Here is a 144,179-nt window from a genome sequence, read left to right on the forward strand (position 1 = left end):
CTTATGTTTTTAAGAGCTTTGGTGACTAAAGAATCACTTTCACGTGTATTGAATGCCTTGTTCTCCACTGTGCCCCTGTGTGTTTCCCTGGTTCCCCCCTGCAGCATTGCCAGCTTCCCACTCCCATCTCCCATCGGCTGCTGCTTAGGGTGTGTCAGGATGGAGAGTAGGGAAGAGGCCAGCAAATATGTAATTTACTGGCTCTTTCTTTTTCTGATTGCACACTGTGAGTGATTTATAGTGATTGCTCATGTGTCCATTGACAAATGAAGCATAGTAAACTAGGTTTACTATGCTTAAGTTTGTGAATGAACAGGAAGCTCTGTACAGAGCTATTCCTGTTAATTTATTCTGTGCAGCTAAAGCTTTCTCTGTCTCAAAGGTGAAACACAAATGGTCTGTTTAGACACCCTGATATTCCTAAAAAAAGTATAAAAAATTAAATTGTAAAATACATAAAATGGTGAAAATAAGAAGAAAATAAAATAACAAAAAAAAAAACTGACACCAGTGGTGGAACTACCAGGGTCACAAAGGTTGTTACTGGGCCCTGACGTTCCGCCATCGTGGGGGGGGGGGGGTTGGGGCCCAAGACAGCAGTAAGGGGGCCCACTGCAGAACATGTAAAAGGATCCCACTGAGGAAACATAATAAAGGGCCCCACGACAGGAGAAAAGGCCCCCGGGCTTGGAGGGGAGAGCCTCGGGCTGGGATGGAAGGGCCCTGTCCAGAGGTCAGGCCTCTTAATGGTTTCTTTCACCAGGACGTGAAGGTTCTAGTTACGCCTCTGAAGCAAACCCATCATAAAAAAATATCCTTCTCAAAAAATGTCTTCTGTTATTCTGTTTTGCTGGCTTCAACACTGAGAGTCACTGATATAAAACAAGCAGGCACTTTAGAAAACGTAAAGAATTGGAGCAAGAGACTTAAGGCGGCCATACACGGTTCGAATTTCTAAAGAATTTTCTTTCGAAAATCGTATGAAAGTATTTTCGTTCGTATTTCGCACTGTAAGTGGGCTGCAGCAACAGCCGATTTTCGTGCGGCAAGCAAATTTGAGAAATCCGACATGTTGGAAATTTTTAGAAAAACAAACGATTTTCTGATCAATGATGGGAGAATCGTGCGAGAAATGTAATTTAAAAAAAAAAAAGTGCATGTGCAAGAAAAGAATATTCCCGGAGAGAAAAGAATATTCCCGGAGATAAACGAATATTCCCGGAGAGAAACGAACATTCCCGGCAACATGAATATTTTGTCGGCCGAATTTCGAAAATCAATGGTGGCATCATCGGATCACCAAAAAAACGAACTTTCTGATTTTGAAAAGAAAATTCGTTCGAAATTCGACCGTGTATGGCTTTAGCATACCTGTCAGTTTACATATTTTTGAAGGAAAAGTAATAGTAACCTTCAAGTTTATCAAATGATTTGTCTTCCACTGTGCATTGTAGTCCCTTGCTCTGGCCCCTACATCATTATTGTCTCCTGTAGAGGTAGGTCATACAACCACAGCACAAAGATACCATGTTTTCAACAATATCTAGGCAAAACAAATATGTTTGCCAGTATACATGTTCAATTTTGTATTGTTTCTACAGGGATCCTCAGCCATCGACCAGTCCATATTTCATATAGACATTGGTAAACAAGGCAGGAACATTTTTAGAAATTGGGTCCTGTTAAAAAATGTAAGTGGGGCTCCCTTAGCCTCAATTACTGCACTGGCTTTTACTAAGCTGGATAATAACCGTGGCTTTTGCTAATATTTCCAGTAGATTTGGTTGTCACCAACTGACTTGCCCTGGTTACTGGCCAATAAATGTCTATGGCGTTATCTTTGTGAGCTATGTAATAATGAAGTAATGAAAGTAAAAGGTAGGCATTGGGTCGATTAGACAATGACAGATAAGAGATAGATAGATCGATAGATAGATGATAGATAGATAGATAGATAGATAGATAGATAGATAGATAGATAGATAGATAGATAGATAGATAGATGATAGATAGATGATAGATAGATAGATAGATAGATAGATAGATAGATAGATAGATAGATAGATAGATAGATTATTTTCTTCAGTAAATGATCACCTTCAAGGGATTTTTCATGGATTCAGAAAGTTAACATGAATTCAAGGGATGTGTCAGTACGGTTTCAGGCTCTTCTGTCTTCTTGTTCTGTCTCTCTGGCCCTGCAATACATTCTCCATGCTCTAGTAAGCACACATAACGCCTCTTATGTCATCTTATAGGGAACGGATCATATATTCCAGACATAAAACTGCTCATCCTGGCTCAGTGTAATGTAGATAGTTTCAGCATGGCTCCTGAAAGCAGATGGTAAAAAAAATAGGAATGCAAATGAAGTTGCTGTCGTATGTCTCACTCCCATTGAAAGCACTCAGCAATGTGACAGTTTGACATACTTTACTGAATGTACATTATACCTATATTTATGTTTAGTGCCTAATGTAGGGTACACACTATAAGAAAATTGAGCGAATGATAGTCCGATTTTCCTCGTTGTTTCACAGCAAATCGGAACCGATGAATGAACATTCAGAATCTGCAGTCGAAAGTTGTGTACACACTATATGAAAGTAGCACAAAAAGTTATTTGAATGAAAATTCTCACCCAATTTTCTTATAGTGTGTACGAGCCTTAGGGCCCTTTCACACATGCAGACAGTATGTCTGTATTTCATCCATCCGTTTTTGGATGAAATACGGACATACATTATTCCCTATGGGATAGCGGGTGTCAGCGGATGAACATCCGCTGACACCCGATCTCATCAGTCCCCGCTATGGTCCGATTCTGTACACGGAGGAAAATCCTATTTTTCTAGCCGTCTGCAGAGCGGATCGGGTGAACCCGAACAGACGGTCCGTGTTCATCTAATCCCCCATAGGGGAGAGCGGAGATCTGACAAGGCGGCCCCTTCACAGTGTGCAGGGGCCGCCCTGTCATCTGCCGGCTTAGCAGGGATCAATGGAGCGATCCCCGCTGAGCAAGCGGATGAGACATGTACGGATCCTCACGGGATCTGTACATGTGAAAGGGGCCTTAAGAAGTCGTATACCTGTAATAAGAGATGAGCTTATAATTGTTTTGTTTTTTTTTCAGATTTTTTTTGAATTTTTTTAACAAATAAACAAAAGGAAATGCATAAGAAACATAATGATAACATTTACACAACAAACCTAAATACAAAAAGGAAAACAAAAGTAAACAACAGCATTAATACAATTAATTCACTACCTTCAGATTTTTCCAGAATATATTCAGAAATATCCAACACTATTCAAAAAGATATTCAGAACAACCAAGATGTTACATTCATTTTTGAGAAACAGTGACATTATTATAGTGATCAGTGCTTAAATATACACTGACATTGTACTAATGACATTTAGGGCCAGATCCTCAAAAGGGATACGCCGGCGTAACTGCTGTTACGCCGTCGTATCCCTGTTTCTAACTATGAAACTGATCCACAGAATCAGTTTTCCATAGTTAGGCAGAAGATCCGACATGTGTAAGGGACTTACACTGCCGGATCTTAGGATGCAGTACCGCATCCGCCTCGAGGTTTGCAAATTAGCACTTACGGAGATCCACAAAGCTTTTACGCTTCGTTTTTTCTCCGTAAGTTTTAGTTTGCAAACGCGTAAACTGTTTACACCTTGTAAAAACAGACCCTTCTGTCCAGCGACGCGATTTTTTTGGGGTTTTGAATTTTTTTTTTTCGCCGTATCTTTTTTTTTTTCCCGACGCAACTTTATTGACCCGTCGCGATCCACAAAGCTTGGCGTAACGTAATTTCGCGCTATGCACGTCGGGAAAATAACGTCACGAGCATGCGCAGTACGGCCGGCGCGGGAGCGCGCCTAATTTAAATGGGAATCGCCCCCATGAAAAGAGGAACGCCTTGCGCCGGCGGAATTTAAGTTACACAGCCAAAAATTTCTAGGTAAGTGCTTTGTGGATCGGGCACTTAGGTAGAAATTTTAAGGCAGTGTAACTTAAATGGGAAAATTTACGTTACGCCGGATCTTTGTGGATTACCCCCTTAGTGCCATATACAACGTTCAACATATCCAACATTTCCTGCCAGTATCGCTGTAGATTTTGACATCTCCAGAACAGATGAACAAATGAACCAGGAGATTGGGCGCATCTAGCTCAGAAATTTCTCTCCTGCCTACCCTGTGCAAACCTGAGTACGGTAAAACCTATACAGGATAAAAAGCTGGGTCACCCTATGGGCTGGTGAGAGCAGAATTAGCTCTTCAATATTTGATCCAATATATCTCTCATCTCATCAACATCTGACTCCCCTTTCTGCCTACATGGAGTAGGATATTTAGAAATAAATTCAGAGAGCAAATGCATATATACACTAGAAATAAGACCCTTAGTGGTATTTGCTCGGACTATGCTGTCCAAGATAGGAAAATAAAATAAATGAACAGTTGGGGTTAGGCCTTGGATCATCAGAGCATGTCTTAATTGTAGATATTGATAAAACATCTCTGATCTTGGGTAAACTCAGTACTAAGTTGTTGAAACATTTTCAGAAACCCATCGTTCCCACCTGGACAATACTTCCAGTTTGGAAATGTAAGAGAATGCTTTATTTGACCATAACAGCGTGAATCTGGTATACCTCGGAATGCCAAGTATTATTTTAGTAGACTGCCGAATCTTGTATATCAAGTATAGTGTAGGATAAGTACATTAAAGGGTGGGGTAGTAGTGTCCAGAGCTAGCAGCAGGTTGTCATTATGAAATATAAAAGCAAGTATATTGTAGGAAGGCATTTATAATTGTAAGACATGCGGCCCCCCTGTTGATTTAATATGGCCCCCCTGGGGATTTGGATATATAGGGCCACAAAAGATATATACTGTATTTATTGGCGTTGCCTTGGAGGGGACAGGGAGGGGGCAGGACGAGCGCTGTCAGATTACATGAAGAGAATCTCCTGTTTACTCAGCAGCGTCACTATTGGAAGTCCCGTCTCCTGGGATGCCATTGGACGACTGTTCTGTCTATCATAGGAGGCGGGACTTTGTATTAAAGAGGCCACAGGGTAAACAAGAGATTCTCCTGTTTGTAATCTGTCGGCACTTGTCCCGCCCCCCTCCCTCTGCCCTCTTAGGCTGCAGATGGGCATAATTCAGGCTGCACTGATGGAAATGGTAAGGCTTCATTCATGGCACATGTGAGGCTGCATTTATGGCACATGTGAGGCTGCATTGGTTGCAGTGGTAAGGCTGCATTGGTTGCAATGGTAAGGCTGCATTGATTGCAATGGTAAGGCTGCATTCATGGCACATGTAAGGCTGCATTCATGGCACATGTAAGGCTGCATTCAGGCACATGTAAGGCTGCATTTATGGCACATGTGAGGCTGCATTAGTAAGGCTGCATTGGTTGCAATGGTAAGGCTGCATTGGTGGCAATGTTAAGGCTGCATTCATGGCAATGGTGAGGCTGCATTCATGGCAATGGTAAGCCTGTGCGTGTTATACGCCGATAAATACAGTATATCCAAATAACACGCCCAAGCTCATCCTTAGTCCTAAGCAGCGCTCTGGAATTCGTTGGGGCCACAAAAGAAATATATACAGTATATCCAAATAACACGCCCAAGCTCATCTCTTCACCACACACAGCCACAAAGGCAAGAGAATTCTTGTTGGGCAGTGTATTAGTGCTCAGGCAAACACACTTAGACCGAATTTTAATGGTTCAAAGAATGTCAGGCAAAATAGTCGGCCCTCACGCATGTTCACTTAATCAAATCTGGCCCTCTTTGAAAAAAGTTTGGGCACCCCTGCTTTAGGTGGATCCACTATTGTGTAGCATTAGGACCAACAGACCTCCCTTTTCGTCCATTAATCATATAAGCTGTCAGTCTGTCCCTCACATTAAATAATTAATGGGCAACTGTATAGAAATAAATGCTGACAGGCAAGTTCCAACTGTAACTCTAGGGCCCATAAGGAATATTTAGGTCTAAGGGCCCACCCTCACCAATCCATCAAACTTTTTAACACAGCAACAGTCTTCATCCAACAGCACTGCCTTTGTTTGTGATGCAATTACATAGCGCAAAGGAATCATAATTTGCATTGTATTTATAATACAAATGTACATATATAATCAAACAAATGATTTGTTGTAATTTTAAATTTTTGTTTCCATGGAACAAGATACAAGGGGTTGCTTTGCTAAATCTGAAGAGTGCAAGCATTCAGCATTTTCAGTTGAGCTTTCACAAGAAAAACTGGAAGCTAATTGGTTTCCTATGCAGAGCTGCACCAGATTTTGCACTCTCCAGGTTTAGTAAATCCACCCCAAGATGTATATAGCAGCAAGCATACATAGTATGGAATAATTACATACCCAGGAAATGGTCAAGCTTTGTGTCCCTAAGTATGATAAGAATGACCATTAATTGGTCAATAAAATCTTGCTAAGTATGATGAGAATGAACATTAATTGGTCAATCAAGTCTCGCTAAGTATGATGAGGATAACCATTGATACAGAGCAGAAATCATTGTAATTTCCTGTCATGAAGATGTTGACATTAGTTATGAAGATTTAAGCCATGTCTCTCTAGTTAGAGTGAAGGAAAATGGCCACATTTAACAAGGATGTTAGTTAGCGAGGAGGGCATTTTTTTAATGGATAATTTTCTTTGAAACCAAGAAATTAAACCTTAAAGTGGATGTAAACCTGATTCATGAAATTTGAGTTGAGCACATATATCTGCAGTATTTTATTATCTCTTTTCAATGAGCTAAGTCTTCATGCATTCATGGCACATGTAAAGGGCTGCATTTATGGCACATGTGAGGCTGCATTTATGGCACATGTGAGGCTGCATTGGTAAGGCTGCATTGGTTGCAATGGTAAGGCTGCATTGGTGGCAATGGTAATGCTGCATTCATGGCAATGGTGAGGCTGAATTCATGGCAATGGTAAGCCCGCTGCGTGTTATACGCCGATAAATACGGTATATCCAAATAACATGTCCAAGCTCATCCTTAGTTCTAAGCAGCGCTCTGGGATTCGTTGGGGCCACAAAAGAAATATATACAGTATATCCTGCGGTTTTAATCTTTTTCCTGAAGGCCAAGTGGTCCGACTACAGTCGGATGGTGGTTGGTAGTGCATTCCACAGGCAAGGTCCCTGGATTGCAAATCTTCGATCTCCTTTGGACTTGTATCTGGCTTTGGGTATCTGGAGTAGGTTTTGATTGGTGGATCGCAGAATGCGATTGGGGTTATGGGATTTTATTTTTTCGCATAGATATTGGGGGGCGTTGCCTTGAATACACTTATGTATTAGACAGAGTGCCTTGAAAGTGATTCTGTCTTTTACTGGCAACCAATGAAGGGATCTCAGTGAAGGTGAGATTGATTCCCATGTTTTTTTTCCAGTCACTAGTCGAGCGGCCGTATTTTTAACGACTTGCAGACGAGTGATTTAGTATTTGGGGAGTCCTAGATAGAGGGCATTTGCGTAGTCGAGTCTGGAATTGATGATTGTTCCCACCACGACTGCAATGTCCTCTTTCGGGATAAAGGGCATGAGTCTGTGTAGTAGGCGCAGCAGATGGTGGGATCCGCTGACTACTGACCCTATTTGTGCATCCATTGTCATGTAGGTATCGAAAATGACACTTTGGTGCTAGGGGTGATAGTTTTACCCAGAATGGGCGGGGGAGTCCATGTTGAGGCGGGGTGATTTTTCCGGTTAGTGTGAAACAGGAGAAGTTCTGTTTTTAAACCGTTGAGTTTAAGATAACTGTTTGTCATCCAGTTATCTATTAGAGTAAGGCATTTCTCTAGTCCAAGAGAATGATCCTTTTTGTTGCAGATGCGGAAATACAGTTGTGTGTCGTCTGCATAGGAGTGGTAAAGTAACTTCTGGTTACTGATGATTTCAAAGAGAGGGCGAAGATATATATTAAACAATACGGGCGATAAGGGAGATCCCTGAGGGACTCCGCATGATACCGTACGTTTTTCAGAAGTGAAAGATCCCAGTTTCACTATTTGTGATCGGTTTTCCAAGAAGGAGGAGAACCAGGGTAAAACACATTCAGCGACTCCGGCTACTTCAGCTAGCCTAGCCAGTAGTAATCCCTGGTCTAGAGTGTCAAAAGCCGCGCTTAGGTCCAGCAGTATCAGGAGACAAGATTCTCCTTCGTCTGTGGCCTCTAGAGCGTCATCCCATATTTTGAGCAGCGCTGTTTCTATTCCGTGACCCGGACGGAAGCCTGATTGAAACGGGTCGAGTAATTTATGGGTGTCTAAATGCAGTTGCAGCTGTTGTACAACTACTTTCTCCATTACCTTGGAGAAAACATTTAGACCTGTTATGGGCCTCCGGTTGTTTGGGTCTTTGGGGTCGAGGGTAGTTTTTTTTAGAATTGGTTTTATTGTACCTTGTTTCAGCAAGGTGGGCACCATGCCCTCCTTGAATGATTGGTTTATGAGCTGCGTGATAGCTGGTGCCAGTATATCGGCACTTTCTTTCAGCAGTTTAGTGGGGATGATATCATTGGGTTCTGTGCTGTTGGGCAAGTTGGGCATCCCATATATTCCTTTACCCCATCCAGGTTGTGACCCCTAATAAAACATAAAAACAAAACCAAGGGACTGACTTCTTGGATGTAAGCGGAGAATGCATGTTGCCTGGCTGTGCAGGAGTAGGAGAGCCAGTTATCAGCAGCTCCTGTGGGGGTAGTGCTACACACACAAAAAATATATATTTTAAAAATGTTTTATAAATTACCATAGAAATGCATGAATACATTTTATTTGTAGTTTTTCTGTAAACAGCATGATTTAGAACAACAGAGAAAAAACTTGAGAAGAACAAAGAAAAATAATTCCAAATAAACTTGAGCCCACCAGAGTCCTCCCTTACATCAGAGTCCCCTTCAGATCCCACTTACATCAGAGTTGTCCCTATCAAAGTCTCTCTTACATCAGAGTCTCCCTTACACAAGAGTCCCAATCAGTGCCCCCTCCTTATATTACATCCGAGTCCCCACCATAGTCCATCTAATCTCAGAGGACCAAATAAAATCTTACAGCAGACTACATTTGGTGCACAGTCCATAGTTTGCAGATTCCTCTATTAGATGCTTTCAAGTTAAACAATAAAGAACAAAATAGGACCTATTCACAAAAACTGTCCATATTATCCAATTAATATCTTTGTTTAGGTTTAGAGATTTCATAGAGAATAAAGACAATCATCGGATTGGTCATGAAGAGCAACACCCCTGCTACCTTTTTATTTCTCTCTATTTTTTTATTTTTTAATAGACAATGTCATTAAAATAAAAATAAAAGCTTTCTAAAAGGTTCCATGACTTTACTATTCACACCTATTATACTGACAATCTTTGAAAAAATTTAAAATTCTAAATTGTTTATTCTCTCGGGCCCCATTGCTTTTGCATCTACCCCAATACATATTCAGCTTGAACAAAGCAGTTAATGCAGCTAAGTATTTGGAAAGCACACTCTAAATTTTGCACAGTTTCCATCAGGTTCTATCAAGTCCCTTGGAGATCCTTCACTCACTCTCGATAATGAGTTCTGTCTCTGTGAGCTTTAAAGGGTCTATTTTATAGCTTGGCTTTCACAGACAACACATGGTCTATGTTCATAAATCTAATACTCGGAAACACAAATTGGATCTTTATTACATTAAGTAGGTTTTCCTCCTGCTGCAGCCCCTGTGAGATTTCATTATAAAACCTTGCCTATGAGAAACATATTTGCTTACAAATGTACTGTGATGGTATCGGAACTAGAAGTCGGATCAATAGCGTAATATAAATATACCCATATGTACTGTACACAACATGTACCAGATCTATAGTTAAGAGATTCAAAATTATAATAGCCATTACGAACTCAGAACATTCAATGCAGAACATGAAAGTTAGTATGGGCTTGTCCAAGTTTTGACCAATAGAGGTTATACTACAGTGCCTTGAAAAAGTATTCATACCCCTTGACACTTTCCACATTTTGTCATGTTACAACTAAAAATATAAATGTATTTTTTTGGGGGATTTTATGTGATAGACCAACACAAAGTGGCACATAATTGTGAAGTGAAAGGAAAATGATAAATAAATAAATAAATATGTGAAAAGTGTGGAATGCATTTGTATTCAACCCCCTTTACTCTGATACCCCTAACTAAAATCTGGTGGAACCAATTGACTTCAAAAGCCACCTGATTAGTAAATAGAGTACACCTGTGTGAAATTTCATCTCTGTATAAATACAGCCGTTCTGTGAAGCCCTCAGAGGTTTGTAAGAGAACCTTAGTGTAAATTGGAACAATGTAGCGCTAATACATGTGTAAAGATATGGAAAGAACCCACATCTAAAGATTACAAACCAAATCTACATATATTACTACATGACTAAATCTTAAAGTGTCACCACATGACCTTACTAAACATATTAGTGTGCCAACATATACAGTAGTAAAGGCTTGCAAATAATAACAATGAATTGAGAAAGTGCATAAAATAACTGGAATCCAAACGAATGGAAATAAGGGTGACTTCACCACAGGAAAGTGCATGAAGTGACTAGAGTCCAAATAAATGTGGATAAAGACCACAAGACCATAAGGAGATCTTGAAGATGGAATGACAGCTTGACAGAAGTGCCACCACCAATGGTAGAAAAGAGGGCTTACCAAATATAAATGACTAGGAACGGTATATACCACCCAAGTCACCAAAGGCTTGTATCGATCACCCTTATCTAAACAGCTGGTCCTGGATCCAAACAGCTAATTGACTTGATGATCCCAATTTACAGTGTTAATGATAACTTCATAGAGGCTCGGTGACCACATGCCATGCAAGAAATATTGAAAAGAACTCACATAGCGTGATACTGTATGAACAGTGTTGTTTATTAAAAGTAGGATAAAACTCACATGTAAACGTTTATTATAGGCTTGTGAGTTATTTTCAATATTTCTTGCATGGCATGTGGTTCCATCCTCAAGATCTCCTTATGGTGAATCCATCTTTATCCACATGTATTTGGACTCTAGTCACTTCATGCACTTTCCTGTGGTGAAGTCACCCTTATTTCCATTCGTTTGGATTCCAGTCACTTTATGCACTTTCTCAATTCATTGTTATTATGTGCAAGCCTTTACTATATGTTGGCACACTAATATGTTTAGTAAGGTCACGTGGTGAAACTTTAAGGTTTAGTCATGTATTAATATTTGTAGATTTGGTTTGTTATCTTTAGATGTGGGTACTTTCAATATCTTTACACAGGTATTAGTGCTACATTGTTCCAATTTACCTTATTTTCCGCTATTCCAAAGTTGTGTGGCAGCTTATATTTGTATTATACACAGCGCAGTTTATTCTATATATAAGAGAACCTTAGTGAACAAACAGCATCATGAAGGCCAAGGAACACACCAGACAGGTCAGGACTAAAGTTGTGGAGAAGTTTAAAGCAGGGTTAGGGTGTAAATATATCCCTAGCTTTGAACATCTTACAGAGCACTGTTCAATCCATTATTCGAAAATGGAAAGAGTATGGCACATCTGCAAACCTACCAAAACATGGCCGTCCACCTAAACAAATGGGCCGGGTAAAGGGGGACATTAATCAGAGAAGCAGCCAAGAGGCCAATGGTTACTCTGGAGGAGCTGCAGAGATCCACAGCTCAGGGGGGAGAATCTGTCCACAGGACAACTATTAGTCATGCACTCCAGAAATCTGGCCTTTATGGAAGAGTAGCAAGAAGAAAGCCATTGTTCAAAGGAAGCCATAAGAAGTACCGTTTGCAGTTTGCGAGCAGCCATGTGGGAGATAGAACAAACATGTAAAAGAAGGGGCTCTGGTCAGATGAGCCCAAATTGGAACTTTTTGGCCTAAAAGCAAAATGCTATGTGTTGCAGAATACTAACACTGCACATTACCCTGAACACACCATCCCCACCGTGAAACATGGTGGTGGCAGCATCATGTTGTGGGGATGCTTTTCTTTAGCAGACAGGGAAGCTGGTCAGAGATGATGGGAAGATGGATGGAGCCAAAAACAGAGCAATCTTAGAAGAAAACCTGTCAAAGTCTGCAAAAGACTTGAGACTGGGGCAGAGGTTCACATTCCAGCAGGACAACAACCCTAAACATACAGCCAGAGCTACAATGGAATGGTTTAGATCAAAGCATATGCATGTGTTAGAATGGCCCAGTCAAAGTCCAGACCTAAATCCAACTGAGAATCTGTGGCAAGACTTGAAAATTGCTGCTCACAGAGACTTTCCGTCCAATCTGACAGAGCTTGAGCTATTGTGCAAAGAAGAATGGGCAAAATGTCACTTTCTAGATGTGTAGGCTGGTAGAGACATCCCCAAAAAGACTTGCAGCTATAATAGCAGAGAAAGGTGGTTCTACAAAGTATTGACTCAGGCGGGCTGAATACAAATGCACGCCACACTTTTCACATATTTATTTGTAAAACATTTGGAAAACCATTTATCATTTTCCTTTCACTTCAAAATTTTGTGCCACTTTGTGTTGGTCCATCACATAAAATCCCAATAAAATACATTTACTATTTTGGTTGTAACATGACAAAATGTGGAAAATGTGTGTGAATACTTTTTCAAGACACTGTAATTTAGGTTTTAAAAGCTATATTGTTAAAACCACAGGCAAACGGCTGAACACAGAGGAAATACATATAGGGAGCTGTTTACCTGCATTTCTGTCCACTTGGTAAGATGTTGAGGGCTCGTTCACACCAGGTGAGCTGGGTAGCTTTGCCCAGCATAGTCCCAATACAAGACAAGGCAGAAAGCATTGTTCCCTATAAGGGAAGTTTACATTAGGGTGCGCTAAAAAAAAAAAAAAAAACACATGCAGAACTTTTTTCACTGGTTGTTACACAAACTACTGTATCACAATGCTGCTGTGCAAAAACTTGTAACATTTCTATAAAGTTCCAAAAAAACAAAACAAAAAACAAACAAACAGTGCTATATACTGGCATATTGGTACTATTCACTGCAAGAGCACAACAGCAGATCAGTGCAGCTTACTGGTGTGAATTAGCCCTTACACAGATCTGCCACATAGCCTTGTCCAGCAAGTAGGAGGGGCTGATCAGACCATCTCTCTGATAGTAAAAAGGTGGAGTTGCGCTAAACCATGATAGATATGCCTTGATAGGTCGTATAGACACAAGAAAAAATGTACAAAATAAGTTGAATAAAGAGTCCAAAAATTCTGACAAAATTAAGTGAAACAATTTGAATGAAGTCCAACAATCAGAAAGATAGTGTAGTAGCGCGCTGCTACTCGGGTGGAACAAATTCTGGAGACGTAGCTATCTGATAATGCTGACCCTTACCGAGATGTAGGATCCTAATGGATCAAAACGAGCAAGAAGCCAAACACCGGGGATCGGAATCTTGATATAATCCTCCCGGAAGCTCATCAGCAAAGCGACCAGAAAAACAAAAGAGCTAAAATAGTGTAATACTGTGGGATAATAGGTAGGACACAGGACATCCCCCAGTGATAGGCAACAGACAGTGTGACATGAAACCTCCACCAATGGACACACTGACCCTTACCAGAGCCCTGGATCCCTTCAAGGATCGGATATATCAGAGGAGATATGAATGACACAGAGCAGTAGATCCTCTCACAGACGTGATCCTCTTAAGCACCAAACGGTCAGACAGTCCTCATATGCACCAAGCAGTCAGGTAGACATAGGGAAGAAAGCTCACCATAGCATGATATCGTTTAGAAAAATTTAATAAAAAAATAGTAGCGCTCTTACAATGTTGTAGAAAAAACACAGCATGTAATAAATGCCGGCCGGTAACAGGACAGATTCGTCCTCACTTGCGGTGACGTCAGCACGTCTCCTCCCATACACTGTCTCTTTGCAATTTTGGCAAGCCATGCTTGTTAAACTTTGACTTCTACTAGTAATAAGATCACGCTACTTCATGGTTTAGAATTCTTAGTTCAGCTAATACTTAATAGATAGAGGTGATCATGATAATTCACTGTCCAGTGAGGAAACCGAAGGTGGTGCACAATTGCTGAACCAGAAAGTTTCACCTGTCTGGCTTTGTCATGTGGACCATATGTGTAAATTACTTGCCTGGCTGTACAGAATTGCAACTTCTCAAGGGAGGTCGCAATAGATTTTGCTGGGTGATTTGGAAGACCTCCAAGAGCATTTGTTAGAGCTGAAGAGGACGAGAATCATTTAGTAGTTACGAATAACGTTTCCTTAAGGATGTTCATTAACTACAGTAGGCTCTAAAGGAGAAGTATTCTTGAGCGGTACACCAACCCACGGATAGAAGATGATCTACAATGCCTATTGGGGGTGAAGTGGTTTAGTGTTTTGGACTTAATGAGCAGATATTATCAGATCCCCCATGCTCTAAGACGATCGAGAGAAGGCAGCATTTATCAGAAGCTCCAGCAATGTTCCAACAACTGATGAAGCAGACAATGGGAGACATAAACCTGATAGGTTCTATTGTACTTCACAGACATCATCCTTACGCCTAGGCATTTCCAACAAAAGGCCAATGAGCATCTTGGTGAAGAAGTTCTTTCACTATGGATTGCCCCATCAAACATCTGTTATGTCTCACAGGGTGTACATAGATTGTCTACAAAAGAACCCATATGAGGCTTACAGGAAGGCTCAAGCATCAGATGCCGAAGGGCAGAGTAACAAAAGGAACTTTGACTTGAGAGTCCAAGACTTACATTTAGGTGATCCGGGTACTTCTGAGAAAATTGGGTGACCCTGGGAAGCACAAGTTAGCTGACTGGTGGAAATTTAAATTCGACATTGTCCACAAGCAACTATCCCGTTTGACAGTGTTACCAGATCCACCCAGGGGGAAAACAGGTCCACTGAAAGTCTAGCACTGTAATTATCTTCTACCTCTGGGAGAAGCTGTTTGAATGCCTTAACAGACTGATCCATCCTCTATCAAAACATCCTCTTCAAAACAGAAACCTGTAACACGATCACAATCTTCTCCACCAGGTGTGGTGGAGGAGGAAGACAGTGAGGAAGAAAATATCTGCATAGACTGGTTGTGGCTATCCATGTCCGTGGATGCCACTCCCTCTACCTTCTTTACAGAGATGAATCTGGCAGCCTGAATTCATACCTCAGATTTATGGAGAAGAAAAACGGGAAAAGCCTTCCATTCTGTTAGGTAAAGAGGAAGCAGAGCTTCCTCAGCTACCCCCTGAATTTGTTAGAGAGCTCCTTGTAGAAGGAGTATCTGAGCCTTAGGAACAAAGAGCCAGAAAGACTGATTTATGACTCCCTATGGTAGTTTGGAAGAGACTGTGTTCACAGCCAGAAGGTCCTAGGAGATGTCAGTTCTTTCCGCTACAGCTTTGGTAAAAAGTGACTTTGGCCCATCTCCTGACATATCTTGGTAGGAAGTTACACTATCTGTGGCATATAATCAAGACGGTTGTTCAAATCTACGTAAATGGTGGGAGGTTCCTCTGTCTATTTCTCATGTAAACATGTGTTATTTGGTCTTTTCCCAATTCCAATCCTAATGTTTGTTACTTCCCTACTGTGTTATCCTATGTGTTGTGGACACTTTATTCTCTTACTGGGCCCAGTGCTTTCCATGAAAACCAAATACTTTAGGTGAAGGGAGTATACTAAACTGATGGGATAAGGGTCATATCATGGACTTGACTGTCAGTATACTGTTTATATTGCTGCTCTTCATACTTAGGGAAAGGCTGCTACTTCAGGACATGTACCAGTATTACGCCTGCCCTCCGTCCACTAGGGGGTGCACTGAGGGTGTGGACTACTAGAGACTCTGGGAAGAAATGGGGATGATTGTGGGAGTTTCTACAAAATGTGTTGGATTCAGACTCTAATGCCTAGTACACACGAGAGGATTTATCCACGGATACGGTCCACCGGACCGTATCCGCGGATAAATCCTCTCAAAGATTTCCACGGATTTGGATCCGATGGAGTGTACTCACCATCGGATCGAAATCCGCGCCGAAATCCCCTCGCGATGACGTGTCGCGCCGCCGCCACGATGATGACGCGGCGACGTGCGCGACGCTGTCATAAAAGGAATTCCACGCATGCGTCGAATCATTACGACGCATGCGGGGGATCCCTTCGGACGGATCGATCCGGTGAGTCTGTACAGACCACCGGATCGATCCGCGGGAGCCAATTCAAGCGGATAGATTTGTAGACATGTCTACAAATTTTTATCTGCTGGAATTGGGAAATTTCCGCGGATAAATATCCGCAGGAATGTACACACCATAGAATCTATCCGCTGAAACCGATCCGCTGAGATTTTTCAGCGGATGGATTCTATCGTGTGTACGGGGCCTCAGACCTCGTACACACCAGAGGATATCCGCTGGAAACGGTCCGCCGGACCGTTTCCAGCAGATAAATCCTCTGGCGGATTTGGATCTGATGGCTGTACACACCATCAGATCGAAATCCGCGCGGAATACATCCGCGGTGACGTGTCACGCCGTCGCCGCGACGATGACGCAGCGACGTGCGCGACGCTGGAAGGCAACTACTTCCACGCATGCGTCGAACCATTACGACGCATGCGAAGGATGGGAGCGGACGGATTGATCCGGTGAGTCTGTACAGACGACCGGATCAATCCGCTGGACACGATTCAAGCGGATAGATTTCTTAGCATGCTAAGAAATTTCTATCCGCTTGAAATCAATCGGCTTGACGAATCTCTGCGGAAAAATATCCGCTAGGCCGTACAGACGACCGGATTTGTCCGCTGGAACTGATCCGCGGATCAATCCCAGCGGATAGATGCGGTCGTCTGTACGAGGCCTAAGAGCGGGGCCAAGTCCCGTAGGACGTAACACATATGGGAGGAGGAGCCATGATCTGTGATGTCACCCGCTGCTATCTAAATGATCCAAATTAGCTGATCTGGTGTTTGGCGTTCTACACTACTTTTATGCTGTGAACAAGAGGAAGTTCTTGTGTTTTAATGTATGATTGTATGATAAGTGTGATTTTTTTTTATACCAAATGGAGAGCACTTGATTCTTTCATTTTTTAACCTGATCCATTTGCACCTGACATTACTCATCCCCTGATAGTGGGAACAAGTGTTTATTGGTTTATGGGTCAATATCTTGAGGTGAGGTGGGCTCATTCGCTTAATTTGTCTGTGCATCTGAAACTCTCTCACAGGGAATATATTACTATCAAGGGACTTTTTCTATTGGGCTTTGGACTGTTTTAAAAACAATATGCTGATGTCAAATTGTCAAATGTCATATTGTCATATGTATATTTGCGCTGCGCTGTTTGTTTTTTAGTATTGATTGGTCACTGCGGGACCAGGAACAAGAAGTTGCTTGTCCCTGGTGCATAGGGACAAGCTAGGTTAATAAATTCATGGATACAGGGGAATCGATTAGCTATGACACAAACTGCAGCCACAATATGAGTCCATCATTACAAGGTAAGGCAGACAAACAACACATGGAATATAACTATACTAATACCTAGTTAAAACAACAAAAACATTTCAAAGTGTACAATGTCTTTAAAGTAACTTTTTGGTCTTGGGAAACCCCTGCTAATAATAATTATATTATATATATATATATATATATATATATATATATATATATATATATATATATATATATATATACATATTGTGACAGGAAGTCAGGTAAATCTGGGGGTGTTGTCACAGACGGGAGATACATTTCTGCCTTGTTTAGAAAATTCACCAATTACTATCAGGTGTCGGCTGCAGAGGTAGCCAGAAAGGTTTAAGGACGTTGGATAGCTTAAGCTGTTCAGAATGAGAAAATTAAGGCCTCTATAAGTTGTCCAGAGGATTACTACTGAATGCTGCATCCTGAGGCTTGTTGAGTAAAGGAGAGCAGTGAGCTGAGGAAGACTTCTGAAGGTGAAGTGGTTGTTGATATTTTTGCTGTGTGATAAGAAAATCAAAAAGACTATTGTTTTCTGCTGGAATACCAGCAGTGTCTGCCCAGCAGTAGGCTGAGCCAGACTCTATAGGTAGGTTCCTGTGTTGTGAAGGTAGACGGCCCAAGTGGCCAGGGTTTATTTTATGTTTTGTTTATGCTGTTTGGATGCTTGCACTTGTTTCCAGCAATATGGAAGAATAAACCATAACCCTTGTTTTTTCAACCACCCACGGCTGCCTCTCTGTATAATTCAGTGTGTAGGGAACCCACTCAGGAGGTCACCCCCCCCCCCCTGCTACCGAGCTAACCCCTTACAATATATATATATATATATATATAGATATATATATATATATATAAAATGAGCAGGGCCCTCTGTTCCCTCCTGTATTGATTTGTATTGTGACTGTACTGTCTTCCCTGACGTAAAGCGCTGCGCAAGCTGTTGGCGCTATATAAATCCTGTATAATTATAATAATATAAAAATATATATAATATAATACAGCTCACAGTACATTAATTTGATGGTCACTGAGAAAAATGCTCCTTACATTTGTGGTCGTTGGGAAGAATTCCCCCTCCTTACAGATAGCTAAAAATATTATTGGTGTCATTGGTTACTTGTCTGAGAGGCAGAAATTGCTCATGAAACCAATAGCAACCTCTGGAGGAGCCTTGTTTGAGAAAGGCCAGCCTAGAGCTTCACTAGAATGGCCCATTTGGCCTTGTGTCTGGTGTTTTCTCGCAGAATCTCATACCCCCAGGCCCCAACAGATATCTCATTTACCCCTTGCCTTTTATGCAGCACATATTAAGACAATGAGGACTAGATTAATCCAGTGATCATTGTTATTAACCCTTCATTGTTCATTTCGTAGTAGAATTGTGCAAAAGTGGAAGCTTGCCAACTGTAAGAAGGAGGCGTCATGTTTTGCTGTAATTGATGACAAATGCGCTACAAAATCAGTGTGTGTTAGGAATGCACAGAGAAATAGTGACGTTTACTTTTATCATAATCACAGCTTTTAGCTACATACTCAAATATATTAGCACAAACAGGATTAGCAGAAGGTGGCTTGTGGGCATAAGAAAACTCTACTTCCTAAAAAGTGTCATTTGTCAACAGACAATTTGTATTAATACTGTGTACTTTGCAAATGTAGAAGTATTGATGCATGCAAGATACACAGATAACTATTTACCATGCTGAGAAAATAAGTCCAGTTAAGGTCATGGCCTTAGGATGACCTTTCATTATGACAAATGATGGGACAGGCTTCTGGCCTATTGATTCAGTTATTGTCATGTTTCTAAGGAATTACATTAGTGTTTATAGGATTAGGTCAAGTGTGGAGCTGGGTCCTAGCATTATATATATCAAGCTAATGCCTGGTACACACGATGAGTGATCGTCATTTTTATTTTTTCTAGTCTCATATCAAAAATGAAGAGTTTACTAAAGTTACGAAAATTTGCATACGACAGAATAAAAATTCGGAAGTTACATAGTTAGGTTGAAAAAAGAGACAAGTAAATCTAGTCCAACCAATAAAAGGGAACTAAAAAAACATACAATCCCATATACACAATCCTATACCCATATTTTATCCAGAGAAAGGGAAAAAGCCCCAGCAAAGCATGATCCAATTTGCTCCAGCAGGGAAAAAATGTATTTCCTGATGCCCCAAGAGGCAATCGGATATTCCCTGGATCAACTTTACCCATAAATGTCAGTACCCAGTTATATATACATTTATGAAAGAATCTAGAACTTTTTTAAAGCAATCTACTGAGCTGGCCAGAACCAGCTCTTGAGGTTGTCTATTCCACAGTTTCACAGCTTTTACTTTGAAGAAACCTTTCCATATTTGGAGATTAAATCTCTTTTCCTATAGACGTAAAGAGTGCCCCCTTGTTCTCTGTGATGCCTTGTCCTCTGTGATGACCTTAAAGTAAATAACTCAACACCAAGTCCACTATATAGAGCACCTATGTATTTATACATGTTGATCATATCCCCCCTTAATCTCCTCTATTTTGCGTACAATTTTCTGATTGTGTGTATGGGCATAAATTTACAGCTCTATAATTAGTTGTGTATTGACAGTATAAGTGGTCAAGACCTGTGCTCACATTATGGGCCCTAAAGACCTGCAACAAAAGTTTTATATCGTCTTGGGCGGAATTATGTGTAAAATTTATCATTATTTTCTATTACAGTTGGTGTGGCCATTTAAAGGATGGGCAAAGCCTCTTGCACAATTCCCATCCATGCAATCCTAGTAATGGAGACAGGGACTGCCAAGGCAAAGGAAGGGAAAAGTTGCAAGGAAGCTCGAGCTGTGGACTGGATGTGGAAACACGAGATCCACCCCGTGGCAGTATGAAGTCAAGTCACAAGTGGTGTTCGGCAGCAGCCTGACCAATAGGTACAGAATCAAGATCAGGTTCAAGGTTGAGGACAGGCAGGAGTCAGCAATGAGCTAGCATCGAGGTACCAAGTCAGGAGACAGAATCGGAGCCCAGGCCGGGGTCTAGAGCACAGATGAGCAACAGACATAATAGACAGGGGCAATCCGAAGAGAAGTGTCAGGGGTAGCCGGGTCAGTAACAAAGTTAGCCGTAGTAGTTTCAGAAACTCAGAACACAGGAATCAGAGTTGAAGACAATCCAACAATGAGGCTAGGCAGACCTCCGGTTTAAATAGGCCTATGGGCACCAGAAACTGTGGGTGTGCCCATAAGCGGAGAAATCTGTGTATGCTTATGCGTGGGAAAATGAGTGACTATTGCATTGAGATTAGCACTTGCTGCACAAGATCCCTAAAAGAAGCTGTCACAGGCTCTCATCAAGAGTGCTCAACTATGCCCGCCCCTTTTTTCTAGCTCATTCATGGAAGCCATTACTACAGATTATTTGGATGAAGCAGGACCTATCAATGGAGGTGGGTGGACCTTTCAATCATCCACCTGTCATCCATTCATAGATCCTGGTTCATTCATAGAAGTTGTAGTAATGTTTTTTATGAATTGTAGAGCTGGGCAGAAAGGGGACAGCATGACAAGGTTGCGTCACTGTTCACGTCACAGACCCTGAGGAAGTCCCATGACCAGTGACGCAACGTGTCGGACGGAGCCAGTGACGCCACTTCCGCCTGTCTCCGAGACACTGAAGTTGCTGTTTTTAGGATCGCTGCAGACTCTGTTATATTTCATTTTATATACAGGACTATCTACATGTGAGTGCAACTTTTTAATGTTCTAAAAAAAACTATTTTACTATACATATTGCGCTATAAATGAATTGCTATGAATGGATGGAGACATGGGGCTGACAGTTTGAACAGCATGGTGGATGACTTAAAACCAGTTCTTATATCTGCGTTTACTGACCTTAATGGTCAATATTGAAGGTGAGCGAGCACTGCACCTGGAGGAGATTTGGTGTTTGGAAACACATTTGTGGATATTCATTATATTGATTCAACTTACTTACAAGTTTGAGATCACGGTATTCACTGCATGAAATTATCATGTTAACAGTTTATTTGTTTATTTATATACTATGAATATAAATTGTTTGTATATGATATATGAAGGTTGATTAATTCTAGCACTTTTTAAGTTTTGTACTGACACTATGGGGCTGATTTACTATAAACAATGCGCTGCGCCGGTTCATGGCTTAATTGGTGCGCCGAATAAATCATTAATTGAGCGTATGAACCGGTGCAGCAGAGGGCGCAATGCAATAATAAATATGTAAAGCCGCCGAACTCCCTTTAGAAGTCTATGGGAGAAATCAAAAGTGTTAATTTTAAAGGTTAATATGCTAGTTTTGTCATAAAAAGTGTTTGGGGACCTTAGTCCTGCCCTAGGGGAGCAGTGAATTTAATAATGCTTAAAGTGCAACAATGAAAGTGAAATATTCCTTTTAATTTCGTACCTAGGGGAGTGTATAATATGCCTGTAAATTAGCGCATGTTTCCCGTGGTTAGAACTGTCTCTGCACAAAATGACATTCTGACGGAAAAAAAGTAATTTAAAAATCACTCGCGGCTATAATGAATTGTCGGCAATTCAGAGAAAATCCATTCATAAAAATAAAAAAAAAGTGTGGGTCCCCCCAAATTCAATTACCAGGCTCTTCAGGTCTGATATGGATATTAAGGGGAACCCCGCTGTCAAATAAAATAAATAAATAACGTGGGGTTCCCCCCAAATATCCATACAGGCCCTGGAGTTCCCTCAAAAATCCACACCAGACCCCTTATCTGAGCACGCAACCTGGCCGGCCGCAGGAAAAGAGGGGGGGACGAGGGAGCGCCCCCCTCCTGAACCATACCAGGCCACATGCCCTCAACATGGGGAGGATGCTTCTTTTTTTTTTTTGGCGCGGAGTTTCCCTTCATGGTCAGCGTAACCTAAAAAAGATTCTGCCATTCAGGTGCACCGCTTCAAGCCATGCAAAGACAGCTACGACGCTTGATATTTACCAATATTTTGCCAGCGTAGTGAAGCGGCGCACCTGAATGGCCGAAAATGCCGCCCACGCATGCGCAGTACACACATAAACCTCCCACACAAAAACATGTCACTACACTTCCCCACATCATCCCACATCCCCCCCATAATAAACTCCCCCCCAAACCCTTTTATTTTACATTTATAGATGCCGTGCGCCAGTAAATGCCGAAACGGTCGTTGCGCCCGCTGTTGCGCCATGAATCATGGCGCAAAGGCATAGTAAATCACCCCCACTGGTTATTATATATAGGAACAGCGCGCCAGTTTTTTTTTTTCATTTATCTTTTGTAAGTGATTGAGTAAACTTTAAGGGGTGGTAGCAGCAGAAAGACACATTCAAGAGACACATTCAACAGGTTTATTTATACTAACCTAGCAACGCATGAGCTTACCCTTTTATTTTGTCATAGACTGGAGACACCATGTGTAAGTCTTCTAGAAATTACCATTTATACAGAACCTTTACATACCATTGCTTTCACATTTGTGCTCCCTACAGCCCCCCTAAAAATTGCCTTTGCCACATTTGATATTTCTCTCAACAAGATTTATTATAAAAGATCCAAGGAAAAAAAGTGAAAAAGGATGGACAAAAAAAATAAGAGGGCATGAACATAATTATCCCAACCACTTTACTACTAAAGGCCAGTCTAAAGAATATTTGTCCTTCATTGCCTAAAGCCACAGGCTGGGCAGCAGGGATCTAGTAAAAGGGAGGGGGGGGGGGTTACTATTAAAATATCATAATATACAGAATCTAGTAGTAGTTTGTCACATTCAACTGGGTTTTTCCATTCGTTTTTTAGCTTATCCAAACATCTTCTTCATTAGAACAGAAGAAGTGGCTCTGATAAACCACAAAATGCCTTCAAGATTACAGAACGAGTCCAGATGAGTGTAACTATCTACTATTAGATACAGAATACTGTAATTAATATGCAACCTCGGTAGACATTTATTCATACAGTACCTGTTTTCTAAAAGTATTCTTTGAAAGAAAAAAAAATGCCCCACAAATGTCCGACATACAGTAGAACAGGAATTAAAGCTTGCCTAAGATCATGTCCTGATTCTCTTTATTGTGCACATAAAACTAGTTAGCCATCACTTACAGCAATGATTAATGCACCTCCAGGTTTACAAGGGGTTTGTGCTGTCTCTAAAGTGAGGAGCCTTCTCGACATGAAGGCGAAAAAATAAAATAAAATCAGTAATAAAACAGTTCAGACGAAGGCTTTGACCCTTCACAATTATATTATTATTATTTAGGTACTTATATAGCGCTGTCAATTTACGCAGCGCTTTACATATACAATGTACATTCACATCTGTCCCTACCCTCAAGGAGCTTACAATCTAAGGTCCCTAACTCACATTCATATACATGAGGCAATTTTAGACAGAAGCCAATTGACCTATCAGCATGTATTTGGAGTGTGGGAGGAAATCGGAGTACCAGGAGGAAACCCACACCTGCACAGGGAGAACATGCAAACTCCAGGCAGGTAGTGTCGTGGTTGGGATTCAAACCAGCGACCCTTTTTTCTGCTAGATGAGAGTGCTACCCACTATACCACTGTATTACAAGAAGTGATTATGCTGCTGTGTGTGTTCCATGTGAAAGATTTCCCTTTATTTCTTCTTCTGGTGACCACACATGAAATAATGAGAAAACCTGATTTTCTAACACTAACTTAGTTTGCCCAAAATGAAAAAAAAAAAAACAAGCAGGAGTCCCCCTTTGGCAAAACTTGCTTTTGTTGCAACACTTACCCCCCTTACCCACCTCTACGCCATTGATATATCAGACTACCATTATTATCTATGGCTGGTCCCCAGCGTGAATTGAATGTAAATAGAAGGAGCTTTGAGCACTGAGTGTAGAAATACTGAACTGGCCCCAGGCATGCCCTGCAGTGTAAACTGTTATATATGTGGTAGGCGCAGCACTATAAAAGTGCCTCATGCGCTGTGGCATTAGAAGAATTGTGATATCTCTGACTTTTCAGTCCAACAAGACTGTCTTTACTCTGAAAATTCCTCTATTGCCGTTCTATGGAAGCAGTAAGGTTTAAAGAGCACACCAAATGCTTAAAATAACTTCTTTATTAACTTCTTATTCTTATTTTCTTCATAGATAACACTGCTGCTTTGCAGCAGACAGTCCATGTACAAACACGTGTTGAATAAGTATAACAGAAAATGGCGGTTCAAATATTCAATCTTGTCATTTAACAAAAAATGGTGAATATATTTCTTTCTTCAGTAATTTTACTCTCTCTCTCTCTCTCTGTAAGTTATCAAAGCATTCTCGGATTTCTCTGAAAGGTATAAATGTGGTTTGCAACTTGGTTTGCAGTGTTACTTTAGTTCAGTAATGAGTTTGGTTCAGTACTTACCTGGCAGGGGAGACACCATGATCATGAAGGTGGTTCTCCCAGGGCGAGGCTCGGCTATTGCACACTCTAGGCCGTGCTGATCGTGGTTGTCTTCCCTGCCGGTTCTCGGCCTTTTGGCTAGGACTGGGTGTGGTATCTGTCCTCATCAGTTGTCAGCGGAGCGCTGAAGCACCTCCTACATGGGGAGGGTGGATGCAATCCAATGACGTCATTGCACCTGGAAGGATGGTTTCAGCAGGGACTACGCTGTGCTGCCCGACAGAATACTGGGGGCCGGCCCATGGTTGAGTCTGAGCCATCTGGAAGGGTGCTCCTGGTGAGTATGGGTGCTGTGCTTGGTCTTGGTCTTTTTGCCAAGTTCTAGTCTGGCCTTCTGGCTGGCTGGTGTAAGTGCTATCTCTGTCAGCGATCCGGTAGGAGGAGCTGGTAATGCCCTGGGATATGACGGGGTAGGACCATGCAAATCCGCCGGGTTGGCAGGCAGGGGTGGAGGGCTGCACTGGCCGGTCGGGGGGTCGGATATGGAATGAAAAGCCTATGGTGCATGTGCCCCTGGAGTGGCAGTCCAGGGGTATCTGAAGATCACTGTGTGTGAGGGACACATTGATTTAAGATACCACGGTCACTGCACCAGATACACGCTTTTTTTAGCACCTGCCTCCTGGGCCAGGCCTTTTGGCTAGGACCGGAGGAATTTTTTATTCCTGGCCGGAGGGCCTGGTCATTGTTTCACCACAATGGCCACTTCTTTCACTCTCCTCTCCACTATCCCTTCCCCCACTTTATTTTATTTAAGCCTGTGTTTGTCACTTTTTTGTCTTTTTTTGTTGTGCACGTTTTGTCACTGTGTGATTAGTAGGGTGCGGGTCCTCGGGCCAGCCCTGAACGTCTTGGGAGTGGGTGGACATGGCCTTCTGGCTTAGTTCGCCTGCTCTCATGGGGTCTCCCTTCGGGGGAGCCCCACCTAGTACTGGGAGGGTTCTGTTTCGGCAGTCCCTCCGAGGAAGTTGGGTCCAAGTCGGCTTCGGTTGCTCGGACCACAGTACCTCAGTCCCCGTCTGGAGCCTAACGCCCCGGGGGATCAGGGTTTGGGTCCCTCTTCACAGGAGGACCACTTGACGTTGCACCCGTCTGCACGTTTTTGTGAACACTCTTTATGTGTGTGCACATTTTTTCTGCACCGGGTGGAGTTTTTTGGGTGTGTTCACACGCCATAGGCTTTTCAAAAAAAAAAATGAGTTTGGTTCAGTTAGCTTGTTAGAGTGGATGGATGGATGTGACTTAGTTCGTTTGAGTGCAGTTAGGGCGGTTAGATGACTTTGTTTGGTGGAACTACAAGTGAACACACAACTAGATCAGTATTCAGTTCTGATCACACTATTTACAATAAGAACATATATATAACTTGTGTAACATACCTATTTAGGCCCTTGCTTCCATAAAACTGAACTCTGTATGTCTGCTCTGCTCTCTGTCTTCATGTGGAATGAATTTGCAGCACATGTACAGTATTAGGAACCTCCCAGACAGAATGGATGCAAAGGTGGCTGTGATAGGTCAAGACTCTGCTCAATGTGAGATTAGCTGTGATTAGGCAAGGACTCCTGATGAGTCACAAAAGCTTAACTCTATGCTTTCTGGTATGAATTCTACTGTGTATTTGAGCTTTCCTTTACTGTCATATAAATAAACGATTCTTAAAGGCATATTTTTCTTTTGCTTCTGTGAACACAACATACAACCGTTATATGACATTCAAGCATAAAATCACAGTGAATAACTTTGCTTTTGTCTCTCACATATAAACATGTGCACTACATTTAGGTTCTTAGCAGGTTTAGCTGTATATACATGTAGGTTATATTAGCTACCTAGGACAGGTTCTAGCTGACCAACTACAATATATACTGCATTGAGGTAACCTCTTTTGTAAATGTTACTATTGCAAAGGTCAGGACCTTCTAGTTTTTTTTAACTTATTTTTGTCTCTTTTTTTAAACTCTGTTTATTGATCTCAAACATTTGCACATAAAAACAAACGAATAAACAATTTCAGTAGGTCTGCATTTGGGGCACATGCACATGCTTGTCTTGCCTATATCCACATACAGCTGTAACTTTTGTTTTCTGTAATTTTGAAAGTGTAAATGATGGAAATAAAATCTAACTTTTTTTGACATATTATAAGAATGTCTAATCTGTAATTTGATGTCTTTTGGAGATTTTTCCATCTTTCCTTGGCTTCGTTATGCACATTAATACAAATTTTTACCTAGGGGGGCCAAACTTTTTGATCCCCACTGTATTAGTGAAACACCAAACAGAGTCTGTATAGAGCTGGAGCCAGGTGCTGGAACAAGCACCTCAATAACACTCAGGAATGCTCAGTAACTAATTTATTAAATAAAAAAGGTGATACACTCACATGTTAAAAGTTTCTAGCAGACATGTGGAAATTACCAACGTTTCCAACCAACAAGTTGGCCGCCGTGTCTCAGTCCACGTCCTATGTCACACGTCTTTGTTCCTCCCAACGTTTCATCATAAGAATGCATCATCAGGGGTGATGAAACGCTGGGTGGAGCAAAGACGTGTGACATAGGACATGGACTGAGACACGGCGGCCATCTTGTTGGTTGGAAACGCTGGTAGTTTCATCACCCCTGATGACAGTAGTTTCCAGATGCCTGATAGAAAATTTTAACATGTGAGTGTATCACCATTTTAACAAATTGGTTATGCCTGCGCAATGAGTATTCCTTTCTTTTGCATTAATGTGGATCCTGGAGCTTAACCGTTGAAAACCTTGATTGAATGGAAGCTGTTTCTGAGTCCCTTTGCCTAATGTGAAGTGGATCAGCATAGCTTCTGTGGAGTGGATCGATCGATGCAGGAGAATTGTTGGTGTCATTACCCAATACATTTATTGCGTGTACCCTTTACAATGATGGTAAGAGTCAGTATTATTGGGTGCTGGTGGTGGCTATCCTATCAATTCTTATTCTGAATTACTTAGTGGTGGACTTTGTTTTGATCGTCCTCAACAGCTTGTTACTTTTATAAATGTATATTTAAGATTTAATATCTCAAAGATATTATATGGTTTAAATAAGAGTTATTTTGACCAGAAGTGAAAGCTTCAACATAATAAGCATTTATTAGAGAATTGTTATTAGTCTATCTAATACACCGCACACATTTACAGTCTTAACCACTTAAGGACCGCCTCATGTACATATACGTCAGCAGAATGGCACAGGCAGGCACATCAACGTATATATACGTGCCCTGCTTGACGTGGGTCGGGGGTCCGATCGGGACCCCCCCGGTACATGCGGCGGTCCCCGTGGCTTCAGGAGCGATCCGGGACGACGGCGCGGCTATTCGTTTATAGCCGCTCCGTCGCGATCGCTCCCCGGAGCTGAAGAACGGGGAGAGCCGTGTATAAACACGGCTTCCCCGTGCTTCACTGTGTCGGCGCATCGATCGCGTCATCCTATTTATAGGGAAGACACGATCGATGATGTCATTCCTACAGCCACACCCCCCTACACTAGTAAACACATACACAGTGATCCCTAAATGTTACAGCGCCCCCTGTGTTTAACTCCCAAACTGCAACTGTCATTTTCACAATAAACAATGCAATTTAAATGCATTTTTTGCTGTGAAAATGACAATTGTCCCAAAAATGTGTCAAAATTGTCCGAAGTGTCCGCCATAATGTCGCAGTCACGAAAAAAATCGCTGATCGCCGCCATTAGTAGTAAAAAAAAAAAAAAAATGCAAAAAAACTATCCCCTATTTTGTAAACACTATAAATTTTGCGCAAACCAACCGATAAACGATTATTGCGATTTTTTTTACCAAAAATAGGTAGAAGAATACGTATCGGCCTAAACTGAGGAAAAAAAAAATGTTATATATGTTTTTGGGGGATATTTATTATAGCAAAAAGTAAAAAATATTGCATTTTTTTCAAAATTGTCGCTCTATTTTTGTTTATAGCGCAAAAAATAAAAACCGCAGAGGTGATCAAATACCACCAAAAGAAAGCTCTATTTGTGGGGAAAAAAAGACGCCAATTTTGTTTGGGAGCCACGTCGCACGACCGCGCAATTGTCTGTTAAAGCAACGCAGTCCCGAACTGTAAAAACCCCTTGGGTCTTTAGGCAGCATTTTGGTCCGGGGCTTAAGTGGTTAAAGGGTCACTAAAGGAAAACTATTTTTTAGCTGAAATGACTGTTTACAGGGCATAGAGACATGATAGCTAACTGATTCCTTTTAAAAATGATTAAAAATAGATAAAAAACAATCATATAATGTGCCTGCAGTGTAGTTTAGTTTTTGCTGTTGTTTCCTGGTTCTCTGATGTACAGAGAGCCACTAGAGGGCAGTCAGCCAATAGAGAGCAGTGATACTTTGTCTAAAACTCCTCAGCACCAATCCAGTTTCGTTTTACACACAGTAATCACACCTCCTTGATTAGTGACCACCGTGAGAAATCTCCCAGTACTGTGGTTATCAGGAAACAGGCAACCAGGAAGTGTCCAGAACAGAGAGGATTTACAGCAACATGAAAGCAAAAACGAACAATGAGGACATGAAACCAGGACTGCAGTAAGGTAAAGGAAGCTATTTAGCTAAAAAAAAAATTCCTTTAGTGACCCTTTAAGCAAGGGAGTAAATATTAGTTTCAAATACAAAGTATGTACATCACACTACAATTATCAAACAGAAAAACATATGACAAAGCAAGTATATTGTAAGTGCTGGGAGATGGTCTCTTATAATTACCTCAAATAATGACTTCCTGGGACCAGGTCATCTCATCTCCTCACTCTACTGATTGAGGCTCTCCTTATATGCGCCCCTCTCCTATTGATTTAAACAGGGTCACTATGATTGGCTACTGTTATCTCTCTCCTCCCTCTGGGCGGATCTCTCCAAAATATGGGCAATATCTTCCTACATGAGTTTAGTGATAATAAGATTTGAAGATAAATTAATTAAACCAAAGGTCATTAACTTCCCTTAAATGGGGCACTTAGCTATACATGGAAGAATACAGCCAATGAAGGCGGCTCTGCATAGACTACAGGTTTCAGATGTGATCTCTTCCTGGCTTGTTTGTATATTAAGTTAGGTATACAGACCGAACGGCTCCATGGCATCTCGTCACCCAGCATTCATGCATATCAAAAGGGGACTGTTAAATTTATTTTCTCAGACCCAACCTGTCAGCCCAGTTAACCCTTACAGAAACCATCTCCTACACACTACACATTCCTTATCCTAAATTATATATGTATATATACACATTTATGTACAATTATTCCCAGTTTCAAATGGCGATTACTCATAAACTTCTTATAAGGCAACAAGCTTATCATTGATGAACTTTATTATTTACACCTAATAGCGCTGCACCTGTTTTTCTATTTCAGGTCTCATTATAAACAGGGCGCTGGTTATGGCTTGCAAGAATAATATCCACTTGAAGAACAAGCCTTTTCTGGCACTTTTTGTTTACATGAATCAAGCCGCAGAAGGCAGTGGTAGCAGGGGGACGTCCTATTTCACTGCTTGTAAAAGCAATCCAGGAGCTAGTTAGCTGACCACCAGCTCTAAAACAAATGGTACCAGGATGAGGCCTGCAGCTGCAATTCTTATCCCAGTATAACTAATATAAGTTGTATACCTCTTAAGGTTACAGAACCCCTTCTGCTCCACTGTCTCTGCATATAAAGCTGGTGCGGGCCCTGCATGCATCAAAAGACATATAGTGAAAAAAGTCTGGATGGCCGTACTCTAATTAAATCCCCTTTATTGACCTATGTAATAAAACGACAATCCATACAGCAAATGGGGGTACAAAGTACAGCACAGCAGTACTTTTTACCCCCATTTGCTGTATGAATTATCGTTTTAATCCCATAGATCAATAAAGGTTATTTAATGGGAGTGCGACCATCCAGACTTGTTTCACTATATATTCTGGTATATCTACTTGAAGTCCAGTAGCGTACGGGTACGTCGCTGGTCAGCAAGTAGATATTCTAGTGTAGCGTGGTCAATGTTCTTTGTCTAGTATACCAAATAAACAAACATCAGGTGTAAAGGGTAGGCGTTGCAGTAAGGTTGTGGGCACATTAATGACTGCCATACCCAAATGAGGTGCATGAAATCTACAGTACTTGGGGTTCATATAAATCATATACAGTTGGGTGTGACCATTCTATTATAATTGCTGGTGAGACTAATATTATTATTATTTAATTAATATTCAACATTGTTTTGCAAGTAAGACCTACTTTATGGTCCCTATCAGGAACTAAAAACTCCAGTGGACAATCAAACATAAGCTTCTAACCTGTACCTAAAATATACTAGCTATGGACTGACTGCCCCAAATAAGACAGGCTATATTATACAGTAATATAATATAATATATATAAAAGCTTTACCCCGGCTGTATTTTATTTCTTCCCATAGGCACTTCAGAAATTCTTAGGAATCAAGTAAAAAGGAATGCATACTTGACATGCACACTAAAGTACAATACAGAACTGCAAGTTTTTTTTATAACAAAACGGCTGATTGACTTGACATGACATTTTCATTAACCATATTTCTCAATCTTGCTAGTGCATTCCTCTGTACGGTTTTACCATTGTGGCCAGTATTACAATGATCTTAGAGAAAAAAAGCACAGATAATATTTACCCAGGCATACAATACATACATGGGATGGATGAATGAAAATGTAAAGGAAAGTCATAGTGGCTTGACTGACAAAAGTGTAATTTATCAAAAAGTGTCAGAACCATGACATGTGAGTTTTCAAAGTAACGTGGCAGCATAAAATATTACAATGATGCGCAATAGTTAGTGTAGAATTACAAATAAACACCAATTGAGTAACATACAATATATTAGTTATCACCATGCTTGTGGTATTTATGTATTTGATAACAGATTCTACTTTTACACTTTCCAAAAGGTGAGAATTGTATTCTGTTGGATGCATTTCTCCATTGATAAAACGGAACTGTTTATCGATTCGAAAATGTTTTAGACCTTTATTGCTGTCTGAAATTTTCCCTCTAAAAAAGTGCATTATTACTGTTCTGCTTCTGTTGTTGATTTCCTCTCACTTCCCACTGGTGACAACACTGTCACTCATAAAGTAAGGGGAACACAGACTTCATACCATATCCAAAACAAGAAAAAATAAGTTTTAGTTGGAGATACACTTTAATAGATGTAGAGGACAAGTGTTGGCCCGTCCATACGGGGCGCAGAGGCACCACCCCCTTAATCCATGCGCCCGGCCCCTAATCTACATGCAGGGCACCGGAAGCATGGATTCCAAAAAAATTTTTTTTTTAGAAGCACAGGATTAGATCCTGAGGTTCTAATTGGCTTAAAAAAAGGATGGGCTTGGGGCACAGAGCACTGCGCTCTGAGCCCACCCAGTTGTGTGACAATAGCAAATATATACGCTATTGTCTTCCTGATTCTCCTCCTAGCCAATCAGGAAGTGTGTCTTAGAACCTGATTGACCGAGAGGAGAAGCGATTGTATTGGCCGCCAAAGAGAAGGAGGAGGGAAGCCGCTGAGAAGGAAGCCACAGTGAAACCGGAGATGCAGGGGGAACTGCTGAGGAGGAAGCTGCTGTGAAGACGGAGACACAGGGGAAGTCGCCAAGGAGGAGGCCACCGTGAAGCCGGAGACGTAGGCTAAGCCACCGAGGAGGAAGCCGCAGTAAAGCCGGAGATACAGGGGAAGCCGCCAAGGAGGAAGCCCCAGAGAAGGTGGGTAAGCCACCGAGGAGGAAGCCGCAGTGAAGCTGATTTGACTGGTTGATGAACCGAACGGGGGGTGTCTTTGTTTGCCAGCCCCCCAAAAAATGGAGCACCAGCTGCCACTCTAGAGGACTAGTCTCAAAAATAATGGTAGTGTTTGGCAAGCATGCCAAAGCTCACTGAGGAGGAAAAACTCACACTTTACAGGACAGTTGGTAAAGTGATTGTAAACACTCATTTTGTTTTCTAAATAACAAACATGTCATACTCACCTGGTCTAAGCAGTGGTTTTGCACAGAGTATCCCTGATCCTCCTCTTCTCGGGTCCCCTACCAAAGCTCCTGGCTCCTCCCCCCCCGTGGCTTAGTCCTAACCCCACTCTCTCCTCACTGCTGTGAGGAGGAAGGGAGCCCCTCAATCATGATCGGGCTCAAGTAGGTATCAAGGGGGCTGGACAAAGAAGGTTTTTTACCTTAATGCAGAGATTAGAAGGGCAAAGCAAGGACAGATTAGGAGTATATGGGGTATCTCAGCCAATGGGCAGGAGTTTTCTTAAATCCCTTGGCCTGCTGGGAGAACCTATATATTTGGGTGGAGTCAGGTGATCATTGTTCTGTGCCATATGGGCGGCTGCCTGGGTGGACATGTGTTGTACTGCCCGATCTGCAAGGCCAGAGTTTGGGCCTATCCAAGGCACATCTGGCTTCTAGGCTGTTTGAGGCCCTATCCAGAAGCAAGAGAGCAGCAGAGCAGGGTTGGGACTGCGGCTTGCAGTCCAACCAGAAGTGACGGTTCTGCCAGCCGGATAACCTATCGTGGTCGGAGGTAAAGGGGAAGCTGTCTCCACTAAGGAACCAACCACCTTATTACCAGGGACAGCAGTGAGTAGCTGAAGCAAGTACTGGAGTATAATTCTCACCAACCGGAGATGGTGGAGAATCAGGAAACTTCAGCAAGTATCAAGCCAGGGACCCAGCCAGCAGAGGTGACGCTTTCAGAGCAGCCTTATGTGTCAAGCCAGGGACTGAGCAGGCCAGCGTGGGTGAAGCTTGAGAAGTATCTGGAGTGCCAAGCTAGGGACCCAGCAGAGAAGCGGGGGTGACGCTTGAGGGAGATTCACTACAGTGAAGATTGGAAGAGCTTAAGGGATTCAGTGGCAGTGAATAATCTAGTCTAGTGTGGGAGAGACTGGGAGCTCAGTGGTCTGAGGAACTACAAGAAGAGATTGAAGTGGAAGTGAAGGAACTGTTACACTTTGTGTTAAAGACTGTTGCCATAGGAGACAGCATTCCTACACATACAGATTTGCTGGATGCCTTTCCCTTCATGGCTGTCCTCCTGTCAAAGTCTCAGAGTGTGCCAATTAATATTGCAACTGCCTATGGCCCTAACCCTCTCTCCCAAAGTTCTGTTAAGAGAAATAAAATCTCTTTGCATTCAAGAAGTGTCTGGCGCCTATGAATCTACCTTGCATTACTCCCACTATGCCTTTCAACCCACCATATACAGAAGGATGTCAGCAGATCTTGGCTCTAAATGTTCTCATTAGACTAGAGGAGGCCTGGGACCTTGCTACATACACAACTCATCAAATATGCAATTATTAGACCCAATAACTGCACATTTGATGAGTTGCATTTCCGCTTTTAAAACACTTCCACCAGATGAGAAATTACAGCAAATAGACTTACAGTACTATGCACAGCCTGGATGTAACAGGACAAGATTTCCTCAAATGTGATACTGGGAAAAGTAAAGTGGACACTTTGGAATGTGTTCACATATATTGAGCCATTAGGCTAAGCAATTATTTTATTTTTTTCATTCAACCAGCAGGTGGATGAAGGAATCCTTCCCGCTGAACTAATGTATTCTGACAGCGGGAAGACTCCCCGCCATCAAAATACACTGATTAGTGCTGCCGACGATAGCCTGTGGCACTGATTAAACTGATTAAATGAGGAAAATCAGACAAGGCGATTGTAAAGAAATCAATTGGTAGATCATCTTTTGTACAACTTCCCTGCCTATACATGGATCAAAACTTGGCTGGTCCCTGCTGAACTGGCTGAATTTTGATCCATGTGTGGCCAGCTTTATACTTTTCTGTTGTTATTACTATTGTTTATATAGTGCCAACACTTTGCACAGTGCTTTACAAAGTATACTTTACAAAGTATACTGTTGTCTCATAGACATTGAACAGTTACAATACATTACAATAACAATGGATGGCTTCCTTTTATGACATCCATTAATACCAGTGCCGGCCCAAGACATTATGCTGCCTGGTACCAAGAATGAAATGCTGCCCCCCCCCCAAAAAAAAAGAATCATGCCCACCAAAATGCCCCCACATCCATTATTTTATATCATGATAACTAAAGTGGACCTGTCATGGCTCTATACATGTCTATAGGAGTATAAAGAGGACCTGTTATGGTTGTTTACATGTATATGAGTATAAAAAAGACCTGTTATAGCTCTATTCATTTATGTAGGAGTATAAAGAGGACCAGTCCACACATCTGTTTCTTCCCGTAACCCCCATCCTGGCGCTCCCACTCTTGACTCATTTCTAGGATCCCCTTTAGAGACTGCAGACATGATAAAATTCAGGAGATGGTCAGAGGCTACGGACACGATACAGGAGGTGGACAAAGGCTGCGGACATGACACAGGAGAGGGACAGAGGCTGCGGACATGACACATGAGGGGGAAAGAGGCTGCGGACATGGCACAGGAGGGGGACAGAGGCTGAGGACATGACACAGGAGGTGGACAGAGGCTGCGGACATGACACAGTAGGGGGACAGAGGCTGCGGACATGACATCCCCTCTACTGCGCCGGCAGTCCCGGGCCGACCCCTCTACTGTGCTGGCGGTCTCTGGGTGTCTCTCCTAGTATTACATGTAATATTGTGACCCCCTTGATGACACAGAAGACTGACGCCAAGTCCCATGTAATTTAACAATCGACCTTGTTAACTAAACAAAAAATAAAGTCTACCAACCATGACACAAATCTGATTTTGGAGACATTCAATGTTAACAGTCAGACAATGTGTAGAGGTGTTAGTGGCTGGTGAGGAGATCAATCTGCAGGGATCACACAATCTCTGACCAGAGATTGTGATGGACTTGAAACTAAAATGAAAATGTTATGTTATGATTAGAACTATTAAAGTGTTTCTCGGTTTATATTTCTTTAATTTCGGTTAATATTTCCATATTTCTTTTTATATATGCATATGTATGTACGAGAATGATCAATACTGCTTATTTTCCTTGATAAAGATTTTGTCAGATATCAGGAATCATATATGATGGTTTTAGTTCAGTCTACATTTTCTGTCTTCCAAATCAAGAAGCAACTCCATCCCCTCACTCCTAATTACGGCCCCTCCTTTATGATGAATTCTTGGACATGTGTGGAAATACAGATGGACCTTTCTCGATAGGAAGTCACCCTTCCCCCATCGTCCTGTCTTTACAGACCCCCAAAAGGAATTTATGTCTCAGGACTGTTATGCTAAATCTACTCTCTACTCTCAGCTTCGTGTAAACCTCTGATTGGACTAGGGCAGCATGCCCAAACATGGACTTCCATTTCTTACCCCTGTGTATGGAATGTATAATGTGAACCTATCAGATGTGCTTGTGTGTGTGATGTCATATAGTTTTAAATAATAATCATTAAATGCACCCAGCAATAAAACAGTTGACACATTTTCATAGTTTTAGGACACTGGCCAGTGTAATAGTACTGGATGACATCACACTGTGAATAATGACATCATGTGCATTAATGAGATGACATGACCCCATCATGTGGTGTAAGGACAGATCATGGCACCCAGATTCTATTGTCATAGAAGCAGTGATGTGCACAGATGAGATGAGGGAGGACAGGCCCCTTCCCCCCCACCATTCATTATCATACACAGATCTCCCTCGCAATGTCAGCCGGGACCGGGTGTTCTATGACGTCGGCTCTCACCTCTCGCTGGACCACAGCAGGATGGGCACTTGCTGGGAGGAAGTCACCTGCCATGGCAACCCCACCAGCAGCAGAGCGGAGAGCTGCAACACAACCTGACCAGCCGCCATCTTCCTACCTCTGACACGCACAGCTCTATCATGTGACTAGTGGCGATCAGGTGGCATCGCCCGCGCCCATTGGAAGCCAACACTGTCAATCAAAAGTAGCCGGGGAGCGGCACGGAGGAGCTGATTGGCTGTGGGGAGGGCAGAACGGTGATGGCGGGCGGGCGGGAGGGCGGCAATTTGCCGCCCCTCCGAAAGTGCCGCCTGGTCCATTGGTACCATCTGGTCCCATGGTCGGGCCGGCTCTGATTAATACAATTGTGTTACTAGCTGAGATTGGTCACAGTGATCACATGGTACACACAGGGCCAATCACAGCCCATCTGTACAATGTGTATAGCCAATCATAGCTAATCACAACAAAACAAACTGAATGACTCTTCACTGCTATAAGCAATCATATTGTGTAAAAAAAAAAAAAAAATCCTGATCACTTTCCCAGAGTAATACAGTGTTACTGTTGTAATACTTTATTGCTTTGGTCACAGTGTGTTAGATACAAAATCGTAAAAAAAGAAAACAAATATTATTATGATTTTTTACATACTGTCACTAGTCAGTGTCCCTGATCACTGCCACACCAGTTATATGATAACGCCGTACTGCACTGGTGACAGTATGGAAAAAATAAAATAAATTAAATATTTCATTTTTATTTCTTCATTTTCCAAATAATTTTGTCAAAAAATTACAACTTCAAAAAAACTCACTGTGCCTCTTAGTAAATACAATGGACTGTCTGCTTTCCAAAAAGGGGTCATTTGGTGTATTTGTGCTGTTCTGGTATTTTTTGGGCCCCAAGTACATGAAGAATGATCAATTTTATAACAGAAACAAAGAAAACTTGCTTTTTTTTTGTAGAATTTTCCATCTTTTTAAATTTATTTAGCAAAACATAAAAAGCCTTGTGATTAAATACCACATAAAGAAAGCTCTATTTGGGTGAAAAAATTATAAACATTTCTTATGGGTGCAGTGTTGCATGACCAAACAATTGTCACTGAAAGCTGAAAATCGGCCTGGGCAAGAAGGGGGTGAAAGTGCCAGGTATAGAAGTGGTTAGGTCAGTGTGCATGGACCATTATGGAGCGAAGCTGAGTCCAAACTAACAATTTAAACTTTCTGGAAAAAAAATAAATATGCTGAGATATGGCCAGGGTGGAAGTCAGTTGAATGCTGTGTTGTCATCTGTTTTTTTCTGGCTGCAGAAATGATAAAATACTTATTTTATTATAGTATGGTATACAGTGTGAATACAGTGTGAGTCCTAACCTCAATACAATAGAACACCTTTGGGATGAATTAGAGCGGAGACTTGAGCCAGGCCTTCTCGTCCACATCAGTGCCTGACCTCACAAATTTGCTTCTAGAAGAATGGTCAAACATTCCCATAGACATAGAAAAATGGAAAGAAACTGCGCTAAAAAATACCAAAAAGATGAGAAAAAAGGGAAAAGAGAACTGCAACGTGGTCACAGTCTAATCCCTCTAGGTGCTGTGATTATCATGTAAACAATAACTACAAGAAATAAACATAAGAAAAATATAAATCGCGCTACCTCAACCACCCTTCTTGCCGGACACAAGCGTATGCAAGTGGGTGATCTATGGTGATATAAGTGAAAGGCTGGCTGCTATGTCAGAAGCGACCTACAGTATATTGGCCACTAGGGTGCAGCATGCAGCCACCTCAAAATCCCACACCAGTGATGGTGATGGTGATTTACAAGTGAGAATCAAAAACAAACGAAGAACACTTAAATAAAAAAAACATTAGCTAAATATAAACTTTGGCTATGAATGAGTTAATAGTCTAAAATAATAGCAGAAAGTCCATTAGATAGCAGGTAGTATGTCAAACACCTGTGCATCTGTGCCACATTACAGATTGGTTATAAATGTGTCCAAAGGAAAACGTGATATCTCCTCCACCAGACTTATAGATTGGCCTCTTACCAAATTCTAGCGATCCCTTATTACAGGGGATCAGAAACAGCATATAATAGGTCCCAATCTTGTAGTTTCAGATATGCAGTCCTGTTGGATCTCGTTCTTCAGGAAATTTCAGCAGTATCAATGCCCACCATGTAAAAAACAGTGACAGCTCCACATAGTGCATTAAATATGTAGAAATGTATTTAAAAAGTTAAAATTGCACTTACAGTTATGTAGTTTAAAATTTGCCTTGAATCTAATGTGCCGGCCGGTACACAAAACTCTCAGGCACCCGTCCACTGGGGGAACGTCAGGAGCTTCTTGGGTGACGACAGCGCGCCGCTCGTCACCCAAGAAGCTCCTGATACTGCTGAAATTTCTTGAAGAACGAGATCCAACAAGACTGCATATCTGAAACTGCGAGATTGGGACCTATTACAGCTGTATTGCTGTTTCTGATCACCTTTAATAAAGGATCGTGGGACTTTGGTAAGAGGCCAATCCAAAAGTCTGGTGGAGGAGATATCACGTTTTCCTTTGGACATGTTTATAACCAATCTGTAATGTGGCACAGATGCACGGGTGTTTGATATACTACCTGCTATCTAATGGACTTTTTGCTATTATTTTGGACTATTAACACATTCATAGCCAAAGTTTATATTTAGCTAATGTTTTTTTGATTTAAGTGTTCTTCGTTTGTTTTTGGTTCTCACTTGTAAATCACCATCACTGGTGTGGGATTTTGAGGTGGCTGCATGCTGCACCCTGGTGGCCAATATAGGTCGCTCCTGACATAGCAGCCAGCCTTTCACTTATATCACCATAGATCACCCACTTGCATACGCTTGTGTCCGGCAAGAAGGGTGGTTGAGGTAGCGCAATTTATATTTTTCTTATTCTCATAGACACACCTAAACCTTGTGGACGGCCTTCCCAGAAGAGTTGAAGCTGTTATAGCTGCAAAGGGTGGGCCAACTTAATTTCATACCATGTGGACTAAGACTGGGATGCCAGTAAAGTCCATGTGTGTGTAAAGGCAGGTGTCCCAACACTTTTGGTAATATAGTGTATATATGTAAAAATGGGTATCATATATTATACATAATAATTATGTAACTTATAGTATTGTATCGATTAATTCCAGACCATAACAGTGATTCCTACACTTGTTATCAGCTTTTACCAGTTTATATAGATTGAAAAAGATGAGATCATGTTTGGGACTTATAAGATTATGAGATCATGTTTAGGACTTATACGATGAGATCATGCTTGGGACTTATAAGATTATGAGATCATAATTGGGATTTATAAGATTATGAGATCATGCTTGGGACTTATAAGATTGTGAGATCATACTTGGGATTTATAAGATCATGGAATCATGTTTGGGATATTATAAGATCATGAGATCATGTTTGGGACTTATAAGATGATGAGATCATTTTTGGGAATTATAAGATGATTAGAACATGTTTGGGACTTATAAGATCAAGAGATCATGTTTGGGACATTATAAGATCATGAGATCATGTTTGGGACTTATAAGATCATGTTTGGGACATTATAAGATCATGCGATCATTTTTGGGACATTATAAGATCATGAGATCATGTTTGGGACATTATAAAATCATGCGGTCATTTTTGGGACATTATACGATCATGTTTGGGACATTATAAGATCTTGAGATCATGTTTGGGACTTCTAAGATCATGAGATCATGTTTGGGACATTATAAGATCATTAAATCATTTTTTGGGACATTATAAGACATGAGATCATGTTTGGGACATTATAAGATCATGAGATCATGTGTGGGACATTATAAGATCATGAGATCATGTTTGGGACTTAGAAGATATGAGATCATTTTTGGGATTTATAAGATGATTAGATCATGTTTGGGACTTATAAGATCAAGAGATCATGTTTGGGACATTATAAGATCATGAGATCATGTTTGGGACTTATAAGATCATGAGATAATGTTTGGGACATTATAAGATCATGTGATCATTTTTGGGACATTATAAGATCATGAGATCATGTTTGGGACATTATAAGATCATGCGGTCATTTTTGGGGCATTATAAGATCATGAGATCATGTTTGGGACATTATTATATCATTTTTGGGACATTATAAGACATGAGATCATGTTTGGGACATCATAAGATCATGAAATCATTTTTGGGACATTATAAGATCATGAGATCATGTTTGGGACATTATAAGATCATGAAATCAGTTTTGGGACATTATAAGATCATGCAATCATTTTTAGGACATTATAAGATCATGAGATCGTGTTTGGGACATTATACTCTGTATATTTCGTGCTGGAAATTGTACTATAAAGAGAGTGGTTCATGTTGCTCGTTATAAGGTCAGCAGGACACAAGTAATGAGCTTACAGAAGCCATGTTCTACTATTCTCAGCCATGCACTATTAACCACCTTGATCACAGTCACAGATGCTCCCAGTGCCTTCAACCATTGCTGGTTTTACAGCTAATAATGTGCAGCAGACATGAAGAATGGTGAGGACTTCAGACCATTAAAACACACAGTGCTAAATTGCTGTGCCGACTAAAGTCTGGAATCCCAAGAGCCATCCATATGTACTATTGCTCGGCATATTCCTATGTACAGTCCATTATTAGTGCGCTGCCTCCTTGCCATCTCACATGGTATGTCCAGCTTCCCTCCTAATTAGCAGGACAACGCTTTATGCACACACTCCTGCTCCATTCATTGCATCCGACCTACCCTGCAGGTGCGAACACAGAGGAGGACAACTTACCTGCAAGTGTGTGCTGTGTACTACCCTCCTCCTCGCCTTCCCCCCGCTCCTGAGCGCTGCATTCCCCGCTCCAGGCAAACTTTACCAGCTTTTCTATTATCCACACTCAGGCTGAGTGTTGTTGGATGAGCATCCTCTCCCTTCCACCTGTCCCCGACCCATTCCAGAGTCCTGTCCCTGACCCATTCCAGAGTCCTGTCCTCGACCCATTCCAGAGTCCTGACCCATTCCAGCGTCCTGTCCCCGACCCAGCCCTGATCCCTGTCTCCGACCTGTACTGGAGCTCTGTCCCTGACCATTGTCCCCGACCTGTACTGGAGCTCTGTCCCTGACCATTGTCCCCGACCTGTACTGGAGTTCTGTCCCCGACCTGGACTGGAGCGCTGTGCCCGACCTGTACTGGAGTTCTGTCCCCGATCTGTTCTGGAGCTCTGTGCCCGACCCAGCCCTGATCCCTGTCCCCGACCTGTACTGGAGCTCTGTCCCTGACCATTGTCCCCGACCTGTACTGGAGTTCTGTCCCCGACCTGTACTGGAGCTCTGTGCCCGACCCAGCCCTGATCCCTGTCCCCGACCTGTACTGGAGCTCTGTCCCTGACCATTGTCCCCGACCTGTACTGGAGTTCTGTCCCCGACCTGTACTGGAGCTCTGTGCCCGACCCAGCCCTGATCCCTGTCCCCGACCTGTACTGGAGCTCTGTCCCTGATCCTTGTCCCCGACCTGTACTGGAGCTCTGTCCCTGATCCTTGTCCCCGACCTGTACTGGAACTCTGTCCCTGATCCCTGTCCCCGACCTGTAATGGAGCTCTGTCCCTGATCCAGCCCTGATCCCTGTCCCCGACCTGTACTGGACCTCTGTGCCCGACCCAGCCCTGATCCCTGTCCCCGACCTGTAATGGAGCTTTGTCCCTGACCCAGCCCTGATCCCTGTCCCTGAACTGCTCCAGAGCATATCCCCGACCCAGCCCTGATCCCTGTCCCCGACCCAGCCCTGATCCCTGTCCCCGACCCAGCCCCTGGCTCCTCCAGTACATGAAGAGCACCCAAGCATCGCACAGGACATACCATGGGGGATCTGAGCTCTCTGCTTCTCCTCTCTGCCCTCTTCTTATGGGACTGTGAGTAAACACTTCCTATATTCCATGTTCTAATTGTTGGGATCACTGTGTAGGACATAATCTTATATATATTCCTCAGTGCATGGACAGCACTGATTATACAGATCCACACACTCATCCTGATACTTTGGATGTATTTGACATTTTATGACATGTGTATCATTTGTTGGTTTATATGCATGCTCAGTTCAATTAGTTCAGCTTCATTTACAGAAATATATACATATTATCTCCAGAGAAGTGCCGACAAGGCACCGGATGGGGGTCAGTGATGCAGAAGAATATATTGCATGGCTTCTATTTGCTGTTCTGTATAGTCAAGGTCATCTCAGTACAATACTTTTCTAACACAATGGCCAAAAAATGAGCACTGTGCTGTTGTGTAAATGAGAATTAAAGGATACACACTTTATTTCCCACAATTATGTAATTAAAAAGAGCTATAATCTGATTATAAAAACATCACATTGCGCTGTCCTGACTTTATTATTGTGTATCAATGTGCTATGCAGGGTTGAAAATAAATAAAATAAATATATATTTATTGTTCAGTAGATTTACAAGTCAATACCATCAATATATGTATTTCCTATAAGATCCACATTCTGTACTTTATATACTGTATGTGTACATTAGTTTGCTGCTTGTCACAATGCTTTGGCAGGTATATACAATATAGTTGTCCATTTTATATAATATACACCATGAAATGTAACTTTGTGGATTTAATAGCTGTCCCTTACATGAAAAGTGTAAATAGCTTCAGTGTAATGCAATGCAGTGCATGTAATATGGTTAGTTTGGGCAGGTTTGGTATCTGACATGTGCCAAATCTTAAGAGTTATAGTCAGCTATGTCTGGAGCAAAGTCATATGTAAATCAATATGTATTAATTATCATACAAATATACTCTATGCCAGACTTTAGTAACCTTTTTTTTAATATGGAGGAATCCTTAAAAAAAATTCAGGTGTTGGGGATCTTTTGCCGATATTTGTTATATGTACAGTTCTGAAGACATTGCCATGCACACAAGGTTGTATGTATAAGAATAAGGAATCACTTGTATTTGACACCCAGGGCTTTTGGACATGAAAAAATAATTTTAGCAATGATAATGAAACAAGTAATAATGATGGCCAGAAAAGCAGACAGTGGAAACTGTAATGCTCCCTAACATTAGTGGTCAGTGGAGTCCCCCTAGTACACTGGCTGTCAGTGGGAGGAAAATAGCTTACATTGGTGGGAAGTGGAAATAATGCTCCTTGCATTGTTGGTCAACTTAAAGAATGTTCCTTACATTGGTGGTCAAAGAATGCTCCTTACATTGTTGGTCAACTTAAAGACTGTTCCTTACATTGGTGGTCAAAGAATGCTCCTTACATTGGCGGTCAGAGGAAAGATTGTTCCTTATATTGGTGGTCAGTGGAAAGAATGTTCCTTACATTAGTGGTCAATGGAAAAAATGTTCCTTACATTAGTGGCCAGTGGGAGGAATGTTCCTTACATTGGTGGTCAACTGAAAGAATGCTCCTTACAATGGTGGTCAGTAGAAAGAATGTTCCATACGTTAATGGTCAGTGGGAGGAATGTTCCTCACATTGGTGGTCAATGGAAAGAATGTCCCTTACATTGGTGGTCAATGGAAAGAATGTTCCTTACATTAGTGGTCAGTGGAAATAATGTTCCTTACATTGGTGGTCAGTGGAAAGAATGTTCCTTACATTGGTGTTTGGTGGAAAGAATGTTCCTTACATTGATGGTCAGTAGAAAGAAAGTTCTATACATTAGTGGTCAGCGGAAAGAAAGTTCCTTAAATTGGTGGTCAACTGAAAGAATGCTCCTTACATTGGTGGTCAGTGAAAATAATGTTCCTTACATTGATGGCCAGTGAAAAGAATGTTCCTTACATTGGTGTTTGGTGGAAAGAATGTTCCTTACATTGATGGTCAGCGAAAAGAATGTTCCTTACATTGGTGGTCAACTGAAAGAATGTTATATACGTTAGTGGTCAGTGGAAAGAAAGTTCTTTCCTGACAGACTCCATGGCAGCCTACGTGTGGGTTAATCCCGCCTCTCATACCTCATAGGACCCTACTCCCATAAAGCTTTGCTTCTCCCAATAGACTGTGTTCCTTTTTTGTCCTCCTCCTAGGACCAAAGTAGTTTGTTACTTCAGAAAAAGATATCCCCTGATCCATAGTCCTGGTTTTATTACACATGGAGTGTTTTTTGTATGGCTCTAATGTCCAACAAGTCTCAACTATTAGTGGGACGGACGTTTTTTGTGAAAGCTTACTAACCTGCCACTGGCAGGTAAGCAATTATCTGACTATATATCCTGGCTATTAGCAGGTGGTCATATCTACTGGCCCAGATCTTGCAGAGCGTGCAGCGGTGGCTATTGTATCCAGGATGGATTATGGGGTCTCCACTGGTGGTAATGTATGAATTCGTTTACTTACTGTAATGGCAGCCGGTTTATGTTTGTTGTCTGTCTGCTCATGGCCGCTGGAACGCATTGCGTTTCAGCCTCGCCGCTTTCTGAGGGTCTGCGCATGCGCGGGCCTCGTTTGCGAACGAGGCTTGGTTGCGTGTGCGCCTTCCTGTTTCAGTCAGCCGCGATCGCGCATGCGCGCGAGGCCTAAAGGGTGACGCCGGTTCACCGCACAGGCGCACAGCTATGCGCGGTGACGTCATTGACAGGGGCGGCAAGTTTAAATAGCTGTCAGGTACAGCTAATCAGTGGCACATCCTGACGGTCTGATTTGAAGTGTGTGTGTCTCTGGTCTAGGTAAGAGGCTGTACTAGTGACTGCCTTATGTCTCCTTAAGTGTTATTTATTGTTTGCCTGATGCACTGTTGTTATTGGTTTTTCCTTAGTACTGTTTGTATCCTCACTGCCATGGATGTGTCACCGCCCCCCTGTGGCCAAACCTTACGCTGCAGGTAGGATGGAATTATTTTCCCTCTGCCTGTTTTCTATGGGGTTTTGGTTTAAAAAAAAAAAAAAAAAAAAATGTATTTTGTCTTTTTTGTTTCCAGTCCCTCTAGGTCTACTTCTCAAATTGTAGCACGTGAAGATAATAATGAAGTTCAATCACAAAAACATCATTCAAGTTCTAGAAGCTCTAGATCTTCATCTAAGCATTATAGAGAAGGTTCTAGATCCTCGTCTGGTCACCACTCTCACCGTCACTCCAGTCATTCTGAAAGGAATTCCTGTTGGGGATGTAGAGCTCAGGTCCCAGAAGGAAAATCCCTCTGTGAGCCATGTTATTCCCGTGCTGTAAGGGAAAGAGGGGGTGAGGACCAGCAGGTTGAAGCCCTGGTCAGAAGAGTGGTCCAAGAATCCTTGAACATCTCTACTTCCGCCCAAGCGGTTGTTCCTCCTGTTGAACCATCCCCAGTCCTGGTACAGGATGATCCTGAAGTTGCGGGGCCCTCTAGAGTCAACCGCTCTCCAAGTGTTTCCTCAGAAAGTGAAATGGAAAATGTCCATTATGCTGCTGGTTTTGATTTTTCCCTGGTCCCAACATTGGTGAAAGCAGTCAAGGACGCTTTAAAATGGGAGGATCCAGTAGAAGCACCTTCCAAGCAAAGGAAGTTCTTTAGCCAGCTTAAGAAAGACCGCCCAAACTTTCCCCTCCTTGGTGAACTAGGAGATGTAATTATGGAAGAATGGTCTGGTTCAGACAGGAAAAATTCTTTACTATCCAAGATAGCGAAGTTATACCCATTCAAAAGTGAAGAGGTGAGACATTTAGAGTCAGCTCCTCTAGTCGATGCGGCCTTGATGAGACTGGTGAAACACGTCACTCTCCCTTTGGAAGACACCGTTTCCTTTAAGGATGGTCTGGAGAGGAAAATAGACACTGACTTAAAACAAATTTATATTACAGCGGGCATGGCCTGTAAACCAGCCCTAGCGCTGGCAGCCCTGTCAAAAGCAATGGAGGCCTGGACAGGTGAAATGGACACTGTGTTATCTTGTGTCTCTGAAGACATATCTGGAAGCATCCCAGTCCAAGAACTAAAGATGGCTTCAGTCTTCCTAGGGGAAGCTTCCCTTGACCTTATACGTCTAGTGTCTCGGGTCATGCTTTCCTCTGTCACAGCCAAGCGTGCCCTATGGCTACGCCCTTGGATGGCTGACCCTGCCTCTAAACAGGCATGGTGCAAGATACCCTTTTTGGGTTCTTCCCTGTTTGGGAACAAACTAGATGATGCCATCACCCGAGCCACGGGGGGTAAGTCAGGGTTCCTTCCCCAGGATCGTCGTCCGTATGGACAGAAAAAATTCTTTCCCAGGCAAGATCAAGATCGGGCAAGGGAGGCCCGTCGGTACAGACCTGGACGTGATTTTAGGAGGAATTGGAGAAGAAACCAACCCTCTGGTCAGAAGCCGGCAAAAAGCCCTTCTTCTGGTGGACGTGAGGCTCCGAAGTCCTTTTGATATAGAGCCGGCCCAGACGGAAAGAGTCGGGGCTCGTCTCTTCCAGTTCAAGCATGTCTGGGCAGCCTCAATAAAAGATTTCTGGACAGTAAAAACAATATCTACAGGCCATTCTTGGATTTTTACAGAACCCCCTATTCTTCAAGTCATTCACACAACAATTCCATGCTCAGAAGAAAAAAGACAAGTCCTCCTGTCCTACACGAGCTCTCTTGTGGCTCAAGGTGCCGCTATACATGTCCCAACGGCCGAGAGGTTCCAGGGGATGTATTCACCCCTTTTTCTGGTCCAAAAAAAGTCAGGTTCCTGGAGACCAGTGATAGACCTGACACATCTGAACACCTTTATCAAAAAAGAGAAGTTCAAAATGGAATCGCTGCTCACGATCCGGCAAGCAGTTCAACCAGGCGACTGGCTTGTGGCCATAGATCTGAAAGATGCTTACTTTCATGTGCCCATAGCAATGGAATTTCAGAAGTATCTGCGGTTCGCAGTAGGCAATATTCACCTCCAATTCGTTTGTCTCCCGTTTGGACTCACAACATCCCCACGGGTATTCTCAAAACTCTTACTAGCTGTTGTAGCCCTGATCAGAACCAGAGGCGTTCGTCTACACCACTACCTAGACGACCTACTACTGCTATCGCAAAACAAGGAGCAAATATTGACGCACCGGGATCTGGTCATATCGATTCTGACCGAGTTTGGCTGGCTACTGAACAAGGAGAAGAGTCACCTAGTACCAACACAATCACTGATATTTCTCGGGGCCCAATTCAATACATCTCTAAGTACCATCTCTTTGCCCCTGGAGAAAATCCCAGTTGTTCGCGACAGGATCCGTTGCGCTCTAGAGTCTCCTTTCCTGAAAGCCTCACAATGCCTCAACATTATAGGCACCATGGTCTCCACAACTCCGATGGTGAGATGGGCACAGTGGAAGATGCGGCCCTTCCAGAAGGGGTTTCTTCAACAGTGGGACCCGAGATCACAAAACCAATTGATCCGGATAACGTCACACATGCGGGAAAGTCTTTCCTGGTGGCTACTAAGGAAAAATCTCCTCAATTGCCATTCCCTAGCTCCTGTATCTTGGATCACGATCACGTCAGATGCCAGCAACACAGGTTGGGGGGCTCTCTGCCTGAAGGAAGTAGCCCAAGGGAAGTGGGACTTTCCGTCCCAGAAAATCGTGTCCAATGTGCTGGAACTTCGCGCAGCCTTCTGTTCCCTACAAGCTTTTCTTCACCTGATAAAGGGGTCTTCAGTCCTCCTAAGGATGGACAATACGTCAGCAGTCTCGTACATCAAGAGACAGGGTGGTACTCGCAGTCTGTCTCTACTGAAGGAGGTGAATCCAATTATGTCTTGGGCGCAGACACACTTGAAGGATTTGACAGCGGTATATCTCCCCGGATCTCAGAATCTACAGGCGGATTTTCTGTCGAGGACATCCCTCGACAACAACGAGTGGTCTCTCCACAACGAGATTTTCAGTTGGATCCTGTCACTGGATTTTTCACCAGAAGTGGATCTGTTTGCATCCCCATGCAATTTCAAGCTGGAGAAGTACTACACCAGATGTCGCTGTCCCCAGGCCTTCGGGGTGGATGCTCTAACGGATCAGTGGAGGTTTCGCAGAGCCTATGCCTTCCCTCCAATTCCAGTCATCCTCAAGTTTCTATCGAGACTCAGGTGGGAGGAAGTCGAGATAGTGGCAATAGTCCCATACTGGCCCAACAGGCCGTGGTTCCCATTATTGTTTCAGCTGAGCTTCCGGGATCCAGTTCCTCTTCCATCCAGATCAGATCTCCTGCTACAAGGATCAACTCCTCATCCATGTCCAACCCATCTACATCTCATGGCCTGGTTCTTGAAAGGGGAAGGTTGGAAGCGTTAGGTTGTCCAAGCGGAGCCATCTCCACCCTATTGAACGCTAGGAGACCAAGTACTAACAGAATCTACCAAAGGATATGGTCAAAATTCTCTGACTATACCACTTCTATGGACGGTTCTCCTGATAATCCCAGAATTCAGGACATTCTGGGTTTTCTTCAGACGGGTCTTGAGCTACCTCTATCTGTAAGCTCACTAAGAGTCCAAGTCTCGGCTATCTCCGCATTCACCGGGATATCCTGGGCCACTCACACTCTCGTCAGACAGTTTTTCAGAGGAGCTATCCGACTGAGACCTCTAAGAAAACCAAGATTCTCCAAATGGGACCTTCCGCTAGTTCTGGATTTTTTCTCAAACATACAGAATTCAGACCAACAACCAATCAAAGATCTTTCTCTCAAGACGGTCTTTCTAGTGGCCATGACTTCAGCGAAAAGGGTTTCGGAAATTGGCTCATTGGGATGTAAGGAACCTTTTCTTACGTTCTTCCCGGACCGGGTAGTCCTGATTCCTATGCTAGGTCACAAACCTAAAGTTACATCAGTCTTCCATGAGAACCAAGAGATCGTCCTTCCCATCTTTCGTTCTTCTGAGGACTCTGAAATTCATCCTTTGGATGTTGGGAATGTATTAAAACAATATCTGGAAGCTACAGCATCTTTTCGGCAATCCGATCATCTATTTATTTCATTTCACGGAAAGAATAAGGGAATGCGTGCTTCCCCTAGATCTATTGCAGCATGGATTGTACAGGCAATCCAAGGGGCTTATAAAGCGAAGGGTTTGGCTCCACCGGAAGCGGTAACCGCCCATTCTACTCGGGGCATGGCTACGTCGTGGGCGGCTGCCCGACACGTCTCTCCGGAAGTTATCTGCAGAGCGGCCTCTTGGTCATCACTGAATACATTTATGACGCACTACTGCGTGGAACCGGCTTCCTTATCGTCGGTTAATTTTGGTTTACATGTTTTATCTGTTGACAATGTCAATTAAAACTTTTTCTTTAACCAGCAATTTGCCCACCCGGGTGTGTATGGCTAGTTATTTCCCACACGTAGGCTGCCATGGAGTCTGTCAGGAAAAAGGAAAATTTATATGAAATACTTACCGTAATTTTCCTTTCCTGATGGACTCCATGGCAGCCGGAGTTCCCTCCCCTTTGCTGGAGTAGGCTATATTACGGAACACAGTCTATTGGGAGAAGCAAAGCTTTATGGGAGTAGGGTCCTATGAGGTATGAGAGGCGGGATTAACCCACACGTAGGCTGCCATGGAGTCCATCAGGAAAGGAAAATTACGGTAAGTATTTCATATAAATTTTCCTTTTTAAATTGGTGGTCAACTAAAAGAATGTTCCTTACATTGGTGGTCAACTGAAAGAATGTTCCTTACATTGGTGGTCAACTGAAAGAATGCTCTTTACATTGGTGGTCAGTGGAAAGAATGTTCCTTACATTGGTGGTACAATTAAAGAATAAAGTTCCTTTGTTTTAAATGTGATGTTATATGTTTATTATTATAGGACTAACAAGCTTACCCATTGCACATCTATTCTATACCCTTTTCCAGTATTGTGGTGATACACAGGTTAATATTGTGGTGTTTACCAACATAAGGGATGACTTGTGCATTAATCTTTGATCCTGACACTTCCAGAATGACTTTTGAAGAGTGAGGGCCTCTTAAGCAACTTGGTAACCAGTCGCGGGCCACAATGAGCACAACGGGTGGATTACATGTCCGTGTCTGCTTTGCATATGCAGTGCGGACACGGACACAGCCCACAATATTTTTTAGCAGGTCTTATTAGAGGGAAAACACAAGTTGGTTTATATCTGCCACTACTTAAAGGTGAATGGAGGGTCCAATTGTTTGGACTGACAGTGTGAAAGGGGCGCAAGGCTGCTTTCACACTGATGCGCTACGGTTTACCCTCACCACGGGTGCAACTCAGTGTACCTTTTGGCTTTCCTGTACTTTGCAATAGACTTCTATCAGGTAATAACAGAAGTCTATGGCTCAGTGCAGGTAACCCGCAGGTAAACTGCTCTGCACCTGCGGATCAGTTTGAAAGCAGCCCAGTAACCACTGCAGAAATGATATGCCCATATATACACTGTGGTTTTAGTAATTAACTGACCCTTAATAACAGTATTCTATTCTATCCCAGAGCGGGAGGTCGCGGGCCACATCAGAGGGCTTTGCGGGCCACTGGCTGGGCACCCCTGCTTTACAGTCTATAAGAGTCCAATGACAAAACATAATGGATTGTGGGAAAAAAAAACATAATGGTAAGGTATTAACAAACGTTTACAAACATGTAACAAAACACTTATCTGGGATGAATTGCTTTCACTGGTCTTCATTCGGGGCTGACTATGTTGCTAGATTAATCATAAAGATAGTATGGAACTAAGAGTCGGTTCACACAGCAGCGGCACGACTTCGGGGGTGACTCTGCAAATCGTCCTGAGGACGACTTCAGAGGCAATTTGCAAAACGATTTCTGTATAGAAGTCAATGCAGGTCGCCCCGAGCCGCCCCCGAAGTCGTACAGGATTCTTTTTCTAAGTCGGAGCGATTTGCGTCGCTCCTATTAGAACGGTTCCATTGCATTGAATGGGACGCGACACGTCAGGCGACTGTCGCCCCAGTGTGAACCGGGTCTAAAGGAACAGGAGGCCATATGTAAAAAGTGATTTGGGTTTTTTAATAGCACTGGAAATGTATACAGCTTTTGGATTGTAAGCATCCTGAGGGAGTTTTCAAACCAAGGTGCCATCCCCACATTTTATTTATTAATTTATTACAATTATTTATATAGTGCTAACAATTTACACAGCAGTGATATCAGCCCCTGTCTTTAACTGCTTGCTGACCAGCCGAAGTCATTATACTGCCGCAGGTTGGCACAGCTGTGCGAATCGCGATGCACATGGTCGGCGGGCGCAATGTCCTCCGGCAACCCGCAATCGCTCCTCAGAGAGCCGGACAGATCCCTGTTCAGTCAGGGGAGTAGAGAGAGATCTGCTGTTCCTAGGGATCAGGAATAGCGATCTCATTCTACTCCCAGTCAGTCCACTCCCCCCACAGTTAGAAACACTCCCTAGGGAACACATTTAACCCCTTGATCGCCCCCTAGTTTTAACCCCTTCCCTGCCCATTGACATTTATACAGTAATCAGTCTCTATTTTTAGCTCTGATCACTGTAAAAATGTCAATGGTCCTAAAAGTGTCAAAAGTGTCCGATCTGTCCGCCGCAATGTCGCAGTCCCGCTAATAATTGGTCATCACCGCCATTACTAGTAAAAAAAAAATATATAATAAAAATGCCATAAATATATCCCCTATTTTGTAGACGCTATAACTTTTGTGCAAATCAATCAATATACGCTTATTGCAATTTTTGTTTACCAAAAATATGTGCAAGATTTTTTTTTATTGTTTTTGGGGATATTTATTATAGCAAAAAGCTTAAAATATATTGTATTTATCAGCGTATACCGCGCACTTTTTTTCCCTGAAATTCAGGGCAAAATCGTGGGTGCGCGATATACGCCGATACCCGCTTTCCGCGCCGAGTTTGAACTACTGCGCCAGCATATACCGAGCGCAGTACACTCGTGTATAGTCGGGCAGGCTCGGCTCCTCTCACAGTCACGTCCTGGACGTACAGGACGCACAGGACATGACCACGAGAGGAGCCGAGCCTGCCCGACTATACACGAGTGTACTGCGCTCGGTATATGCCGGCGCAGTAGTTCAAACTCAGCGCGGGAAAGAGCTGCTACTGTTTCTCCAGTGTGAAAGCCCGAGGGTGCTCTAGCATCTTTGGAGCGGTGTGTATTCACCGATCCCGCCCATTGAAATCAATGGGACAGCAAGGCTATACCGCCGGCAATGCGCCTCTACAGAGGCGCATTACGGGCAGTTTTAACCCTTTCTAGCTAGTGGCCAAATAGCGCAGTGAAATTAGCGGTAAAGCGTCGCTAAAAATAGCAGCATTTTACCGCCACCACACCTCCCGCCCCAGTGTGAAAGGAGCCTAAGAAAATCCTCAAGTTTTCGGTTGCCACTAAAACAGAGGGGACATTTTTAAATTGGGACACTAGTTTTGGTGATGCAGGGATTCCCTCATGTGTGAGTATATAAAAAAAATATATTGGGATTTCAATGTGAATACATCTTCAACATTTCACTAAGATTCATGTAGCAAAAGTGAAGAGCCTTTATTCCTTTAAAAAAAGAACCCCAGTAGCTTGCTTCCATGTTCTCACCTACCCAGGAAAGGGGGAAAATGGCGGACTGCTAGAAGAGAAATAAAAAATGTTCTTCAGTCAGCCATTTAGACTCATATTGGGGTCCCCATGTTTGTCTGACAGACGCTGGCCAAAGCTTCTGTCGGACAGGGTGGCATAGACACGGGCCCAATGTCGGCTTTAGTTAGTATCATGGCTCCACTCTAACATTCCTAGTTTCTTATGCAAACACTTCGATTGGAGATGATCTCTGCGATATGAAAGTATGATACGTGTAGATCATCATTGGGATGATGTGGCATTATTTCCTGGGAAGGTTGGACCCAGGGCCGTCTTAATAGTATTATGGGCCCCAATTTTTGCACCTACTCTTAAGAATTAAAGTATAAATAGTTGATATAATTAAACATATATTTATTAGTACTTCCAATAGAATCAATTTAAAACAATAAGAAAACATGCCATAAATCAAAGTCCAATGAACACAAAGGGCACAGTATGGAGGAGGTAGGCAGGAGGATACAATACAGGCAGCGGGCAGGAGGGCACAGTATAGAGGAAGCAGGAAGGCACAGTACAGGGGGGCAGGAGGGCACAGTACAGGGGATTAAGAGGGCACAGTATGGGGGGGAGCAGAAGGGCACAACACAGGGAGGGGGCAGGAGGGCACAGCACAGGGGGTGCAGGAGTGTGCAGTACGGGGAGGCAGGAGGACACAGTACAGGGGGGTTGGAGGGCGCATCAAAGGGGGAAAAAGGGCACAGTATGAGGAGGTACGATGATAAATTTGTTGCCGGCCAGGCAGGTGAGATAGCGGGTGGCTGAGATAGCGGGCGGATGAGATAGCGTGCGACTTCGCGGGTGCGTTAGATAGCGCGTGCCTCCACAGACGCGTGAGAAAGCAGGCTGATCGGGCGGCGCGGTTTGTGGGCGGCCAGTGGCTCATTGTGTTGGCAGGTGAAAGTGAGAGAGCAGGCTCGCTGGGTGTGGCAGCTGGCCAATCAACTAGTCGGGGTGGGGAGCAGAGAGATGAGATCATCTCTCAGCGCCCGTCCTGCATCCCTGCACTAACTTCCGTCCTCACTGTGCAGTCAGCAGAGAGAATACATTATCTGCTGCCTGACTCTAGTCTGGGACACAGCAAGAGACAACCAAAACACCACCTAAGCAGGCAAGTGACAATCCGCAAGGTGTGGCAGGTAACGTGGCAAGTGACAATACGCAAGTGACAAGTGACAATTGTGGCAGGTGACGTGGCAAGTGACAATCTGCACTGGTTTCAGGCAAGGGACAATCCGCAAGGTGTGGCAGGTGACATGGCAAGTGACAATCCGCAAGGTGTGGCAGGTGACATGGCAAGTGACAATCTGTATCTGGTGGCAGACAAGGCACAATCCGCAAGGTGTGGCAAGTGACATGCTCAGGGCTCCCACTGATTCTGCATTATGGTGAGTTGAACTATTTCATTTTATATTACAATGTAATAATAGAAATAATGCGCTTTAATCATCCTGACATCATAACATCCTTGGTGCCGGGATGATTGAAGCGCTAACACCAGTATAGGGGGCAGTAATGTATAATACAGATACAGTCTCCTCAAGCAGAGCAGCACAGGGAAGCTGCAGTCACAGATCCTTCTTCTTCCCTAACCAATGGCGACTCTAGGGGGGGCAGAGGGGGCCCTGACCCCCCCAACATTATGCTGTGCCCCACCATGTGCCCCCCCCCAAAAAAATGTTTTTATTTATTTTTTGCATTTTTGTATTTTGCTCGGGCCACCGCTGGAGTAACAGTCTCTCCTGAGAGGGAGAGTGTCCCCAGTCAGCTCTGCGGGGCATTCCTCCCCCCCTCCCCCTGCTCGCTGACACTGCATAATGCAAGCGCTCACACAACCACAGCCGCCTGATCTGCTCCTTCCCCTGCATCCTTATTGGCACGGAGAAGAGCGAGTTGCAGAAAGGACTCCATGAGCACTGTGGGGGAGGGGGGGCCCAAGCCTTCATCTCAGTTACTGAAAAAACAGACTGATTTCTCCCGTCCTTAGGACAGGAGAACCAGCCTGTAAATTCCGAGAGTGGTGACTGCAAGCTGAGCCGAGTGTCAGTCTATGACACTCTTTTACAGCCCAGCGAGTCAAGCCACCCCCCCACTCTCCTCACATACGAGCAGGGAGGAATACAGCTCCTCCTCCTCCACCTTTCAGTCCCGCCCACACTATCCCGGTGTGCTGTATCTGAAGAGAGGGGATGTGTGGGCGGGAAATATGAAAATCAGCAGCATGTGTGTGAATGATGCCTGAGATTCTAGCCTGGACCGTGGGTAAGTGTGTGCACTGCAGACTGCAATACACTGTAATCACTGAACTGCATTATCTCCATCCCTTCTCTCCCCCATCTGTCTCCCTCCCCTCTCCTGTTGGTGTGCTGGTGACATATATCTCTTGTTTTCTGCCACCCTGGGGGGCCCCAGTATAGTAGGAAGGGAGCTCACTGCAGAACATGTAAAAGGGCCCGTTGTGGGATCGTAGTAAAGGGCCCCAGGAGATATATATATATATATATATATATATAATAGCATTTTATAGTTGGCCCCCCTACTTTTGTCCCTGTCCCCCCATGTGCCCCCCCCTAAATATGAAAGCTGGAGACGCCACTGTCCTTAACCCCTGCATAGTGCCAGAAGAGCAACAGAAACTGCAGGAGGAAAGAAGCGGGGAGAGATGTCATTATGATTGAAGATTTAGTCCAGTGACAAGCTGCCCAGGGGTGCCCATGCATTAAGACAACCCTGGATGTACCTAATGCTGTATATCCATTAATCTGCCTGAAGTATGAAAGTTAAGGTGATAATCTGCAGCATCAGAGCCCTAGCTCTTAAATACTTTGACTTCTAGATGTATTTATAGCTAGTATAAAGAGAATCACTGGGCAGTGTCAGAGCATGCTAAAAAAAACACTGGAGAAAAAACACAAAAGCCATAAATATAGAGCAGTCAAGAGGATAAAAGTCATGGAAAGTAAATCAATGTTTGAGATCAACAAATTACAGACCTTATTAATCATCTGATGGTGACGACTGTTTTATGTTGTGCCATAAGTTCAGGGCCCGTTTATTACCTGTTCACGCTAGTGCAGATTCTCCTGCATCTGCCATCATGTTGCAATGCACGACAATGGAAATCACATGTCAGTTTTTTGTGCACTCCACTGCAGCACTAAGATGGGATCGGACACAATTTCTTCTGGAAATGCATTAAAACACAACAGTGTAAATAGACTCTCAGAATTTCATTCTCCAACTATCACTTTCAAGTGCAGGTTGGAATCTGATAGGCGGATGCAGTGCGGGGACAAGGTCATCTAGAGTCCATGCCATATTGTGCGCCTCCCCCAAGATATATTAGCATTATGTGTTAGTGAAAATCCCTGCCCCTCCAAAAAAAAGCACTAATCTTTACGCTCCCCCTCCATAAAAATTCCCCCTCCTCCAAGTACAAATCTGCCACCTGCTGAAATTCCCCCTCCTAGCACAAATCTAGGAGCAGATTCCGTGTACCCACTTGGGGGTCGCCACCTGTATGCTGGAATTTTCAGTATACCCCATCCCCCCCATCAAAAAAGTCCCCCTCCTAGCACAAATCTTCTACCCCTTATATTTCCCCCTTAAGCAAAACCCCCCCTCCCCCCGTTCCAAATCCCCCTCTTCCAGCAGAAATTTCCCTCGCCAATCCCCCATCCTTGCATAAATCCCCCCCACAAATATTCCCTCCTAGCACAAATACCCCTCAATCATTCCTACTAGCACAACCCCTCCCCCCCAAAAAATATTTCCCATTTACCACATCACTTTTATAGCAAAAGACAACCACGCCCCCCCCTCCTAGCACAAATCCTCTTCCCCCATAACCCCCCCCCCACCCAACACAATTCACCACTCCTAGCATACCTCCCCAATCTTAGGCCCCGTACACACGACCGAACATGTCTGCTGAAACTGGTCCGCAGACCAGTTTCAGCGGACATGTTCGGTCGTCTGTACGTCCGACCGGACAATTTTCCGGCGGATCGGACAGGTTTCCAGCGGACAAATGTTTCTTAGCATGCTAAGAAACATGTCCGCTGGAAGCCTGACCGTCGGACATGTTCGGTCGTCTGTACAGACTCACCGGACATGTCCGCTCGGCCGAAAACCCTCGCATGCGTCAATGTAATTCGACGCATGCGTGGAAGCATTGACCTCCCAGGGTCGCGCACGTCGCCGCGTCATCGTTGCGGCAACGGCGCGGTCACGTCACCGCGTATTCTGTCTGCGGGGATTTTGGTTTGATGGTGTGTACAACCATCAGACCAAAATCCGGCAGCGGACATGTCCGATGAAATCGGTCCGGCGGGCCGTTTTCATCGGACAGTCCGTCCGTGTACGAGGCCTTACCCCTTAAAAATGTTTTTCCTTCTTAACACAAATCCCTAATGGGGTAGAACTGATTTTTCCACTGCATATTAGTCAATATATGAAAAATTGGAAAGAAACGGCGCTAAATGCTAAAAAAGAAAAACAGCTGCAACACAGTTACAGCCTGTTCAATTTGAGAACGAAAGAAAAGTGATGTATCCTCCACCAAACAATAAATTGGCTCCTTACCAAATTGCCATGATCCCTTATGACAGGGGATCATGAACAGCGTGCCATGCGCTGTCGTCACCCAAGAGCTCCAAACGATCCCCCAGTAGGACGGGTGTCTGTAAATTGTAAGTGTAATACAACTTTTTAAATACATTTTCTACTCATTTAATGCGCGAGCTGTTATTGTTTTTTGCATGGTGGGCATTTATGCTGGTGATTTGCAATCATTATTGGATAAGACCCATTGTTTTAAAGATCAAATCTGTTTGAACAGCGTGGCTGGAAGTGACAAACTTTTATACGCTGTTCATGATCCCCTGTCATAAGGGATCATGGCAATTTGGTAAGGAGCCAATTCATTGTTTGGTGGAGGATACATTACTTTTATTTTATCAACATATTCTGGAATTTGGCACAGAGCACGGGTGTTTAGCATTCCACTTGTCAAGCATTTATGGACTTTATTTGTTACAACATTTTATAATTTTCATTTTTTTGTTTTGTTCTGAGTGGGTTAATTTGAGCGTTTAATTAGATTTTATTATTAATTTTGATGTTTAAATTCTCACACTATTAGTGTTATCACTGATTCACGTTTATTGATTGGTATGAGATTGCTCTAAAGTGGCAATTAATCTCTCTTCTTTGTGGCATATTAGTGACATACACCATATGCCAACATGCACTATTTATGTACATTTTTTGGTATATTTAATGTTTTGTGATTTTTAATTACGTTTTTCACATGGTTAAGAGGTAGCGCAATTTACATATTTTTTCTTATATTAGTCAATATGAATTTGAAAGGTACTATGCCATACAAAATTGATCCAGTTAAATCCTTACCAGAGGTATAACTAGAGCCTTCAGGGTCCCAGTGCAAGAAACCATTGAGGCCCCTCCGACCCCATTCGGGGGCCCTTCCCTGCGAGCCTGGTGGAAGAACACCAGTGCCAAGGTGTAAGTGTGAACTTTTTGACCCTAGTAAGTACACCACTGCTGTCAGTAATTTTTAATTTTTGGTATTTTATTTTTGTATTATTTTCTACCATTTTATTTCATGTTGATTTTTTTTTTTTTTTTTACAATTTTATTTCTTGTTATTTTTTACAATACTTTAGGGACCCCTTTGAGGGGCTTTGGTGAAACATTAGGGGTCTAAATTGACCTCTGATGTTTCATCTTTAAGACAGAGAGGCGAGAGGAAAAAGTGCAGTACCGCGAGAAAGATTTATTAATGAAAATCAATAAAATATTACTTTAGCAATCAACAAGAGAGGGGATGTGGTGGAAAGCAGGATGCTGGAGCTGATGTGAAGTCTGTGCAAGGGACGTCTGGCTACCCGCCTTGGCCACAGGCTGGGGAGAAGCGATGGCTACTGCTGGAGATACAGACCCTGCAGGAAAAGATGTCAGGAGCCGCCGGGGGCCAGCAATCATCCAAAAAAAACACCTGCAGTACACTGCAATGGTCCCCTGGTAACATGAACGCGTTTAAAAGCAATTCAGCTTCAATATTAACACAGCCCTCAACCTCCCTCTCTGCAGCCTCAGCTGTACAGAATTAATGGACAGGAATACATCTGTATGCTTCAGTTATAAATGGACAAAGTCAGTGATCATTACAGATCACTGACTCTGTCCATTCAGACACATCCCCTGCAGCAGCTGGATGAGAGGGGAAGCAGGCTGTTCTGCAGGGGGGGGGGGGTGTTTGGCAGGAGAGCAACAGGGGGGCACCAGAAGCTATTTAGGAGGGGCGGTGGGGGTGGCATGTAGAGAAACTGAGGCAGGGAGAGGAGGAGAAGATGTCTTTTGGCAGCTGCAGCGGGAAAATGGCACATGCCTACATGCCACCCCCAGCAGGCCTTTCAGGTGTACAGGGGAGCTGCACAAGCCCCCTGGAGCATGGGGCAGGATCACAGTTTCCCATGGGATCCCTGTAGTTAGGCCGCTGTTACTCCCCCAATGCAAATTATTTTCTTGTATGCTTGTGTGTATGGAGGAACCACCCCTTAAATATACTATTTGCTATATACTGTACAGTCCATAAAGCAGCATTTTAAATAGCAATGTGTTTGTAAGCAGTCAATATCATTTTAATATTTGATCCATCTCTCAATCTATAGTCGCCAGTCCATCCATGAATATAACACACAAGGAAGTAGATTTTGATCAATAATTGGAGGATACCATAGTGAGCTATTGATCTCATGTTTGTTTCCAACGGCCTATCTCATAATCTCATAATCAATTGAAATCATGAACAAAGCATCTCAGTGCTGCTGAATGATGCAACACTATTGATAGTTTTCCACACTCGCTGATCGAATTTGATTGAGTCTAAATAGATCAGAAGGGAAGGTATGCCTGTTCAATGTTTTTACCAATTTGAACATTTTGATCAGATTACACATCAATCGGATAGTAAAGCCAAAGTGCGTATGTCCACCAATATTTCCTGTGCTGCTACACAGCTGAATTCGGAGTCACTTCTCAGAAGTTGGTTGCAGTAGTCTGCTATATCAGTGTGTTACTGTAATAATTATAATTGATATGGTAATGTTATAATAAATGGTGAGAAAGTTATAGAGTTAAACTCCATATGCTCTGTATGCTTAGTTTATTAGCATACATAGACATTGTAATAAAGTTAGAAAAGCATGTGACATTCATTACAATGCTGACATCTAGTGGTATGTTTGATTTGGAAATTAATCTATGAGCTATGAATGAAAGTCACAAGCTACATTATCCAAGCATGCAGATTCAATTCGGCATAGTCACTCTAGACAGCCTGGTTTACTAAATGGAAATCAGGTACTATGGACGATAGCTAAAGTGTTTATTCACCAAAGTATTTTCCATCCAAAGAAGGAATAGATACATTTGTATAGCAGCCTTTCTTATTCTTTTTTATCATAGAGAAAACCTTGAAATAACTTGTAAGGGGCAGATCCACGTACAGCGGCGCATATTTCCGCCGGGCGTAGCGTATCTCAGATACACTACGCCGCCCTAACTTACTTATTTTTTCGAATCCTCAAAGAGTAAGTTACGGCGGCGTAGTGCATCTTTGGTGACGTAAGGGCGCGCAATTCAAATCGATGTGATGGGGGCGTGTTTTATGTAAATACGTTGTGACCCGACGTAAACAACGTTTTTTTTTGAACGGCGCATGCGCTGTCCGTGGGGGTATCCCAGTGCGCATGCTCGAAATTAAACCGGAACAAGCCAATGCTTACGACGGTGACGTCATTTTACGCAAATCCCTATTCGCGAATGACTTACGCAAATGACGTAAAAAATTAAAATTTCGACGTGGGAACGACGGCCATACTTAACATTGAGTACGCCACCATATAGCAGCGATAACTATACGCTGGAAAAACCCGAATGCAAACGACGTAAAAAAATGTGCCGGCCGGACGTACTTTCGTGGATCGCTGTATCTAGCTAATTTGCATACTCGATACGGAATTCGACGGAAACGCCACCTAGCGGCCAGCGTAAATATATACCTACGATCCGACGGCGTACTTAGACAAAGATACGACGCGGGAACTTTGAAATTACGCGGCGTATCAATAGATACGCCGGCGTAATTTCTTTGTGGACCTGGCCCTAAATGTTTGGGGAACACTTGTTAAAATAGTTTGGATCTATAGCGTATGGTACATTAAATGTTGTAGGTTTATTGTTAAATAAAATGATACAAAATGTGGAGTACACATTTGTATTTGGCACCCAGAAAGAATTTCTAACAATTCTCTTTATCTATATGACATATAAGCAGTTTTTTTAGTAATTAGATTTACATGGAAGAATAATATTAATGTGCAGTAAATGAAAGACAGAAAGTAAAAACGGTAGTGTCCCTTTAAAATGGCGTAGAATAGAAAGGCTTGGATACCATGGGCCTGATCCTCAAAAGGGATACGCCGGCATATCCCTGTTTCTATCTATGGAACTGATCCACAGAATCAGTTTCACATAGATAGGCAGAAGATCCGACATGTGTAAGGGACTTACACTGTCGGATCTTAGGATGCAGTACCGCAGCCGCCGCTGGGGGCATTTCTCGTCGAAATGCCGCTTCGGGTATGCAAATTAGCACTTATGGAGATCCACAAAGCTTTTACGCTTGGTTTTTTCTCCGTAAGTATTAGTTTGCTGTCGCAAAATTAGGGCTGCTTTTACAAGGCCTAAACTGTTTACACCTTGTAAAAGTAGACCCTTCTACCCCGCATCGCTGTCATTTTTTTTTCCCGCCGCAACTCGTTTTTTTTTTTTTTTACGCCAGTCGCGATTCTCAAAACCCGGCGCAACGTAAAACCACGCAAAGCACGTCGGGAAAATGACGTCGGGAGCATGCGCAGTACGTCCGGCGCGGGAGCGCGCCTAATTTAAAAGGGACTCGCTCCATTAAATTAGGAACGCCTTGTGCCGGACGGATTTAAGTTACACCACTCAAAATTTCTAGGTAAGTGCTTTGTGGATCGGGCACTTAGGTAGAGATTTTGCGGCGGTGTAACTTAAATAGGAAAAATTACGTTCCGCCGGGTTTTTGTGGATCAGGCCCCATGTTCATACATTGGTGGTCAGTTTAGAAGTAACATCCTTACATTATGGTAATTCAAAAAGTACTATATTATATAGTTGGTCACTGTAGAAATGCCACTCTTTCTCTGGGATCAGTGGAAAAGAACTATCTTACATTTTTGGTCAGTGTAATAGTTTCACTCTTTCTTTGGAATCAGTGGAAAAGAACCATCGTACATTGTTGGTCATGGTAGTAGTGCCACTCTTACTTTGGGGTCAGTAGAAAAGTATCATCTTATATTGTTGGATGGTGCAGAAGTGCCACTCTTACTTTGGGGTCAGTGGAAAAGATCCATCTTACATTGCTGGACAGTAGGGATGAGCTACATATTCGATTCGAACTCATGTTCGACTCGAACATCGTACAGTATGTTCGATCGTTCGTCGAACTACGAACATTTTGGGCCGTTCGCGCCAAATTCGAGTGGTGTGTCACGGCCCATAATTCACTGCGGCATCGCAGTGCATTGCTGGCTTGGCCATTCACAGCGCGCAAAAAACGGAGAGCCATAATTGGCCAAAGCCAGGGTGGCTTTGGCCAATTATGGCTCAGGGGGTTTAGTACACGCCCCACACTATAAAAGGCCGCCTGCAAGTCGGCCTTGTGTAGTGTGTTGCAGTGGTTAAGACAGAGAGAGACAGAGAGAGAGTGTCATTTATTGCAGGTAGATAGAGCAGGCAGTCTAGTCAGTTAGAGTTACAGTGTGTAGAGGATATATATGCATCCCACGTGTTGTATATATATTTATACACTGTATAGTTTAGCTAGATCTGCTCTTCCTAATTTACTGACAGGCAGGCAGGTGATTGTGCTAGCTGCAGTATTTTCACGTGGTGTACTGTCTGTGTCCTCTGTACTGTGTGCACCTAAAGCTACGTCAATAGATTTGTTGGTGTTTGCTGGTGTTTCTCATATTAATTTCTAAAGGCAGTAGAGCTGCACGATTTTTATTTTATTTACACGCACAGAGTATGTGCCTTGCTGCAGAACAGCCTATCAATTTGAGAATGAACTGCCTGCCCCCCCTCAATAGCACAAAAGTGCATGGGCCTTTTTTAATTTTTATTTTTTAATGCCGCTGCATCAAAATGCATGGTTCTTTTGTTAGCATGCAAGTGTAGTCAGTAAACAAGTGAAAGGTCAGTAAGTAGTAGCTGGATGGGATCAGATAGAAGCCTAGTCAATGAACAAGCCAAGGGTCGATAACAAGTTGTAGCTAAGATAAAGACAGCAGCAGGTATGCAAGGGGTTAAATATTGGCTGGAAAGAGCACAGTAATATGTCAAAAAGGGAGTGTAAAGGCTTGACTTAAATCAGGAAGTTCATGGGAAGAGCAAAGGGTTCAAGGTTCACTGGAAGCAAGAAACAAGGCAAGGTTTTTCAAGGAATCATGCAAGGAACTGTCCAGCATCCCTAGTGGCACAGCAAGCAGAGCCACAGCCAGACACTGCAGAGGGCAGTGTAGAAGAGTCACCCTTACTTTAAGGTCAATTGAAAAGTGCCATATTGCATTGGTGGTCAGTGTAGAATTGCCAACCTTATTTTTAGGTCAGTGGAAATGTATCTGGATCCTGACAGGCGGTCAGTGTAAAAGTGCACCAGTTGCACTGGTGGCCACTGCTTATTGCTCAAGGAACCCCAAGCAATCTATGGAAGATCCCTAGGGTTCCATGGAACCCTGGTTGATAAACACTAATATACAGAACACAGTGATTGATAACATTGCCCCTAAATTTGTCAGGACACTATAATGTGAGAGGAAAAAAAAATGTCAGTGCACCTTGTGTGCTGTCTGGGGTGGAGGTTTATGTGCTTCTTTCTGCCTGGCAGGACTTTTCACATGTGATAGTGGGCACAGGGCAATTTGTCAACTACAGCAGAGCTGATACTGAACCAACAGGGGAAGTTCCTCATGGGCAGGGCCAGGGAGATTTTTTTCTCTGAACAAGGAGAGAAAGAAATGGCTGCAGACCTTCGTCCATCCAACAAATGTATTGAATATAGAGGAACGCGCATCACACTGGCTTGGTGGTTTCTCCCATTTGACTTTTATATTGTTTGGATACTGCACTCATGTCTCAGCATGACACACCACAGGATACCAGTCACACTTTTAGATTAGTGAAAGGCATCCCATTAGAAGCAAATATACATGATACTTTAAACAGAAATGTTGAAGATACTGTAGGCTCGTTGAGTTTTTTTTTCCTGGAAACTAGAAAGAAGCATGGTAAAAGAAACAAAAGCTTACTGGGACTCCAGTTCTTTATCTGAGTATTTAACCCTTGAACGCATTCCTAGAGGTCTCAGAATTAAAAAGTATCCAACATTTGAGCTGTTTGATGAATCCGTTAAAGCGCAATGGACTGATACTTTGTCCACCTGCTTTTCGCTCTGGTGAGCATTATTGTGGCTTCCAAAAAGAAAGAAATGGAGGCATTGTGAGATAAAATATTGGAGCTGCAACAAGCCATCAGACCATTGCAAAGTACAATGGAATTCACAGACCTTGACAAACATCTAAATGACATGTTAAATCATCTGGAACATGAAGTTATTACAAATAAAAAAGAAAAGATGTTGACACAAATAATTTATACGTATGGAAGCAAAGGCATTCATGGTATGGCCCCTCCAGCAAACATATCAGTTTCTCAGATATGGAAATCAAAGTTTTTGAAACTTTAGCAGCCTCGGACTTGGATGTATCACCTTCTTGTGTACCCCTTTCAAATAGTCAGGGAGGGGCTAGTAGAGGCCCCCCCCCCCAAAAAAAAATGGGTCTATCCGGTGCAAAACCCACAAGAAAAGTTGAAACAAGCATGGGGGAAAACAATCCGGGGAAATAAAAGAAAAAAACATAGAGGAAGGCAAGAGATATCCCTCTCGAACACAGCCACAGTGGAAATGAGAGACACACCCAATGACCCCCAATAGACACTTCAATCTCTTTGATACAATTCTAGATGTTAAGTTTGTTATAAATCTCACTAATAAAACACATTATTATGCAGCAAAAAAATGATATTGGCACAGACTTGTCTACACCAAAAGACACTAATGCGAATGTAACAGGTTTGATGTTTAGAGAGTTATGTGCCATTAGAGACTTGGAAGGTGATTGTCTGGCCAGACCAGCATTCATAGATCGGAATTTTATTTGGTTAACTCTCGCACGCCTGATACGGTTAAATTTCAGAGATTGGCTCAACCAAGATTGGACTGTTTTGGATCATCAGGCCACTGAGGGTCTGGTGGGACAACCTCTCTAAGAGTGAGTGATTGGCCTTAAGAAATTCCGACAAGGAAGGCATGATAGTTGTCATGAATGTGGGATCCTATTTGGATGAAACTGCCGACAGCTGTCAGACAACCACACATTTATGAGACTTAAAGGAGATCCCACAAGGAAAATGTAATCTATATTGACAGAACTAATCAACAGGGGTTTTAGGTTGGGCATTTCTAATAAGTAGGAAATGGAGTCTCTCATTCCGGAATATTCCACCATCCCTGCGGTCCATCATTTACCTAAAACTCATAAGGGTCTACAACCCCTACAGGGTAGACCCATAATCTCGGGGATCGGCTCCCTAAATGAGAGGCTGGGACAATGAATAGATAAGTATTTACAACCATTGGTAGCGCAACTTCCTGGGTATCTGAAAGACACCAATCGCTTACTTCAACTCATGAGAGACTTTACATGGGAGACAGATTTTTCATGGATCACTTGAGATGTCACAATTCTGTACTCCTCAATTCCCCATCATCTGGCCGTTGAGGCAGTTTCCTTTTATTTAGAGTCTTGTACGAATCTGATACCTGAACATTGCATGTATATTCTGGATATATTAGAGTATTTACTATCTCGCAATTATTTTGTATTTGATGATGTGTTTTACCTCCAAGGATGCAGGGCTGCCATGGGAGCCAAGTTTTCTCCCTCTCTCGTCAACCTCTGCATGGGTTGGTGGGAGTGGTCCCGCATCTTTGGAGGTGAGAACCCATTTAGACCGTACATCAAACTCTATCTTAGTTACATTGATGACCTTCTGCTGGTGGTGGATGAGGGGGTGGATCATTTGAGTCCTTTGTTAGAGTATTTAAATGTTAACATCAAAAATGTATCCTTTACATCAGGGATATGCAATTAGCGGACCTCCAGCTGTTGCAGAACTACAAGTCCCATGAGGCATAGCAAGACTGACAGCCACAAGCATGACACCCAGAGGCAGAGGCATGATGGAACTTGTAGTTTTTCAACAGCTGGAGGTCCGCTAATTGCATATCCCTGCTTTACATGCATGACAAATAGCACAGAGTTCTGTTATCTGGATGTGTGCCTTACAGGAGAAGGGTTGAACATCGAGACTGCCCTCTATAGGAAACTCCTGTTGGGTAACACATTGCTCTTGGCCCAATTAGGGCATCCTAAACATACCATCTAGAATTTTTTTTGCGCATCAGATGCATTTGCAGCAGCGTACCAAAATTTGATATGGAGGCTGCTTTGCTTTATAAATGCTTCCTAGCCAGGGGGGTACCCTCGATGGATGTTAGAGGGGGCTTTACAAATAGCAAGGAGTAAAAAGAGGGAAAATGTTAAGTCAGAAGAAGAACAAAGAATATCTGTATCATAGTTAACTCACCCTTTCTACTACTTTCAGCACAGAATACATCTAGATCAGGGATATCATTAATAAATATCTACCTATCCTGATTACGGATGAAACCTGTGCTAATATTCTAAGACATGGAGTCAATATAGTGTCTAGAAGAGCACCCATAGTGGGTCAGTCTTTAGCTTTAAGTTTTCAGTCTTAAGTTTTTTTTATCTCCAGCAGTTGTGGCGAGATTTCATAATTTTACAACTGCAACACTAGGTATATGGTCTACCCAATCACATGACAATATGTTGGCAGGCGGTTGAGGGATCGTTTCTACGAACACATATACAGTGTACCGAAAAATAAAACCACAAATGTAGCCAGACATTTTAGGGGGTTTCACGCTGGGGACATCTCGGCCATTAAAGTCCAGGGGGCAGATCCACAAAAGAATTACGCCGGCGTATCTATTGATACGCCGCGTAATTTTAAATTTCCTGTGTCGTATTTTTGTTTTGTATCTACAAAACAAGATACGACTGCATCTCGGATCGATACGACAGGCGTATGTCTTAGTATGCCGTCGGATCGTAGATGCATTTTTCCCGCAGGCCACTAGGTGGCGTTTCCGTTGAATTCCGCGTCGAGTATGCAAATTAGCTAGTTACGGCGATCCACGAACATACGTCCGGCCGGCGCATTTTTTTACGTCGTTTGCGTTCGGCTTTTTCCGGCATATAGTAACCCCTGCTAATATGAGGCGTACTCAATGTTAAGTATGGCCATCGTTCCCGCGTCGAATTTTGAATTTTTTATGTCGTTTGCGTAAGTCGTTCGCGAATTGGGATTTGCGTAGAATGACGTCACCGTCAGAAGCATTGGCTTGTTCCGGTTTATTTTCGAGCATGTGCACTGGGATACCCCCACGGACGGCGCATGCGCCGTTAAAAAAACGTTGTTTACGTTGGGTCACGACATATTTACATAAAACACGCCCCCATCACATCCATTTGAATTCCGCGCCCTAACGCCGCCAAAGATACACTACGCCCGCCGTAACTTACGGTGCAAATTCTTTGAGGATTTGAAAAAAAAAAAATAAGTTACGGCGGCGTAGTGTATATTAGATATGCTACGCCTGGCGGATATATGTGCAGATCTACGTGGATCTGCCCCCAGGTCATTAAAAAGATCTGCACCATACAAGAGAGGTGGGGATATTTTCCTTACCCTATGTCGCAGGGATGTATTCTGAATCTTTCTGCTCCAGACTCGCATTCCCTCTGGTTTAAACTTTGAGTGGGATGTAAGTCATTATTACAACTAAAATAAATTAATAATTCAGTTTGACTGTGTCTTCCCACTCAGGTCCTCAACATACTGGGGTGTTTAAGGTTTTCTGGCCATTTGCCTATACGTGTCTGTCTGTCAGGGGTTGGCGAGGTAGAGAAATGGATTAGTGCAGTGGTTCTCAACCTTTCTAGTGCCGTGACCCCTTGATAAAATTTCCCTAGTTGTGGGGACCCCTAACAGTAAAATCAGGAGATAGGGACCCTTCCAGCCGCTCTGACTTCACATTCCTCACCAGTCAGCTGACCTCTAGTCTCTGGCCCACAGCCATGCCGTAAACTGAATGGGCGGCTGCAAAGAGGCGGGCTCCGGGGAACAGCCTAGCTGGGCAGCCGCGAAAAGGCTGGGAGAGAAGTCCAGGCTTCAGGAACCGCCCAGGATTCAGTGACCCCTGGCAAATCGTCATTCGACCCCCAAGGGTGTCCCGACCCCAGGTTGAGAACCAGTGGATTAGTGGAAATGACATATTATATAATTTTCTCCTACCTCTAGCAGACATGTTCAGTTTTAATTTGTACTTTTCTTTTTAAATTGTGCCTGTCTGCTGGATGCATAGAGCTCCAAAAACACTAACATAGAGGGTTGGCGTTTTCCAAGAACATTGGACTTATATTGTGTTTTTCTATTTTGTGTATAGCTGTGAAAAAGTTAGAACTTCTGTTGTTTTTTCATACCTATCTGTGTCTCCACTGGGGCGATTTCCACCTATTAACTATTTCTGTGACCAGTAGTGTATTTTGGTTTTGTGCTGCCCTAGGCCTGACTAAACTAGTGCACACCCTAATTTAAATATGACCCACCCCTTCTTGTCAAGGCCACACCCCTTGCTGTTTAAGACCCGCCCTGACATTTTTGAGTGGGGACATTAGTTCTGAGGGCCTGGGGGGGGGGGGGGGGGAATGGATTCCCTTATTTTTCATTAATTTCCTCTCACTTCCTGTTTGGCTATGGGGCAAGAAGTGAAGGGAAATCTCCGCAATCGGACAGGAATGGTAAAAAAATAAACTGACAGGGGCTATAACCCTCCCTTACTCTATCCAAAATGAAAAAAAAAAAAAGTGTTACCTAAAGTGCTACTTTAAGCACAAATTTCTGATAATTTTCTGGAGAGGATTAGGAAGATATAATCATGTCAGTGGTGCAGCAGAAAACATATATATTACAGTAAGGAATGTTTGTGGTCCAGGATGATAGGACAGTCAAAATTAGAAGAGCCACCACCCCTACAGTTGCGGAATGCCGGCCGCCTGCAAATCAGAAGCAGTGTGGCTGCTTTATGGCGGTTCTAGACTAATTTGCCTAACAGTGTTGTGCAAGCCGGCGGGAACTTGTTTTGTACTGCCCCCCTACAAAGTGCTGCCCTAGGCCTGGGCCTTGATGGCCTAGGCCAGTATACAGCGTTGCCTGTGACACTAGAACAAGAAATACAGAAAACGGTTGTATCCAGGACAAGAGAGCACAGGCAGCGATAAAAAACTGATATAGTTTCTAAAGCTTCCCCACTGTACTAAAAAGTGTTTTATTGAAGACAATTTCGATAATTTTTTTAGCCCAGTGACACCCCATCTTTGGGACAGGAAAGGAGAGGAAACATTCCCAGGGACACATGAACAGCAGTAAAAGCTTGACATGGGTTCTAACCCTTCCATGCTATATCCAACACTAAAAATACTGTATAATATATTAGATTTTTATAGTGTGAGGTTTTTTTCCATCCTGCATCTGATCATTTTTTCTACATTTCTGGTTTGCTGTACATGTTAAAGTGGAGGTTCACCGGGAAATAACGTTTTTTAACCTTAGATTCCTGCTCATTTTGTCTAGGGGAATCGGCTAGTTGTTTTAAAATCAAAGCTGTGCTTACCGTTGTAGAGAGAGATCTTCTCCGCCGCTTCCGGGTATGGGCTACTTTCGGAAAATCGTGACGCGATGGATGCGACCGTCGGAAGCGTGTCAGAAGACTGTCAATCAAAATAGGAACGCCCAGTCCCGAAGACCATACCCGGAAGCGGCGGAGAAGATCGCTCTCTACAACGCTAAGTACAGCTTTGATTTTAAAACAACTAGCCGATTCCCCTAGACAAAATGAGCATCAATCTAAGGGTAAAACATTTTTTATGGGTGAACTCCCGCTTTAAATAGACTCATGGCATTGCCTTCTGATTCCTCCTGTATTGTAACTTGTATTGTAATTGTATTGTAACTGTACTGACTGCCCTCATATTGTAAAGCGCTGCGCAAACTGTTGGCGCTATATAAATCCTGTATAATAATAATAATAATGGCATGGAGGGGAAGGAGACAAACTGCTGTAGGAATCAAGTGCAGCCTCTAAAACATAGTAGGTGAGGTTGAAAAAAAGACACAAGTCCATTAAGTCCAACCTATGTGTGTGATTATATGTCAGTATTACATTATATATCCCTGTATGTTGTGGTCATTCATTTTTTAAAACTATCGATGCTCCCCGCTGAAACCACCGCCTGTGAAAGGGAATTCCACATAGTTTAAAACAACGTTAAAAAATGATCGTGTGTACGCGGCATAAGTTGTAGCTGACCATTCCAAGTACTCCACATTTCTCACCACCCTCTGAACTCGCCCGTGTAGTCAGTTTTCAATCCATGTACTCACCTTATGGTCCATGCCAACATGCCTTACTTTGTACAGTAAACGTTTATGGGGAACTGTGTCAGATGCTTTCTGTCATTGCCAAATCTCAAGTCTTTCTGACAACAAATGGCATGCAAAATGTTACAGGTTTTTATTTTTTGTAGAAAAGCCTGTCCCCTGCCAGAATACTGCAGAGAATGACCCTTGCACTCTGTGTAGAAGCAGTAGCCTCTCTGCAGAGGTCTGGCAAAGGAAAACATATCCAATCAGCAGGGGGCATGAGCTCTACTGATTGAAGAGCTCTATCTTTGACCCAACTTTTCCTACTCAGGCAGAATGTTAAATTGGGCTTTCAGCGTGCGGCATGTGCAGGGGGGAGTGCCAGGCAGGGCCGATCCGCCCTATAGGCTCACTATGCAAGCCGCTTAGGGCCCCGCAAAGCTGCGGAGGGCCCCTCAAATTACTAGAGGCCCCGCCTGTTGAGAAGTCATTTTTGGCCCCTCACCCCGCTTCTAAACTCGCTGGTTGCATGGGAGAAGAGGTAAGAAGTTAGCACCCCGCCCCCCCGCTTCTCACCTTAATGTAAGATGTAATTTCTGACAGCAGAACACCCCCTCCCCCCACTTCTCAACTTTAATGTGACATGTTATTTTGCTTAGGGCCCCAGGGAGGTCAGGATCGGCACTGGCGCCAGGTGTGTCAATTCCCCCTATTGCCTGTGATTCCCCCCAGTGGTGCTGCTGACTTCCCTCCTCTCCTCTCCCCTCTACCCCTGGCTTTTGTGGGGGGATGTTTCAGGATGGAGAAGGGTGGAAGGGGCTAGTCAATATGGCATTGACCAGCCCTTTTTTTTCTAAATGAACACAGTAAACACACTTACGCACTGCGATCATCCACAACTGAAGCATAGTAAACTGTGTACTATGCTTCAATTTGTGAATGAACAGGAAGCCACTCAGCACAAAGCACTTTGTTCACTGTCCAGTGCAGCTAAGGCTGCAGAGAAAGGCATGTGTGTGCTTCGGGGTGCACACCCTAATGCAAAAGGCTGCACACACCTGTGGCATGCAGACTAGTGTTTGATGTGTGCAGACAGTAGGTGATAGTTTTGGGGGGGGGGGGGCATGCATTGTTAAAACACAAGGTTTCCCTGTTCTTTTTTAACTTTATTGAAATATTAAAAATGACATTTCATTCAAACGTAAAATCTGCTAAAGTGCAATAACTGACGGTGACTTCTTGTGAGTTGCCACGCATTGCTAAAATGACAGCATGTCTACATTTTATGCACTGCAACCCACCTCAAGGCCACATTTTGGGGCAAACAAGGCACATATATAAAACAACTGCAAAAAAATGCATTAATCTATACAGATTAATGCAGGTCACCAGATATGGCGTGAATGAGCCCTAACTGCAGAAGCTTACTTGTGCATTCCTATTGGCTGTTGAAGCTGCATTAATGGGAATATGTGGAATGGAGTTTAGCACCAACCTGAAAACTTTTCAGACCGTTGCTTGTTAGAACATCCAGCATGTTGCTGTAAGTGTCCTCTAGGGCCCAGATTCACAACGGAGATACGACGGTGTATCTCCAGATACGCCGTCGTATCTCTGCGTTGCGCCGTCGTATCTATGCGACTGATTCTTAGAATCAGTTACGCATAGATATCCATTAGATCCGACAGGCGTAAGTCTCTTACACCGTCGGATCTAAACTGCATTTTTTCTTGACCGTGTATAGGAATAAATACTGCGCTGGTCAATTCAAACATAAATGGTATGAGACCATCCACGAATGAATAAAAAACATAAAAAATAACAAAATAAAAATAACTTGTGAAAAACAAAAAGACAAGCTGCTGCAACTCATATGTTAGATGGACATAAATACAAATGGTTGTGAAAAGAGCTGCGCTGCAAAATGTGAAAAAATATCAACGTGACATTCAAATATAAATGGGTGCTACATGCACAAACCACTAGTGTAATATGAGATAAACCAATGAATAGTGCAAAGTCCATATGAGTGGAAGAATCGTAGAGAAAATCAAAAGAAGGCAGAAAATTCTCCAAATGGGTGAAAAGTATCCTGGCAGTATCCCGTGAATCTGTAAGACAGATGATAGTGTCCTCCACCAGTATATCCTAGCTGCTTACCAGATAATTGAAATAATCAAGCATGTAGCCAAGTAAAACCACCGAGACAGTTTCCAGGATCTCCAGGGTACGTTTTTCACTTTCACAAATCAGACCACTCAATCTCCATAGTATAACCCAAAAGAGAGAAGGCTGACATAGTGTATTACCATAAAAAGGGTTTTTATTATTAAAAAGTATTGCACTTACAATTATGCAGTAAAATCGTGCGTGTAGTGTGTTTAGCCGGCCGGCTGTACTGTCCGCTCGTCCTTCCAGGTAGACAGCGCAAATCGTGGTGACGTCAGCACGCCGCTCTTCCCAACGCCGTTTCGTCCAATGACTTCTTCCAGAGGTACTGTTCTTGACCGCTAGGTGCCGCTTCCGTCGAATTCCGCGTCGAGTATGCAAATTAGCTAGATACGCGAATTCCCGAACGTACGCGCGGCCGACGCAGTAAAGTTACGACGTTTACGTTAGGCTTTTCCCGGCGTAAAGTTGCCCCTGGGTCTATGAGGCTCAGCCAATGTTAAGTATGGCCGTCGTTCCCGCGTCAAAATTTTAAAAAGTTACGTCGTTTGCGTAAGTCGTCCGTGAATGGGGCTGGACGGCATTTACGTTCACGTCGAAACCAATGATGTCCTTGCAACGTCATTTGGAGCAATGCACATTGGGATATTTTACGGACGGCGCATACACAGTTCGTTCGGCGCGGGGACGCGGTTAATTTAAATGATACACGCCCCCTACCTGCCGAATTTGAATTCCGCCGGGTGATTTACGCTACGCCGCCGCAACTTACGGAGCAAGTGCTTTGAGAATACAGCACTTGCCCGTGTAAGTTGCGGAGGCCTAACGTAAATCAGATACGTTACGCCCGCACAAAATTGCGCGGCTGTACGTGAATCTGCCCCTAGGTGCCTGCACTTTAGACCTGCACCAGTTCATCCCTCTTCCCGAGAGACTCCTTAACCTCCTGGGACCCGCGCTATAGTCAAATGACGGCTACAGCACGGATCCCAAAATCCAACAGGACGTCAATTGACGTCCGCCCCTTTGGGCGTTCCCCGCGCGCGCTCCAGAGCGCGCAGCGGGGAAACTCTGTGTTGGCCGTGTCCCTTGGACACAGCCAATTACAGATCGCAGCGAACAGCCAATCAGAGTGGCCGTTTGCTAGGCGATCTGTGCGGCCAATGAGAGATGATCTCATATGTAAACATATGAGATCATCTCTCATTGCCGTTTTACAGAGAGACAGCGGTGCTGTCTCTGGAGAGGAGACCGATCTGTGTCCCTTGTACATAGAGACATAGATCGGTCACCCCCCCCAGTCACCCCCCCTCCACCTACAGTTAGAACACAATGCAGGGATACAGTTAACCCCTTCCTCACCCCCTAGTGTTAACCCCTTCAATGCCAGTCACATTTATACTGTAATTAGTGCATATTTATAGCACTGATCGCAGTATAAATGTGAATGGCGCCAAAAATGTGTCAAAAGTGTCCGATGTGTCCGCCATAACGTCGCAGTCCCAATAAAAATCGCAGATCGCCGCCATTTCTAGTAAAAAAAAAAAATAATAAAAAATAATAATTCTGTCCCCTATTTGTAGGCGCTATAACTTTTGCGCAAACCAGTCGCTTATTGCGATTTTTTTTTTTTACCAAAAATATATAGAAGAATACGTATCGGCCTAGACTGAGAAAAAAAATGTTTTTTTTTTTTTTATTATTGGGATATTTATTATAGCAACAAGTAAAAAATATTGATTTTTTTTCAAAATTGTCGCTCTTTTGTGTTTATAGCGCAAAAAATAAAAACCGCACAGGCGATCAAATACCACCAAAAGAAAGCTCTATTTGTGGGGAAAAAAGGATGTCAATTTTGTTTGGGAGCCACGTCGCACGACCGCGCAATTGTTAGTTAAATCGACGCAGTGCCGGAAGCTGAAATTTCACCTGGGCAGGAGGGGGGTATATGTGCCCAGTAAGCAAGTGGTTAAAAGGGAATCTGTCAGGATAGGAATATGGGAATTGCCATTTCTACTTTTGAAATTGTAAGCTACAGGAATGCCATCCTCATCTTTGTCTCACTATTTAGGGAGTCACTGACCCAGAATCTGCAAATGTGTAGTAGACGTCCAAATACCAGATAAAAGGTTGTCTCAGAACAGTGCCCCCTCCTGGATAGTGAAGGAGGGACAGGGATGAAAGGTCTGGAGCCTGCATTGCCAAGTCAATCCTAACAGGTTGCTTGTAGACTATTAACTGGAAATGGTAAATGTCCTCCAGATGAGCCTGCATAAGACAACTATTTAATTTGAAGCTGTTATTTTTCTTGAAGTGACTGATGTAATGTTTACGGCTTGCACTCTCATTATCTAGATAGCAGAGCAGCAGATTCAGAAGAGAGACTGATGAACACCCTTTTGAGGGAAGACAGATATAATAAACTCATCCGTCCTGCTTATAACAATACGCAGCTGGTCATCATCCATCTCCAGTTGTCTCTGGCTCAGATGATAAGTGTGGTAAGATGATTTTCAATTGTTAAAGAGCCAAATACATGTTGGTTTATGGAAAATAGTATTTCACAGTATTCATGGATAAATGATCATTTAAAATATTCTGCATCCTTACAAAATGTAATCCCATACTGACAGCTGACAATTTGAACACACAGTGAAAGGTCTCTTTGCTGGGCTTTGCTTGTCCCCAAGTCTCTCACGTTTGTATGTATCATCAATGCAAAATCAGGTAGAACTTTTTTTTTCTTAAAGCTGAACTCCAGGCGCAAACATTTTCTTTTAAATATATTCTTTAGTAGTCGTAAAGGATATAAATCCACTTTGTGTTCACCAAATATCTTTGCAAACCCAGCCATGACCTTATATAAAAAGCAGTGGCTGGGGCAAGGACAAGGGGTGGGCAGGAGGGAAAAATGCCCTGGATGCAGTGAAGCAAAGGGGCAAAAAATGGATGGCACACCCATTCTATGGCATGTATTAATAGTGGGGGAGGGGCGCAATTCTGCATCCTTGCACTGGGCTCTGGATGCCCTGTCCCAGTACTGGCAGTGTCATCATCACTGTGCCTTTCTAGAGAGCAGAGCTGTGGAAGGGACCCAGCAGGTCCACCCACTACAGGATGCCTGCAGATAACTACAGGAGGGGGCGGAGACACTGCTCGAAGACACCGGGCTGCTGCCCGCCACCCGCCTCCTAGATGGGGTAAGAACCAGATTGACCGTCACACAGCAGGTGTAGGGGGGGGGCATAGTGCCACAGCCGGCCGCCCCGGGGAGGGTGGTTGTTTGCCGCCCCCCTTAAAAAGAAAAACACCAGCCGCCACTGCTTTCTGTTTTAAGAGCACATAAATCACCATAGGATATTTTACCCTCGCTTGTTAACTAAAGATTTGATGTGGACCTTTAAAGTGAACCCGTGCCCAAACTATGGCCATTAAATTATTTGCTTATTATTAACATACAGTTAAACAAGCTTTCAGACAAGTTCCCACTCAACTAGCTACTTTTACCGTGAAGTTATTAATTTTCAAAGATCACAGTTGGGATTCTGTTGGTTATAAACAGCTTAAAAACATGTACTGTTTGTATTTGAAGGCTGGCATGCTGCAAAGATCTTCTCTCTTAAGCCTCATACACACGATCGGACTTCCATCGGACAAATCCGTGGATCTTTGTCCGAAGGGTGTTGTCCATGAAATTGTTCTGAATACAGAGGGCAGAACATTTTCAGCCAACATACACCAAACTACGTGTTTTTTCAGCTCTTTACCGCCACCCTTTGGGCAACTTCTGCTATTGTTGTCTGATATTTAGCATCGGTTCGGAGCATGCGTGTTTGTACTTTGGATTTTAGTCCGATGGATTTGTGTACAGACGATCGGATAATCTGACGGAACACATTTGTTGTCGGACAATTTGAGAGCATGCACAGCCAACATTTGTTGTCGAAAATTCTAGTTGTCCGATGGAGCATACAGACAGTCGGATTATCCGACAAAACACGTACATCGGACAATTGTTGTCGGAATATCCGATCATCTGTATGGGCCTTTAGAAAAACACTGTGGTGTTGATTTGCTAAAATTGGAGGGCCAGATTCTCGTAGACCGGCGTATCTTTGTGCGGGCGTAACGTATCCTATTTGCGTTACGCCTCCGCAACTTAGACGGGTAAGTGCTGTATTCTCAAAGCACTTGCTCCGTAAGTTGCAAGGGCGTAGCGTAAATAGGCCGGCGTAAGCCCGCCTAATTCAAATGTGGAACAGGTGGGCGTGTTTTATGTAAATAACTTGACGTTTTTCACGAACGGCGCATGTGCCGTCCGTGGAATATCCCAGTGTGCATTGCTCCAAAGTATGCCGCAAGGACGTATTGGTTTCGACGTGAACGTAAATGACGTCCAGCCCCATTCACAGACGACTTACGCAAACGACGTAAAATTTTCAAAATTCAAAAGTCCATACTTAACCTTGGTACGCCGCATGTACGCCTCATATAGCAGGGGTAACTTTACGCCGGGAAAAGCCTAACGTAAACGGCGTATCTGTACTGCGTCGGCCGGGCGTACGTTTGTGAATTTGCGTATCTAGCTGATTTACATATTTCTAGGCATAAATCAGCGTAACGCCCCTAGCGGCCAGAGTAAATATGAAGTTAAGATCCGGTGGCGTAAGAGACTTACGCCGGTCAGATCTAATAGAAATCTATGCGTAACTGATTCTAAGAATCAGGCGCATAGATACGACCACTCAGACTCAGAGATACGACGGCGTATCTGGAGATACGCCGTCGTATCTCCTTTGAGAATCTGGGCCGGAGAGTGCAAAATGTGGTGCAGCTGTGCATGGCAGCCAATCCGCTTCTAACATCAGCTTGTTCAATTAAGCTCGCCATTTCTAAAGGTTTCTAAAGTGCGCATGCACCATAGACACCGGCGCCCGTCTCATTTGTAAATATCTCCTAAACCGTAGAGGTTTGTGGAGATATTTCGAGCACCTACAGGTAAGCCTTAATCTAGACTTACCTGTAGGTAAAAGTGGTTGTAACGGGTTTACAACCACTTTAAAACAATACAATTGATGCTGTTACAGTAAATACATAATGATTGCAAAATGAATAACCACATTTCTCTGCCAATGGTACAAATAAGACCAGAGTAGTACCCCAATGCATTTCCAGAGATTACGTAGTTCCTCTTCTTCAGGGGTAGGTGGTTATAATTACACAATCGTATCATATGGATATATATTCTTTTTCTAAACAGCCACATCATTTAAAAACAAAGGGCCAGATTCTGAAAGGACTTACGACGGCGCAGCGCCATGTACGCCGTCGTAAGTCCTAATCAGGCCCGTCGTATCTATGCGCCTGATTCTTATGCCGCATACACACCATCACTTTATGTGATGAAAAAAAACGACATTTTCTGTGAAGTAAAAAACGACATTTTTGAAACTTCAATTTTCAAAGACGAAGTTGCCTACACACCATCGTTTTTCTCACAATGTTCTAGCAAAGCGTGGTTACGTTCTCACCACTTTTTCCATTGAAGCTCGCTTCTGGGCATGCGCGGGTGTAAAAACGTCTTTTTAAACAACGTTTTTTGCTACACACGGTCAATTTCTGTGAAGTAAAAAACGACGTTTTGAAAAACGACACATAAAATTGAAGCATGCTTAAATTTTTTTTGGTCGTTTTTTAGAAGACATAAAACGACGTTTTCCCCCACACACGGTCAATTAAAGTGACGTTTTTAAAAACGTCATTTTTTTTCATCACATAAAGTGATGGTGTGTACGGGGCATTAGAATAAGTTATGCATAGATATTTATTAGATCCGACAGGCGTAAGTCTCTTATGCCGTCGGATCTTAACTGCTTTTTTTTTTTTTTGACCGCTAGGTGGCGCTTCCGTTGAATTCCGCGTTGAGTATGCAAATTAGCTAGATACGCGAATTCCCGAACGTACGCGCGGCCGACGCAGTAAAGTTACGATGTTTACGTTAGGCTTTTCCCGGCGTATAGTTGCCCCTGCTATATGAGGCATAAGTGCGGCGTACCAATGTTAAGTATGGCCGTCGTTCCCGCGTCGAAATTTGAAAAAGTTACGTCGTTTGCGTAAGTCGTCCGTGAATGGGGCTTGACGTCATTTACGTTCACGTTGAAACCAATGACGTCCTTGCGGCGTACTTTGGAGCAATGCAGACGGGGAAATTCCACAGACGGCGCATGCGCCGTTCCGCAAAAATGTCAATCACGTTGGGTCACAGTAGTTTTACATAAAACACGCCCCCCTGATCCAAATTTGAATTAGGCGGGCTTACGTCGGCCGATTTACACTACGCCGCCACAACTTACGGAGCAAGTGCTTTGAGAATACAGCACTTGCCCGTGTAAGTTGCGGAGGCGTAACGTAAATCAGATACGTTATGCCCGCACAATTTTAATAATCTGGCCCAAAGAAAGTTGCCGCCATGAGACACCAGAAGTCCAAGAGGATCAATAGCAGTGGGCCCAACTCAAACACCCCAAAAGGGGCACAGGACCTAACCTCAAGAGGATACGCCAAATCGTAAGCCAGGGACAAAGCAAACCTGGGCCTTTAAGTTTTGGTAGGCTAATTAGCTAGACTCCAGAGCACCCAAAGATCTGGGCAGTAGTTTAATTTGTATACTTTAAGCAATATCATCAGGACTCAAGGACAACTCAAAATAGATTTGCAAAGCCGCCCTCCAGAGCATCCAGACCTATTGATACACCATTGTGGATAAGGCTATTTCTATCCACTTGGAGACTCTTTGGACACATACATTAGAGACCCTATTGACTCATCTATTTTGATTTGTCCTTGTCTCTTCCTGATGATATTGCTTCAAGTATATACTGTATTTTTCTGACCATAAGACGCACCTGACCATAAGACACACCTAGGTTTTAGAGGAGGAAAATGAGAAAATAAAAATTCTGACCCAAATGGTCTACTGAAATATTTATTAAAATATAACAGAATAATATTTCAACCATGTAAAGTGAACACTATTAGATAACACAGGCTGGATGGGGCACACCACTATAACTGACTCGTATTAACCCCTCACATGCCCCAGCAGCTGCGGGATATGGCGACGGCTCACAATGGAGACACAGGCTGGCTGTATTAGATAACACAGGCTGGATGGGGCACACCATGGATATGGGCTCACAATGGACACACAGGCTGGCTGTATTACATAACACAGGCTGGATGGGGGCACACCATGAATATGATGGAGGAGGGGGGGCACTGATTCCTGTATGATGGAAGAGGGGGGCAATGATTCCTGTATGATGGAGGGGGGCACTGATCCCTGTATGATGGAAGAGGGGGCAGTCCCCCCCCCCTCCATCATCATACAGGGATCAGTGCCCCCCCCCTCCTCCATCATACAGGGATCATTCAGTATTCGGACAATAAGACGCAGACACATTTCCCCCCATATTTTTTAGGGAAAAAAGTGCGTTTCAGCATACATGTTCGGTCGTGTGTAGGCGCGAGCGGGCCGAATTCCAGCAAACATTTGCCCGCCGGGCCTTTTCCCAGCGGGCAAATATTCCTGGACGTGTTTTAAAACCGTCCGCTGGAATCCTGCCCGCTCGGACATGTACGGTCGTCAGTACAGACCTACCGTACATGTCCGAGCGCCCGCCGTCCCTCGCATGCGTCGAATGACTTTGACGCATGCGTGGAAGCCTTTAAATGGCAGGCCCGCCCACGTCGCCGCATCATCGCCGCGTCATCGTCGCGGCGACGACGCGGACACGCCCCGCGTAGTGTTTACGCGCGGACTTCTGTACGATGGTTAGTACAACCATCGTACAGAAGCCCTCTGGCAGGCATGTACGGTGAAGACGGACCGGTTTCACCGTACATGTTTGCTCGTGAGTACCCGGCCTTATGGTCCGAAAAATACGTACATTAAACTACTGTCCAGATCTTTTGGTGCTCTGGAGTCTAGCTAATTAGCCTACGATATCTTAAAGGCCCAGATTTCCTTTGTCCCTGGCTTTCGGTGTGGCATATCCTCTTGCGGTAGGGCCCTGTGCCCCTTGTGGGAAGTTTGAGTTGGGCCCACTTCTCCCGATCCTCTTGGGCTTCTGGTGTCTTATGGCGGCAACTTTCCTTGTTTTTAATTGATGTAGCTATTTAGGATATGAATATACTGTATATCCATATGATACTATTGTGTAATTATAACCACCTACCCCTGAAAAAGAGGAACTACGTAATCTCTCGAACCACGTTGGGTACTACTCTGGTCTTGGTTGTACCATTGACAGAGAACTGTGGTTATTTATTTTGTAATCATTATGTATTTACTGTAACCACATCAATTGTATTGCTTTAATTCTGCACTACAATTTTGGGGATTTTAATATTTTTTATAAAAATTTACAAATAACATTTTTTTTTTTACCTTTTTGATTATAAATCCTTTTTCTTTGGAGTTGATGCCCTTAAAAAGTTCCACTAGATGTTTTTTCTGTAGATTGGTTAACTGGGGATTTGGGCATCCTCTCCTAGTCCCTTTCACAACAATCAGCACATCAAAGTCCCAGCAAAAGGTAAGAATTCTAGAAGGCAGCCAAAGCCTTCTATTGATAAATATTAGACTTGACTGGATCACATTGACTCAAGCGTAGTACCCACAGTAAAGGAACTACTATGTGCAAAATCAAGAAAAATAGGTTGAAGTGTAATTGAAATAATCTTCTACTTATCCATGAATAGTTATTATCTACACATCATGGAAAAGGCACTCTTACTAGTCTTACTACACTTTTGAAAGTATGGCGCCCTGTACTGTTGGGAGAGCACTGTATGAAGACCTTGTGCCCTTGAAAAGCATTGATATTATGTTATTTAAATGGTTGTTATCTGGGAACAGAAATGACCTGATGTTATAATTCAATTGTGAGTTAACCTGGTTATGTTGGCTTCTAGTAAATGCTCCTCTCTGTGACAGATCGTATCTGTTTACTGTCATGTTTTCTGTTTAGCTGTTCTTTGTTGGCTGTCACTGATTGTTACATTTGTGGCTTTACAAGTGACAGAAATCATTTGGTAACTACATGAAGAATGCTTAAAATAGAGTTTCTGTGTCACTGAGACAAAACCCCTGCGGCTTTCTTATACAAAGTAACGGTTTCTGACATTTTCACCCAATGGGATGAAATTATCTGAAGGGTGGGTTGAAGTGTAAAGATCGACTTTCTGAAAACTTACTTCTTGTATGTCATCTACCCCTAAAAAATCACTAAATGGACTTCACAATCTTTTATATGAGAGAATATTTCCATTAAAAGAGAACTCTGCCTCCAGCAGGATAATGTTTTAAAGTAAAGCCAATACCTTTACCTCCATTATTTGCAATAGAAGACAACTAATATGTATCCAAGTGACACCCCTAAGGCTACTTTCACACTGAGGAGCTTGGCAGGCGCTATAGCACTTGGAAAATAGCACCTGCAAAGCGCCCTGAAAGAGCCTCCTCTTTCACTGGAGCGGTGCGCTGGCAGACGCTAAAAAAAGTCCTGCTGGCCGCATCTTTGGGGTGCTGTAAGAGTAGTGTATACGCCCTAAAGCGCCCCTGCCCATTGAAATCAATCGGCAATGCTGCGTAACCGCAGCGGGGCTTTGACGGTGGTTTTAACCCTTTTTCGGCTGCTAGCGGGGGTTAAAGGCGCCCTGCTAGCGGTCGAATAGTGCCACAGAAACGATGGTAAAGCGCTGCTAAAAATAGTGGCGCTTTACCGCCAATGCCACCCGCGCCCCAGTGTGAAAGTAGTTTTAAACAGATGTATGGCCAAATCTTTTTAGCCATACATCTCTTCTGGGTCATAGGAGTGCACTACTTACTTAGGCTCTCCTGTGATCCAAAATCATTCACTTATACAGTGCCTTAAAAAAGTATTTATAAACCTTGAAATTTTCAAAATGTTGTCATATTACAAAAAAAACGTAAATGGATTTTATTTGGGATTTTATGTGATAGACCAAAACAAAGTGGCACATAATTGTAAAGGGGAAGTTTTTTTTAACAAATAAGTATCTGACCAGAGCACCTTCTTCCACATGTTTACTGTGTCCCCCACATGGCTTCTAGCAAACTGCAAATTGGACTTCTTATGGCTTTCTTTCAACAATGGCTTTCTTCTTGCCACTCTTCCATAAAGACCAGATTTGTGGAGTACACAACTAATAGTTGTCCTGTGGAGAGATTCTTCCACCTGAGCTGTGGATCTCTGCAGCTCCTCCAGAGTTGCCATGGGCCTCTTGGCTGCTTCTCTGATTAATGCTCTCCTTGCCCAGCCTGTCAGTTTAGGCGGACAGACATGCTCGGTAGGTTTGCAGTTGTGCCATACACTTTCTATTTTCCGATGATGGTTTGAACAATGAGATGTTCAAAGCTTGGGATATATTTTCATAACCCAAACCTGCTTTAAACTTCTCCACAACTGGATCCCTGACCTGTCTGGTGTGTTCCTTGGCCTTCATGATGCTGTTTGTTCATGAAGGTTCTCTAACAAACCTTTGAGGGCTTCACAGAACAGCTGTATTTATACTGAGATTAAATTACACAGAGGTGGACTCTATTTACTAATTAGGTGACTTCTGAAGGCAATTGGTTCCACTAGATTTTAGTTAGGGGTATCAGAGTAAAGGGGGCTGAATACAAATGCACGCCACACTTTTCAGATATTTATTTGTAAAAAAAATTGAAAACCATTTATCATTTTCCTTCCACTTCACAATTATGTGCCACTTTGTGTTGGTCATCAATCACATAAAATCCATTTACGTTTTTGGTGGTAACATGACAAAATGTGGAAAATTTCAAGGGGTATTAATACTTTATCAAGGCACTGTAGTTCTGTCTGATATTTGCCAAATAGACTGAGAGGAGAAATCAACACCCCAACAGACACACAGACAATAAGAATTCAACAGAATTTCTGACCCAAAACAACAACAAAAAATGTCTGTAGATGGCCTTTAAAGCTGAAGTTTAGAAAAAAAATCCCTACAGCTTTAAGCAATCCACTTACCTGTAATGAAGGATGTCCCAAGGTTGTGAAGGTAGCTGGATCCTGGATAAATCTCCATTGCGGAGATGCCGGTCCTCTTCCTGTCTTTGAACTTCCGGTGCTGCAGCTTCAGGTTTTCAGACAGAACAGCAGTAAAGATGGGGGCACGCCCCCTTTTGCCTGCTTCTCCATTGAGAAAAGTTCTTTCATTGATTGCTCTACTTGTAGCATGATCTGTAAATGTGGGAGATTCTGATCAGTCACAGGATTATCCATAAACAGTGTAATCAACAAAAGGACCTTTCTCAGTGGAGGTGGAAAAAGAAGGGGGCGTGTTCCTGTCAAACCATGTTTACTGCTGTTCGGCCTGAAGACCCTAAGGGCCAGATTCACAGAAAAAGTACGCCGGAGTATCTGCTGATACTCTGGCGTACTTTCAAATTTGCCGCGTCGTATCTTTATTTGTAACTCACAAACAAAGATACAACGGCATTTGGCTAAGATCCGACAGGCGTGCGGCTTCGTACACCTTCGGATCTTAGGATGCAATACTTCGGCGACCGCTGGGTGGAGTTTGCGTCGTTTTCCGCGTTGGGTATGCAAATTAGCTGTTTACGGCGATCCACGAAGGTACGCGCGTTCGTCGCATTCTCTTACGTCGTCGCTAGTCGGCTTTTCACGTCGCAAAGTTACGGCTGCTATTTAGGTGGTGTAACAATAGACAGCCCATGTTAAAGTATGGCTGTCGTTCCCGCGTCGAATTTCAATTTTTTTTTTTTGCGTAAGTCGTAAGTCGTCCGGGAATACGAAAGTACGTTACGCACGTCGCCGTTCAAAACATTACGTCGGGGCGACGTCATTTCGCACAAAGCACGGCGGGAAATTTCAAAACGGATAATGCACAGTACGTCCGGCGCAGGACGTACCATTTAAATGGTCCCCGCCCCATTTGAATTAGTGCTTTGTGAATCAAGCACTTACGACGAAAACTTGCGGCAGAGTAACGTAAAGGGGATACGTTACACCAACGTAATTGTTCGTGAATCTGGCCCTAAGCTTTTAATGATTGCAATGCCAGAGGCTCAGAACAGGAAGAGGACAGGCATCCCTTCAGTGAAGATTTTTTCTTGTCAAATGTATTTATTACATTTAGACAAAATATACAATCAAGTTCAGATGCAGCAAAAAAGAAGCAACATATTGAAATACAATTGTGGAGGTGGCTCCAAAATACAATGTAAAAATATATATATATATATACATACATATATATATATATATATATATATATATATATATATATATATATATATCAGAATCTGATCATAGGTATAATGACTGAGAAAATTAGCTCTTGGAAATGCAGTGACGATTTCTCTAGGATCCAGCTGACTGCACAAGATGGAATATACTTCATTACAGGTGAATGATGTGACTAAAGCTGATAAAAGGTAAAAAAAAAAAAAAACTCCTATACGTATAACAATTAGTGTTGTCAAAAGTTGTACAGATACATAATCTACACAATCAGCAAACTTTCCATAGGAGGACATCCTATGAATCCATTTATTGAAGTAGGTCCTTGATTATTGAAAGACTCTCAAACACAGATTACGGTATACCGACTCCATTACAGGATATATGCATTAGGTGACCATTGCATTGTTACTACTGTAATGATATCCACTGATTTATGTTGCCACTAATAAGAGAGCAGAGAGAGCACACTGTTAGTATAATGTAGAGATTTACAAGGTAGTTGGGGAAATGTGCACTTCATAAAAACAGTGACGTGCTTTCAAATGTAATTATGAGGTCTATTTGATTCTGTGTGCATTACAGTCATTATTGAATTAAGGCACATAATGTTCTCTATCTCTGGCTACATGCAGCTGTGTAACTCTAAATCAGATTTTTTTTTTGTACTACTGGTTTCCGTAAAAGTAATGTGGATGCCATACCCAAATGTAAGAGACCTTTCAGGAGAGTAGAATGTTTTATATATTTTTTTATTTTGGAACATTTGTAATAGCAAGTTAATGCGCTGGCTCTTTAACCACTTAAATTACAAAAATTATTACAAAAATCGCCATCATTGTACGTTGCTTCATGTAATAGATATAGCAGGCCCCGCATCCCGTGCGTGTGTTCGGTGGACGCGATGTCTGCTGGCCACCCGCGATCGCTCCACACAGAGGCAGAAGGGGTGTAAACACGGCAGATCTCCGTTCTGACAGGGAAGCGAGCTTCTGTTCTTAGTGATTAGGAACAGCATAGCTCCCAACTGTCCCTGATTTCGAGGGACTCCCTCTGTCCCTCATTCCTTCCCATTCGTCCCTCATTTTGGTCTGATCTATATAGATGTATATAAAATTCACTTTTTATCTATCAAAATGTTTTTTCCAGCGCTAAACCTTTCATCTGATTTCTAAATTGCTGCATTTGTACATTCCAAAAGCCAATATAAAGGAACACTAATGGTAAAAAAAGCACTTGTGTGTTTAACTAATCTTGTTTTTTAGTACAATTCTCCTTTAAGGGGGCGTGGCAAGGGGTGTGTCCTATGCCTGCATACTTTTGCTGATAGGTGTCCCTCATTCCCATCTCAAAGAGTTGGGAGGTATGCATGAATGGGACTGCGTGCACACAGTTGTATGGGACACCTATGCATCTCACGTGAGCAAGGATGGCCCTTTGCATGGGTGTGTGGGTAGGTACACCTATGCGAGTCCTATAGGGACAATGTTTTATATTGGAACCACACACTGAACAGGACATAAGCACAGCCAGAGACATGTGGAGCTCTGGATCACTGTGAAAGCCTGTGTACATCTAGGCAACATTTAAACGTAAGAGGCTTGGGGAATTTTTGTTGCATTAGCAGTCATTCCTCTTAATGGTGCTTTTTGTTGGAATCCAATCCAGAAATGCAGAAAGTAGCAACACACTAAAACACTAAGAGGTGGATGACTCCATTAATCAGCTTCAACCCATGAATGTTACTTCCTCAATATAATGAGGACAGCTATACACTAATGGTGTAATAAAACTGGAAACGAGTAGGGTCCTCTTTCTCTCTATGATTATTGGTAATTATGGCTATGCTTTTTACAGCTGCTTATTGTACATTTATTACAAATCAACTTTTAGTGCACATTTCTAAATTTCTTTGCACTATTAAAGATGATTTACTAAAGAAGTGTAAGGCAGTTCGCTTAGTAAAGTGACCTTTCACTGTGCAAGAAAATATTCACAGCTAGTGAATGAGGTAAAGTCATTTAATTTTGTGCAAGCAAAAATCCTGTGGCCCCAGTCACTTGAATATGCAAGCAGAATTTCTGCTGTACACAGCGAGAGGATCATTTTTGCCCGCGGCATGTGAACCCCACCCCTTGCTGCCATTGCAGCTTAAGGTGGAGTGGTTTGGGGAACAGTAAAAATTTTCCTCAACTGCGTATTTTTACTGCCTCCCCAACCGCAAGTGTAAACAAGCCTTAGTAGTAAATCTACCCCACTGTTCTGGTAATTCATATAAAGTTCCTATTAACAAATATACAAGATGCAACTGGTAATAACTGATGATGTATTTAGTTTGTGTGTATCTGCTTTTTTGTAGAATGAACGGGAGCAAATTATGACAACTAACGTGTGGCTCAATCAGGCAAGTACAATTTATTTTCACATTATATATATTTAGTGTCTTTAAGAATTCATTCATCGGCAGGGTTGCCAACCGCCAGTAAATTTACTGACAGTTTGTAAAAATATGTGATTTTTTTACAACTGCCAGTAAATATCAGAGGATGATAATTTTTTGCTGTGTTAACTTTTTTTTTTTTTTTAGTTATCAAAAGAAGTTTATTAAAAAGCAGTACAGTACACTTTAAGTGCCACCAGAACAACCTGGGGCTGAATGGTATACATACATTTCAAAATCAAGAATTCAACTTAGAATAAAATCATCACTCTACATAGAATAGGATATCTTTCTTCACTTTGAGCCTGAAGTTGTAAAAAGGAAAAAATACCGGGAATGAAAAAAGGATAAGAAAAAATAAAAATAAATAAATAAATAAAATAGCACTTAGTACTAACATCAGTCCCGGCACCCCCTATGGGTTCACACTGTGCCTAGGGACTGACGACTGTGTTAACTTTTTAAGTGTAAATCAAGCAAATGACTTTGTTATAGGTATTGTCAGTGTTTCCATATCATGTTTATACTGTTCAGATATTCACTGTGTTCGTTTTCATTAGGAGTTCAGTAATTTTCTCAGGTTGGCAGTAAAAAATTGTGCTCCGCCTGTAAATGTTCCATGTTTTGTCAGTAAAAAATGCTGCGGGAGGTTGGCAACCCTGTTCATCAGTTAATTCGATTTTTAAAACGTGCTTCTCACAAGGGCTATTTAAAGACATGGGGACATGTTTCCTTTATTGTAAATACATCTAAATCAAAAGCATTATTTTTTATTGATGTATATACCTGTTTGTAGCTGTATCGTATGTATGTAGTATATTTGTGTATATTTGTTTTATTCTGAACATAGGAAATAAATATGTATAAAAGACACAATATTCCTTTTTAATACTTTTCAAATGGAAAAAGTGGAACTGATTGTGTCCAAAAAGTCCAGAAGGAACATGGCGTGTTTGCGCTATTATTCGGGAGCTAAGAAACAAAATTACAATTTTTTTTTTTAAGAATAATGTTAAGATTATTTTTTACACTGTTTAATACTGTATCACATCTATAGGAGTGGGTGGACTACCGGCTGACCTGGAACCCAGCAGACTATGATGGCATAAGGAAACTTCGTATTCCCTCACGAAAGATTTGGCTACCCGACCTCGTACTCTATAATAAGTAATTCATTTATCTTCTTTACACATTTTATAAAATGTGTCCAGTATGTATGGCGATAAAGACCAATCTGCAATACGGTGTTTCACCAAATGATGGGACACATTTCACTTAAGCCTCATACACACGATCCGATTTTCCGACGAGAATTGTGTGATGACAGGCTGTTGTCGGAAAATCCAACCATTTGTACACTCCATCGGACAATTGTTGTCCGATTTTCCGCGGAGAAAGGTTGGATAGCATGCTTTGTCTGCCAACAATTGTGTGTTGTCCGATTTTCCGATTGTGTGTATACAAGTCTGTCGGACAAAACTCCAAAGTACAAACACGCATGCTCAGAAGCAATGCTCACATAACACAACATTAGCAGAAGTTGCCCAAAGGGTGGCGCTTAGCAGCTGAAAAAACAAGTAATTTCGTGTTTGTTGGCCGGCAATTCTTTGCCGTTTTGTATGCAATACAAGTTCACGCCAACGCCCTTCGGACAAAATTCCTACACTTCGTCCGATGAAAATCCGATCGTGTGTACTAGGCTTTAGAAATCAATGACAATCTGTAACACTACAGCATCTTAACAGAATACAGGTCACAATTTACACACTACACAAGACACTAAACTAATCATTAACAGACCTTAAATCAATTTAGTTTTTTAGGTGGTGGGGTATAGTTTTTGTTATAAACTGTATACATAGTAAAATATAACAAAAAAAAACATTTAATACTAGAAACACCCAAGATACAGGATTTCTACAGTATTCTAGGTTTTTAAAGAGGGAGTAGAGCAGATTTTTTGTGTACTCAGGAGGTTTATGAAATTATGTATTATTATGCACAGCATATTAGCACGTTATAACAGACTTACCTCTCAAAAGAAGCCCTCCATCCAGTGGCGTATCTTCCACAAGCCCCGAAGGGGAGGGGGGCCCACTGTACTCCGACAGACACTGTACTGATGAGACATGTGTCAGGCGCTACACCTGCACCTGTCACTAAGTTTATACACCGGCAGCCTGGATTTTCCTCCCTCCACCTCATCCAGCACTTTCACTCAGTGTGCTCCAGCGCTGCCTGTAAAAGATATCTACGGGGTAGAGGCAGAGCTGCCGGATGAGAGCTCATTGCCTGAGTTCCTCCTGGGAGGGATGCCAGCTGCAGGAGTTCATTCTGAGGAAGGTGGAGGAAGAACCCAGTTCGGTGGTGTATCAACTTAGCGACGCTGTATGTATTTAGTGACAGGCGGATGTGTGTGGGGAGGTAATTTGGTGGGATTTTAGTAGGGTTTCAGAGGGACTTGAGGAGAGGGACTGAGATGGCAGGAAAGGGCAGGGACTCTATTTAACCATACCCCTTTAAGCCACACCCGATATTTAGCATACTTTAAGCCACACCTACTTTCCCACACGCCACTTTTTTTCTTGATGCCAAGGGTCCACTTTTGATCTTGAACATGGGCCGACCTAACTCGGAATCTGCGCCGTCCTAAGTTTAAGTGTATTCTCAAACTGAGATACACTTAAACCTAGCTAAGATACGACAGCCTGCTCCGTCGTATCTTAGGGTGCAATATTTAGGCTGGCCGCTAGGTGGCGCTTCCGTTGAGTTCGGCGTAGAATATGTAAATGACTAGATACGACTATTTACGAACGTACATGCGCCCTTCGCAGTAAAGATACGCCGTTTACGTAAGGCGTTTTCAGGCGTAAAGTTATTCCATCAAATAGCTGGACTAGTCAATGTTAAGTATGGCCGTCGTTCCCGCGTCGAAATTTGTAAATTTTACGTTGTTTGCGTAAGTCGTCCGTGAATAGGGCTGGACGTCATTTACGTTCACGTCGAAACCAATACGTCCTTGCGGCGTACTTTGACACAATGCACACTGGGATATGTACACGGACGGCGCATGCGCCGTTCGTAAAAAACGTCAATCACGTCAGGTCAACCCCCATTAACATAAAACACACCCCCTCATCCTAATTTGAATTAGGCGCACTTACGCCGGCCCCAATTTACGCTACGCCGCCGTAAGTTAGGAGGCAGGTACTTGGTGAATACAGTACTTGCCTCTCTGACTTAAGGCGGTGTATCGTAGATACGATACGCTACGCCGCCTTAAAGTTGCAACGGCGTCTCTGAATCCAGCTATATGCCTATAAAGTTGGTACCTGAAACACTTTCCAAAATAAGCAGTGTAACCTGTATTGCCATGAAAAGAATCATCACATGAAAATGGATAGTTAAAGCGGAGTTTCGCCGAAAAAATAAAAGGAAAAGTCAGCAGCTACAAATACTGTAGCTGCTGACTTTTAATATTAGGACACTTGCCTGTTCAGGGCTCCCGCAATGTCCTCACCCGAAGCCGATCTGTCCCTTGGCTCCCGGGTGCAGGCGCCGGCACCTTCAGTAAGGGAATCAGGAAGTGAAGCCTTACGGCTTCACAGCCTGGTTCGCTACTGCGCATGCACGGGTCGTGATGCACGTCCTCACTGGTCCCTTATGTCTTCTGGGACCTGTGTGTCTCCCAGAAGACAGCTGGGGGGGCGGAGCTGGGGCCGGACATGCCGTAGATCGCCGCAGAATCTGCATCAATCTACCGCCAGAAGTGGGAGCAAATACCTGTATTATACAGGTATCTGCTCCCCCCCCCCCGAAAGGTGTCAAATGTGACACCGTAGGGGGGAAAGAACCGGAAAGGCAGAAGTTTCATTTTTGGTTGGAACTCCGCTTTAAGTATAAAGCTTTGGGTGGATGGTTTATGGGGTCCCTTTACCTACAGATAATGTTAAAAAAACACATTTAAAGAGAAATCAGAGTATAGTTTCAGTGAACACATACCATTGTATCATTATTGCATTGGTAATCAATCTTGACATGCACTGTGCCATTGTGTGCCATTTTGTAAACTTAGCATTAGGTAGCTAGCATGGTAGTAACAGAAATTGGGGTTCTTCTAATTTCTATAATAAAAAAAAATCTCTCTTACTCACATACCACCCTGGCCAAAAGTTTTGAGAATGACACACATATTAATTTTCACAAAGTCTGCTGCTTCAGTGTTTTTAGATCTTTTTGTCAGATGTTACTATGGCATACTGAAGTATAATTACAAGCATTTCATGAGTGTCAAAAGCTTTTATTGACAATTACATTAAGTTTATTAAAAAAAAATATATTTTCAGTGTTGACCCTTCTTTTTTAAGACCTCTGCAATTCTCCCGGCATGCTGTCAATCAACTTCTGGGCCATATCCTGACTGATGGCATCCCATTCTTGCATAATCAATGCTTGAAGTTTGTCATCTGTGGGGGTTTCTTTGTTCACCTGCCTCTGGAGGATTAACTACAAGTTCTCAATGGGATTAAGGTCTGGGGAGTTTCCTGGCCATGGACCCAAAATTTCGATGATTTGTTCCTCAAGCCACTAAGTTATCACTTTTGCCTTGTAGCAAGGTGCTCCATCGTGCTGGAAAAGGTATTGTTCGTCACCAAACTGTTCTTGGATAGTTGGGAGAAGTTGCTCTCGGATGTTTTTGTACCATTCTTTATTCATGGCTGTGTTCTTAGGCAAAATTGTGAGTGAGCCACTCCCTTGGCTGAGAAGAAACCTCACACATGAATGGTCTCAGGATGCTTTACTGTTGGCGTGACACAGGACTGATGGTAGCGCTCACCTTTCCTTCTCGGGACAAGGTTTTTTTTTCGGATGCCCCAAACAATCTAAAAAGGGATTTCTTTCGAGAAAATGACTTTACCCCAGTCCTCAGCAGTCCAATCCATGTACCTTTTGCAGAATATCAGTCTGTCCCTGATGTTTTTCCTGGAGAGAAGTGGCTTATTTGCTGCCCTTCTTGACACCAGGCCATCCTTCAAAAGTCTTTACCTCACTGGGCGTGTAGATGTCCTCACACCTGCCTGCTGCCATTCCTGAGCAAGCTCTGCACTGGTGATGCCCCGATCATGTAGCTGAATCAACTGTAGAAGATAGTCCTGGCGCTTGCCGGACTTTCTTGGGCATCCTGAAGCCTTCTTTACCACAATTGAACCTCTCTCCTTGAAGTTCTTGATGATCCGATTTAGGTGCAATCTCAGTAGCAGCAATATCCTTGCCTGTGAATCCATCTTTATGCAAAGCAATGATGACTGCACGTATTTCCTTGCAGGTAGCCATGGCTAACAGAGGAAGAACAATGATTTCAAGCACCACACCACTTTTAAAGCATCCGGTCTGTTATCCTAACTCAATCAGCATTACAGAGTGATTTCCAGCCTTGTCCTCGTCAACACTGACACCTGTGTTAACAAGAGAATCACTGACATGATGTCATTTGGTCCCTTTGTGGCTGAGCTGAAATGCAGTGGAAATGTTTTTTTTTGGAGGATTAGGTGCATTTTCATGGCAAATAGCAACTCTGCAATTAAATGCAATTTAACTGATCACTCTTCATAACATTGTGGAGTATATGCAAATTGCCATCATAAAAACAGAGACAGCAGACTTTGTTAAAATTATTATTTGCATCATTCTCAAAACTTTTGGCCACGGCTGTACATCGGTGCTCACATGATGTTCAGGTCCCAAGTGTTCTCACTTCTGTGTACATAAGGAGGGTTCTTCTTTGGTGGTTCATGTCAATGCGTGCCATGTACACTAATGCCGTGTACAGACGATTGGACATTCCGACAACAAAACCATGGATTTTTTTCCGACGGATGTTGGCTCAAACTTGTCTTGCATACACACGGCCGCACAAATTTTGTCGGAAATTCCGATCGCCAAGAACGCGGTCACGTACAACATTTACGACGGCGCTATTTTTTTTTTTGTTTATAATTGACAATTTTTATTGGATGTCAACATACACCGTACAATGGTTTAAAACATAAACAAAAGAACAAAACAATACAGAAATAAAAAGGGAATTAGTAGTCACCATCAGCTCTGGAATGGGCACGGAGATCTACATATTACAAAATCAACACACAAACCACAGACAGGAATCAACAAGGGAAAGCACTGTGTATCAGACCGAGGTAGCGCTAAAGTAATTACAGCGCAGGCTTCTCTCACAAAACAGACCATTAGTAAGGTCCGCAATGTACATTTGCGTGTCCCGCTATTCCAAAGAGAGGGGGAAAAAAAAAAAAAGGGGGAGAGAAGAGCAAAAGAAAAGTAATAAGAAAAAGAAAGAGAGGAAAGGAGGGGGGAAGAGGATAAGAGCAAGGGAAGGGTATAAGAAAGTCCCAAGCAGAAGGGCGTGCCTCTCCCGGGCTCCAAGCGATCATGTTGTACAGAACAGGGGGGTCTTGTAAGGTCATGGGGGGTCTATTCATTGATGCCACGGTTCCCACGTTGCTGAATGTCGGTCCAACCGGCCCGCCAGCCTAGCTGTCATGGACTCCATGACCTCCACATCTTTAATTCTGGAATAAAGATCAGATAGAGATGGGCTACTAGACATCTGGCTGCTGTTAAGATTTGTGTGGCCAACTTTTTAGCTCGTGTGGATAGTTTAGGAGGGGGAGGCCCAGTAAAAAGAACTTAGGGGAGAGAGGGATATCTACCTCGAATAGCCAGTGAAGCAGCCCCTGGACCGAGTGCCAGTAGGGCTGGAGGAGTGGACAGCTCCAGTAAACATGGAGTAGCGTACGACGGCACTATTAAAGTGAAGTTCAATACCAGTCATGTTAGTAGAAGTTTGGTGAGAGACGATTTGCGCTTTTCAGCCTCATGCTTTTCAGCCTCATGCTTTTGAGTCCGTTATAGAGTGAAGAATGTGCTATCTCCATTACGAATACTAATTTTAGACCGAGTGCTTCCGTCTCGTACTTTAATTAAGATCATGCGTGGAATTTTGTGTGTCAGAATTGTCCACACACGATCGTAAATTTACGAGAATGGATTTTGTTGTCGGAAAATTTGAGAACCAGTTCTCAAATTTTTGTTGTCGGAAATTCCAACAGAAAATGTCCGATGGGGCCTACACACGGTCTGAATTTCCGACCAAAAGCTCTCATCGAACATTTGTTATCGGAAATTCTGTGCGTGTGTACGCGACATTACAATTGGCATTTCAGCATTCGGAGCGAACCAAAATAATAACACCAGCTCGAGGAGACCATCTGCCATAGGCTTATCTGCAGCACCCCGCACCTGAAAATAGTTTTAGAGTGGGATACAAGCAATGGACCTAGGTGAGAAGTTCTTTAGCAGGTATTAGAAAATGAATGAGAGATGGGTGGGATGATAGCAAGAATATAATAGAATTTGAGTGACTTTCATCACATTTTACAAATGCAACTTTTCTGAACTGTAGCCTCCAGGCCCGGACTGGGACAAAAAATAGGCCCGGGCATTTTAGACTGAGCAGCCCGGGGGGGGGGGGGGGGGGTGGGCACGCGGCGGGGGTTAATGATGGAATGCCCGCACAGAGAGAGAGACTGCTCCACATTTGTGGCACAGAGAGAGAAATCACTCCACATTGCTGGAACAGAGAGAAATCGTTGGACATTTCCCATTGTTGTACTGAAGTCAGTTGATAGATCGGAGTCTGTATAACCAGTCTGCACATTGATAGATTGAAATTTCTGCTGAACTGGCAGAATTTCAATCTATTTATGATGGCCTAAGCCCACCAGTCTCTGAGTTTAATAATATCCTCAAATCTTCAGAAAGGGGTTCTCAACTTAGGTTTAGAAATTCACTTTGAACTCCACCTTATTTCCAGAACTCTCATTATGTATTAGATGTGCAAAGAATAAGGTGAGAGAACATCTAATACCTATAAAGAGTAATGAAAATAAGGTGGAGTACAAAGTGAAATATCTGGAGGGACTGGCTGAGGTTAAAACAGGCAGGGAGGAAATTAGGCATCACCTCCTTACTGTCTGTCAAATGCCTCTGAAAAGTGAAATGAGAATTGATAACTTTTCAGTGGAGTATCTGTGAGTGCAAGCCTTTTGGCTCACACTGTTGCTCAACATTTTTTTGGGGGGAAGCAATCGAACTGAACAAAAACATCAAATGCAGCCACTGTGCCCCATTATATGCAGCCACTGTGCCCCATCAAATGCAGCCACTGTGCCCCATCAAATGCAGCCACTGTGCCCCATTATATGCAGCCACTGTGCCCCATTAAATGCAGGCACTGTGCTAATCAAATGCAGCCACTTTGTCCCATCAAATGCAGCCGTTGTGCCCCATCAAATGCAGCCACTGTGCCCCATCAAATGCAGCCACTGTGCCCCATCAAATGCAGCCACTGTGTCCCATCAAATGCAGCCACTGTGCCCCATCAAATGCAGCCACTTTGTCCCATCAAATGCAGCCACTTTGTCCCATCAAATGCAGGCCAGCAGGCCATTTGGGCATTTTTTTCAACTGCCCCTGAACACATTTAATGTTATCCTATGTGTCCATGCACACATTCGTTTTTTTTTTTGCGTTTTAAAGCAGTTGGGTTTAGGCTCGTTTTTTTCAGAAGCAAAATTTTGGGTTCAGACGCAAAAGTTTTCGCGTTTCAGAAGCAAATCGCGGCAAATCGCTGCTAAACGCGGCAAAACGTGGTGCCGGCGTTTTGCCGCGATTTCGTTTATAGGCGTTTTTAAAGGTGACCTATTTTTTTACATTAGAAATCTCAAAAATTATGGCAAATTATGAAAAACCATAAAAAAAACATTAAAAATGTAATTGTTTGCATTGCATTGTGGACAATCCACAACTTGTGGCAGGTGACGTGGCCAGTGGACAATCCACAACTTGTGGCAGGTGGCGTGGCCAGGTGACATGGCAGATGACGTGGCAAGTGGACAATACACAACTTGAGGCAGGTGACGTGGCAAGTGGACAATCCACAACTTGTGGCAGGTGACGTGGCCAGTTGACGTGGCAGGTAACGTGGCCAGTGGACATTCCACAACTTGTGGCAGGTGACGTGGCCAGGTGATGTGGCAGGTGACGTGGCCAGGTGACGTGGCAGGTGACGTGGCCAGGTGATTTGGCAAGTGGATAATCCACTTGTGGCAGGTGACATGACAAGTGGACAATCCACAACTTGTGGCAGGTGTCGTGGTCAGGTGACGTGGCAAGTGGACAATCCACAACTTGTGGCAGGTGACGTGGCCAGTTGACGTGGCAGGTGACGTAGCCAGGTGATGTGGCAGGTGACGTGGCCAGGTGATGTGGCAGGTGACGTGGCAGGTGACATTGCAAGTGGACAATCCACAACTTGTGGCAGGTGACGTGGCCAGGTGACGTGGCCAGTGGACAATCCACAACTTGTGGCAGGTGACGTGGCCAGGTGATTTGGCAAGTGAATAATCCACTTGTGGCAGGTGACGTGACAAGTGGACAATCCACAACTTGTGGCAGGTGTCGTGGTCAGATGACGTGGCAAGTGGACAATCCACAACTTGTGGCAGGTGACATGGCCAGTTGACGTGGCAGGTGACGTGGCCAGGTGATGTGGCAGGTGACGTGGAAGGTGACGTGGCCAGGTGACATGGCAAGTGGACAATCCACAACTTGTGGCAGGTGACATGGCCAGGTGACGTGGCCAGTGGACAATCCACAATTTGTGGCAGGTGGCGTGGCCAAGTGACATGGCAGATGACGTGGCAAGTGGACAATACACAACTTGAGGCAGGTGACGTGGCAAGTGGACAATCCACAACTTGTGGCAGGTGACATGGCCAGTTGACGTGGCAGGTGACATGGCCAGTGGACATTCCACAACTTGTGGCAGGTGACGTGGCCAGGTGATGTGGCAGGTGATGTGGCCAGGTGACATGGCCAGTGGACAATCCACAATTTGTGGCAGGTGACGTGGCCAGGTGATTTGGCAAGTGCATAATCCACTTGTGGCAGGTGATGTGGCAAGTGGACAATCCACAACTTGTGGCAGGTGTCGTGGTCAGGTGACGTGGCAAGTGGACAATCCACAACTTGTGGCAGGTGACGTGGCCAGGTGACATGGCAGATGACATGGCAAGTGGACAATACACAACTTGAAGCAGGTGACGTGGCAAGTGGACAATCCACAACTTGTGGTAAGTGACGTGGCCAGGTGATGTGGCAGGTGACGTGGCCAGGTCACGTGGCCAGTGGACAATCCACAACTTGTGGCAATTGACGTGGCCAGTTGACGTGGCAGGTGACATGGCAAGTGGACAATCCACAACTTGTGGCAGGTAACGTGGCCAGGTGACATGGCAGGTGACGTGGCCAGGTGACGTGGCCAGTGGACAATCCACAACTTGTGGCAGGTGACGTGGCCAGGTGATTTGGCTAGTGCATAATCCACTTGTGGCAGGTGACGTGGCAAGTGGACAATCCACAACTTGTGGCAGGTGTCATGGTCAGGTGACGTGGCAAGTGGACAATCCACAACTTGTGGCAGGTGACGTGGCCAGTTGACGTGGCAGGTGACGTGGCCAGTGGACAATCCACAACTTGTGGCAGGTGATGTGGCCAGGTGATGTGGCAGGTGATGTGGCCAGGTGACGTGGCAGGTGACGTGGCCAGGTGACGTGGCCAGGTGACATGGCAAGTGGACAATCCACAACTTGTGGCAGGTGACGTGGCCAGGTGACATGGCAGGTGACGTGGCCAGTGGACAATCCACAACTTGTGGCAGGTGGCGCACTCGGCCAGCTCAGTGGCCTTTTTGCAGGACATTAGAGCAGCCCAGGGGGCAAATGCATTCTTGCAACCCAGCCCAGTCCGCCCCAAGGGCCTTGGTACACCTCTGGGTAGAAGTGACATGCGGGCCGCCTAGGGCCGTTCGCGGGCCGCGATCGGCCCGCGGGCCGCCAAGGGCCATTCGCGGGCCACTACCGGCCCGCGGGCCGCCGCGGCCCACCGGGCATATGCCCGGTATGCCCTATGGCCAGTCCGGGCCTGGTAGCCTCCTAACTGGACAGTGAGGACAGTGAGAAGTCAGAGGGAAGGATGTCTCACTGGTTTGAAATAATTTTAATCTCCCTCCTTGTTATTTCCGAAAAACATCTTTTAAACAAACTAGTAAACACAGAGAGGGAATTTAATACAACCCTGAAGAATTAATTCTATGTATCATATTTGTAATAATAATGCCTTCAGTGTATTATCAGTGTTAGGAATTGTGGTCTGGCTCTCCTTTTAGAAATATGAATATTTAATTATGTAATAATCTATGTTCATCAGAGATTTGTCTGTTTTGTGTTATCTATCATTTTCTCTGATATGTGTTCTTCATTTTTGTCAGTGCTGACGGTACATACGAAGTCTCCCTGTTCACCAATGCAATCGTGCAAAACAATGGCAGCATCTATTGGCTGCCACCTGCCATTTACAAAAGCGCATGCAAGATAGAAGTCAAACATTTCCCATTCGACCAACAAAACTGCACTTTGAAATTCCGTTCGTGGACTTATGATTATACAGAGATTGACCTCGTTCTTAGTTCAGATTCGGCCAGTATGGATGACTTCACACCAAGTGGTGAATGGGATATCATAAAACTGCCAGGAAGGAGAACAGTCAACCCACTTGATCCAAAATATGTTGACGTGACTTATGATTTCATCATCAAAAGAAAGCCTCTCTTCTATACTATCAATTTGATCATACCTTGCATTCTTATTACTTCATTGGCAATACTTGTGTTTTATCTTCCATCAGACTGCGGACAAAAGATGACCTTGTGTATATCGGTGTTACTGGCCTTGACTGTATTTCTGCTTTTAATTTCTAAGATCGTTCCACCGACTTCCCTTGATGTCCCGCTTATTGGAAAGTACCTGATGTTCACCATGGTTCTGGTAACATTTTCTATTGTCACTAGTGTCTGCGTCCTTAATGTCCACCATAGGTCTCCTAGTACACACACAATGCCGGTTTGGGTAAAGAACTGTTTTCTGGAAAAACTCCCAGTGTTCCTTTTCATGAGACGTCCAGTGAATAACACCTGCAGTCAGAAACTCCGCAGTTACCAGAGGAACACCCAAGTGGAGTCATGTAGGAACTCGGGCTGCTTTGTAAATGCTGCTGCTGCAAAGACATATGATCAAAGACTTAATGATCAACCTTCCAATGAGCAGCATAGAAACCAAGAATTCAGACACAGGCACTCAAAAAAGTTCTCTCCGCAAGTTCAAGAAGCAATGGAGGGTGTGAGCTTCATAGCCGACCACATGAAGAGTGATGATGAAGACCAAAGTGTAAGAGACATCTTTAAGCCAATCTTGCTTTTGTACAGTGTGCTTGTGTTGTAGCAAAGGGCAGGATTTGATCTATGAAAGCACAATAACAGTGATGGCAAACCTTGACACCCCAGATGTTTTGGAACTACATGTCCCATGATGCTCATGCACTCTGCAGTGTAGTTGAGCATCATGGGAAATGTAGTTCCAAAACATCTGGGGTGCCAAGGTTCGCCATCACTGCCCTGTAATATGACAGGATAGGCATACTGACCAGATTATAGTGAACCTGTCAACCGTTTTACATTTTGAAAAGTAAAAATTCTACCCAATAGAAGGTTCCACAGGTAAATTTGGTGGTAGAAGGCTCCACATCCAGAATGCTAACATCATATACTAAGCAAAAGGAAACATGTATTTTGAAGGCACCACACAGAGAGATTCAAATTTCTTTAAAAACATTCATCATTTATTTAAACGCCCATTAACTATATTACTTTTGACAAAACACAAAACCCCATAAGAACACAGGGTCTTGTTATTGTGGTTTTTACATCAGCTAATTCACTTTATGGTTTATGTGGAGTGAAAAGGCTAATGTAAAACCACAATAACAAAACCAGGTGTTCTTATGGGGTTTTGTTGTTTTTTTGTTCAAAGTAAATAACGGAGCGAAAACACTGATGTAAAACCACAATAACAAGACTCTGTGTTCTTACAGATTTTTGTGATTTTCTCCAAAGTAAAATATATTGATGGCTATTTAAAGGAAATGATGAATGTTTTTAAAGAATTTTGAACCCCTCTGTGTGATAGCTTAACCACTTAAGACCCGGACCATTATGCAGGTTAAGGACCTTGCCCCTTTTTGCGATTCGGCACTGCGTCGCTTTAACTGACAATTGCGCGGTCGTGCGACATGGCTCCCAAACAAAATTGGCGTCCTTTTTTTCCCACAAATAGTAATAATTTTTTTTTACTGCTAATGGCAGCGACCATCGATTTTTTTTCGTGACTGCGACATTATGGCGGACACATCGGACAATTTTGACAAACTTTTGGGACTATTGTCATTTTCACAGCAAAAAGTGCTGTAAAAATGCACTGTTTACTGTGAAAATGACAATTGCAGTTTAGGAGTTAACCACTAGGGGGCACTGTAGGGGTTAAGTGTGACCGCATATGTGTCTCTAACTGTAGGGGGACGGGGCTGGACGTGTGATGTCATTGATCGTCTTTCCCAATATCAGGGAACAGACGATCAATGACACTGCCACAGTGAAGAACAGGGAAGGTGTGTTTACACACACCTCTCCCCGTTCTTCAGCTCCGGTGACTGATCACGGGACACCGGCGGCGATCGGGTCCGCGGGTCCTGCGGGCGCGGTCACGGAGCTTAGGACCGGGTCGCGAGCGCGCCGCCGGCGGCGCGCTCGCGAACCCAGGGCTGGGCTTAAAGAGACACGTACAGGTACGTGATTGTGCCCAGCCGTGCCATTCTGCCGACATATATCGGCGTGAAGGGGTCCTTAAGTGGTTAAAGGTGTTGTAAAGGTTCGTGTTTTTTCACCTTAATGCATCCTATGACGACCAGGTACACGCCAATATACGTGGGCAGAATGGCATGGCTGCGCAAAATTACATATATATATACCCCTGCCGTGAGCTCCATGACTGTGCCCGTGTGACCCACGGAATCGATGTCCGCCGGTGTCCCTCGATCGGGTCACAGAGCTGCAGAACGGGGAGAGGCCAGTGTAAACAAGGCATCTCCCTGTTCTGCCTAGTGACAGGACATTGATGGTAAGCTCCCCCTCATCGGGAGCAGCGATCAGTGACGTGTCACAGTAAGCCATGCCCACTAACATACAAAAGAAAGGTACAGCGCTAATTAATATGTGAAGGTTCAAAATGTGTGAACAAATGAAAAAAGATGAATACCAAATAAATGAATATTCAATATTGTGGAGTGATAATAAAAATATAACAGTCCATAAAGTGTCCAATAGTGAAAAAACGGGATTGATAATCTTCCACCAAGAGAAAGCACCAATTTTGTTAAATCCAATCTGCTTACCAGATCCACTGACCGTTTATTATAGCGGTCAGTTGAGCCCAGAGATATTTATAGTCCTCTCAAGCAGACTGAGGCCCCGTACACACGACAGAGGAACTCGACGTGCTTGGCACGTCGAGTTCCTCGTCTCGTTTTGGGATGAAGCCGCCGAGGAGCTCGGCGGGCCGCCTTCTCCTATAGAACAACGCGGCCAACGAGAAAATAGAGAACATGTTCTCTATTTTCTCGTCGAGCTCCTCGGCGGCTCCATCGAGCCAAAACTGTACAGACGACAGAGATTCTCGGCAGAATCCGGGTTTTGACCGAGTTTCTCGGCGAATTCTGCCGAGAATCTCTGTCGTGTGTACGAGGCCTGATATCCAGCAGGTGGAAAGAGGAAGAATCAAATCATCAGCTTCAAACTCCAATGAATAAGAAATGAACGCTCATATGATTAAGGAAAAAAAAAAAGGGAAGAACAGAGATGCTCCATGGTGAAGTACTGCGAGTAAAAAGGTCTTTAATGTAAAGTATTGCACTTACAATTCAGTAGAAGTAGAATGGCTTGTAAATAAACACAGCGTGTGCGGTCAATCGAATCCTAACAGCTGTTCTCCGTGTGTGTGGCTCTCTTCCGTGCAGGCGATGACGAGATACGCGTTGGCCACTCCTACGTACGTTTCGTCGTAAGACGTCGTCGGGGATTGGTCCATCCCCGACGACGTCTTACGACGAAACGTACGTAGGAGTGGCCAACGCGTATCTCGTCATCGCCTGCACGGAAGAGAGCCACACACACGGAGAACAGCTGTTAGGATTCGATTGACCGCACACGCTGTGTTTATTTACAAGCCATTCTACTTCTACTGAATTGTAAGTGCAATACTTTACATTAAAGACCTTTTTACTCGCAGTACTTCACCATGGAGCATCTCTGTTCTTCCCTTTTTTTTTTTCCTTAATCATATGAGCGTTCATTTCTTATTCATTGGAGTTTGAAGCTGATGATTTGATTCTTCCTCTTTCCACCTGCTGGATATCAGTCTGCTTGAGAGGACTATAAATATCTCTGGGCTCAACTGACCGCTGTAATAAACGGTCAGTGGATCTGGTAAGCAGATTGGATTTTTACCACACTGGTGCTTTCTCTTGGTGGAAGATTATCAATCCCGTTTTTTCACTATTGGACACTTTATGGACTGTTATATTTTTATTATCACTCCACATTATTGAATATTCATTTATTTGGTATTCATCTTTTTTTCATTTGTTCACACATTTTGAACCTTCACATATTAATTAGCGCTGTACCTTTCTTTTGTATGTTATTTTTTTGCTTTAGGTATTTTGAGCAATAGGTACTAGCTGCTTTGTCACTTAACACATTTCAATATTTTTTTCACTAGATAGCGCAGTGTTTTTCCTAGGGTTTTTCCCAAGGTTTTTTCCACATGCCCACTAACAGTTAGAATCACTCCCTAGGACACACTTAACCCCTTCCTAGCCCCCTAGTGGTTAACTCCTTCACTGCCAGTCACATTTATACAGTAAGCAGTGCATTTTTATAGCACTGATCGCTGTTTAAATGTGAATGGTCCCAAAATAGCGTCAAAAGTGTCCAATATGTCCGCCATAATGTCGCAGTCACGATAAAAATCGCTGATCGCCGCCATTACTAGTAAAAAAAAAAATTATATTAATAAAAATGCCATAAAACTATCCCCTATTTTGTAGGCGCTATAACTTTTGCGCAAACCAATCAATAAACGCTTTTTTTACCAAAAATATGAAGAAGAATACGTATCGGCCCAAACTGAGGAAAAAAAATGATATTTCTTGGGGATATTTATAAGTTAAAGTTAAAAGTTAACATTTATTAACATAATATTTATAAGTTAAAGTAAAATACCACCAAAAGAAAGCTCTATTTATGGGGAAAAAAAGGACATACATTTTTTTGGGAGCCACGTCGCATGACCGTGCAATTGTCAGTTAAAGCGACGCAGTGCTGAATCGCAAAAAGTGGCCCGGTCATTTGGCAGCCAAACAGGCCGGGGCTGAAGTTGTTAAAATAGAAGTATGGCCTTAGCCTTTTTGGTCAGAATTCTCTTCTGGGTCACAGGAGTGCACTTACTTTTGCTCTCCTGTGACCAAGAATTGCAAGGCAATGTCATTGCATACTAGCACATTATGAGAGACTTACCCTGAAATGAAGCCCTCTAGTGTTACACTGTCACCGCTGAGAGGGCTTCCATCTTCACCCGTCTTCCTTCCGGGTTTGTGGTCTCTGGCTACATGAGTGGCCAGGGGCACGATGACATCACTCCCGCGCATAAGTGTGGGAGCCGCCATTTTCAGTAAGAGCTCTGCTGAAACTCTACCATCAGAGCACATGCGCCGGTGATGTCACCAGCTGCATGCACTCTGAATATCTCCTAAACGGTGCAAGTTTATGAGACATCCACAGTACCTACAGGTAAGTCTTATTACAGGCTTACCTGTAGGTAAAAGATAAAAAAAGTGAGTTATCTACCACTTTAAGTTCTGCCACCCACTGTTTAGCAATATTTTTTATTAAAACAAATCTATGCTTAAAATATTTATTTACAGAAATCTTAACACACTTTTTGGACTCGATAAACAGAGAGAGATAGAAGGGCTAAAATACTCACTAGAATGTAGGGATGAGCTTCGAGTTCGAGTCGAACTCATGTTCGACTCGAACATTGCCTGTTTCCCTGTTCGGCGAACAACGAATAATTAGGGGTGTTCGCGGCAAATTTCGAAAAGCCGAGGAACACCCTGTTAAAGTCTATGGGAGAAATCTAAAGTGCTAATTTTAAAGGCTAATATGCAATTTATTGTCCTAAAAAGTGTTTGAGGACCTGGGTCCTGCCCCAGGGGACATGTATCAATGCAAAAATGTTTTTTCGAGAGCAGTGATTTTAATAATGCTAAAAGTGAAACAATAAAAGTGAAATATTACTTTAAATTTCGTACCTGGGGGGGGGTGTAAAGTTAGCATGTGAAATAGCGCATGTTTCCCGTACATAGAACTGTCCCTGCACAAAGTGTAATTTCTGAAAGAAAAAGACATTTAAAACTGACTTGCGGCTATAATGAATTGTCGGCTCTGGCAATTCAGAGAGAATTCATTCATAAAAAAAAAAAAAAAGCGTGGGGGTCCCCTCAAATTTCATTATCAGGCCCTTCAGGTCTGGAATGGATATTAAGGGAAACCCCGCCGTCAATTTAAAAAAAAAATTACGTGGGGTTCCCCCCAAATATTCATTCCAGACCCTTCAGGTCTGGTGTGGATTTTAAGGGGAACTCCACCCCAAATAAAAAAAAAATGGCATGGAGTTCCCCCAAAAATTCACACCAGACCCCTTATCCGAGCACGTTAACCTAGCCGGCCGCAGAAAAGAGGGGGGACAGAGTGCGGCACCCCCTCTCCTGAATCATTCTCCTCTATAATGTGTATATTTCCAGAGCCAATGCACAGAGCAGGTAAGTATAACATGTTTGTTATCTAAAAAAATTATAACTTTACAATTAACTTTAAAAATACACAAAACTGCAGCCCTCTAATGGTAGGTACAGTTTCCTAGGAACTAAAGAGAGTGCACACAAAGTAAACCATGGTACCACTGTGATTGGTAGACATGGTAAAAGGTGGTTGTTGTCTTAAAAGCACATTTATTGTATATGCTAAAAACGGGATTGTATGCGATTAACTGTAAACAAGGAAGTACTGACCAAGATGACTGTTCTGTAAAAAAAAAATATGGTCTCACTGTAAATACCAGATAAAATACTATACTATGATTGCAAACAATCCATATACTTCAACTTCCATAAAAACATAAACAGGACACATTTCACAGTTATGCATTCTTCCAACATTGACTTCCTTGTAGCACTGCATTTGGTTGCATATCATCTCAGAGCCACAAAGTAGAAAGACTTTGATAACGGTAAATTTACCTTTGTGATCACAAGTCTGAATATGACCCATGATGTAGCTATATAATGTCTGGCAACTGTAACTAACTGCAGGTCCTGTTCTGAATGTGGTAGTATGTCCACTCAGGATCACCAGCCCAATATCTACCACAGTATTTGTACTGGCCTGGGTAGAAAATGTCCTCAAAGCCCAGTCCTCTTCTGTAATTTCCATTCCTACACTCATGACAGGGTAGCATGAGCTCAGTTCAATTCTTTGCAGGGCTGATTCAGTTTATTCCAATAAGAATACTATGTGATTCAAGTTTAAATGACAACCTTGAAAGTTAATGCTTATTGGTTGGACTACTACTGTTATATACGCACATACCTGGTCGTCAGAGCCTAGTTTGCAGGGGAAGGCCTCTCTTACAGTCCTGGCTCGTGAGTCACTGGATTGGGGACAGCAAGCTCAGGACCGCAGTGAGGTAGGAGTGCCGGACTGGAAGCAGTAGTCAGGTAACGGATGATGATCCCTCAGGAGAGGCTGGAACCGAAGGCAGTTAAAGCAGTAGTAGATCAGCGATCCAGGAGCTGGTGATACTGATACAGCGGCAGCTGGTGAGGTAAGCTGGGTTAAACACAATCAGCAGGCAATAGCGGAGTCAGACAGGCCGGGTCAGAACAGGTTGTCAGGTAACTGATGCAGAAGGCTATATCGTGGTCACAGGCAAATCAGGTGAACAAGCCAAAGGTCAGGGATGAAGAGGTTCGGATAGTCAGGTAGAGACGGGTCAGTGCTGGTAACAGGTAGACAGGAACGCACGATACTAATACAGAGCTGCAGATCAGACAGCACTGCACTGTTGCAGCTAATGGCTTTTTAAAGGCACAATGTCGCCAAAGTGCATTAACGTGCACGCGCGCGTTCCGGGTGCGCGAGCACCCGCCGTGCACGCGCGTGTGTCGCTGGCGCATGCGCGCAATTGACTAACTTGAGAAGTAGTATGCGTGCGCATGCGCACACGCCGTGGGCGAACAACAGGTCCCTAACAACTACACAGTTCCAATTATTAAAGAGAAGTAAAGCTTGAGCTACTGAGCTCAGTAACAGTAGGATTTTTTTCAAAAGATGCAGCTTAGAACAGACAGGCACATTTGTAAAAAGGGACCTAGAGTTTGGCTGGCTAGAAATGAAAATACAAAATATGCAATGGTTAATTTTTGCCTGTCTACAAGAAATTGTAACTGTTAGTTCTGATAATATTAAATAAAAACAACTCTATAGTACCCGGAAAGACAAAAACTGTAACTAAAACTAATATTGTACAATTATGTATTATTATTCAGACCACTTTGGTGAATATAACTTGTATCATATTATTTTTTTCCAGATAATTGAAGATTGGAAGTACGTTGCCATGGTTGTAGACAGACTCTTTCTATGGATATTTATCATTGTTTGCGTTGTGGGAACAGTTGGACTCTTCATGCAGCCACTACTACAAAACCATATTCCATCTGGAAGTCATTAGTGAAAAGAAAGCTGCAGAACATTACTGTAATATTGACAATGCTTCCTAATTTGTATCTTTACTGAAGTCCAAAGGATAACAGATTTTTTTTATATATTTTGTTTTATAAGTGCATTTATGGAAAGGTCAGGGAACTGCTTTTCCGCACAGCTTATTCTGGAATGCTTGGACTTACTTTGCATTTTTAGCCAATATCCAACTTTTTATGGTAAAGTATAATGACTAGCTCAGTAAACTAAATAAAAAAAAACATTTTTTTAGTAAAATGTACATTTTATGAGTTGAAGATGAACTATAACAAAATAAAGAAGCTTTATGCCTACTGTACACATTGTTTGGAACCTGCACATTCTGAAGAGCCATGTCATGGAAGTGTGGTTATTATAAAATTAAAGTCAATCTTGCACACATTTATTTTACATTAGGTATCTAAATGTCTTGTGTACAGTACACTACTATTACATACATCCATACGTATCAGTACATACCTGTAGGTTGCCATCCCTGATAATTGCTATTGCTTGCATCAGTGGCTTCTAAGTCACTGACACAGAGCAAACATGTGGCTAGTAGAATCAGTTTTTTTGTTTTATTTTTACGGTAGAAAAGTCCTATGGAGAGTTACAGTGAAACAAAAAGACAAATTGTCAAAAGGTCGTATCACAAATCATACACAGTGTACAAAGAATGTCATACAAAGATATATATTACCTGTACAAGCCTCACAGACTGTTATAAAAATCAGACAGGTTGAATTTTAATTTAGTTTACAACATCAGCAGTCTTAACGTATCAAACCTTTGAGAAAGAAAAGAGAAGGGAGAAAGGAGAAGGGAGGGGAGAGAGGAAAGGGAGGTGGTCAAGTGGGAATCTTGTCATATTTGGCAGGGCAGTCTCTACTCTACTATTTAACTGGTACATAAAAAGCGGGGAGTTAATCACCAAACACCAAACATTGTAGGATGGCGGGGAGGAGAGTTTCTACCTAAGGAGAACTTCTACCGGTAGCATAGTAAGATGCATAAGAGAGTAGTAATTTTGAATGTTTTTGAATAGGAAGAGCATCATAAAGGCCCAGCAATAGAACAATGGGATCATGTAATAAAGGTACAGTAGATTAAGTTATTTTTGCATTCTATTCATGATTTAAACCCAATAAGCAAGAACGGCGGGACAACTCCATACCAAATGATTAAAGAAGCCAGTGGCGCTCTAGCATTTGTGGCAAAGCGGGGAGAGTGTTGGCAACTGTTGAAGTGTATAATAGATTCTATGTAAAAATTTCAGTTGGGTAAGTTTGTCCTTTGCGAAAACCATGAGTTTGGCATACTGGGCCACTACATCTTCCTAGTTGTCTTGTGAAAGATTAGGGATATTGTTCTTTAACTTCTGCAACAAAAAGGAGGTCTTAGATTCGTGATAAGTTATAAGAAGGTGTAAACCGAACAGAGGGGTTTAGGTCAGAAGCTCTCAATAGAGAATCTAATCTTGCTGAAGGGTGGGTTTCTGGGGAGACTGGGCCCTAATACCATGCCTAAAGCCGGGTTCACATGTGTGTGGCTGCGTTTAGCAGTCCGGTGTCCGGTGCATTTCTGTTCACCAGTTCAGGTGCAAATTTTTGCCTGAATTCGCACCTGAACCAGACCCAAAAATGCACAAGGCCCATTTTGAAACTGAACGTGGCCGCCCCAGACATGTGTGAATCAGCTCCATTGAGATCCGGTCATATTCCCATGTCATGCAAATTGAATGCGGTTTAAAATGCATACAATTTGCATATATGTGAACCCAGCCTTAGTTTGAGATATCTGAGGAAATACCAATAGGGGAGGTCATATTCCTCCTTCAATAAACCAAAGGTGCAGAACTCGCCTGCAGGAAAAAGGTATTTTAGCATCTGAATGCCCACTCTACTCAAGGCAACAGGATCAGGAACACTATTAAGATAAGGAAGCATAAGGTTGACCCAAAGAGGCTATGAGGGGACTGTAGCTCAAGTAAAATCAGATTTAAGTCAGAAGAACTCCTGATATGTGTAGTTGTATTAAATAGTGACCCAGAAAGTGTTTTAGCCATTAGTTGATCATGACAGGTAGCTAGTAGGTCTCTCATAGCAGGTTTTGCTAAAGAATGGGTATCACAAAAGTGTCTGCTATTATCTTCAATAAAACATTTTGCTGTCCTCTTGTAACAAGCATGATTCTCTCTGCTAGAAAGAACTAAACCTTCCTGACTTAGGTCACCTACCCAATACAAATCCCTTAATATCAACTGATTTAGAACCTGGAAATGATGGCCCATATTCTCTCTAAAAATCCGCGGGCTGCGCTTAAGGCACTTACACTCCGCTGTCCCAACTTACAGGAGCAAGTGTTGTATTCCCCAAACACTTGCTCCATAAGTTGGGACGGCGGAGTGTAAATGCCCCGGCGTAGCCTGGCGGATCTCCAAGGGGGCGGCTTGTATTCAAATTAAGCGCGCCCCCGATTCTAATGAACTGCGCATGCGCCGGGCTTCAAAAAGCCCAGTGCGCATGCTCCAGTTCTCGGCGGAAAACGTCAATGACGCCGACGTGTGCGTCGTAACTTCTATGAGAATATGGCCCGATATCTATAGGCTAAATAAAGTGTACCCCACAAAATGTAGCATGGTGCAACAATGATTGGTGGGCTTAAAGTATGCAAAACCAACCAGTGAACTACCGGAAAATGTCTAGATATAAAATTAGATAATAGCCTTAATCACCATAATATTTGCTTTGTTCTACGTCAAGAATAAGGTGACGTACAACACTATGATAAGCCGAGAAAATTAAGTTCAAAGCTTCCAAGCATGCTTCAAATTGTTTCTGAGAATGCTTCGGAATTTTGTGCGTTGGAATTGCTACAGACGATCGGATTTTCCAATAGGAATTATTATCACTAGGTTAGTGGATGTGACTTAGCATTGAGGGTTTATAGGAAAGTTAAAACCATACTAACTAAAAATGCGATATTACTCACAATCAGCATAATCGGACTACTCTGTAATTCTTGGTATCCACAACACACATATACCACTTCTCAGGGTCAGTAGGGGGACAATAGAAATGTACTTCCCGAATCCTGTGCTGTGTAACTATCTCTCTCTTTGCTTCATCGCCACCTGCAGGCGAGGTTTAAGGCTTATGCCCCATACACACGATCGGATTTTCCATCGGAAAAACCTTGAATGGTTTAAATAAGTCGGAATGTCCGTTCAAAAGCTCACATCGGACTTTTGCTGTCGGAATTTTCGATCGTGTGTATGGGGCATAACTATTCACATGAGAAATATTTTTGTATTATTTTATTTTTTTACATTAATTCTTCTGGGAGAAATAGAAAAAAGACATGTTCAAAGATCACCAGATTTCCATTAAAAGGGATTAAGCTGTATGGGTGCACCATAGCAATGCTGGAGCAAACAGATAAGTTGGCTCCTTTGGATGAGGGATTCAAATGCCTGCCAGATTTTTTTTTGTCTGTGACCCCATTAGAGAAAATTTACTTTTTCCATTTGTCTTGTTAACCACTGTCACCAGGGAAATAAAATGACAATTATGGCACACTATTCCTTTTAATTTAGCTAGTAGAATTACCTCTACAGAATGATTTTCCTGCCCAAATATATTTACTTATTTAAGGCATTCCCTTTATTCCTCGTTAAGAAGCATTTGGATAGAATATAAACCAATGTATTTTCTTTTATCTGGCAAGGCACCCACCCACACTTTCTAAATCTGCTCTGCAAACATGCAATTGATATGGGCGGCCTAGCTTTTCCCAATGAATTAAACTACTTTCTTCTCAGTTCACTTTAATGCACAACTACATATTTTATTCAGATAATGCTGCTACTCAGGCTGCAGCCACAGTAGCGGGTTCCCTTGAGCTGATGCACAACCTCATCTTTACGTCTAGAGGAAAAGAGATTTCACCTCCAAATACGGAAAGGTTTTTTCACAGTAAGAGCTGTGAAAATGTGGAACAGACTCCCTCCAGAGGTGGTTCTGGCCAGCTCAGTAGATTGCCTTAAGAAAGGTCTGGATTCTTTCCTAAATGTACAGAATATAACTGAGTACTAAGATTTGTAGGTATAGTTGATCCAGGGTAAATCCGATTGCCTCTCGGGGGATCAGGAAGGAATTTTTTCCCCTGCTGTAGCAAATTGGATCATGCTCCGCTGGTTTTTTTTGCCTTCCTCTGGATCAACTGTGGGTATGGAGTTGGGTGTATAGGATTTTACTGTGTTTTTTTATTTTGTTTTTTGTGGTTGAACTGGATGGACTTGTGTCTTTTTTCAACCTGACTAACAATGTAACTATCTATTGTACTTCCCTTCATACGTAAACAAACCTTTGCAGTCTTATCTTACTACTGGTTGGTAATTTAGACCATGTCTCATTCAGATACCTTATGGCAGGGGTGTCAAACTCAATTTCATTGTGGGCCGCATCAGTATTATGTTTGCCCTCAAAAAGGCCGGTTGTATCTGTAAGATTAGATGTCCAGTGCATCCCCTGCCCTTTACATTAGATGTCAAGAGCCACCCCACCATCAGAAGTTGAGTCCCCCACTCTCCCTTACATCACAGTGCATCCCCCTTACCTTATGCTGCTGGGAAGAAGCTGGATGCATTGCTTGAAAGCAGTAAGTTGGGGTCTGGAGTACGACCAGAGGAGAGCTGGAGCTCTAATGCAGCTGCAGGAGAGGTGCAAGGGCCCCATGAAACGGCCTTGAGGGCCGGAATCGGCCTGCGGGCCTTGTGTTTGACACCTGTGCCTTATGGGATTCAATCCTAATTTTACGTGCATTACATAATTACCCTAATACCAGCTGGTGGACTGTCATTGAGATAAAGTGCTTGACACAATTGTTTTTACAATGGTATGCTTATGGATTTCCAGATGCTTAAAACTGAGAAACATACATTGAAGAATTTTTTTTAAAATATTTTTTGCTTAGACATGTGGTAAAGATGCGATTTAGTTCTCTCTCTCAAAGTATTGTTTCTAAATATCCATTGAATGCTTTTCTCCATGACTCTACTGAAAATTTTAATCAATATCTACAGTATCCTGCAAACAGCTATCTCTCAACTATCTGACAACTCCTTCAAGAAGTAGATTTGCTATATTCCTACGCTATCCTCAGACATGCTGGATGAAATCACCAGCTGTTGGCTAAGTGATATCATCAATACAACCCACAAATTGATTCAATTTAGATTTATCCACTGCTTATATTATACTTTCCATCACATCCATAAAAAAGGCTTATTGTCTCACTCAGAATGCCCAAGATCTCATCTCTATCATCTTAGATAATATGTTGCATTTCCTCTGGTCATGCCCCATGTTGGCACATTACTGGGCTGACACTCACAAAATTGTTGGCTTGCCTAGGAATGCTACTACCTGGAGATATTTCTCTTGGGATATATTGCTAAATTTATCATCACCTCTGCTGCTAGAACATGCTTTTCACTGTATACTTTTATGCTAGTAAAGCAATTTTACTCCAGTGGAGAGACCCCGATCGCCCCTCTAGAGCCACTTGTTTCAACCTAGTAAATGTAATTCTATCAATGTGCAAATTAACATACCAGACTAGATTAAAGTGATTGTAAACGATCACCTGGTAAAACAACACATTCAGTTTGAAATAGAAATGCAAGGCAAAACATTTTTGTATAGATATATATAAAAAAACATTATAGATACCTTTTTTTATAAGTGATTACATCCCCTCTGTTCTCAGCTACATAAGAGCTGGGGGGAGGAGAAGCAGGAGCAGCAGCACAAGGAGCTTCCTAGTGAATGGCTGTGCAGCAGGGTTTAACAGCTCTGGTGAAACCGAGTGAACCACAACTGCGGTTAGCAAGGATTTCAATGCACTTTTTTATGTGAGAATTCAGTATTGGACCCCAGGCGTCACTCCACACAAACAGGAGTTTGTGGGTTCTCTACATCATCTCTCTCTCACATAAAGAAAGGCGTTGAGCTACTAAGGATGGACGCATTACAACATGCGACCAGAACTTAGCGTTCAAAATTATAATATACACTTTAAAGATTCCAATGCACCTCTATATGCAAGTGATTATCAGTACGGGACCCCAGGCGTCACTCCATGCAAACAGGAGTTTGGGGGTTCTCTACATCATATCACTTAAACATATAGAAAGGAGAGTGCTCCAGATGGTGCAGGTCAAAAATAAACCATGACAGGTTTTATTAAAAAAAGGTCATACAAAATGAAAGAAATATATGAATAAAAAGGTGATCACATAAATAAGAAGGCCAGTATGGTGGCCTGAGTTTATGGGAGGACCCCGGAGGGTATTTAAGCAGCCCACTCACACATGCTCTTTGTCGGTTCAGTGTGCAGTACTACACGTCACTGGGCCGACTCTTCCCAGCTCACCTCATGTCCGTGAGTCTGCGCATTCAATCGCATTCGACATCGCAAGCGCTTTGCGGCTTTTCCCTTCATGGTCTTCGCCGGCGGTTCCCGCTTACTGTCGCAGGTAGGATTCAAACCTTTTCGTATCTTGTGCAATCTTGCAATTCGTTATGCTTCCTATCCTGCATCCCTTTTGGGAAAAAATCTGCCTGAGTTACTTTTGCTTATGTTCCAACATCATTCGGCTCAGGCATAATACATTTGCAACTTCCTTCTGCCAAACATACGATTCATTTGTAAATCCATTTGGAGATTGACATGTGTTTGTATGGGTTCTTTGGCAGATTGAGGTGGTAATTGGACTCACATGGTGCCTTCTCTGCACTTGATTAGCCTGGGGGGATGGGTGGTTGGTAGGTGTTCGGTTTCAAAGCAAGGGGTAGCATACACTCTACAACCAATTCGTATCAGATTCGTTCAATACTCCTTACTATCAATTCGTATCGGATTCATTTCATGCATTTTACAACCATTTTGTATCAGATACATTGCATACTTTCTACCGTTGTCATTCATTGTTTCCCCCATGTCGTGTGTTTTAGTTCCCGCTGCGGAACTTACGAATTGCTTGTACACGGCTCTTCTCTCTCATTTATTTTCCAAAGTTATTGCCTGTGTGTCATGCATGGCAGCACACCACACTCTTGGGATGTGTTGCACATCCACTCCAGTCCAAAGCAAACCCAGTCGCACGTTCACTGTCCCAGGTAGGATTCGTTACCTTGTTTGTCATGTCAAATTCGTGGCCACTCATGGTGTCACCTGTACCATATGTTTGGTTCCCGCAGTGGAGCTTACAAAGCATTGATACGCACTTCTCGTGTTCTATTTTCTACACCAAACCTCGTTGTTTTGCCCCATGCACGGCAGCACGCTACAACTTCCCGACATGTTTCACTCCAGCCACAGTCCGCCGCGAACTCACTCGCATGGCCCACTGTCGCAAGTAAGATTTGTTATTACATTCTTTATGTTCTATCAATTTGCTACCATTCGTTGTCTCCCATATCGTTCATTAGTGGCCCCTATGGAACCTACGATTCAAACAGGCGTTGTCCTTCTACCTTATACTGCTTGCTTAAGGTACAAACAAACCAGGTGTTTCTATCCTTTCTCAGTAACCCAATTCTTATTGATTGAGACCTTGCAACCATGCAAATCATCTCAGCAGTCTGATACCCTTGCTGAGACCCTGGCAACACATGACCCTTACAAAATGCAAAAAAAAAAAAAAAAAACGCAAAAAGGAAAAAAATATATAAAACGCAAAAAAAAATATTGCCACCACGTAATCTCAGCCCAGCAACCTGACACCTGTTGAGACCGTTGCAACGATGCAAAATTCGTCTCCACAGCCTGACACCCTTGTTAAGACCCTTGCAAACGCAATACCGTCTTAGCAGCTCCACACTCATCGAGACTCTTGCAACCACACAAAATCGTCTCAGCAGCCTGACACCCTTGTTAAGACCCTTGCAACACACATAACCCTTACAAAACGAAAAAAAAAAAAAAATGCAATAAAAAAGAGAAAAAAACGCAAAAAGAAATATAAAAGTGCAAAAAAAAAAAAAATGCCACCACACAATCTCAGCCCCCGCAACCTGACACCTGTTCAGACCGTTGCAACGACGCAAAATTCGTCTTCGCAGCCTGACACCCTTGTTGAGACCCTTGCAAACGCAATACCGTCTCAGCAGCCCCACACTCATGGAGACACTTGCAAGCACAGAAAATTGTCTCAGCAGCCTGACACCCTTGCAAACGCAATACCTTGTTAAGACCCTTGCAACACATGACCCTTACAAAACGCAAAACAAAAAATAATAATAAAAAAAAAAAAAAATAAAAGCAGAAAAAAATAAATTGTCACCACACAATCTCGGCCCAGCAACCTGACACCTGTTGAGACCATTGCAACCATGCAAAATCGTCTCAGCAGCCTCACACCATTGTTGAGATCCTTGCAAACGCAATACCGTCTCAGCAGCCCTACACTCATCAAGACTCTTGCAACCACACAATACCATCTCAGTAGCCTCACACCATTGTTGAGACCCATGCAAACGCAATACCATCTCAGCAGCCCTACACTCATCAAGTCCCTTGCAACCACGCAATACCATCTCAGCAGCCTTACACCATAGTTCAGACCCTTGCAAACGCAATACCGTCTCAGCAGCCCCACACTCATCAAGGCCCTTGCAACCACGGAATACCGTCTCAGCAGCCTCACACCATAGTTCAGACCCTTGCAAACACAATACCGTCTCAGCAGCCCCACACTCATCAAGACTCTTGCAACCACGCAATACTGTCTTGAGCAACCTCCCACTCGTCAAAGACCTTTGTGACCATACAGTCTCGCCCCAGCAACCTGGCATTCATTGAGACCCTTGCAGCCAGACAAATCATCTTTGGCCTCATGTACACTGCTGTTGGTAAAAAAAAAAAAAAAAAAATGGGTTCAGACGGATGTTCAGAGGCATTCGAAACGCATTCTAAACGCCAATGCCTGTAACAGCTTGTAAACACTGCCAGATGCGGTAACTCATGTTTACCAGCATTTCATTCACAGTCGTTTTCATAAAAAAATTAAAATAAAGGGGAATATTGTCTCAGCAACTTGACACTCATTTGAGACCCTTGCTAAATGTAATATCATCTCAGCTACCTCACACCCTTCTAGACCTTTGCAACCACACAATCTCATCTCAGCAACCTGACAGCCGTTCAGACCTTTGCAGCCATACAAAGTCATCTTAGCAACCTGACACTCATTTGAGACCATTGTAACTGCAATATCGTCTCAGCAACCTGACACCCATTTAGACCCTTGCAGCCATACAAAGTTGTCTCAGCGGCCGACACTCATTTGAGACCATTGCAAAACGCAACATCGTCTCAGCAACCCCTCACTTGTTGAGACCTGTGCAGCCACACCATGCCATCTCAAAACAAACCTCATAATCATCAAGACCTTTGCAACCACGCAATATCGTCTCAGCAAACCAGACAGACCCTTGCAACCACCAATACCATCAAACCTTCATACTCAAGGCCCCTGCCACCACACAATATCGTCCCAGCAACCTGACACTCACTGACACCCTTGCAACCGCACAATATTGTCTGCAGTAGTATAAAACACTTAGCAGCACGCACCTACGTGCAAACCCGAATACAAACTAAACTTGCAAACACACCTCAGTGACAAACAATCAGCCACACAAACACACAGTGGCACCCAGTTGGCCATTCATCTTCAGTGGCACGCGGGCCACTCATCTTTTCTCAGTTTTTTCCCTGCGGTTAGTTCAGGTTTTCATCCAGCACCAGCGAGTGCACGTTGGCCTGCGAGTGCACGTTGGCCTGCGAGTGCATGTATATCGTCTTGTTGAGCACCTGTGTATTGTCTTGATTTTCTCACACCAATGCAAGATCCAGTCCAAGTTCTCAAACTAGACCAAGCATCAGTAGCAGACTTAGCTATGTGGGACAACTTCCCCACCTGATAGAACATCATTTCAATCTTCATCCCGACAGTGTCAGCCGAGCCACCAAAGGCTTTTGCAGCCATTTTTAGGCCGCCACTGGTTCTCCAAAACTTGGCCCCCAGAAATTCTCTTACATTTTTGCTTCACCCAGTCTTCATCACGCCTCGTGCTGCACCCCATCGTGGCAGCTGCCCAGGTCTGGGACCACACTTGAACAGGACAGACACTGTTCTTCACCACAGACAATCAGGCCACAGCCGACATCATCAATTAAGATAGATCTAAGTCACTCCCCATCACTTCCTGCGCAGGCTCGCGCAGCTGTCACTCCGTCACCAGTTAATATCTTATGTAGACGTTTTCCAGGCAAATGCAAAAAGCAGCTGATGCGCTATCCTATTCCAACCTTGGAATGGATGTTTTTTCCAGCAAGAGCCTGGAGCCGACCCAACAACTATCCCTGTCCCACCATGGACATTGCTGACGACGGACTGAAGTCGCATCTCGCCAACGCAATCCAACTTATTAACCACTCCTTGGCATGCAACACACTGAAGGCCTATCGCACTGCTTGGAACACTAATCGCAAATTTTTGGCCCCTTGCCCCGGAGCAGCAATAGGCAACGTTGAACACATCCTAGCCTTCATATCGTATTGCCACATGCAGCTGACCATTTCTCAATACTATCACGCCATATCTAGATGGCATCCAGCATTTCCTGTCCCTGCAGGACCCCAGTAAACCGTCAGTATTCTCGAGCCCATGCAGTCAAGTTCCTCCTACAGGGCATACAGAAGCACCAACCTGTAGTCAGTGGCAAGCGCCTACCTTTCAAGAGTCCCCTCTTTAGGGACATGTCTAAAATCCTTACTCGTTCCCTGTTTAGGGCTTTGCCCAGTCTAGTCACCCAACAGCCATCTACCAGGCCTTCTACGGTTCCCTACAACCTAGTGAATTTAGTCAGCGGCTCCGGCAGTCACACACTGCTCCGACGCCACCTGACTCGCTTTCGAACCACTACACTCTCACAGTCTGCAAACGCAACAAACAGGCCCCTGGGGTTGACATCAACCTGTTTCAGACTGACAACGCCTGACGCCCAGTGACGGTGCTCGACCCACTACTGCTCCATCTACCCAGCCAATCTGATGGTAGCTCGTTGCTACCCTTTCTAAACCAGCTCCCTGAGTGTCAGCCAGTGTGTCAAGCATGTCAGAATCCTCCTAAGTAACTTGGGCTTCAAACCCCAGTCAGTTCTCTGGACATTCTTTCCGAATTGGAGCAGCCTCAGTTGCCTCCCAACAGGGAGTACCAGACTACGTAATCAAAATACCAGGCTGATGGAAGTCTCCTTGTTTTGCCACATACATCCCAAATCCTCATGAAGGAATGGCACAAGCCTTTACCAAGCTGGCTCAATAAATACAAGAAATCAATATAAACTATTTCCCTATCTGAGTCTTTTGCCCCCTTTTCTTGGCATACTGACCAGACCACCAAGGCACACTTCAGGTCTATTTATGTTGTAAGTCTTGTCGCGTGTTTATGTGATCCACATCTCTCTCGGTCAGAGGGTAACGACCATAAATAAGAAGGCCAGTATGGTGGCCTGAGTTTATGGGAGGAGCCCGGAGGGTATTTAAGCAGCCCACTCACACATGCTCTTTGTCGGTTCAGTGTGCAGTACTACACGTCACTGGGCCGACTCTTCCCAGCTCACCTCATGTCCGTGAGTCTGCACATTCAATCGCATTCGACACCCTCCCGCCCTTCCCTTTTTCAGGGCACTTCTCAGCATGTCCTTCTTCAATTAACTACCCATTACTTACCTTGGGTATGCCCCCTTTTCTTGGCATACTGACCAGACCACCAAGGCACACCTCAGGTCTATTTATGTTGTAAGTCTTGTCGCGTGTTTATGTGATCCACATCTCTCTCGGTCAGAGGGTAACGACCATAAATAAAAGCAGTATGGGGTGCTGTAAAGCGGAATCTAATGCGTTTCGGTTTAGAGAGCTGTCGACAGGGGCATAAGGCGTCCCGGGTTCCACTTTACAGCACCCCATACTGCTTTTATTTATGTGATCACCTTTTTATTCATATATTTCATTTTGTATGACCTTTTTTTAATAAAACCTGTCATGGTTTATTTTTGACCTGCACCATCTGGAGTACTCTCCTTTCTTTTTGCTTTTCCGAGTTTGCTGGAATTGTTTGTTCCCATTCATCCTGCATCTGAAGGTCCATCGGTTTGGTTCCTGTCGTTCCTGGTATTCATTCCACCTGATCGAGAAACGCACCACCATCCGTGGAGTCCTTGTTGCAGTGATCCAGGTCCTTAGAGGCCATTTAGCGTATTAGACTAGTCCACAACACATGGTAAGAGTACCTTATTATCTATACTTGATGCCTTGGTGATCCCTGCAGACAACTAGATATTCATCAGTTCATGTCAGCGATTGGAAAGTCACATATTTTTTTTGTACACGGACTATTTCACATACAGTGTTTTTCCAGTATCACATTGCTTGTGATATCTGGTCCTTGCACATGGACTTAATTATCATTGAGTCATATTTATTATATTTTATGTTATAAATTTTATGTCACTATAAATATTGTGTTTTGACACATCTTAGCGCTGCGCTAATTATCTATAGATTTGAGGTATTGTAGATTACGATGATCAGTATAAATCATTATGGGATGTAATGATCCTTCTAGTAAGTGTCGCCAGTTCTCCAAGGCGCATTTAATTGCGAGCAATTCTTTTTCACCAATAGGATAGTTACATTCAGCTGTATTCAAGGTTTTTGAGAGAAATGCAACAGGATGAAGTGCTAAATCGGGAGAAGAACGCTGAGAAAGGATTGCGCTTAAAGCGCATTGTGACACAATACACTTCCAATACAAAATGATAATTATGATTGGGAAGTTGCAGGATTGGGGCTGTGGTAAAGCGATGTTTTAATTGTTGAAAGGCATTTTGGGCAGCTTTTGACCGGGTGAATTTTACCAATGAGCTGGTAAAATAAAGATTGGAATTTGGGTCCCAAACCAAAAACCAGGGAGATTGTGGGCGATTGGACTATTGCGGTACGGTAAACAAATATAAAGAATGCATATGTAAAGAAAAATACAATTTTTATTAGTATTGATGTAAAACAATAAAATACAAACAAACATGCAATTTAAAAAAGTGACACTCCATATGTATCACCACAGTAATCGACCCCTAGGAGGGGGAAGGTCATAGTGGGAGTAGAGGTCACTAGGGGTTTCTCTACTAGTTTTGCGGACAATGCCGCTTCTTCAGGAGAACAGTCTACGACCCCCACCATCCGCGGGGGCAGGAGTGACCAGGTGAGGTCTCCTGCGGCGACCAGCGGGGGACATGAGTGTGGATGGACTTGAAATCTGTACTGGTAAGTAACAGGAATAGGGGCTCCCCAGAAAGGGTGACGGACGCCGGGTCCCGGATTGCTGCCACTTTATCGAGTGCCAAGTTACCCTGGCTATTATCTCCAGTCCCAGGTGCAATTGTTTTGTGCTCTTCATCTATGCACTAAGCAGTGCCCTTGCTGCCTTCAACCACCATGTTATCCCAGCTCCAGTTCCAGCTGGGCCCCCTTTCTAGGGGAGCCCCTATTCCTGTTACTTACCAGTACAGATTTCAAGTCCATCCACACTCATGTCCCCCGCTGGTCACTGCAGGAGACCTCACCTGGTCACTCCTGCCCCCGCGGATGGTGGGGGTCGTAGACTGTTCTCCTGAAGAAGCGGCATTGTCTGCGAAACTAGTAGAGAAACCCCTAGTGACCTCTACTCCCACTATGACCTTCCCCCTCCTAGGGGTCGATTACTGTGGTGATACATATGGAGTGTCACTTTTTTAAATTGCATGTTTGTTTGTATTTTATTGTTTTACATCAATACTAATAAAAATTGTATTTTTCTTTACATATGCATTCTTTATATTTGTTTACCGTACCGCAATAGTCCAATCGCCCTCAATCTTCCTGGTTTTTGGTTTGGGACCCAAATTCCAATCTTTATTTTACTTAGAATCCTGGATGATGGTACTTTTAACTAATTTTACACCATATGTATCCTGTAGAGGCCAATCTTATATCACAATGAGCTGGTAAGTTGAGTAAGTGGTTTCACCAATAAGAAGATTTTTTTTATGAACTTCCTGTAGAAGTTAGCGAAGCCCAAAAAACTCTGTACAGCCTTTCTACAGGTACCGTATTTTCCGGCGTATAAGACGACTTTTTGGATGAAAAAAAATGCATCCAAAGTCGGGGGTCGTCTTATATGCCGAGGACAGTCTCCGTGACAGGCCGCGGGCATCCATGATTTAAAAGCCACGCCTCCTCCTCAGACTGTTCCATGATAGGCGGAACACAAATTTTCCCAGCGGGGCCTCTGTTTAGTGTTCCGCCTATCACGGATGCCTTCTCATCCTCAGACAAAAGGACATCCATGATAGGAGGAACACTGAACAGAGGCCCTGCTGGGAAAATGTGTGTTCCGCCTATCACGGAACAGTCTGAGGAGAAGGCGCGGCTTTTGAATCATGGATGCCCGCAGCCTGGAAGACAGAATCTGGAAAAAAATAAGGTAGGGAGATCATCTTGGCCGGCACAGTGGGGGCAAGTGATGGCACAGTAAGGGCAAGTGATGGCACAGTGGGGGCAAGTGATGGCACAGTGGAGGCAAGTGATGGCACAGTGGAGGCATGTAATGTAATGTAATGGAACAGTGCATGTAATGTAATGGCACAGTGAGGCATGTAATGGCACAGTGAGATTTGAAAAAAGCCTGTTTCTGTCAGCGGTTGTTTTTGTCAGTGGTTGTTCCGGCTACCCCTCAGCTTCCAGAAAGACTAGGAGTCTTATACACCCAGTCGTCTTATACGCCGGTAAATACGGTAGGTGTAGGCCAATTCAAAATGCAAGTCACTTTGGACTGATCCATCTGTATTACTTTTGGAGAAATTACAAAGCCAAGGAAGGAGATAGTAGTATGTTCAAAGACACATTTCTGAAGTTTGGCGTATAAGGCATGAGCTCTAAGTCTTGCAAGTACAGGCATACCCCACTTTTAAGTACACAATGGGGTTTATTTACTAAAGCTGGAAAGTGCAAAATCAGGCTCACTTCTGCTTAGAAACCAATGAGCTTCCAGGTTTTATACCCAACGCTTAATTGAAAAAGCTAGGTATAGAGGCTCATTGGTTTCTAAGCAGAAGTGAGCCTGATTTTGCACTTTCCAGCTTTAGTAAATAAACCCCATTGTGTACTTAAAAGTGGGGTATGCCTGTACCCATCTGACATGTTTTCGATGATGCATCAAGTCATCTGAGTAAATGAGTATGTCATCCAAGTATACGACTACGCATATGTTGAGAAGATCTCTGAAAATATCATTCACAACGCTTTGGAAAGTTGCTGGAGCATTACACAACCCAAAAGGCATGACAGTATATTCGAAGAGTCCATAACGTGTGCGGAAAGCGGTCTTCCATTCATCACCTGATTTAATACGAATCAAATTATAAGCTCCTCTAAGATCGAGTTTAGTAAATACGGTAGAAGCCTGTAGTCTTTCGATCAATTGAGGAATAAGTGGAAGAGGATAGCGATTTTTCACTGAGACTTTATTCAAGGCTCGATAGTCTATGATAGGTCTGAGGCTACCATCTTTGTTTGTAACAAAAAACATACCAGCACTGGCAGGAGAAGTAGAAGGTTTAATGTAACCCTTTTTTAGATTATCCTGTAAATATTTCTTTAAATGTTGAAGTTCAGGTTGAGAAAGAGAATAGATCCTACCTGTAGGTATAGGGGTACCTGGCAGTAATTCAATGGGACAGTCATATATCCTATGAGGAGGCAATGTCTCTGCATTCTTCTCAATGAATACATCAGAAATTTCAAGGTACTGAAATGGTATCTCTTGAGGGCAAGATGAAGGAGTGGAGCAACTTGATAACAAGTCTTTTTACAATATGGTGAAAGAGTTGCTTGATCCCAGAGAAAAGTAGGCATATGCAGGTAAACCCAGAACAACAGGCAATAGTGGAGATTGAATAACATCATAGGTCAAAAATTCCTTAAGATTATCTCCACAAATAGTCAAAAAAGGTTGAGTTTGGTACAAAATAGGTCCAGATGCAGAAGTTTTTCCATCTATAAAACTCACAGAAAGGGGAGATGATTTCTTCAAGTGTGGAATTTTTTGTGAAGAAACAAGGCCTGAATCGATGAAATTACCACATGCTCCTGTATACAACATAGCCCTAACAGGACTGCATATTCCTCGCGTAAAACATACGGAAGCGCCACCTAGCGGCCAGCCTGAAATTGCAGTCTAAGATCCGACGGTGTAAGACACTTACACCTGGCGGATCTTAGGGATATCTATGCGTAACTGATTCTGATGCGATTCTCTGAATCAGTCGCATAGATACGACCGGCCGGACTGGGAGATACGACGGCGTATCAGGAGATACGCCGCCGTATCTCTTTCTGAATCCGGCCCCAAGTGTGAATGAGCACATGGTCACTTCAACACTTGTGTTTTCTGCGCTTCTTTGGGCTAGGCCTTGTGGCTAAGTGCAGGGCAATTCTTGCTACCAGGCCGCAAGGCATAGCCAATGCACTGTACTTGCACTTATCTATTTAATTATCCACAAGTTTCTCACTTTGCACTTTTGTCTTTGTATCTTTTATTGGATGGAGGGTATGAATTTTAGGGGGAGCCATTAGGTTCATTCCTTCTCTGAATGGGGGGGGGGGTCTAGTGCTCGGTGGAAAGATTTGGTTGACCATGGGGACAGGGGTCCTCCAGGCCTCCGACCGGCGCATACAGCGCGTCACGAGTTGCCGAAAGAAGCCGGACTGCGAGTCGGCTCTACACGGCATCTGCGCACCGACGTTCGGCTTCTTTCGGCAACTCGTGACGCGCTGTATGCGCCGGTCGGAAGGATTTCAATCAATTAGGAACGCCCAGTCCCGCAGATTACATACCTGGAAGCGGCGGTGAAATTTTTTTTTTTGGGGTAAACCCCCGCTTTAAGTGAAGTCACCTATGGTGTATGGGGTTGCACATTCACTGAAATTGATATACAGTACCTCTTTCTTTATGGACTCTTAGGGGCAGATTCACAGAGCAAGTATGCCGGCGTATCTACTGATACGCCGGCGTACTTTCAAATTTCCCGCGTCGTATCTTTAGTTTGAATCCTCAAATCAAGATACGACGGCATTTGGGTAAGATCCGACAGGCGTACGGCTTCGTACTGGGCAATGGTGTGGGGGTGGTGGCGCTGTCTAAGTGGAGGCTGATGTTACCCAGATGGGGTAAGAACAGACTATATGGACCTCAAACTAATAAGTGATAAATATAGTGCCTCTTATGATATGTGATATACCAGTGATAAAAACAAAATAGCTTAAGTGTGGCTAGAACCACATGCTGTAAATACAACTTAGTATATAACGTTGGACAATAGTAAAGTGATAACGCACAGCACAAGTGCCGAAAAATTGTGTCCAAAAAAGTAGAAAGTTGTGTCCAAAAAAATAATATAAATATATAAAAATAAAATAAAAAATCCAAAAGACTAAAGAATGTCTAAAAGTTCAGGAAAAAAATATATATAAGGAATATATATATATGAAAAGCAACAATCCAGGTGTGAACCAATATAAATAAATTAACAGCAGTCCAGAGTGATATTGGTGACAATGTGACTTTCCAAGTGGGTAAGTGGTCACAGTATGCAGTAGTGCAGTGATGCGAAGTGGGTCCGGTGCTCCCCCTCCTGGGTCCCTACTCACCAGAGGCCCTCACCCCTGCAGGGGTAAAGAGCATAGAAAATCTCCAACCGACTCGGGTCCTCGCTCTCCTAGTAGGTCCTACGGTCCAGCTGGTACCAAAAAAGATCCTGGATATCCGGATTCCTCCAAGGGATGAAAAAAAGGGTCTCATAGAGTAGTAGGTTCAGGTTCCAGTGGGTAAGTTTTATTGGTACAGCCACAGGCTAGTATTAAAACAATATATACAAATGTATACAGACAAAAGAAAAAATAATAAAAAATAAAAATAGATTTAAAAATGAAATAAAAACGGGGGCCAGATAGAATGCTTGTGAATACAAGCAGACAGTTATCTGTGTGATAGCAAGCTTCCCAGCACAGCACAAGCTCCACAAATGAGAACCAGCGTGGGAACGGCGTGCGTTCCACCAAATGAACAGCTGGTTAGTCCAGGAAGTGCGTGCGGGCGTGCGTGTATCCGCTTTACGCACGTTTCGTTCTCTTACGTCTTCTGAAGCGGGTACACGCATACCGCTACTGATGGTTAATATAGCCAGCGTCACCATGGAAAACCCTCCCACTTAGCGGCGTTCACCAATCATAATTTTGATGGGGAAATCCCTTCCGATCGGGTGATTTAGGCAGGAGTCCCTGGGTGAGTATAATTGTAATTTCCATGGTGTGCATATGCTTAAACGGACATAACATAATATTCCATACAGTGACAATTTACATGGTGTGCATAAGTTTCTACGGACATGACATAGCACTCCATATGATGACATCTCAGTTTACCTATATGGCTTATATCAGCGCTAAATTCATATTCTTCTCTCATCTGCAATATCAGTGTGTGACAAAATTGTGGTATACATATATATATATATATATGTATATGTATGCACAGATCAAAAAATAAATAACTACAGGTCATGAATAGAAACATTATATGAATCTGGACAAGTGCAATAGTGCATGTATGTTTTATGAACTGTAGTTTTGCCTGTTGCTAGTGGGTCCTAATGCACAGCTCATAATGCTTAAGGAGGAATGTAAACAGAGGAGGACATAAGTTGCAGATTAAAAGTTACAAGTTTAAATAATAAAATGATGTTGCTCCAAGCAGAGTGAACACCCCAGGAATGAAATGAAAGTTAACCTGGGGGTGTATGTATAGGTACAAACAGTGATATACCTATAGACAAAGGTGGGGAGGTAGAATGGGTAGCATAACCCATATCTAAGGTGAAATGAAATGAAAAACGGGAAGTAAGGTGTAGATTCATGGGTGCTAAGATGTATAGCACTAACGTCGTAAGGTGGATTGTATAAATTAAGGGGTGTGGCCATTAAACACAGATGATGCCTACCCTGAAATGAGCATAAGCCTATCTGGGGTGTAGTATGACAAAGCTTCCCAGGGAACAGACCCCAATAAATGTCATACTGGAGAAGGGTTCCTAAAGTTGAATGCTATTAGTGGTCCCCATTACTGGAAAGTAAGCAACAAGGGCACTCTATAACCTTATGTACCCTGAGTGGGTCATCTAGAGAACCCTTGGACTAGGGGTTGGCAAGGAAACAATTAAGATCAATGTCCTTGTTCAACCCGTGGGGTGCAAGCGAACCCAAGCGGTAGATCCAACTGGTCTCATTTTGGGATATTGCAGTGGTCTTATTTCCTCCCCTCCAGTCATCCCTTATGGTATCAATACCATAAAAGATCAGGCCAGTAGGGTCTTGATGGTGGAACTCTTTGAAGTGGCGTGAGAGATGATGTTTAGGAAAACCTGCTTTAATCCTATTGATGTGTTCCCGGATTCTTATCTTCAGGGGTCGTGTGGTTCTACCCACATATTGCAGGTGGCACGGGCACTCGATGACATAAGTCACGTGTGTTGTGTCACAGGAAATGAGTTCTTTGATCTTGTATTCTTTGAAGTCGTTTCTAGATTTAAAACTCATTTTTCTTCTCGGTTGTTTTTTGCTGACCCTGCAGCCAAGACATCTCTGACATTTAAAGAATCCCTTCAGATCAGGGAAGATGTTGACCTGTTTGGGTGGATCTACCACATTGTGCACCAAATGGTGACGAAGGGAGGGGGCACGTCTATAGATGAAACTAGGTTTTTTGCCCAGGACTTTGGTAAGGGCATGGTCTTCCTGTAGAATTGGCCAATACTTTTTTACTATATGCTCGAAGTCTTTGTATTGGGAGTTGAAGCCGGTGATGAAAGCTACATCAGTTTTATTATTTTTATTCTTTTTATTAACCGACAGCATGTTATTCCTGTCCATGTTTGTCACTTCATCTTTTAATTTCAATAAATTTGCCTCTTTGTATCCTTTTTCTTTAAACCGGTCAATGATTATGTCAGCTTGTGCCTGAAATTCAGTAACAGAACTGCAATTCCTCCGAAGTCGCATTAGTTGCCCTTTTGGTATGTTGGCTTTCCACCTGGGATGATGGCAACTGGTGGATGGGATGTATCCATTGCGATCGGTGGTTTTAAAGTGGGTTCTTGTGTGTAATTCTGAGCCCTCCTTATAGATCTGTAGATCAAGGTAATCTATGCATTCTGTACTACAATTGCCAGTAAAGGTGAGGCCATATCTGTTGGTATTCAGGTTAGATAGAAATGCCTGAAAAGTGTCATTGGTGCCATCCCAAAGAATGATAAGGTCGTCGATGTAACGCCTGTACAGTTTGATCTGAGGGATATTACGACTATAAACGTATTCTTCCTCCCAGCTATCCATCAGTAGGTTGGCAACGCTGGGGGCATAACGGGCCCCCATCGCTACCCCCCTAGTTTGGACATAGTAATGGTTCCGGTACCAAAAATAGTTACATTCCATGGCCATCTTGAGCCCTTCAACAATAAAGTTAATCTGTGCTTGTTTCAAACTAGTATGTTGGTGTAAGGCTTTTTCTACTCCCATGACTCCATCCTCCTGGGATATACTGGTGTAGAGGGAGTTGACATCAATAGTAGCCAAGAGTAGATGTTCCGCACCATCAACCTGTTGCAATTCGTTAATAAGTTGTAGGCTGTCACGAAGATGGGATCTTCCCAGCTTAACGATAGGTTGCAGATAGGTGTCGAGGTACTCTCCTAGACGGGAGAAAATGGAGTTGATACCACTTATTATGGGTCTACCGGGAGGTTTTTCAAGTCTCTTATGTATCTTGGGGGTGTAATATAGCACCGGTGTTTTCGTAGAATTTGACACTAAGTACTCGGCTTCATTTTTATTCAATATTCCTAAAGACTTCCCTTTTTTTACAAATTTCTCGAGTAGTTTGTTGAACCTTATTTTGGGGTTACCCTTTAGTTTCTTATACGTATTTTCAACTCTAAGCAGGTTTTCCATCTCTTCTTCATAATCCTTTTTGTTAAGGATGACAAGGCCACCTCCCTTGTCAGCCGGTCTGATAATGACTTCTTTTTTCTTGCCAATTTCCTTAATTGTTTTCCACACATCTTTATTTTTGTTTTTAAATTTCCGCTGCAATTTCCTGAGGTCGCTTTCCATAATTTTCTTGAACGCCCCTATACACTGGTTCCCCGGTGTGTTTGGGTTAAATGTGGAATTGTTCCTTAAGTTAGTTTGGGTGTATTCAGATATTTGCATTGGGATATTTGCATTGGGATGTACTTGATTATAAAAATATGCAGGTATACAAATGGCAAGCTTCCATGGAAAACCCGACAGAAGGGCTTGATGACACTATAACTGATGAGAATGAACTTACAATGATAGCCACTGATGGGGCAACTAGTCCTAGGCACCCGATCATCTATACAACCACTAATGGACCTGAACAACACGGACAAAACACCCCCCACATGCCAAGATGGCAGCAAGGGAGACCCGAGAATAGAAGGGTTAGATACCAAGATGACTATTATAGGAGCCCCAATCCACCCAGAAGGAGATCATTTAGCCGTAATAGGCACTCCTCAGGAAGAGACCATTACCCTACCAATACACATTATAATTATGGTAGAAATGGAGGGGATTATGAGGATTTTCACAGAGGAGGCCCCAACTCCCGCCCACCAGGAAGATGGAGACCAAGAACTGGCTACGGAAACCCAGGATGGAGAGGGATGAATGGCAACCGAGGGGCTACCCATGGAAGACCCCAAGGGAGAGGAGAAAACCCAAGGAACCAAGGACATCAAGGACAGGGAACCTACTCCAACCCATGGGACAACAGATCGCGCAATCAGGACAGAGAAACGGAACACAGTCAAAGAGAAAACGCACCAGAGGGTGCAGGGGAGGGCAGAAGAAAACGCCCAAGGCACTATTAGGCAAAGGCATATTTAATCTTAGCGACATTCAATTAACTAAGGAAGAGTTACACATTTTGGACCTGGGCCTCAAATATGCTCCTGAAAAGGCATTAGACCAATTTGAGGTCTATATAGATCTCCAGAAATTCCTTAGAAAATTAAACCTAAGAAAATTCTTCTTGACCAACCAAGATGACAACCCAATGCAAATATCTGAATACACCCAAACTAACTTAAGGAACAATTCCACATTTAACCCAAACACACCGGGGAACCAGTGTATAGGGGCGTTCAAGAAAATGGTGGAAAGCGACCTCAGGAAATTGCAGCGGAAATTTAAAAACAAAAATAAAGATGTGTGGAAAACAATTAAGGAAATTGGCAAGAAAAAAGAAGTCATTATCAGACCGGCTGACAAGGGAGGTGGCCTTGTCATCCTTAACAAAAAGGATTATGAAGAAGAGATGGAAAACCTGCTTAGAGTTGAAAATACGTATAAGAAACTAAAGGGTAACCCCAAAATAAGGTTCAACAAACTACTCGAGAAATTTGTAAAAAAAGGGAAGTCTTTAGGAATATTGAATAAAAATGAAGCCGAGTACTTAGTGTCAAATTCTACGAAAACACCGGTGCTATATTACACCCCCAAGATACATAAGAGACTTGAAAAACCTCCCGGTAGACCCATAATAAGTGGTATCAACTCCATTTTCTCCCGTCTAGGAGAGTACCTCGACACCTATCTGCAACCTATCGTTAAGCTGGGAAGATCCCATCTTCGTGACAGCCTACAACTTATTAACGAATTGCAACAGGTTGATGGTGCGGAACATCTACTCTTGGCTACTATTGATGTCAACTCCCTCTACACCAGTATATCCCAGGAGGATGGAGTCATGGGAGTAGAAAAAGCCTTACACCAACATACTAGTTTGAAACAAGCACAGATTAACTTTATTGTTGAAGGGCTCAAGATGGCCATGGAATGTAACTATTTTTGGTACCGGAACCATTACTATGTCCAAACTAGGGGGGTAGCGATGGGGGCCCGTTATGCCCCCAGCGTTGCCAACCTACTGATGGATAGCTGGGAGGAAGAATACGTTTATAGTCGTAATATCCCTCAGATCAAACTGTACAGGCGTTACATCGACGACCTTATCATTCTTTGGGATGGCACCAATGACACTTTTCAGGCATTTCTATCTAACCTGAATACCAACAGATATGGCCTCACCTTTACTGGCAATTGTAGTACAGAATGCATAGATTACCTTGATCTACAGATCTATAAGGAGGGCTCAGAATTACACACAAGAACCCACTTTAAAACCACCGATCGCAATGGATACATCCCATCCACCAGTTGCCATCATCCCAGGTGGAAAGCCAACATACCAAAAGGGCAACTAATGCGACTTCGGAGGAATTGCAGTTCTGTTACTGAATTTCAGGCACAAGCTGACATAATCATTGACCGGTTTAAAGAAAAAGGATACAAAGAGGCAAATTTATTGAAATTAAAAGATGAAGTGACAAACATGGACAGGAATAACATGCTGTCGGTTAATAAAAAGAATAAAAATAATAAAACTGATGTAGCTTTCATCACCGGCTTCAACTCCCAATACAAAGACTTCGAGCATATAGTAAAAAAGTATTGGCCAATTCTACAGGAAGACCATGCCCTTACCAAAGTCCTGGGCAAAAAACCTAGTTTCATCTATAGACGTGCCCCCTCCCTTCGTCACCATTTGGTGCACAATGTGGTAGATCCACCCAAACAGGTCAACATCTTCCCTGATCTGAAGGGATTCTTTAAATGTCAGAGATGTCTTGGCTGCAGGGTCAGCAAAAAACAACCGAGAAGAAAAATGAGTTTTAAATCTAGAAACGACTTCAAAGAATACAAGATCAAAGAACTCATTTCCTGTGACACAACACACGTGACTTATGTCATCGAGTGCCCGTGCCACCTGCAATATGTGGGTAGAACCACACGACCCCTGAAGATAAGAATCCGGGAACACATCAATAGGATTAAAGCAGGTTTTCCTAAACATCATCTCTCACGCCACTTCAAAGAGTTCCACCATCAAGACCCTACTGGCCTGATCTTTTATGGTATTGATACCATAAGGGATGACTGGAGGGGAGGAAATAAGACCACTGCAATATCCCAAAATGAGACCAGTTGGATCTACCGCTTGGGTTCGCTTGCACCCCACGGGTTGAACAAGGACATTGATCTTAATTGTTTCCTTGCCAACCCCTAGTCCAAGGGTTCTCTAGATGACCCACTCAGGGTACATAAGGTTATAGAGTGCCCTTGTTGCTTACTTTCCAGTAATGGGGACCACTAATAGCATTCAACTTTAGGAACCCTTCTCCAGTATGACATTTATTGGGGTCTGTTCCCTGGGAAGCTTTGTCATACTACACCCCAGATAGGCTTATGCTCATTTCAGGGTAGGCATCATCTGTGTTTAATGGCCACACCCCTTAATTTATACAATCCACCTTACGACGTTAGTGCTATACATCTTAGCACCCATGAATCTACACCTTACTTCCCGTTTTTCATTTCATTTCACCTTAGATATGGGTTATGCTACCCATTCTACCTCCCCACCTTTGTCTATAGGTATATCACTGTTTGTACCTATACATACACCCCCAGGTTAACTTTCATTTCATTCCTGGGGTGTTCACTCTGCTTGGAGCAACATCATTTTATTATTTAAACTTGTAACTTTTAATCTGCAACTTATGTCCTCCTCTGTTTACATTCCTCCTTAAGCATTATGAGCTGTGCATTAGGACCCACTAGCAACAGGCAAAACTACAGTTCATAAAACATACATGCACTATTGCACTTGTCCAGATTCATATAATGTTTCTATTCATGACCTGTAGTTATTTATTTTTTGATCTGTGCATACATATACATATATATATATATATATGTATACCACAATTTTGTCACACACTGATATTGCAGATGAGAGAAGAATATGAATTTAGCGCTGTTATAAGCCATATAGGTAAACTGAGATGTCATCATATGGAGTGCTATGTCATGTCCGTAGAAACTTATGCACACCATGTAAATTGTCACTGTATGGAATATTATGTTATGTCCGTTTAAGCATATGCACACCATGGAAATTACAATTATACTCACCCAGGGACTCCTGCCTAAATCACCCGATCGGAAGGGATTTCCCCATCAAAATTATGATTGGTGAACGCCGCTAAGTGGGAGGGTTTTCCATGGTGACGCTGGCTATATTAACCATCAGTAGCGGTATGCGTGTACCCGCTTCAGAAGACGTAAGAGAACGAAACGTGCGTAAAGCGGATACACGCACGCCCGCACGCACTTCCTGGACTAACCAGCTGTTCATTTGGTGGAACGCACGCCGTTCCCACGCTGGTTCTCATTTGTGGAGCTTGTGCTGTGCTGGGAAGCTTGCTATCACACAGATAACTGTCTGCTTGTATTCACAAGCATTCTATCTGGCCCCCGTTTTTATTTCATTTTTAAATCTATTTTTATTTTTTATTATTTTTTCTTTTGTCTGTATACATTTGTATATATTGTTTTAATACTAGCCTGTGGCTGTACCAATAAAACTTACCCACTGGAACCTGAACCTACTACTCTATGAGACCCTTTTTTTCATCCCTTGGAGGAATCCGGATATCCAGGATCTTTTTTGGTACCAGCTGGACCGTAGGACCTACTAGGAGAGCGAGGACCCGAGTCGGTTGGAGATTTTCTATGCTCTTTACCCCTGCAGGGGTGAGGGCCTCTGGTGAGTAGGGACCCAGGAGGGGGAGCACCGGACCCACTTCGCATCACTGCACTACTGCATACTGTGACCACTTACCCACTTGGAAAGTCACATTGTCACCAATATCACTCTGGACTGCTGTTAATTTATTTATATTGGTTCACACCTGGATTGTTGCTTTTCATATATATATATTCCTTATATATATTTTTTTCCTGAACTTTTAGACATTCTTTAGTCTTTTGGATTTTTTATTTTATTTTTATATATTTATATTATTTTTTTGGACACAACTTTCTACTTTTTTGGACACAATTTTTCGGCACTTGTGCTGTGCGTTATCACTTTACTATTGTCCAACGTTATATACTAAGTTGTATTTACAGCATGTGGTTCTAGCCACACTTAAGCTATTTTGTTTTTATCACTGGTATATCACATATCATAAGAGGCACTATATTTATCACTTATTAGTTTGAGGTCCATATAGTTTGTTCTTACCCCATCTGGGTAACATCAGCCTCCACTTAGACAGCGCCACCACCCCCACACCATTGCCCATTATTTCTGTATCCTTTAGGGGATCACATTCTTGGGGGGGCTGCAGTCTTATTATTATTTACCTATTTTATGTTCGAATTTTAAGTACTACTACATATTTCCAAACTAGTGTTTCCTAAGCGCGGTTATTTGCTTTTTATGTACGGCTTCGTACGCCTTCGGATCTTAGATGCAATACTTCGGCGCCCGCTGGGTGGAGTTCACGTTTGTTTTCACGTTGGGTATGCAAATGAGCTATTTCCGACGATCCACGAACGTACGCGCGGTCGTCGCATTCTCTTACATCGTCTCTTATCGGCTTTTTCCGGCGTATAGTTAAAGCTGCTATTTTGCGGCGTACAGATAGACTTGCCATGTTAAAGTATGGCCGTCGTTCCCGCGTCGAAATTTGATTTTTTTTTTTTTGCCTAAGTCGTCCGTGAATAGGGATGGACGTAAGTCACGTTGAAGTTCTAAAAATGACGTCGTTGCAACGTCATTTCGCGCAAAGCACGGCGGGAAATTTCGAAACGGAGCATGCGCAGTTCAATCGGCGCAGGGACGCGCTTCATTTAAATGAATCACGCCCCCTACCCGCCGATTTGAATTACGCGCAGAGAGATACACTACGCCGCCGTAACTTACGGCACAAAATCTTCCTGGATTCGACTTAGAGCAAGGTAAGATACGGTGGCGTAGAGTATCTCTGATACGCTGCGCCTGGGCATTTCTATGTGAATCTGGCCCACTATATTGCTTTTTTTTTTTTTTTTTTATAAAATCTTATTGATAATTCACATATGAAGGATAGCACTGCACTATTCAGAATTTAGTAAGTGTTTAAAGCCATTCTCCTGGGGAATGTGCTGTAACACTTACAAATCTGCAGCAACTGCATGATGCTACCATGTCAATATGGACCAAAATCTCTGGGGAGTGTTTTCAACACCTTGTTGAAATATTCCTTAAGCCTCGTACACACGACCGAGTTTCTCAGCAAAAACCAGCAAGAAACTTGCTGGGTTTTTTTTTTTGCCGAGGAAACCGGTCGTGTGTACACTTTTCGACAAGGAAACTGTCGAGAATCTCGTCAAGCCAAAAAGAGAGCATGTCTTCTTTTTCCTCGACGGCAATGGAGAAATTTGGCTCGCTGAGATCCTCGACACCCTAACAAGGAACTCGACGAGCAAAACGATGTGCTTCGCCCGTCGAGTTCTTCGGTCGTGTGTACGAGGCTTCAGATGTATCGACTTTGCTGATTTCATCTGCTTTGTGTGCCCCAATGTGCCCTGGGTCTTTTCCAGTTCTAGCAACACCCCTGTCAACAGCTTGTTTTGTCACACGGTTCCTATTTGTTTCATTAAATTGCTATTTTTGTTTTCATTGTGATAAGCTATATTATAGCTATATAAAGGTATACTAAAAAAGTATACACTTAAATTCATCTTTTCCAGGGTGAATTTGCAACTAACGGTAATGTGAATTTACCATTTTCCCTTGGCTGCTTTAAGTTACTGTCATGGAACAGATGGGGTTGGGTCTGCATAATATATAGGTGTAATCTGTGGAATTGTTATTTGATAGTAAACAGCCCCCACAGGAGACATTTGAATACATCTGTTGAATAATTACAGATTCCATAAAACGTTTTAAGTTATAAAGCAAAACACTTCATCTGAAAGTACAGTAGATCCTTCTTAATTTCAGAATTATTTTTAACTGTCATTGATGAGCCAACAATGCAACAAAAACCATCTGTTTATACAGTGGAACATTTATTTGATGTTTTTAGCTCCTGCATTCCATTGTCTAGTCCTTTCCCAGGAACAGCTTATTACAGTAACTAAAAGCGGAGATCCGCCCACCCCTGCAAAAATTTTAATCCAGAAGCTACACATACTGTAGCTGATGACTTTTAATAATCAGACACTTACCTGTCCTAGAGTCCAGCGATGTCGGCATCACAGCTAATGTTTCCATTAGCTGTTGGGTGCTGCCGCCGCCATTGCTGGTAAGGGTAGGGAACCCAATAGTGAAGCATTATGGCTTCACGTCGGGGCCCTACTGCGCATGTGCGAAGCACTGCTGCGCTCTCCTACTGGCCTGGCAGTAGGGGGAAGAAGGAGGAGGGAGCCGAGCTGTTGCTGTAATTCGCTGCGGCCCGGTCTCCCGGAAGTGGGGACAGGGTACATGTCAAAGACAACTATCCGCTTAGGGTTGCCAACTGTCCGGGATTCACCCGGACAGTCCGGGATTTGAATCATGTGTCGGGGTTTCAGGCGGACTGAAACCCGGACACATTATTCAGAATGGGTTGTGGCTCCCCAAGTAACCAAGATAGCCACACACAAATCTTTTGCCTTCTGGGAGCTGCGGGCGGCTGTCTGTGGGCAGGTTCGTCATTACTGGGGGGCAGGACGATAATGTCAACAAGAGTATTTTGGCCATACCCACTTTTCTCTGTAGCACGCTATGCTCACTGCATTACTACTCTCCTTGGGGCACCCAAAGGTGTCCCAGGCCGCTAAAGTGTTCGGGTTTGTCTTGAAGTAAAGGTGGCAACCCTATATTCACTCCCCCGAAAGGTGCCAAACGTGGCACCAGAGGGGGAGGAGACAAATGAGCAGAAGTTCCACTTTTGGGTGGAACTCCCTGTAACGGAATGACCCGTGACACCCAGAGACCTTTGAAAGATGAGGGGTACTCCTGTCCCAGCGTCACTAATAACTCTTGGGTCTAGGGTCACCCTGTGTCCCTTTTGGGCATAGGGTGACTGAGAAATATTAATTAGAAATTACATGAGATGGGACATTACTGTTTATTCATGTATTGAGCCAGGAAATAAGGGACATACTGTATTTGCTGGCGTATAAGACTACCTTTTACACTTAGAAAATCTGGCCAAAAAGCAGGGGTCGTCTTATACGCCGGGTCAGCTGCTCGGATGCCTGCTGGATGTGCGGTAATACTGTATGTAGCTTCGGCTACATACAGTATATACCGTTTAGCCAATCCCAGTGAGCGATGTATTCAAATGAATACAGAGCCTGCTCGGATTGGAGTAACAACCTCTGCCAATCCGAGCAGGCTACATACAGTCCGGATTGGCTTTGAGAGTCAGAGAGGCGCAGGCTGATGATGTTACAGCGTCTACCAATCCAAGCAGGCTTTGTATTCATTAATAGAATACATTGCTCGCCGTGATTGGCTCCAGCTCCATCAAGAATGAAGAAAGATATGGCTCCAGAAGGAAGAAATATGAAGCCTAGGAAGGGGGTTCGTACGGTGAGTACAGGCAAAAAATCTTAAAAAAAACTGTAAAATTAGGGGGTCGTCTTATACGCCCAGTCTCCTTATACATCGGAAAATACGGTATGTTGGATTGTTTTAGCATGGACAGTAATCCACAATACATCCCTTAATGTCTGAAAAGAACTAATATGCTGACACTACCGGTCAATAATGACTCATTCCTCTTTGTAGCACAGGCTGTTGAGATGGTAATTGAGTCTGTACTGGGGTGAGGTGGATTTGAGCTTGGTAGACAGCCTGGCTCCTCAAAGACCTTTCATTAAGTATGCTAATACTGTTTCATGTGTGGAATGTGACTTCTCATCTGTAGTAATTACGTCATGTTAAATCGGTGCCCAAAACGTCTGTCATAGAAATGTGTATTCTGCAGGTGAATCACTTATTGTCGGAGACAGAATGTCTGGGGAGTAATTAGCTCAACGGGATGTCATTGTCTAAGAGAGTGTGTATTGAAGTGATGTGTGGGTGGAGAGTTCTTTGTTCCTTTGATTACTGTAACATGTACTGTATATAAGACTGAGAGTTACCATTAAAAGCGTTCGTTCATTCATTTTGAAACCAGAGACCAGAGCTTGTGTTGTCTTGGTTATTCTGGGAAATGGGATGGATGGTTGGAGTGTCGGATAAGCTGTTGTGGTTGATGGAAGGTAAATCGTAAACGGTGGTGACCGTTACACTCCCCTTTAAGTGTCAAAAATTATGCCAGGGTATTTATCTAATTTAGTTTTGACAACATTTAATTACATAAAAGTTATATTAATGTCACCTAAGCAGGTAAACACTGTCCCCATTTTTAAATGGATTTTGCAACAAATAACATATAAGGACAGCATAGCTACATGCACTTTATGATTTCAAAACCAAGAAGCTAAAAGAAGACATGATGAGGATGATTTACTAAAGGCAAAAAGACTGTGTACTTTGCAAGTGCAGTTGCTCCAGAGCTAAGTAAATGAGGTCTAGCTTCACTTTGCAAAGAACACCCAATCACGTGCAAGGAAAAAAAAATGCATTTTTGCTTGTACACAAATGGATAATGGGAGTCAGCAGAGCTTCTGCTCATTTACTAAGCTCTGGAGCACCTGCTCTTGCAGAGTCTAAACTCTATTTGCCTTTAGTCAATCAACCCTGATACCTTTCCCATAGTGAGGAAATATATACCGTATTTATCGGGGTATAGCGCGCTCCCGCGTATAGCGTGCACCCCTAAAATTGCCCGAATTCCTGTGGAAAAAATATGTTTTGTACTTACAGTTTTGGTGTCTTGCGCGGCGTCCATCGGCGACCTCGTCGGGTCTGGCGTCCGTCTTGCGGCTTCGGGTGTCCTCTTCGTTGGGTCCGGCGTCCTTCTGCGGCTTCGGGTGTCCTCTTAGTCGGGTCCGGCGTCCGTCTGCGGCTTCGGGTGTCCTCTTCGTCGGGTCCGGCGTCCTTCTGCGGTGTCCTTGCGTCCTCCCCACTCGTTTCCCGCGCCGAGTTTGAATACTGCGCCAACATATACCAAGCACAGTACACTCGTGTATCGTCGGGCAGGCTCGGCAACTCTCGCGCTGACGTCCTGTACGCTCAGGACGTCAGCGCGAGAGGCGCCGAGACTGCCCGAAGATACACGAGTGTACTGCGCTCGGTATATGCCGGCGCAGTATTCAAACTCGTGGCGGGAAAGCAGGTATCGGCGTATACCGCGCACCCACGATTTTGCCCTGATTTTCATGGCAAAATAGTGCGTGGTATACGCCGATAAATACGGTATTCACTTTCAGGGTCACATGGAAAAGCTATAAAAGTATAACATTCATTGCTAAAAGACTTCTCCCTAAAAATGTTTCCTCGCTTTGTGGAATCTCTGATGTCTTCTTTTAGCTTCTTGCTTAAGAATCACATGAAACCATGTTGTAAATGTCCAGCTGTGTGTTTTAAGTAATAGTTTTAATTTCACACCTGTATGTACTGTTATAAAAATATAATCTAATAGTAAATGTGAACAAAAATAGTGTAAACAAATATCTCATACAAACCATATGATTTTACATAAAATGTGCAAATGTCTACACTGTGATATTACACAGTGTCACTCATTTCACAACCAATACATTTATCAAAACAATCCATAAACTTTATATAATGCAAATATGTCCTGCATTAGTGGATGCCTTAGTTTTCTTCTTTCTTTTTTAGGCTTTTTTCCCTTTGTTGTCGCCTGCTCATCTGGCCAGTAATACACCCCCAGTATTGGAATGCCCCCACTTTGGAGAGGGGAGGATGGGTTGTTTTAGATGCACTAGCAGATTTAGATATATTACCAAATTAAAGCTGAAGTCCAACTCTCACACTGCAGTTACAAGCAGTAATAGGTACTAATTTTTAACATTCAGTTTCCTGATTTCTTAATTTATAACTACTCTTTCCCCAGTAATCATCATTCTTTTTCAGCATCTCACATCTCTCAGGCCTCGTACACACGGCCGAGTTTCTCGGAAAAAAACAGCAAGAAGCTTGCTGGGTTTTTTTTTTTGCCGAGGAAACCGGTCGTGTGTACACTTTTCAACGAGGAAACCGCCGAGGATCTCGTCGGGCCAAAAAGAGAACATGTTCTCTATTTACTTGACGGCAATGGGAAAATTTGGCTCGACGAGATCCTCGGCGGCTTCACAAGGAACTCGACGAGCAAAACGATGTGTTTCGCCCGTCGAGTTCCTCGGACGTGTGTACGAGGCTTCAGAGCTTGAGTGTGAACTCTAAGCCCCCCACTCATTTCACTACTACTACAGCATGCAAGTGCTGAACAAAAAGGTGGTGCCACTGTAAAAAGAAAAAAAGTGTTGTAGTAGCAATAATAATGATCATCCCAATATTTGATATTATGACATAATTATTAGTACACCGGCACACAATTACTCCTTTACTTCCTTACAGTGGTTGTAAACTCAGTACAACCACTTTTACCTACAGATAAGCCTATATTAACCACTTCTTGACAGCCGTACGACTTTATACGGCCGCAGTGTGGATCTTAATTTCCGGGATGCCGTCTATATACAGCCTCCGGCCTCCAGCCACTGGGGGGCGCGCGCATGCCCGCCGCATCACTGAGATACCGATGCGCGTGCTTGGCAGCCGCGATGTCCGCCAGGCACGCGCGATCGGCATCTCAGGAGACCGATCTGTGTCCCTTGTACATAGGGACACAGATCGGTCACTTCCCCCAGTCAGTCACCTTCCCCCACAGTTAGAAACACTATGCAGGGCACACATTTAACCCCTTCCTCACCCCCTAGTGTTAACCCCTTCAATGCCAGTCACATTTATACAGTAATCAGTGCATATTTATAGCACTGATCGCAGTATAAATGTGAATGGTGCCAAAAATGTGTCAAAAGTGTCCGATGTGTCCGCCATAATGTTGCAGTGCCGATAAAAATCGCAGATCGCCACCATTACTAGTAAAAAAAAAATTAAAAATAATAATTCTGTCCCCTATTTTGTAGGCGCTATAACCTTTGCGCAAACCATTCGCTTATTGCGATTTTTTTTTTTTTAAACAAAAATATGTAGAAGAATACGTATCAGCCTAGACTGAGAAAGAAAATATTTTTTTTTAAAAATTGGGCTATTTATTATAGCAACAAGTAAAAAATATTGTATTTTTTTTCAAAATGTACGCTTTTTTTTGTTTATAGCGCAAAAAATTAAAACCGCAGAGGTGATCAAATACCACCAAAAGAAAGCTCTACTTATGGGGGAAAAAGGATGTCAATTTTGTTTGGGAGCCACGTCGCACGACTGCGCAATTGTCAGTTAAAGTGACGCAGTGCCGGAAGCTGAAATTTCACCTGGGCAGGAGGGGAGTATATGTGCCCAGTAAGCAAGTGGTTAAGGCTTACCTGTAGTTGCTGGAAATATCTCCTAAACCTGCACAGTTTAGGAGATATTTACAATGTATGAGAGTGCTGATCTAATTGGCGCATGCACACATTAGAAAGGGCACGATGCTGCGTGTGCTCAGCTGGGGGCATTCTACTTCCTGTTCTGGAGACCCAGTGATGCAAAAGAAATGAAAGGGAATCTTTAAAGTTAACCAAATTTCTATTTATGACAATTGTCACACCTGCAGATATCTCCATTGGAGGATTTCCCATCACCTCTTGTTCTCGATTCCCAAAAATTTTTTGTCACTTTCTGTCTTGGTGACAATGGTTACCAGGACAAATATAGGGATAAGTCTCTCCAGCAGGACACAGACAACAATAAAAAGTTGACCAATGGTCCAACCCTTCCTACTTTATTTAAGGCCTCGTACACACGGCCGAGAAACTCGACGGGCAAAACACATCGTTTTGCTCGTCAAGTTCCTTGTGAAGCCACCGAGGGTCTCGGCGAGCCAAATTTTCCCAATGCCGTCAAGGAAATAGAGAACATGTTCTCTTTTTGGCCCGACGTGATCCTCGGCGGTTTCCTCGTTGAAAAGTGTACACACGACCGGTTTCCTCGGCAAAAAAAAAACCCAGCAAGCTTCTTGCTGTTTTTTTCCGAGAAACTCGGCCGTGTGTACGAGGCCTTACATTCAACCCTTTCCTGCTTTATCTAAAAAAAATCTTTGTGCGTCTCCTTCACAGGGTGTGGGCTAATCTCTCTTTAGTGTTCGTAAAAAAAGAAAAAAAAATTAAAACAGTGAGCGCTCAATATGCAAGTGTAAAGGAAAGCAGCTAGCACACAATAGGTGACCACCCTAATAAAACTGTAAACAAACCCAACCAGTGCAGCGCCAAAAAAACAAATTCATATATCTGTTGCCTATAATGATATAAACGGCGGAAAACATTGAATAACATATGTTCACAAAGAAAAAAAAACGAATGTTAAAATCTATATATCAACATATAAAGTGTTCTAATAAATAGCGTTCAATTAAATCATCCAAATGTGCAAGTCTATTCAAATAGTCCACACTTAGATTCTAAAGAGCAGGTGAGTATTCTGACTCTCAACCACAAGGTGCTTTTGTACAGTAGAGAAAGTGCATGTTCAATCCGTGTATACAATGTTGCAAATCCTTCATAACATTGCACTCACCAGTAGACTAATGGTAATTAGCTTGTGTGTATAATCCACCCTTTCAGTGCAATCTACATTGATTTACAGTAAAGGCAGATTAATTATGCTGACCTTTGTGAGAGCAAGCCCTGCGTATTTGTTGTTATATGACTGTTATTCTCTTAGAAAAGCTGGAAATTTATCCTTGGGCTGGATCACGGACGGCGTGTGCTTTATTACCTTCATTAAATAAAAGGTCAGAAAGATCCTGTAGCCATTGAAACTGTGTCCATCCTTCATGTAAAATGCATTTTTTCTCTGTATGTCGTGGTCTGTGTGGCATCTGGATATAAATGCTACTATAAGTATACGCTAAATAAACTTTATGCTTCACAGTTGTGTCAGAACTCCAGCTAAAACGTATTTCTTCTGGTTTTGGTAGAATGGGCAAGGGTTTAATTTTTTGGCAGACATTATTTTTGTTCCGTTGTCCTGTTTATGTTACCATTCATGTGAAAATACAAGTGTGCCCCATTGAGAAGAGGGGGAGGAAATACATTAGGGTCACTATACATAGGACCCTGTTAGCCAATAGTGACTGTTACGGCACCCAGATAAATGACAATAAGTTTGTAAAATTTAAAATTTTATTACAAAAAATATATATTAACAGATTTACAAAAATAGACAATTGTCAGTCACAAAAAGTGACTAGACACCAAGATTAAAATTGTTATAGAACCCAGATACAGATAGGTAGGGCACAAATTGGATGTGGCTATTGACGTTCCCTCAACATGTTTCGTGACAAAGTCACTTCTTCAGGAGGCGTGTCTAGCTCTAACATCTGGAACGATATATCAGAAAATCAAATCATGCTTCATTATAGCGAAGCTGCAAGTAATACAATTTGTTTGAGGAGTATGGTAAGAACAGGAAAACAAGACTCACCCAGGAAAGCCCAAGTGTGCCCTATTGAAATTGTTGACCTTTTCAGCATATTTGAACAGGTAAACATTAAATTGTCATTCAAACAGTTCCTACAGGTAATGCCCCGTACACACAGTCTGTTTACCCCTGTACTTTACCTTTCACTATAGAACACATTTCTCCCGAAGAAGCATTAAGCGAAACACAATGAGATAAAGAGTTCCTCCCCGGCCAACATTTATTGTTCACTATATGACATGCATCGTATGTTATTTTTGGAATTTGGGAGGGTATGATTATAGTCATTGCTGGGTTGGATCAACTACAGTAAAACCTTGGTTTCAGAGTAACTTGGTTTGAGAGCGTTTTGTAAGACAAGCAAAATGTTTTAATAAATGTTGCCTTGATATACAAGCGAAGTCTTGATATAAGAGTAGCGTTATGTCA

At 43.1% G+C, this 144,179-nt stretch overlaps 1 protein-coding gene and 1 non-coding gene across 2 annotated transcripts; both read left to right on the plus strand.

The window, feature by feature from the left end:
* The first annotated feature begins 25,002 nt into the window (after positions 1 to 25,002).
* Positions 25,003 to 25,161, plus strand: LOC120933873. Its single transcript, XR_005748138.1, has one exon. It is a non-coding gene; the product is annotated as a U1 spliceosomal RNA (small nuclear RNA).
* Positions 25,162 to 41,531: 16,370 nt separating this feature from the next.
* CHRNB4 (cholinergic receptor nicotinic beta 4 subunit) lies at positions 41,532 to 108,335 on the plus strand. Its single transcript, XM_040343130.1, has 6 exons — positions 41,532 to 42,788; positions 75,727 to 75,872; positions 88,048 to 88,092; positions 89,186 to 89,295; positions 99,536 to 100,490; positions 107,868 to 108,335. Exons 1-6 carry the CDS (start codon positions 42,737 to 42,739, stop codon positions 108,006 to 108,008), a joined length of 1,449 nt encoding a protein of 482 aa, XP_040199064.1. The 5' UTR covers positions 41,532 to 42,736; the 3' UTR covers positions 108,009 to 108,335.
* Positions 108,336 to 144,179: the final 35,844 nt, after the last annotated feature.

Source organism: Rana temporaria, chromosome 3 (genome assembly GCF_905171775.1).
Source record: "Rana temporaria chromosome 3, aRanTem1.1, whole genome shotgun sequence".
NCBI classification, from domain to species: Eukaryota; Metazoa; Chordata; class Amphibia; order Anura; family Ranidae; genus Rana; species Rana temporaria.

Excerpts from the sequence above, each read along its gene's own strand:
- CHRNB4 (XM_040343130.1), top strand. The coding sequence starts at position 42,737 with ATGGGGGATCTGAGCTCTCTGCTTCTCCTCTCTGCCCTCTTCTTATGG. Across the intron at positions 89,296-99,535 it reads GACCTCGTACTCTATAATAA|TGCTGACGGTACATACGAAG; the intron begins GTAATTCATTTA and ends CATTTTTGTCAG. Across the intron at positions 100,491-107,867 it reads GTGATGATGAAGACCAAAGT|ATAATTGAAGATTGGAAGTA; the intron begins GTAAGAGACATC and ends ATTTTTTTCCAG.